Source organism: Megalops cyprinoides, chromosome 4 (genome assembly GCF_013368585.1).
Source record: "Megalops cyprinoides isolate fMegCyp1 chromosome 4, fMegCyp1.pri, whole genome shotgun sequence".
Lineage (NCBI taxonomy): Eukaryota > Metazoa > Chordata > Actinopteri > Elopiformes > Megalopidae > Megalops > Megalops cyprinoides.
Window position 1 is genome coordinate 18,534,682 of NC_050586.1, and position 131,091 is coordinate 18,665,772.

General features: G+C 38.0%; 1 protein-coding gene across 1 annotated transcript; it reads right to left on the bottom strand.

Moving 5' to 3' along the window:
* Nucleotides 1–14,507: 14,507 nt before the first annotated feature.
* On the bottom strand, nt 14,508–103,212 carry galnt9 (polypeptide N-acetylgalactosaminyltransferase 9). The gene is made up of 11 exons (XM_036527922.1): nt 102,907–103,212; nt 88,706–88,886; nt 64,924–65,090; nt 60,398–60,572; nt 46,388–46,585; nt 43,013–43,130; nt 24,603–24,788; nt 22,759–22,896; nt 20,186–20,281; nt 16,286–16,453; nt 14,508–15,449 (listed from the first exon to the last, which is right to left on the bottom strand). The coding sequence occupies exons 1-11, from the start codon at nt 103,145–103,147 to the stop codon at nt 15,303–15,305; spliced, it is 1,815 nt and encodes a 604-aa protein (XP_036383815.1). The 5' UTR covers nt 103,148–103,212; the 3' UTR covers nt 14,508–15,302.
* Between the last annotated feature and the right edge of the window lie 27,879 nt (nt 103,213–131,091).

Sequence of the window (131,091 nt, forward strand, 5' to 3'; positions counted from 1 at the left end):
ACACACTGAGTGAGCATGATTTTGATGAATGGAAATAAAATCAAGCATATAATTGTAATTGTCCAGGCAAACACAAAGATCCTAACAATTGTCCTTAAGTACAGCATACCTACATTGTACAAGCATGCACAGAGACAAAACTGATAAGAGCAATATTAACTCATATCAGAGCATTTATAAAGTGCCATACAAGGATCTATAAGTATTATCTTGTTTCATACAATAAACAAGCTACATCACATAGTACCAGATTTCATATGGGGATTAGAATAAATACTGGATGCTAAGCTTTAGACATAACCAAGTTCTGGGAACCAAGGTGAATTCAGAACAGGAACATTTCTATTTGGAAGGTGGTGATTCTTCAACTCTGACAGTTGCAAGAAGGTCATGCCACCACTGTGGGGGTGGGGGTGGGGCTGGGGGGTGTGGTGAGCTCAGGTTGAATGGCCATGGATGTTCAGAACTGAACTGACACTATAGCAGATTTTGTTCAGTGTTTAAAGTCATCAGGTATAAAATAATGTGTGAGGGCAATTATAATACATTCATATAATATAGTATAAATTATACAGTATAGTATAAATTCAGTTTAGAGGTTGACCAGAGGGTGTTCTTTGGAAAGCTCATGCCTGTATGGTCTGATAAAGGACTGAAGCTACTGAGGAGCTGTGCCCTTCACTGGCAGCTAGGCTAGCACCAGGACCTTCAATTTTGTGCAAGCAGCAACTAGAAGCCAGTCAAGGGAGATACATTTTGCAGTGTTGAAGACCAATTTACCAGCAGTGAGTTGAGATGCAACAGTCCAAGGGACCTGGAGCAGGAAAATTTTTTGGTGTTTGTTTTTGTCTATGTTTGCTGTGGACACACATCCACACACGCATGGCGGCTGAAGTTGAGGTTTTCAATATTTAAGGCCTGTAATGGCAAGTGACCCTCTCGCCTCCCCACTCCTACTGCCCTCCCCCTAAAGTGATAAAAGCAATCACATCAGCTGTCTATGGTAGTAACTGAGGGATTGAGTCTAGAGCTATCAGTGACTTGACTCACAATTACCGTTTTCAGTTCTGTACCCGATCACCACAGTTATGTGCACACATGGAGTTCCACCACATATAAAAATTATTCTGCCCATGGAACCAGTGATACAACTGAACACAATTTATTGTATTTATTATCATTTTTTTACCTGACAGTGCACAGTTTAATATGATTGCCCTGAATATTTTAACATTGAACAGCTTTCAGTAATGTTAAAAACATATTCATGAGCAGGAAACTGAAATTGTTTTAATATTTCTAATTCTGTGGTTATTTTATATTTTTATGAAAGCATTCAAAATAGGCTAATTGAGTTAATTACAATAATTATAATCATTTCATACTTTTCAGCAGAAATTAATTCAGTACTTCAAATCTGAAGATGTTATACCTGTATGTTTACACTTGCCTCATTTACACAGAAAAATGTATTTTAACATATCTATTGTAACATTCTAATAAAGTAATAATTAATTAATCAAATTGTAAAATATCAGTGACATCCAGATCATCCATTTCTGAGCAGTTACAGAAAGCATGTGCATCAAATACACAATATAATAAGTTAATTATAGTACATCTTTTATGTTTATTTGTGACAGTGTCACAAGCATACTCAGATGAAATGACTTTCAGGTGCTGTACAGGAACCTCTTAATATAAACAATTGTACATATATGATTTGCATATGATTGAATTAAAATTAAATAACCGTGGTCCCGTGCAAAAGAAAACAGTGAAAATTACAACAGATTATAAGAAAGGGAAATATAAAAAATATGCACATAGTTATTTCCTAAATGTGTTTGTTTAGGGGACAAGGAAAGACAGTAAAGGACTGTGCACTGATATTGCTGAATGTGTGGGGGTGAGGGGGTGGAAAAAGACCTAGTAGCATTGCAGCTGCAATGCAATTGGAGGAATACAAGAGGAAGGTCAAGAAATGCAGAATAACAGTGATCTAGGTGACTAATGGATGAAGTTTGACAAATGTGGTGAAATCTGGAAGAAACCTTTGAACTGACATAACCTAAAGAGACAGTATAAAGACAAAACAGAAATGGATCCAAAGCAGAGCCTTGGGGTATGCCTTAGAAAGAAGATAATGAGGAGAGAACTTCTCTAGGAGACCTGAAAGTGTGATCAGCAAAGCTGAAGCGGAGCCAAGCATGACGTACTACAAAGCTTAGCAAGAACAGAAAGAAGAATTTATATCAAAAGCACAAGAGAGATCAAGAGAAAGACAAGGGAAATCGAAGAGTGTCAGATAGAAAACCAGTTCCTTATTAGAGAGAGAAACACAATTCAAACTGCAACAAAAAAAAGAAATATGTGCAGAGAATTGGTGATGGACAGCTTGTCGGAGGGTTTTGGATTGAGAGGGAGGTATACAAATAAGGCAGTGGTTTCGCATGGTTTGGGGCATCAACATAAGTGTTTTTATAAGATGTGCCAGGCAATGTAAGGTAAGAGCAGAGGGAAAACAACCCGAAATAAAGGAAACCGAAAAATGTGCAAAGCATGACTCTGTTGGGAAAAAAAAGCTTGGAAAGAGATGACTGGTGAACATTGCAAAGGGTTAAATATAAAAACAATGAATTTTTGCCAATTTATTACTGGATGTCCGAGAGTAATGGGGGAAAATCACTTTCTCTTTGTCCTAAAAGGAGATAGCAATTTAATTGGAAGGCACTGTGATGGTACAACTGTGCTCATGACCTTGAGAAAATGTGGCTCCAGCGACACTGTGTCATTTCCATCTAATGAACTGCTTTCTCAGTGTGACGTCCTTAAGTATCTTCTCCTTAGTTATTCCTTCAAGCAAGCTCTCTGAACCTTCAAAGACAATTTGATGCTGATCTACACTTTGTTTGCCCTCTGATAATGCATCTGCATTAATTCACATCAACAGTGACAAGATAAAAACCTCCTCATTGCATTAAGTTAAAAAAGCTTATTTGCAACAGTATCACATCTTAAAATTTTTCTCTGCTATAAATCAGAGATGGTAGTGAACAAATCAAATGTCCATTTATCAAAATTATTCATAACAGGCTAATTAGACATAAGCAAATAATAACTATAGCAATATATTTTCATTGGGCATGTGTTCTATTGCTTGGAGGGACATTCAGTTCTGGGGAGCAGAACTCACTATGGAGGAATGTCCTAGAAACCTGTAACCCATATAAAAATGAATTGTGCTTTGTTTCCGAGTATTTTGCCCTGTTAGAGGTGTGGGTTGTTGACCCCCTTCCCACTTCTCAAGAAACAAAATATGAAGATTTTGAAAAAACACATCAGGTGTGCGTGTCTGAAAATAAAATAAAATCAAAATTAAGAATAAAAAAGTGACAATGGACAAGTGATTTGCACTTACACTGAACCTGGGCCTAAATCAGATTATGTTAATCAGAGTATATTAACAAGATAGATGCGATTTGAAAGACTCTGATGGTGACTGTGTAGCTGGTGGCTTGTTGTGTCTGTAAATTACAATAAACTCTAAAACTAAATCTGGCTAATGTACCATGACTAAGTCATGTTGATTGATTGATTGACATACAAGAAAGCAAGATTCATTTTAAAGATGATTGGAGCAAGTTCTTTGCAATAAAAAGCCTTCTATCATGCACAAAGAAAATGTTTTGCTATATGCCATATTCTCAGAAATCATTAATTTCATCATTCATTGGACCCTATAACAATGGGAAATTAGTCAGTGAATTTTGTAGGACATTGTGGGTACAACTGGGGGTTATCTATTTTTTTTTCCCTACGACACCACTCAATTCAAATACTTAAATTGTACCTTCATGAAATAGTCTGCTTTAGACCATATTCTCCACATATTGCATCTTCCTTTGTATAACACACAGACTATATTTTGAACTTTTTTCAACACTGCAAATCTCTCACTCTTACCAGGCAGAGACAACGTTTAACACTGCTTCACCCTCCACATTTTGTTTTCTTGTTTTGACAGCAGGTAGCGGAGATGGCTGTTTGAGAAAGCGAGTCAGACTCCAAAGCCCGCAGGGCTATCCTTCTGCTCAGACCTCTGGCCCGGATCCATCACACTGGGCAGTGCAAAGGTTCCAGTGTCTGGGATAAATGTCACGCAGCTGTTGGTACGTCATCCATCTCTAACGAAAGCTCCCCTACATTTGTGGGGCAGTCAGGAGCTCAGATGTCCTCTTCTGTAAACTTATAAAAGGATGGGGTCATTAAATGTCTCCATAATGGTGACGACAAAGGTGATAAACAAGATGATACTAGGATTGCCAAGCAGCCAGCATCCCCTACAATATTTCAGTGCTTGCTTTCCTTTGGTAGTCTGCCCTTACTGTCAGCCACAGTTTTTTCCAATTACATTTTAATTCACACTCATGCTAATTTTTACACATTTATTTACTTACAATATCCACAGCATTACAATTTTTGTTGAGACTGACATGTGTAGTTTCCTTTGGAATCAGAAGGTCTTTGCTGGATACATGTGTGTCCCTGCTGTGTGTAACTAGCCAGGTAACATTAACAATCAGTGACAGAGAAAAAAGCTTTCAATCATGTTATGCAATTACGGTGCTCAGTGGTTCAGCGCCACTATTTGCATATATCAATGTGGCATGGCTTCCAGTCACTCATATGTATTCTACAGGGCTGCGCAAAAGGCAACTTTCTGTTTTTCAATTTAAATATGCATTATGTCAAGTTGTTACGGTTCAAATGCCATTTACATCTAACAAATCCTTCCTGGATCTTATTTCTGAAGGTGCTGCTATCACTCTTTCTTGGTTTTTTAATCTTTTAAAACACAGATTGACTACACAATTTCAGGTTTATTAGTCCAGTGGTTGAAAAGGTTTGTCATTAGTGCTTGTTGTTTTCTCTGGGAAAATAATGGATACTGCAGGGAAGGACGTTAAAGCACCATCCTATTCAGTAATGGGAACATTAGTGTTATTGGACGTTCATTTTGTAAGCCTGTCAGAGCAGCACTGTAGGAGCCGAAAATGTTATTTGTATTTTTTTCATTACCCAGATAATGTTGTGGATTCAGTCATCCACAATTACAGTGGTCATTTTTCACAATGCTTCAAAGAAGAAAGAACAGACCAGAAAGACCTTGGCAGAATATATTTGCATAAAACACCCCTTCTGTCTGCTCCGCCAGTTGTAGTCCAGGTTCTGATATGCTATGCTGCATTCTGCCTCCTGCTCTCTTCCACCCTGCATTTATTCTGATCATTAACAGAGAACAATCAGACGGTCCTACCACATATCACTGTTCCGTTGCTCCTGGTGTACCTGTCACTGCATTCCACACTGATTTTATCTGCTGAAGTGTGAACATTCGGGGCCATGTAATGACCCGCAACTGTGAATAATGGTTCACGGTGCTTTGCAGCTTCTGTGCTGCCTAATGAATGTCTTTGTTTACCACATTCTGAGCACATGGGGTCAGATATTTGTGAGTTCAGCTGGTTTTATTAACTTGTTCCCTGCGCTGATTTTGAAAATAATTACCCGACAAAGAGTGCAGGATGCTTAATGGATGGCGGCAATGTGTGACTCTCCATAAGCTAATCACTCTTGCTAATACATGCAGAGAAGGCCACGCAATGTGAGTCTTGCTTTTATGCATAAACACATGCTGTGCATGGATAAATACATTAACTGCATCCATTGATCATCTTGTCAGTCTGGGGGATTTGAAGACCTCTATAGCATATCACCAATTGCCGTTGCTTAATGATGCCACCATATAGCAGAGTGCAATATCTTCTTTGAATCTTTGACTTTTGCTTTGAATGCCATTGCGTTATGCCATCAGGACCCAATTAGAAACAAAGAAAAGGTTAACTAGAACAGATTATAGAAAAATGGTTTCACAGAACAAGGAATCTAGCATTCAGTAAATGCAAGCTCATGTGGACTCCTCAATGCTAACCCATTGTTGCATAGGAATAGCATGTTCATTGCAGGTGAGCATGAATGACTCTGATGTGATAGGAATTTTCACAACTAAACACGCTGTATAACGTAAACGGTAAGGGTGCGCCGATACTGATGTTCTCAGTTGATAATCATAACTGATGTTTACCACATTGGTTAATTCTAGTCTCAATAGCAATACTTCAGGAAATTTGCTTCAAATGGAATTGTGGGAAAAATGTAAAATCCCAGATAATTGTGCCTTATGCTGCTCCAAGCAGCACAGTCATTTAAGTGGAGTGAGTAAATGTCACCACAAGAAACATGTGCCGCATAAAATATTTGATTATATTTCCTTCAGTCAAGCAAAACGTGTACTTTGAGCTCTCTGCTTATTTCTTAACTAGTTCATTCCAGAAAATCAAGTGACAGTCTACAAGCCTACAAATATCAAACATGAATTACCTTAACACAATTTATACATGTGTTTGTATATTATGTATTACTTTTGTATAGAACAACATTTATAACATATCAAAGAAAGCTATTTTGTGACAGTCTCTTGGTAATTTAGCATTTTACATTTACAGTATATTTATTCATTTGGCAGACGCTTTTATCCAAAGCAATAAAAAAGATTGCATGTGGCATTCTGTTGCAAGAACTTAGATCTTCCATATTTCTGAGATAGATCGCAAATAAAAAGGGTTCCAGCTTCATGTGATTATGTGTAGCGATTTGAAATTAGCTTAAATTCATAGGGGTTAAACATTTTATACTTGATATGTGTCTCTCACCCACCCTCTGTATAAATGTCAGTTAGAATACCATGATCTGAGTTCTCTGTATCTTGCTATTTCCAAATAGTCATGCAATGCATGTTGTACACTAAGTATTTAGGCAAAGTGAAAGGATACTTAGGGGAAATCAATAAAATGTTCATTACCCTTTGGAAGTCACTTCAAGCTGCAGAAGAGAACATTGTATTTTCTTTTAAAAACATGCAATCTTAACATGGTTATTTACAATGTATTTTTAAAGGTTTATGAGTCTGGAACAATCTGTAAAATTGGGCTTGGAAATAAAGCATTTGCTTCTCCACTGAAGAATGAAGTGACATTGTGTAAGATGATCCTGCTTTGTCTGTAAACTAGACTAAAAAAAAAGATCCACTTCACCTTTACATAATATAGCCTCTGAACTCCTGGAATCCAGTAATATACATTTATATATTGAGTTCGAACAAATGAGGCATGTTGACATGTACAGTTGTGTAGGATTATAAATGATAAATTTGTAACAAATCATGTGATGTAATCGCACTACAACTAAAAAAATCCTAAACCTTTTTTATCCCAATTTAAAAGACATTTAATTTTTTAAGGCTGTTTAGAACCTACAAGCCAAAATATTCCTTTACCAATATAACTATGTTGGTATATATACATACATGTTTTATACCTATTTTGTTATCATGTCATTTGTCATTTTTTCTATGATCTTGGTGTTAGAAAAAAATAACAACCCAATTCTACCCCAACCCCCCAGTGACAGTGTGTCACAATTTGTAGCAGCTCGAAGAAGCAAGGCATCATAGCACCAGAGGGTGCTACATGCCAATAAAACCAATCATAGGTGGCATTTATTGATATTTACTCACCCATACAGAAACCGCACAACAAACCTATTTGAAACAGTTGACATACCTTCTGTGTTTCCAATTTTCAAAATTCCCCCAGTGCTATTGTGCTCTTCCTCTTTGTGTCTAAAATGGGAGAGAGCAGTGGGAGCTCCGGGTCCAAACCTCTCTTATTCTTCGCAGTTTATTTTGAGGAAAATCAATATGTTCAGTTATTCATTTCCGCTACAATGAAATAACCTTGAGATTTTTAGCTGATAGTACTGAGAACTAACATGTCATTTTGCATACAAACCAGGGTAGCATCATGTATTTTCTCCCTGTGCTTCTTCAGTAATACTACATTGGGTTCAGTTTGACACTGTGAGATATCCTATTTAGAAATGCACTGAAACAGGATCACAAATGCTGTGTGGGTAGTTTAATTTATAGAGGCAGATACAGTGCAGTATTGTCTTGGTTCACCATTGTAAGAGTGTGTTCAAAATCACTTTGTAAAGCCTATTTCAGGGGGTGTTATCACATCTAAATCTAAATTCAACAGCTATTCACAACTTTCATATATTATGCTATAAGCTAACAAGTAACATGTATTTTTTTCACAAATACTTCCATACCCATCATATTCTATACCAAAACCTTCCAGATTTATCACAACTGTCATGATTTGCAGCTGTTGAATGTAGTATATGTGGTTTATCTGCAGTGGCAGTATAGCACAGAGGTAAGCAGCAGGACTCTCCTTACTGACTGATGGCTTATACCCACAACATATCAAGATTGTGTATACTCAGATAGTCTAACTGGAAATTGATAGATAATATACACTTAAACACACACAAAATAATGAAATCACAGATTGACTGTTAGAAAAAGTGTCTGTTAGTGCAATGGTCACACTAAACACACATTAAGGTATTGTAGTTGTTGCTTACCAATGCTGAAAGTATTTTTTTAATATGACCTTTCAAAATGATGTTAGTTTTTACTTGCAAAGGGGTTTAGCCAATATACTAAATAATCATGTTGCAAATAAGGAGATCCAGACTAAAATGTACATTGAGTTGCTTATTAGTAGCACTAATTTTCTATTATTTTCTGTTATTTTGTGGCTTTCAAAGTCTTTCAAATGAACTGAAAACAAAAAAATGTTTTTAACACCATATATTACGGATACACAATCAGTATAAGGTATATATCTTGAATGAGAACACCCGGCAATTATACAAAGAATAAAAAGGACTTTTCCACATCTCCTTCCATAACTGTTAAATTTTGCCAAAGTTCTCGTGGAACGTATATCGTTACCAAGCAGTTTCCCACCAATCAGTACCCACTGAGCAAAGCTTTCTCACATACAGTAGACTCTTCTCTGTCTGTAGCTGCACCCCTCCTGCATCATTTTTCTGCCTGCTCTTACTTGTTGTCAGAGTGCGCACCACCCCCCATCTGAACCCTCTGCTGCACTGCGTCAAGGGTACCCTCCTGGAGTTGTCCAAGGTGCCTGCGTGCTGGACCGTTGCCAGGGCTCCTTCTTCACGTGTAATCAAAGCAAACACTCCATTAGCCAGTGCGACTTGACCCGTCTGACAAAAGGGAAATCGATGCAACGCGTTCGGCACCGAAAACGAGCGGCTGGCCTCCAGCACAGCAAGGACTGACCAGTTTTAATTACTATGCTGCGTCTCACACCTGTCTGCCAAATACGGGGATGGGGAAGGAGATGTCAGAGTAGGAAATATAAATATAAACACTGATTTGTTTACATATTCTGATGCTCTGTATTTTTGCCAGTAAGTTCTTTTTTTCCATATTCATTTCAATGAATGGCAATGATGCACATTTATTGTGCATACCTGTTTCCATTTCGCTGTGATTAAAATAGCGCAAATAATTTTTTTGTATTGCAATGGTTAAACTTTATTAATTAATTACTGTTCTAGTTGGGCTTGAAAATGATTGAACTCTTGCAAGAGGACACGGGAGGACACATCGGTGTGATCAATAAATCAAATAATGGCCCACAAACCGATGAAGCAGACAGAGTCTCTATCTGAGAAACAAATTGCCTATATTGTATGTTACAAGCCTTATTAACTGGTCCATTGACTGGCATGGTGCATAACATGTTCAAGGGAAAAAAGGAGAAATCACGCATGGCCCTTGTCAAGATGTGGTTTCCTTTTTCAGGGAAGACAGTGAAAGAGAACAGCATAAGAGAATAGCAAGTATATACTTGGTGTCATTCAAGAGTTGTAGTTATTACTCACTTGAATTCTACTGCTGCTCTTTTTACAATCACTGGAGTGATTGCAAATAGTGTAATACACACTTGCACACATATATACACACACACACACACACACAACCCAATAGTCGGTCCTTCCTCTGTATACATTTACAACACTATAGTACCTTCAGCTTGTTGGGAGGTACAGATACACTGGACCTAATTGTGTCTTGAAGCTACTCTCTATCTCTGGAGATCTCATTATAGCCTCCACAAGCTGTTCAGAGACACAAGCTTTTTTCACGTTCTCATCAGATCAGGCTTTCATTAATGTACCACCAAACTGTTACTTCAGGAGTTTAATTTGGTTGTGTGCACAGGATTTGACAATTTAAAAAGGTAAATATACAAATGTGGAGAATTTATTTCAATACACCACCTTATTTTACTTTTTTAATTACCCATAATACAATTTCTTTATTTACCATTTTCCTGATTGACTTCTGAAGTGTTGAGCTTTCACTATTATCAAGAATGACAATGAAATAGGCTTTTGCCTTTACACAGGACACCCTGTCATGTTCCCCTCATCATTTATCTTTTTAGTGACTTAATATATCAGACCACATACCTCCAAAATGGTGCCACTGACAGGAAGGTAATTCAGCTCAGAAAAAATGGCTTCTGTAATTACTACCTGTCAAATGGCCAAAAAGTGCTCCTCTAATATCCGTTTGAAAACCAATATTATGTTATGTGCCAGTGGAATTTTAAAATAGATGTGGGGCATAGGAGGTGAGTGGTCTCTACAGCTAAGGGAAAAAAGATCTGCTTGAAAAGAAAGATTCCATTTGCTGCCAGGTTTTGTGAAATCTACCAAATGGAGGTCCTTTAAAATTCAGTCCTATATTTTCCTGGATTTTCAAATGCAGGATGGTCAAATGCATCTTTTCATCAGAAAAAAAGAATAATGTTGTATATCTCAAGGGCAAAGTGTCATAAAAAAGGTATCAATCAAAATTAAAATAATGATCAACAGCTGAGATGCTTTGGATCTACTGTAACATCTAAAGGTCTCCTTTATTGTTGTATGTAAACAGAGGAGGCTGGACTTCAGTTTTTGTTGCTCGAATGCAGTATCTGCTGTCTTTTTTCATAGATATGTTTTATAATCAGTCAGCCATCAGCAATGCCCTGGTTATAAGTTGAATTTGAAGGGATCGCCAGACCTCATGACAACTGTTGGATTGTACGCCCCACTCCTCTGTGAAAAGCAGTCCAGTAATTGCTGTCAACATGTCAGTGGTGAGAATGCTACCTGATTGTTTCCAGGAAAGTTTGGCTACCTATGTACCTGCATGAATAAATGAACAGTGTCCAAACAAACTTGCTGAAAAACCTTGCGAAATATCACATTTGCATTGAATTTTTTGAATGTTTTAATAATTTATTTCCTCAATGTAATCTCCAATTAGTGATGCTATACTTAACTTGCCATTGCACCTTCCACACTCACGCAGGATCTGCTAAACAAGTGACTTGCTTGCACTCCTCTGATACTCTTGCAGTTGACTAAACTAATTTTTTTTAACATGACAAGTCGCACAGTGCAGTACAGGAGAACTACTGCCAATCTGTGGAGCAGTGAACCACTCACTGATGACAACCAGTAGGCTACTGGCACTACAAGGCCAAATTATTCCCACCCTACCCAAGCAGGGCAAAGGTTGCTATGCCCCAGTGTTGCACACTCCCAGAATTAATTGCAACGCCCGCATTTTAGCTAGAGGTAGCTGGGCTATAGGGCTGTGCTCGATGCAGACAACTCTGTCAGCTGAGCCACTCAGCAGGCCTTCACTGTTTTTATGTGCACTCCACTCATTTTTCAGGATGCCAGTGCCTGTTTATGAGAGTAAACCTTTTCCCAGGCTTATAAACAGGGATAGTGGTAAGAAATCCATTTGGTCACTTTAACAGTAGGTAACTGTAGAGGCCACAGCTCACATGAGAAGCGTGTTATTGTCCTACTCCCTCCCCTTGTCATTAGTGCTCTCTCTCTGCTTCCATCCCTCTCAGACCCCCCATGCTCTTCAAAGGTGCATAGATCCATGGGATCACGAGTCAAATAATAAATTGGAGCATTTGAAAAAATGAGCATTATGTTTTTTTTTTTTTTTCCCTGGAGGACATGCCAGAGCATACTACACTGTTGTGAATCAGCAGGATGAGGCAGCCAACCATACTGTTGCAAGTCAACGAACCACTATCCATAAGTGTACATAAATTGGGGAAGAAGATAGAAGAGTTGTCCCCAATTAAACAGAATGTAGGAGGCCCGCTCAACTCCTCATGTTTCCCCATTTGTCTGATCAATCCTTAATGCCCTTTCCATTGACCATGGGAAATCCTTGTCAAAGGTCAAGCTGTGAGGATTAATGCTCACACTCTGGCTGACCTTTCCCCACACCAGAAAATCAACTGGAAGACATTACAATGAGTGGTTTGTGGAAAAAGAAGGAACAAGTGCCTGTTTAACTGACGTACATTTCTCTTCCTGTGCTGTGCAGTTTTGTTGTTGTGCAACAGCGCTAGCATGAAGAGTATTTCATGGTAGATGCCTGTAATCCCCACTCTCTGAATCACAGAAGCAGAACATGATTATGCATGGGCTAAAATAAAAAAAAGCAAAAACAAAAAAAAAACTCGATGCTGGCAAACTAATGTATATATTTCTCCTGTAATAGTATCGCTGCACCATGTGAAAGATTTATGAAATTGCACTAGTGGGTGTATGTTAAATTTCTTGCCTGGTTTAAACAAGATATTAAAGCATGGGAGCAAATGCATTTTGAGATGAGAGCACAGAAATGATGCATTGCTTTTATGAAATGATTAGAGGCAAACAGCTGTGCCGTGACGGAGGGCCTTGCAATCTCTTGTGGTAAACCAGCTGGAAACAAAATTAAAGATTGCCTCAGGATTGTACAGGTGGATGTAATGGCCAAGCTTACTGAAGGAGTTATTCCTTCCTCGTGCTGCATATTTTCACTGAGGTTCAGGAAACACAGAAAAAGATGCCATTCGAGAATGTCAATTTGAAGCAGTAAGACCATTTAATCAACTTGGTTCAATAATTCACCTTTTTTCATAATGGCAGTTATTCATGTTTCATGGAAATATACCAAGAGAGTCCTACATGTTGACTCTCTCCCTTCTTAGGACATAACATCACGTGGGACAGGTCTTTGCATTGGAAGAAAGAAAAGGAAAAATACTGGAGTCATGAGGGTGAAAATAGTAAATAAATAAATAAATAAATAAATAAAGGTTTTCTTGCTCCTCTGAGCTGTGAACTTTTGGCTTGACACCAGTAAATACAGAGGAAAGGAGCTACTGCTGAGCTTTATAAATTGGAAAGCCTTCAGTACTTTTTCCGAAGACCAGTTATCCTGTGGGCGGGTTTTAACGATTAGAGAGTGAGAAGCCTGCGAATCGTGTAGGAGTGCTGTTATTGGAAGTACAACAAAGACAGGTAATTGTGATCCACTCTCAATGTCGAGCAACCCATGGCATCCCACTTTGCAGGCACCAAAATAGAGTGCCAGAACTTTAAAGTAACATGGGAGACAGTGGATGCGCCATACCTGTTCTGAGCTTACTCACTTCAATCAAAGGTGAGGAAAAAGTAGGAAACCAAAAACATAACCCCATGTAGCTGGAGAAGTGAAAGCAAGGGCTGTTTGCTTAATTTTGTATGGTCGCTCATGATTTTTATTTACCATGCATTTTTTTGTAATAATGTACACAAAAACAACTAAAAGGAGAAATAATATAATGGTCCCTTACTATTCACAATCAGAGGTGGAAAACCTCGGCTTCAGAAAGTAAAAGTCCTACCATGTATTTGTTCTAGCCATTCACTAAACAAGGTGATTTCACTAATTAGCTCCTCTACCTGGCTGAAGAGTTGTGCTAATTAAATTCAGGTGGTGTAGTGCATGGGTGGAACAAATACGTGGCAGGACTTTTACTTTCTGAAGCCGGGGTTTTCCACCGCTGCTCACAATATTGCTTAATACACCAGTCTGTTTGGTGAAAGGTCATATTGAAAAAGCAAATTTCATGAAAAAAATGAATAAATCTTTCCTATGGAAACACTAAATCATTTCTAAAAATAATAAAAATGTATATGCTGGCCCCAAAATAAAGCATATGTATTACAGTTAGGGTATGTTTTATGTCATTTAATAAAATAGAGAACATACTGGGTTTCCAGAAGGGAAGAAATTGTTTCAATGCCAACATTAGATTGACTAGTAGAGTTGGCTTAGCTATTAGTCAATGAGTCAGACATTTTAAAAATGGCTACCGTTGCTGAACTGAAATCATATCTCTTGACTTCTAACTAAAATGAAAGACTTGATGGACTTGCAACCATCACAGAGCTACAATATTTTCTTTCATATCTTTGAACGATATCACATTTTTAAGATATTTAATTTTCATTAACTAGGAATATCAGCTGTATTGCTTCAGTCATATTTGCACACATTCTTAAGAAACAATACCTAATGTTGTCATAAAAATGTTTTTATTATTATTATGATCATTGTTATTTGAAGTTTGCTGCCCATTTTCGATTTACAATATATTACTATTATATGACATCTTTACATATATTTATATATTAATTGTTTTGTTTGCTTCTGCATTAAAATTATCATACATGCTTATGGGATCCACATTCCCAGGTCAGACATGGCATAAAGATGGAAAAAGGCACACAATAAATCCTTTACGTTGTGCATCAGTCATTAAGTTAAATGAAACAAACAGAAAGCTTTCCATTTTCTTGTGAAAAGAGGATTCCTATCAGAATTTCATTAGTGCTCAGAATAAACATACAATCGCTTACCTGGATAGTTAACTACCCAAAGCAATGTATAGCCTTAGAAAATTATAACTGGTATCACAATTAGAATGGTATTTCACCTTTTGTTTAGTTCAAAGGTGTCTATGTTTTTCTCTGACTATCTTAGTATTTGCAAAGGTTCCATTGCACTGGATCATGAAAACTGTTTTCGCCATTTTGCCATAACTGTGTAAACTTCTAAGATGTATTCCTCTCATAATGGCGTGCTTAGACATGAGAACTTTAGAAATGTGCTGTAGGACATTTCAAAAACTGAAGCTTGTCTGCTCCGGGGGCAGAGCCCAGATCCAATAGGCTATGTATTTCCTGATGTATTTCTTCTTCACAATTCAAAGCATTTTGCCAGGGGGTTAGTGAACATGATCCCCTTGAAGACTGAACACATTCATCTTTTGAGGTCATCAGTCCAGGGGGTGCCTCAGTCTTCTACCCAATGAAGGGACATTGTTTGTCTATGGCGCAGTTCCAAGAAAAAGCCAGACGGGCTCTGTGAACCCCATCACCAGCAGCAGCGGCTTTCCTTAATGTCTCGGATGCTTTATCCAATTCCGTATCATCCACTTCTGGCCAGAACATCTCTGTACCACAAGCCTGAGGCCAAAGTTTGCATCTTTGGACATCTCCACTTCCAAGCACCGCCCAGTATCTCTGCTGATGATCGGGCCATTCTGTATGAGACATTCAAAAACAATAAGATACACAGCTTACATAATTATTTATTTTTCACAATCACATTTCTGTTGTTTGTAGTTCAGTTGTTTAACTGAGGCATTTCAATGATACAAAAGTATGTTGTCTTCAATTTGTGCAACACATTTAAAGAAGTGTCTTTTACATTATTCTGCAATAGTTCTGTCTTTCCATTAACCCAGCAGCCCCAATTTAAGATAAGCCTGTAAGAACAGGAGAAAATAGTACTTGCCTTAATTTGAACTCAATGCATTAAGCATTAAAGCATAGCATAAAAGTGTAAAATGTATGAATTATGCCTCCTTCTATGAATTCCCTTTACCTTTTCAACCACTGATTCCTGGGTAATCTACAGAAGAGATGAAAGAGTCCTTTCTCCCACTGTTGAGATTATAAAAAACACACCCACTTGCACATTTACTCTCCCCCACACTCCTATTTTTCAGTGACAGGGTGGATTATGTATTCCTAAAGACAAGATCTTCAAACAGCATACAATTTAAAATATTTTACAGGCCCAGCGGAATGTTTCACTATCCTGGTTTCCACTGTTTGTGTGTACTGGTTTATTAAGTTGTTTTATTTATTTCAGTATCCATCAAACAATGGAGATAATTCCAAAGTTGTCATCAATGTCTGCAAAGAAAGGTATTGTCACATATTGTCTAATATGCGACACTTAAAGTGATTAATGTAGCACACAATTTTACTACAGTATGTGAAAAGTGTTAAATATTCAAACTGTGATAATCCAAGCTCACCCATTAATCATTACACTTTCATGCATGATCATAGTAACAGATCTTCATCTTACCTGAGTGAAATCCCAAAGCCTCTGAGATGTGCGGGAAATAGCGTCACATTTTTTCAGGCTTGGAGTCCTTCCTCTCCCATCATCAATGAGGCATTTTGTGTCAGGCAAAAATGTGGTTGATCCTAGGGGTCCTAGTTGCAGGAGGCCTTCTGTTGAGTAACGGGCAAGCTGAAATGCAGTGAGAAATTTCAAATTCATTTTTAAAGTCATTAAAGTATTTCTCATAAAAGTATGTATGGATTTGTATTTTACTAGACCAAAAAGATACTGAAACACAACACTGGTATTCTTTGTCTGTAGAAAGCAACCACACAGAAGACAAAACAAATTCAGTTCAGGCCTCAAAGAACAATGGTCAAATCAATAGCACTTTCCTGTTAAGGTCTTGCTTTATGACAAAATGCTGCTGTTGACTCAACAAAAGGTACGGCATTCCACTGTGTCCCCATTCCAAATGACTGCAAAGTCTGATCTGAAGATTTACACAGCAGCAGTTGTCTAGAACATAAACTACAAGACGACTGTAAAAAGAAAGGGACATTCATAAAGCTATGATAGCTTGATAGCAACTATGCCATCAAATATTACTGTAAATTTATGTAGACTCCCATGTCAATACAGCTCTATTGGAACAATAGCACAATGCAATTTCTTTGATTGTTTGAAAAAACTGAAAAACTTTATCGGTTTATTTATTTATTTATTTATTACCCACCAGCGCACATATGGAAAAGTTTTTTTTTAATTCAGCGTAACTAGCCACTTCAATAAAAATATTTCCTTGCATAGTAGCAAACAACTATAACTGGCACTACACTAAGACAGACTTTTTTCATATTCCTAAAATCTGGTTGAAGGTGAAATAACTGTTTATGCTTATGCAAATAATCTTACTGATTCAAAGTACGCATTAAAATGTCATTAAAAATGTCAACTATCAAGGTAAAACCTTTCCATGGAGCTCTCTGATGTGCAGTGGAATGCATTTGCATTTACCAAGTGTTTGAGGGATTCAAGCAAAAGTGGTCAGCAACATAATATTAAGTCAAGGCCTCTGCCTGTACATTTTCCCCATGCACAGTGGGTAACAAATGCTGTGTTCTGTAAGTTCAAGCAGAGTGTATAGTTCCCTGGAAAACATTTGGCAAACCTGATCCCCTAACACTTGATTTCAACAGTGAAAGATCTGTCTTTCTGTATAGCATTATGCAAAGGTAAAGGTGATCAGAAGAGCAGGTGGTTCAATAATTCATAATTAGGATATTCCCCATGAAACTAGATACCAGAGAGAGGGGGGTCAGGAAACAATCAATGGTGGCACATATTGTACAGTTGTGCTCTCCCTTTGTGCAATACAGCCACTCTCATAACCCTTTGTTAATGCTGTTTTCAGCCCCAGTGAATTCCTATTAAATTTGAGACAAAAGCACAGGTCATATTGGAAAGGTTATACAATGTACCAAATGGCTTGTGACCCAATGCTTAGTGGTTGATGACTGTTTGACATGCCAAGCTCAGCTTTGGGGGGGTAATTTTATGTATTTTCCTATGAATCAAGACAAGAAGAAAAAATACATTGTGGGATCTTATCCCAGATAATGCGAAAAAAAATATAATGAAATATATAGTGTCGTAAAATATGTGAAATGTAAACTATAGTGACGTAATTTTCTTTCAATTATGTTTCATGCTGTTGTTGTTTTCAGTTCCGCCCACCAGCTCCAGACCCAACACTTACCCAATTTACTCCATGTCAAGTTGTAGTTCCTAAGCTGATTTGTCAGTAGTGTAAAGGGAGAACTTGGCACAAAGAAAGCTATATAATCCCTGGCTAAGATACATTCAGAGTACTGTGGATGCTTTCTATTTCCTAATGCAGTTCAAATCTCACTATAGCAAATAACAAACTGCTGGAAGGACTGATGCAAAAGCCAATTAGCTTGTTTTCCATGGGATGGCATCAGATGCTTCACTGCGTTCTTGGTGCTATAAATTTTTAATTGCTGCATTTTGTTTCAGGTCGAACATATGTTTAGTAACAACCTATTGCTCCCTCTTCAACTGGTGAGTACATGTGATATCTCTCAAAAGGAGGCCCATTAACATTGCAAAGGCTTTAGTAATCTCAGTGTACTGAGACTGCAGTGTGTCCACTGCAATCTTTTCAAACATTTAAAGAAACAACAGGGATGTTTCTCATAATCAGTCATGAGGTCATAGCTGCCAATTTTTAAATGAAATTCAAAATTGCCAAAACATCTCATTTTTACTTTAACATGAGGTTTGACATGAAATCCCCCGAACAGCGGAAATGACAGGCCTCTAGGAATGTTTGGAGTGAGGCTGTGGCAGCAGGATCAGGAAGGAATCTAGTGAGCGTAATCCTCCACTTGGACCCTCTCTCTAACAGGCCCTCTGGACGGGGCCTTCTACCACTGAGCGACAGCCCCGTGCTGGGATTACAGCCAGCTTACCCCCAGGATGCCGGAACGGGTGGGGCACACATCCAACCCCAGACAGGGTCCCCCGGTTGGCATGCGTGAAAACTCAAAGCTCTTGCCTCTACGTTGCTCAGACATAAGCGGCTTTGTAGTATAAATGACGCACACCGAACATGGCACTCCCAGACACGCCCATGCACCCCGTACATATTTTAGATTCCTTTGCAAATGAGTGCTGGTGGTTTGAAAATACAAAGTCCTTAACCAAGGGTCACTGCTGTGCTGAAAATAGCATTCACTGCTATGACAAAGGTCAACCATTCTCTTAGTTATGTGGTTCCTCCAGAAGCTGGTGCTAATTTGAAGCAGTAGTGAGGCCTAGTAGTGAGGTCTAGTGGTCAGGCCAGGGTTTGTAACCAGAGGTTGGTCATTCAATTCCCAGATGGACTAACAGTTGTACCATTGGGTGAAGTAATTAACCCAAATTTCCCTAATAAACATCCATCTGCAGAAATGGATAAGGCAAAGAAATTTAAGATGTGTTTAAGTTTAAGAAATTTGTTTAAGAAATTTAAGTTGCTCTGTATAAGACTGTCTTCTAAGCAAAAATGTAATGTAATTGTTGGAGACAATAAATATTTTACATAGTTGGTATAGGCAAAAGAGGAAATATACTGCAGTACATTTTAAAATGGTGATGCCTTCAAAAGCAATGTGGTGACATGTCGCACAGTGCCTGTCTTCATCATAATTTAATCTCACAATGGCACAAATTTAATTCATTTCCATTTGTTTGTGTCCCTGAGGGGAGGGACTGAGGATTTGGTGTGGCATTATATTACTGGAGTGTATTGGGCTCTCATAGAAATAGCTTGCAAAGGGTTTTGTGTTAGCCTTTGAGCATGTTCTCTAATTAATTTATTGTCAGAGTGCATTTTGCACTAAATGTCTTATGCACTACCCCCAGGAAAAAAATAAGACTTGAATAAGTCTGTATCTTTAAAATTGTTTCTTTTCTCCTCATGTTTGTTTTGCAGAAGACAAAAAATGCATATAAACCAATTCAGACATTCAGGGGATGTTAAATGCCTGAGGCTAACCCTGTACATATTGCTTTTTGGTCAGTGCCTACACAGTACTCTGATGGAATTGTAATGGTATAAATAGAATTGAGACAACCAATCTAGGCAACAGAAATTTCACCTGATGCTGGACTTACAATTAGAATTAGAATACAGGAAAAGGTACATCTTTTTGATTCATTTTTATTATTTTTAGTAGGTATTTTTGTCATTGCAACATCCCTCTAAATAACATGACAACTACCCAAAACAACTGGGACAAGATGATTGGAAAAAATTTTCAAGTAGTGTGTTGACTCAGGGTAAACTGCATGAAGCTAAACAGAAATAGAAGCCAGTGAGAGGGAAAGCAAGGAATATAAAGAAAATGTCCTGACCTGAGACGACATGCCATGGCATGGGTAGAGGATAGCTTTATCATCATCTTCAGATCCTTGGTCTAAGCAGTAGCCACTGGCCTTGCTATTTCGCACCTAGGAGGACACACAAACACACAGAGGGAATAGGATTTGCAGGGTGCTACTAGATTTGCCTCATACCACCTGGCCTACCCCTCTGAAACAAATCTACTGGAAAGAACATACTGTAAAACAAGGAACATTTATGATGAAAACATTTTTTGAGAAAAACGTATGGCTTTCAGTGTTCACAGACACTGTCACTCCATGAATGAGAGTCTGGCAAAAGGCCAGTGTTAACTGTTAATAAGACAAAAAACGTTTTAGCTTTTTCAGTCCTCATTTGACATTTGGACTGTTTTTGTTTACACTCTGTTTACACTGTTAAATTCTATACTGTTCCTATCAAATTGGCATTGCATACAGTATATCCTAAATATGCCAAACATCATAACTTGACCATGGATATTGAATAGTTAGCAAGGTGTATGCCGTTCTAATTTTATGGTTTCCACCAAACACATTTGACTGTCTTACTATGTGGCCATACACAAACCAATTTGTGCAAGTTTAAACTGGTATTTTAATTTTTGTATTTTTTCAATTTAACACTGCAACTGCAACTACAATAAGAGCTTTAATTACACAATAACACTGGGGGTGTGCATGGGTGTTTGTATAAGAATAAGAATAAGAAATACTTTATTAATCCCGAAGGAAATTAATAAAGTATTTCTTATTCTTATTCTTATACAAACACCCATGTGTGTGTGTGTGTGTGTATATTTGATTTATATGAATGGGTTTGTTTCACCCACATGTTGGATCTTCAATGGTACCTTGTGATGATGGTTGTTTGTGCTCTCATAGATTCACTGATTCAAATGTACAATTGCTGCACAGATGAGTGCCCCCAGATAGGTTACTTAACTTCAACCGCACTAATATGATAACACGAGACATCTCTCCAATAGCATGTCCATGACACAAAACAATCATAATGTGGAAACTGCTTTAGCAACATCTAGTTGTGTGATGAATACTTAGCCCTCCAACACAACAGGAGGGAAAATTACATGTGGACAGAAGTTATGCACTTCATATTTGAGAAGCTGATGTTTGCAATTTATTGTTGAAATTGATGAGAAACATTCAGTTGTTGCAATAATTCCAACTGCTGTTAAACTACACTATCCATTTTCTGGGTCCTTTCATGTTCTAGTTTGCTGTACGGGGCATGCATGTCAGGCAAAAACAATCAAGCAGACATCTAAAGCTAATAAGTGTTTAATTAAAACTCATTATGGGGAAATTGGCTCTTTAATCTTGTAGCTGAACTATGTTGCTATGGAAACAAGATACCTTTACCTTGCAATGGTGTGTAACTCCTATTAATTATTTTATTTTCCCTGGAAAATGTAACCTTTTGAAGTAAATAAAGGAGGAAAAAACAGCATTTCCATGGTATAATCCACCACAGGTTCCATTCTGTAAGGAAAATCTGTTTATGTGATCACAAAATAAACATCTTGTTTCACGTCTGCTGTAACAAAAAAAGAAAAATCGCTGTGACAGAATATATTAGAACATGATTTCTACATTATTCCATCAGGTTCCTTGCTGAGAATACAAATTTCTGGAATCTGAAACATACTAATGCATTAAACCATAAACCATGATTAAACAGTTAACAGCACAGTGAACACAGCAGCACAATCCATCATATAATTAATCTATTGCCACTGTTCAATTTAAGCCATCGCAAAAATAAAGAGCCAAGCAAAAGAATTTCTCTGATGTTATTATGTTTCCTAACAGCAATAACAATGACAGATTTAGTCTACTCATTGATTTTAGTCTCTTTCATAATCCAGTTCTCCTATTTTGTATTATCTCCCAGATTTCTTTTATCTATCATATTTAAAGTAAATAAGAAAAAAAAAAAAACAGCAAACGGTCATCAAAGATGAAGATTTTCTTTTTGTGCAAAGACTATTGAGCCTTCAGTGACAGCACTGACATGCAATTCTCACTACAGCAATCATTTATCTGTACGTTTATCTGACATGTAATACCCTTCACAGTGCTTACACTATTGAGGTCATTGCTTTAAACAGTTATATCCAAGTTATTCCACTACAGCTAATCTCAGAAAAAATGTTTTGAACTATATTTTGATGTGTATGCATAATATACTCAGCTTTGAAGACATTAAACAACACTTTCTATACTGTGGAAATGGCATTTTACAAGACATTATCAATTAACATAGAACTGGCTGGTGAATTTAAAAACTGCATTTTGATTATGTTTATGCATGTAAACAGCTTCAGCAACAATAGCTATAACAATAGGGAATGGTTAACTACATTCTTTAAATGAATATCATCTGGGATTTAACATGCTCTTTTTTGGCACATTTGGTGATGCAACCTCCTGTATTTGTGATCTTGTTTTTTGGCTTAATTTTGCCACCATACTGCACTAAAATCATGTAGCACTGTGAAAGCCAGGGGGCGATGGGATATATTTGACTGTTGACAGCTCCTTACCTCCCCGTAGGTGATGGTGTTGTTATAGATGCGCATCTCTGGGTAAACATGCTCGAGGTACCATCGGAAACTGCGGCAGTGGAGCTTCTTCCGAAGGGCGATTCTCTCTGAGACGTCCCCGAAGTCGACCCCAGGGTTCTGTTGAAATTTGACAACCACAGAGGTGCGTTCAGGTTGCGGGGGTGGGACTTGCCTCTTCAAATGTCTGCGGTTTGACAAACGGAAGGCCTTGAACACTTAGATCTTTTGCGCTGATGGTGCGAACAGAAAAAAAATGTGGGCAGGCTGTCTGTGTTTGTGCCAGCAGGGGATTGCCATGGCGATCATCTGGGAGTCTCATTGTTCTTCCATTAGACTTGACGCTATGCTGTACAAATTTTAATCAGCTGCTTAATTATGAGTGCTCACGGCTCCGCTTGTATTAGGTGGAAAGCTTCCAAGATTGATGTGGGGAATGCCTAATAACTGAAACGCTCTCATAGTTTAACCTCCAAAGACTGGAGCTGCTTTATTAAGTGTTTCTCTGTTTCAGAGCGCCATGCTTATATTTTTGTCGCTCTGGTTATCATATTCGACAAATCCTAAGTAATTGATACCTAATGCACCGCCAAGTCAGAAAAGGCATAAACTCCTGATCTGATTGTGTCTATATATTCAAGTCCCCTGGGTGATTTCTTGTGTTTTATTGGTTAGGTCATGTGTTTTGATAAAGACGATTGTCTCCAGCAAAGAAACATGGCAGCTTATGGGCTTATGGGATATGACTTCTTTTCGCAGAAGTTTCACAAGATTGTTTTCAGTTTAGGAACATTGTTTATGACCTGGGTCTGAGCTGAAAAATGGAAGCATTGTGCAAACCACGTAATAGGCAAGAGGTGGTCAGCTCAATGGTTTATAGTGCCACATAGCAATCGGTTTGCACACCCCGCAAGCTGCACTGCCATAAGGCTGCTGTTATTATCCTCTATATTTCCAGTCAGGGCACGCTGCAAACGGGAGATAGATAAGCGCTTTCGCTTTTGAGTTGCAATCATATAACAAGTGCCCCATGAAAATAAACAAACAGCGTGCAACTGCAGCAGGCAGGAGCCGGGGGATAATGGAACACAATGGTACCAGGCAAGGAATTACAACGGTAAAAGATGCTAATGTTTCAAAAGGCCCTGTTTCGACCAAGTGTCAGGCGCATTCATCCTCTGCCCTGTTTTTACTGTGAATCGCAAGCTGCTCTCTCATGGTTTTCTATTTTTTTTATCTCTTGCCTTTACACTTATTTACTTTCCAACACTCAATGGTTTTAGGTCACTTGTACAGTGTTTGTGATTGGCACAGTGCTAACACTATACCTTACAGCTCACCAGTATGTTTGCATAGACAGTCAAGTCACGACTGTTGGAAAAAACAATTAATAAGTTGAGTCACCTTTGTGAATGTTTTCTGCCTCTCCAGTCCTCCACTACACTTCATTTAGCAGTGTGGTGCTAGACAATGCAATTAATTTTCTGTGTTACCCCTTTTTAAAATTAAAATGACAAGTAATACCTGTTTATTATTTTCCCAGCATAACAGTTTTTTCAGAGGTACTTTAAAGCAATTACACTTAATTTGATTTATATGACGGTTGTATTTGATTAAATGAAAGCTCCCATTCATTCTATGCAACCTTCCCGCTCTCAAAGCAAAATGCCCGCATTCAAACAGCATGCGGTCGGTTTGAAGGTCAAGTGGAAGGATAGTTGGATTGTCTTTCACAGGAGAGAGACCAGGCTGTGGCGCATGTTAATGACAAAGGCAGAATGTGTGTGGGTAGGGGGGTGATGGTGGTGGTGGCGAGGTTCACTCACGTTCATGGGGATGTTCCAGGCCATGTAGACGTGGGACTTGTACTCATCCATCCAGACCTCGGCGGCCCTCAGGGCGTTCCTCTTGGCGTAGTAGTCGATGTCATTATTGTATGGCTTTTTCGTGCGCTCGATGTGTGCCACTCTAGCGCAGGGCAAAACCTCCATGCTCCCCCCGCACTGCCACACCTGCACAACAAAAAGCCCACGTTACACCCCTGAGCTCATTTACATGTGACACCTGTGCCAGTTGTTCACCTCTCCTTCACCCTGAGCCACTTCTGCTATGTGAGCGCGGAAAAGGGCAATCGGCTTTGTTTTGGAACCAGGCCTACGGGAGTGCATTCTGGGAGGGCATCCCCCTGGGATAACCCCGTGGCGCTGGCACTGACTGCCACCGCGGTCTGCATGTTGGCGATGCGCCGTGTTACAGAGGACAGAACCCTGGTCCATTTCCTAGCAGTCTTTCTTTATTCCTCTCCTTTCTTTTATTCCTTATTCTTTACTTTCAAGCTGCTCGCCAGCCCCTTTTAACAATTTCCGGGCATAACAAAAAGACATGATGAAATCCTGTCATGTTTGCTTTATTGCTTTCCAGTCTGTAATGGGATGAGCGCTGCGGAGCGCGGACGGCCCACTTTGTGCCCATCCTCCCTCACGTTGTCAATAGCAGCCGACAGACAACCTGAGTTTATCCACAGGATGAACACTGCAGGAGGTGGAACAAAGGAACAAAAGCCAAAGGTTCATGAAGCCCTAAACCCAGTGTTTTGTCGCACAACCTGAGCATCTGTCTTGTTCGAATTCAAGATTTGTAGCGTACTTGATCGCTTTTGATTTTTCAGGTAGCACAATACAGTCACAATGCCACTTCATTTTAGCATTACTTTGCTCCCTATCTGTGTAAATATCCGGATGCTCTAGGGGATATGCGAGTAAATGCAACTTTATATTGCCATGTTCCACATTTTTACCACGTTACCTTTTTATTCTGAGCCAGAAAGTGGAATTTTTCATTCTATCCAAGGCTGGTTAACACTGTGCTTTTTTTGTCCTTGTATCCTTGTAATTACAGTAAATAACGTTTCAAATGTGGATTTGATGCTACAGCACGTCATTAATGAATTCTATGTAGTTTCCCCAACCATACTATGCCGCCTTAATTATCCATGGTCCAATGTGGTTATAATTGGTTCAAACTTTTATGCTACTTCTCCTGTTGCTGGCATGCATCTACCTGTTTTCTACACTGTTTTCCTTCATGTCTGGAAATAGCTCTCATTAAAAAGACGCATGTCAGATGAAAAGTTATACTGTTATGTTATTGAGGATTCAGCAATTGACAGTGCAAGACTCATGATGAGAAAGTGAAGATGTGAATGTAATCCTCACATTTAAAAACATTTCTCTCTTTATTAATTTATACAGCATGTAAAATGTATTTATCTCTCATGGTCAGGGCATTAAGGGGCGGCTATTATCACTATTTGACATTGAGTCAAGGGCAGACACTGATCAGCATCTGCAGGCAAAGCTCCTGTTGTTAATTTTTCTTCTTGTCAGGATGAAGGTTGTGGCAGTGTTTCTTTGCTAGCTTCCCTAGTACCTTGGGCAAGGTTACTCAGCACTACTCGCCAGTGTTAAAACTGCTATTGTCCATTATCTAACATTGTCTGTTTATGGTGTCCTTGTACCCTATGTCTTTGTACTAAACAAAATGTAAGTGAACATGTTCATTTGGAACTTACCCATAGACTCAGCATAATTTAAGTATTTACCTGCAAGGTTGGTGAGGGACTACTGTACATATGTAGGTATATTTTATATAAATTCACCTTGTTACACAGTACTTACAGAACCCTTACAATTTAAAGCTACAATGAAGTCACAAAGGTCATGATTTGGGTGAAATGTTAATGCTTAAATGCTTGACCACATTGGAGTTTTACCACTCTAAATGCTCTACAGCCATATTTGGAAGCCTTTCACTTTTTTGAATTCCATACTACTCATAACTGTGTTGAAAGAAAAATCTCAACCCTCCCCAGCAGCCTGATGAATCTATCTACAGTCTTTTTTATAGCCAACCAATTGTTTTCATATTAGCACTGCAGCTTCTACTGTTCCATCTTCTTTCCTATAGCAAAATAATCTGTGTATCTTTTATGGAAGTGCATTGAGGTCTGTTGAAACAAAAAAAAATGTTGTTGTTTAAATAGTTCAAAGTTTACTGACTGAAAGCAGATTCTGTAAAAGAGTGTTTATACAATATTTTGGGGTGAGGCCATCTGACAAGCTTTGAGAAGAAAACTCAATTTGTTCATTTGGGGCCAAGCAATTGAAACGTCTGTTTCAGTTAATCTTCCAGTTTCTCCAGCCTGATAGGTGATGGTGGCTGCTAAAAAACTCCTCAGATTTAACTGAAAATAAACTCAATGTAACATTCCTTTCAACCTGTGCAGCCAACCAGGTTCTCCTTCAAATGCTTCCATAAATTGATTGTGAGAACACATAGACAAGAGGAAAATGAATGTCATCTAATTGTATCAGAAGTGTGCGTTCACAAATAATTTAGTATTTATTTATCTTTTTAAGTGTGCAGTGGTCACACATACAAACTGTGCCATTTGCCTGTGAACCCTTCTGTAGAAATGCACATCCTTCCAACCTTGATTTCAAGATTTATCATTTTGAAAATGCTAACAATGGTAGAAATGCCAAGTGATATTTACATGACATATTGAGTATGGTAAGGACTTTTACTATTCTCATATCATGTTAAAAGTTGATTTCAATATATAACTTAATAATAATATACTAATATTTTTCATCTTTATATAAAATGCAAAACAAGATTTTTAAGTTAAGGTTTATGATAAGGGCGATCCTTTTATTATATTATATTTGGAATCAGAGAAAAATCAGATTAGAAAATGGTCACTGCAATTCTCTTTGTGTACCTATTGTTTATACTTAAATACAAAACTGGTCAGTAAAACAAAGCATATCCTGTTGAGGCTCTGCGATAGAAAGGCTTCCAGCATCCTTTTCTTTCAAACTGACAGCCAAATAATTGACATGATGAATGTGTCTGTGCATTTCACTAAAATGAATGAGAGATATGAGTCACTGAGTAGCAGGCATTATGCTAATGTGTGTTTTGTTGTTACCAGAACAGTAAGTCAAATCAAATATTGAAATAAACCCAATATATCCCTGCAGGTAAGTGTGTGCAAATTTCAGCGAGGCTGGCCGTGAGTCACTGGGCTACTACAGTAGCGGCATAGTGATGCGTACTTCGCACGCGCGTGTGTGTGTGTGTGTGTGTGTGTGTGTGTGTGTGTGTGTGTGTGTAATTGAATTACAGTAAATGCACTCAAATTTTTCCTGTGTGTCGATCCCTCTTTATCACTCCTCCCCTTTATCCCCCCCCCCCCCCCCCCCCCAAGTCTTCTGTGGTTTAATTTAGAATCTGACTCATTCTGCATTTCTTGACCTCCATGGAAATCTTCTGCACTTAAACGCCAATGATCCATGGGATGATCTAGGCAAAAGAAATCAATCTGCTCAGAGGCTGCTGCTCTTTATTTCTGAAGCTGTTCGGCTTCCCTGCAACACACATTCTCTGCTTACAGAACATTTATTGATACAACTGGTCTATGGGAATTTTTCTGATGGTGATCACATTCTGTCATCTTTGGAATCTTTCTTTGTTCTCTCACCATTAATGCTTTTATTTTGGTGACTGCCCATATGATATAACTCTACCTGTTGTGACAAAGAGTGATAATATTTTCAATTACTTCTAAAAGGAGAAGCTTATATATTGGCTTTTAGAAATCTGCAGTTGGGATACATTCATATAATTTTAGTTCACTACAAACAGTGTAATGTTTTTCTGAACTTCAGTTTTGTAGCTGATACAAAATTGAGGTTCCATGAAATATAGTACTAAACACATTCAACAGACAATGTAATACAATTGTTGTATATTATGTTTTTATGGAGCAGCTTACTTAAAAATGACAAAACAAAAGCTTTTTCTTTTTTGTTCCAGGGTCCTGCAACATTATTCTATGTGTGATGCACCAGTACTATTACATATTCATTTCTCTGAATGCTGCTATCTATTAATCATTATATATTCATGGAGAAATAGGTACTTTTTACCCGTTTGTAATGGGAAAATGGGGGGATAATTCATTGATTTGACATCGGTAGCCTAACCAATTCCTTGTTGTCTACAACAAATTGTTCATCCATAAGCAGATTACAACAGTTAAATCTGTTAGCAAAGACTGAGATGTAGCAAAGTTCTTATCATTTTTAAAGTATACAGTGCCAACCACAGTGCACCATTGTAAATGACACTATTGAGGCAATGTTGGTTCAGGAACTATCAATTAGTATCCATTAGCAGCAACTGCAATTGAACATTTCAGCCTTTAATGGAACAAAAAGATGTCCAGAGGCTGAAATAGCTGGAATTTTCCCAGCATCCAGCATCGACTTCCCGAGGTGTGTGATTATCGTGCCCGGGATGTAGAATCCTATTTCAACGACCACATGTAAATTAAAGATCGATATCTTTCAATGGCCGTTTGCAGAGACTCAATGGAAAGACCATTTAATCATTGTTAAGTTCAGGGAGTCTGTGTGATGGATGACATTCTTTTGCCGTTTGCCAGACTGAACGGCCTCTGAAATAAAAATATAACACGCTCTCAATTGCAGCCCATCAACGGCAATACATTTTTCTGCAAGCAGGCAGACGCGAGAGTGCATTGTGTTGCTTCAGATATGGACAGAGAAGTGCACCCAGAGGGTTAATAAAGCACTCAGTTCTAAATACAGAGCCTGCAATTAGCGCTGCAATTCTGCTCCTCTCTCACAATAAAGTACCACTCATCCCATCCCCCCAGTCACCTGAAATTGCCTTGTCCCTGTTCCATCTTTTTGTGTTGCTGCTGTTTGTTGTTGTTGTTATTGCTGCTTTTTTGTCCCCCCCCCCCCCCCCCCCAATTTCTGTTTTACTCTCCCTCTTTCTTTCTACCCCCCCCATTCTTTCTGACTCCCCTTACCTCCCACATTGTGCACATCACAGGCACACCTGGACACCATTTCTATGGTTTTTCAGGTGAGTGCTTTGTTAGTAAACCTTCACAGCAGCACAACACAAGGTTCTTGTGTCCTCAGAATGCCAGGGCTTTGATGTACAATAAGATGCATCAGTCCTTGAGCTATGAGAAAAGAGTATTTAACAGATCAAATGCCTTATTAATTTTCTCTTTCACTGAAATGTCCTGAAGGATTACCTTAGGATGTCCTGTCAAACTACAGCATGACAATAGTCATGTTATAATATATATAGATTCATAGACAGATGTGTGTATATATATGTATATGTACATATTAATATGCACATATTGTACAATACACACACATACAAAAAAGTCCAGTATTGTTCTCACAAAGGTGACAGTTTTGAGTGAAAAGGCACATCTTTCAGACAGCTTCCCTCCTGTGAATTAAACACAGACATCTCCATTCGGCTTGGACATGCGCTCCTCAAATATCCTCCTATTTCTCCATCATGGCCTTCATGTCACATTGGGGGGACTAATGTCAGAACAGATGAAGTGTAGAATCTGCAGCAACAACAACAGCCTGTTTCCCAGTGGGGCACTGTTGGCTGACTGCAGAATCAGGCACAGAGCCTGACAGGATCTGTTCTCATACTGGGCCAAGCCTGCATGGGAATGTCACATAAGCACAATGTGGCAGCCCTCTGGTTCATGGACGCTTTACACAATCTTTAGTGCCCATAAAACCTATTTCCTTTGAGTGTTCATTCTGTATTACCATATATTGCATCACTGACGAAATCACTGATGATTTTTCATGACTGCCTCAAAAGGAAAAATGTAATTAAAATAAAATTAATACTGTACTTTTTTACAATTCTTCCTCTAAGCAATGACTAATACCTTCAGAAATATGGAGAATATGACCGATTCATTTATCAGTTGAGGGTAATTATTATGAGGCTCTTTAAAAAACAGAATCCATCATAACTGGGAAAAAAATCTGTTTTTTATTTTCAAAAACATCAAATCCCTTTATTTACACTGCACATTTTAATTGCTGATAAAGAAAGCTATTGGCTATGTTTTGCAAAGAGTCTTTAGGATACCAGTCACCCCTATTGAAGAACTGAAACACACATGTAAATGTTACATAGATTTATATAAAATGAGGCAATACTAATTTCCTCTAAAGTTCTCCAAACCATTGCATAGTCATGGTGTTACATATGTTTCTTGGAGAAAATCCCTTGAAATGTATTTGAAAAACTTTCAATGTCAATTCAATTTGACACCACAAAAATGTCATGGCATCACACAAATGTCATGAATTGGTTACTGACTACGAAATAGGGCCCTTTCCATGCATACATACCTGTCACACTTGAACATTTATGTTTGGCTCTCTGCTGGAGGTCAATGATAGAAAAGGGGAACAGCTTTACCTCTGGTTGGAATAATACTTACTGTATAATGGTGGTCAGGTCTATACTATATTTTTTTTGAACAAAGTGGTGGCTGACTGCTGCTAATTGCTGAGGCTTTGGTGGTGTGGCTACTGACCAGAAGCTATTTTTGGATGCCAGCCATTGCAGTTCACTACACATACACTAACATCCAGAGGGTTTCCGCCCGCGTGTCTTCTTTTCATTTGGATTAGGGGTTAAGTTTTCAGTGTTTCTTCTTAGGACTCTGGAGATGTTCCCAGAAGAATCTGCAGCACATCTGGTGGAGCCATGGACGCAGAGGTGGCCCAGTCAAGAGAGACTAAAGCAGCGTTTCTCAAACCTCTCCTGGCGGCCCACTGTCCTGCGTATCTATCCTTGCTGCTTGATTAAATCAGGTGTGCTCAGATAATCAAAAGTGCCGCTGATGAGTTCACTCAGGTAGGTAGAGCAAGGATAAACAGAAGATATGCAGGACAGTGTGCCGCCAGCAGTAGGATTGAGAAACACTGGACTAAAGTATGCTCTGTTGTCCTGTGTGAGCCTCTAGAAAAAATTGCTTTCAGGGGCAGAGGGTGTGCAGACACTTAATTCTTTCTGTTATACCTCTATCTACACAGCAGTTGGAAAAAATGTGATATCTGTACTTTGTGTATAATGGAAAAATGAACTCTTTCCCATGGCTGAGTCCTCCCATACTGATACCCTTTTTGGGGCCAGTTGCTGGCAGTCGTTAATTTTACCATTAATTAAAGTCACACTAATGCAGACAGGGTAGAAGTCACCCTGTCCTCTGGTTGATCACTGGTTGGTTAATGTGTGATGTTTAAAAAAAAATAATAATCTTTTGAGGGTGGGCTTATAACAACCACTAAAACAGGTGGAGATTATATGTTGGGGAGTTGAATGCTTTGGGTGTGGCGTGGTGTTGCTTTAATTTATTTTAACTGTGACTGTGATGGTTATAAATATTGTAAACTGATATGAGTCACACTAATGTTGTAGACAGCTGCAATTAAATTGGAGGTGATGGTGTCGGGGGGGGGGGGTAGCTTGTTGGGTATAAGTTAGCTTACTGGGTGGCATGTCAGCATAGGCATATGTCTGTATTTGTATCCAAGATGTTGCAAGATTGAATCCCAGATGGGGCACTGCTGTTGCACAGTTCGTAAGCTGAAGTGTTACAGCAAATTTCCAGCTGTATGAATGGGTACCGTCAAACTGCACGCAATAATGGATAAGCAGATCGGTGAGTGCATTTCATAATGCAGTGTTAATTAAAACGGCCTCATCCGCATAGTCAAACTGAAAGCAGTCGCACCCCCTCTCGCTGAGTCCATCACACGACAAGATGCTGTAAGGAAAATTTCAAGCATTTTAAATGACCAGATATATTTTTGACCTTTTCGGTAATGCTGCAGGAACAAACGCCAGCGATTCAGAGGACAGCCAGGTGGCGTGCAGCAGATGACTGGCTCCAATTTCAAGTCACGTTCTTGGATATCTTATCATGCCATCTTCTTCTGAGGTCTCAGCCAGAGAATTAGCGAAACAAATCGGACAAAACTACTTGTTTTCCCTGGACACAAAATGCATGATGATGAGATGATGATCACATTGCTGCCAACCAGAAAAAAAAAAAAACATATTTGCAACATGCAGAGATATAAATGCCATTCATCTGTTCTGTCACCTTGCATTAAAATTCTATTCAGCTGATGGACAGATTCCACATCTAAATTCCTGAATCCTGATAAACCGATTAAAAAGGATTTTTTTTCTTTGAATGGTCCTTGTTTTATGATAATATACACCACTGTTTTATGAAAGCAATGTAATTTGATTGCGGTTGTGGCATACTACCCCTCACCCGCTCCCCATCCAGCAAATAATTTGGGAGTGGAATAAATCAATAAATATTCAGTGAATTATACATTAATGTATTCATGTTGATTTGTAAATTTATATTATTGTAAAAATCAGTTGTACAATTCAAAATATTTATCTCTGGTAGCTGAATAAGATAATTCAATGTTTTATTATTATTATTATTATTATTATTATTATTATTATTATTTGTTCATTTTGCATAATTATTATTTCATTTATTTAATATCTGTTCTTTTTCTATGCATTTTTCCCTTTATGCAGTCCTTTTGGAATTGCCAATTGCATGTTAGGCTTGTCTCACTGTGACAACCTCTGCACTTGCAGGACGTGTAGGATCGCTGAAGAGAGACAGAATGCGGTCCTACTGACATAAAGCCAGTGGCCATTTTTCACACAAGTTACAAGGGGCCCCACCATACAGTGGGTGCCAGTTGGAGGATAGATGCTACTCAGCTGACATCATCCAAGAAATCCAACAAGTGATGAATTGCAGTGTGCCCAAGAGAGATAAGGTTAGGAAATCCTAGTCAACCTACCAACCCCTATCCCCAGGGAAACAATGGCAATTTGTTCTGCCGCTCTCTGCACCTGGTCAGTGACACCTGCTGACATGGCTCAAGAGAAGTGCTTTTCCAACTGATCCACTTGAAAACCCCAAAATTAAATCACGTTAAATGCTTTGTGAGAAATAAAATATTCCAGTCGTGTGAGCTATGTCATTTTGTATGCCTGTATACTGTCAGCAATTCTTGCCAATTTCAAAAGCTCCTTCAAGCCAAAACAGACACTTGTCCTAGGTCCATGGTCTAGGACAAACAGATATTTCAAAGCCTTCAATTCAAAGGTTTTCTCCTAAGGATCATTTGATTCCCCTTTATTTAAAGACACTTCTGAAAACATAATTCAATTTGCCAAAGGACTGTTTGGTTTCATTTGACCTTCCAAGTTATTTACAAAAAGAAAGCATACAATAATGAAGGCATTTACAAGAATGAAGTGTGATGCTTCTAGTCTTTATTGATCAAACATGCCAGTTTTTATTCTCTTCTCTTTGATAAGATAAGGTAATTGGGAAAATCACAAATATACAAAGCCAACACTTGGAAGTGTATATTCTGTGTACACCCTTTAAATCTAAGTTGTGAGATATAAATTAGCACAATGACAATAAAACATTTGACACATGCAAAACTATTGCCCTTTTTAAATGTGTTAGTAAGAACGACTGCACTTTTCATAGAAATGTCTGTATATTGATTTACAAGGGGACTATCTGGCCACAGCGACTTATACTTCAGACAGTGTGCTTATTGCACTTTAACTGGAAGAAAAGCTACGACTGAAAAGGTGAGTTAATTAAAGCTTCCACCAGAGTGCAAGTTGCAATGCTTGGCAGCTAATAAAGATACCACACACTGTCTGCTTTCATGTACACTGTTATCAGTTATTATTTTGTTGGTAAAATGCAGCATGAAGGCTATCTCCTTCAACACTGTATGTATCACTGTATGTACTGCAAGAACAACCTTAAAGAAGCCCATGAATTCATGTTTTCATATAGTACACAGGTAAAATCATAATACATTGCACTGCAATGAATCCATATAGGGACGATCGAGACAAACAGTTGTAATGATGCATGCCATTACATACCACAAAAAACTTCAAATCAGCCCAAAGTCATCTGCTACTTATGCACTAAATCCTAATCTTTGAATAATTAGCTTTATTTCCCCTGTTTTGTAGACCAATTTCGGAATTTCCAGTTGGATATGTTCATCTGACCTTGACAACCACTATACCTATGCAGGAGTGCTGGGGTGTACGGAATGCTATAGTGAGCCAAATGCCAATTGCAGAATTGGTGTGGCTTCACTGACGTCATCCACTCAACCTGCAGGTGCCCTATGCGTCACAGTGTTCCTCAGAGTGGTGGGACGAGCAACCCCTGCTGACATACCCAACTCCATTCCCCATGGAATGAAGGAAATTTGTTCTGCCACATAGAGCTCAGAACACACTAAAAGCAAACACATTAACCACTAAGCTACTCAGTAGTCCCCAAATTTGAATAATTAATTCAAACAAGTGATACCTTTTTGCTTTGTTTTTTACACAATATCCAGTAGTATCTCTCAAGAATCTTGTGCATGTTGTGTAAGAACAACGAAAATACACACATACATAAATGTATTGCTTAAAGTTAAGGCCAAAGCACACAGCGGTTAGCTTTATTGAGTATTAAGGCACTTTAAAATAATTTCAGGATGTTCCCATTGGATAACCTATATGAGGAATAATTTTACACAGTGCAGATCATGCTAATGTATATTTATAGTATCTTTGCAACTTTTCACTCATAATGAAACAAGACTACTTGCTATCCTATTTTAAGTTAATTTCAACGGTGTATTTTTTTCCCTCCGTGGTCCATTTAAAGCAACAAAAGGATAATGGTGGATTAAGGAGACTGAGATGAATGATCCTTCTTAAATAGAGCAAAGAAAGAAACAGACTCCCTGAAGCAAAAACAAACAAACAAACAAAAAACAATAGATTCAGCATATGTGTGCAAACAAATGTGTGTGAACAGCCTATCACTTACAATAGCCTATAACTGTTCAGACCAATCTGGTTCCTGTCCTCTTGAGACAACTGGTATCGATCTTCCTGGTGAAATAACTGAACACACATGCAAGGAGGTGAACCGCATGAGTAATAGAATATGTGTACCTAGCGGACCCTTGGACAAATCACACACTGGAAGTTGTCATGTAAGAAAATTATATTAGGATAATTCAATTTCATACAATAGATGTGTGAGTACAATAAACATACTGATATACTCAAAGTGAAGGATTTTGAAAGTCATCTATGTAAATCCCCCTCAGTTTCACCTTCTTTTGTGCATTATCTCCTGAACCTGGCAGATACAGATGCTTTTCCCCCATTAATTCCCACCTCCACCTCCTCATGTACTTGAGTGTCTGAATGGGTGAACACAAGCCTTCCAATATGCATAACTGTCAAAATGTTTCCAGCTGGCTGCTGGAAATAGCAAATGCAAAGAAACTGAAAACAAACTATTCTTTTCTAATTCACCTACAGTACATGGGTTGATTGGGTCAAAGGAAATTATCTTCACATCCTGTTGCCTGCAAGACATTTGAAATTCAGACTTCATTCTCAAAATCCAGGAATCACATATTGTATGCTTATGCAATGTTAAGCTGCATAGGCATGTCATCACATAATATGAAACGACATGGAAATAATGTCAAATGCACTTGAGAAATTGTACCCTCTAAATATTTAGGGCATTGTTTTTTTTCCCCCTTCAGCACAGTTTTACATTCCTCTGCTCAACAGGACGCTTAAGCGCTTTTCCTTCCGATATTCCACAAGCAACGTCTTGTTGCACGTTTGCTTACATTCACAGGAGGGTCTCCTGCCAGCCCCAATAAAGTGTGGGTCATTTGGCACAAAATGGAAGCACGACTGAGTGAAAGACACTGAATAAAACAGGGGAACTCCTATAAATTCTGAGCGCTTGTCAAAACTCTCCTCGCGGCTGCTGTGTGAAATGGCCAGCCTGCTGTTGTGGGACAAAATTACAGGAACTGGCACAGGGGCACAGCACAAGGCTGAATGGGATTAGAAGATATCCAAACTATGTCAGGCCCTCTGGCATCATTGGCCACATCAGAACAGCCTGTGTGTTAACAGATATTTGCAGTAAGATTATATTATATAATGCACCGGATCTTCTATTCATCCCCGTCATTTAGAATCTTCCACACCTACAGGATGCAGAGCTGGAGTGGAGCCCTTCCTCAGATGTAGTGATTTTAATTACAGGCTCAGCTTAATGGCATGCCTGTCTGCCCACTCTCTCCCGCATCACAGTGAAGATGTTCTCCTTTTCCAGCGGAATTGCTTTTGTAATAGTGCACACGTCCCTGATCTTTTCTGTGCTGCAGCTCAGCTATGTCTGCTGGATTTATTACAGCAATCATTTCTTTCATCTAACATCTCAAACAATAGCAGCAGCACCACCACCAACACTATCTTCTATAAGAGTCACTGCATTAATGACTAAAACAATAACACTGTAATAATACTTTTGTAATTACAATACTGGCAAATATTGTTTTTCTAAAGCATATTCAAATGCTGTTAATTGCAGATATGGATGTGGATGCAGACCTGTACACGTAGTACTGTGGTTATAGAATGAACTCAATGATCACTTTCAATCTCTGATACTCTGAATTCTGGAAAAAAGAGTGTTCTATATATATATATATATATATATATATATATATATATATATATATATATATATATGTATTTTTTTTTTTTTTTTTACAGTAAGTATTTTTCTGAGTGGCCTGGAATAATGACGGTGACTTCACATCAGCAATGAGTACATTCGGATCAATATAATTCCGTTCCCCATAAGCCACATAAAAGCTCCTCTGGCACTGAAATGTGTGAGCGTATTCAAATTGCACTGCTGTGTTACTTATCAAAAGTGTTCAAAAATCTTCAGGCTGGTTCAGGGGCATTTGCAAGGTGATAGGTAAATATAATGTAATTTCTGTAATTAATACATTACAGAATGTTAATTATAATGTAACATTGTGTAATGTATTCTGTAATTTCATTGTGCTGAACAATGACAATAAAGCTCTCTTATCTTATATAGAAGGAATTCCTGCACTTAATATTTAGGGTTTTCTGAGCTTAGTATGCAGAAATTTCATACTTTTTAAGCACAATTGAGAGGAATGCCACTAAATGTGCTCTCTAAATGTGCTAGCTGTTGTTATATGTTTGTCATATTATCTCTTAATGGTTGCTAATGTAGCATGAAGTTATCTCTCATATCCCCATTAAATAAAGGTTAAAGACCTACAAATTGAAGCAAGCTGCAAAATTACATTTTTAGGAAACTAATAAAAAAGAATTTTGCTAACCTGTGTCTTGCCATTAGGAACCAAATAAAGACTAAAGAATATATCAATTGTATATATTTTCCTGAATACAATAATATATGCAATTTAATGACTGCCCATACTGACATAGCAAATAATAATAACAATGATTTGATTTTAAAAATAACAAGAACTTTGATTATTTACTTATGTATGGAGAAGCTGTTCAGAGTCAGAGTCAGAGAGATTCGTTAATCTGTTAAACTGAAACCTAGATATAAAATCAGCATTACATTTCCTGGCTTGTAAAACACATATTTCACCTTGCAATATCTAATTCTGTAAACGTTCATGCTTATTATTCTTGGGAGATTGTCTTTCTTGTCTGTTCACACTCTGTCCACCCCCTTCTGGGCAGTTAGAGGTGAATAATACTGTAATGAGCCATGGAGTAAATAACTCTCAGTCCATTAAGCAAAGAAATTGATCCTTGCTTTCTAAATAATTCATGTATTGAGAAAGACGAATGCGTGATCAATTCTGAATGGCCTCCCCCTCATTGTTACCTTTGCATTGAACCTACAGATATAGAGGGCATGCTTCATATTACCTTCTTAGAAGAGGATTGTGTATGTTTCTTTGAAATAAATCATTAAAGAAGTGACTATGGGGAAGATTCAATAAAAAGCTACAGCAGAAGAATAATAAAGAACTTAAAGCTATGTTATTTTTCCCCATGGTAACCTTTTTTTCATATCCTACCATGACATCTTGACTCTTGTGCCCTCCTGACATGGTGTACAGTACAACACAGTCTGACAGATTCCCACAGGCAACTGCATCCTATCGGTCCATGTTTCAGCAAGGGCCACATTTGTTGTAGCAGGGCTCTGTTAAGAACATCTGTCATTAAGGGCATTGCTGGACAAAGATGTGATTCAGCCAAGGTTGGGATTTGCTGTGGACTGCAGATGGTAGGCTTAATATGCACTCATATTAGCAAGATGGCCTTCATTTTGAAGGTGACACACAATGCTGGAATGGCATGGACACAATTTTTCAGATTTGTCTGAGTTAATCTCAGTCATATCCTCTTTCTGCTAGGCTAACTTCATCATGTGTTCTCTCATTACTACGTATTATTTAGTAAATCAAATTGGTAACCCCAGAAACAATATCGCAGTCACAATTTGGCTTTGAGGGTATAAAAGTAAATACAACAGTGTGTGTGTGTGGGGGGGGGGGGGATGAATTTACTGATCGTGTAATGACATTCAGAAGGTGATGGCTCTTTCAAACACATCTATACAAGCCTAATGTATTACAATCATTTGCTAGCTATCAATGGCTGAGTGTTGGTTTGCAAAAACATGTGTGACGGGCCCAAGAGAAACAGATGTAATCAGCATTTAAATGTGAGAACTTCATCACTAAAATCAGGAGTGAAGTTGCTGTTATTGCCATTTGTAGATTATAGGAAAAGTATCAATGAAAATGAGGATTGGCAGAATTCAACATAAAATGAATAATACTACCACAATGAACTTAAAATGAATTCAAAATTTAGGGAAGCTTATTGTCATAAATAGTTTTCATATCATACACATGCATATGAGCATACACACACACATACACACACATTTCTACTTCTGTGCTTTTTAAACAAAAATGTAATTTCACATTGACTCTGTTTATTTCAATGTTCTAATAAGCGTAGTCAAAGCTAATAAGTATAGTCATTCTTGCCTAAGGCTGAAGTCTTCCTCAGCCTCCTAAATATACTTTGGCCATTATCCAATCTAAATGCAATAGACTTTGTCCTTAACTTGGAGTAACAAATCTAAACAAGTGTTACAAAACACTGTGAGTTCAGTGGTCCCTAAAATCAATGGGAAATGTCTTGTAAGAGCCAAACAATCCTAATAGCTACTTAAACTTGCCTCTAAAAGTTAACAGCACTCCGCTGTAGTTAGATTGAATGGATACCTTTGTTAAAAAAGGATACAGTTATGGAAATTTCTCCTATGGCTTTGTTTTTCACATTTTACGTTAATTAGATTTAAACATCCTGCCAAATTAGAAAATACTTAAGCTTCAGTGGAGGGAGTCTGTCTTCTTTTTGGTAGGAAAGATTCAATAAAGGTTAATTGACCCTCATCCCACATTCATGGCTGGTGTTGACGTCTTTGAAATTTTAACTATACTAATGATCCTAAAACTGTGAAGCTTTTGAATATTTGCCTGGGAAAAAAATGTACCTGTGAATGTGGGAGCATGAAAATGATGTTGATGGCTATCATTGGTCTGTTCAGTGTACTGGGTTTTTTATGGTACACATGGAGAGGAAAAATGGTTTATTTCAAAATGAGGAGTCAGTGTGACATAGTTGTTAAGGAACTGGACTTACTGTGGGATGTTTCTGTCATACCTTTGAATATATTGCTCACTTTAAATAGCTATAATTAGATATTGTGCTGAATAAATGGATAATATACACACAACACAGTCATGAAAATTGCAATGGGTAAGGGTGTCTGGTGAAAAAAATTACAACTTAAATGCTTAAACAACAGCTATTTTTCCAAACAGTATGAGCAAGCATAAAGAGTGTGTACTGGAAGCAATGCTTCGTCCTTCCTTGAATCTCAGTGCAAATGTAATCAGGTTTTAAATTCATGAGCACAGGCGGCAGAAAGCAGAGAATATATAGGAAATATAAGTAACACAGTTTCAAACATCTGTTCAACCACATATCCCTGGTATTTATGGGTGAGAAGCTCATCCTATAAGAAAGACCAACTCCAAATTATGTCCATACGTTATTCCCTTTATTGTTAGGATATAATGAGCGGCTCAGTCGGCAAAGGTACATGTTCAACAAGGGTAAGCTGAGCCCTATAGTCTATGTTTAAAATTTATGTCATTGCTGTGAAAGCCAGAGAGTCCACACTGGTGGAACAAATGGGCTTTGTTCTTCTGGGTACAGGGGTGGGAAAGTTACTGAAATGGGACTGAAATGAGTGCCCACGAGTTACTCAAACTGTGTGAAGAGGACGCATGTATCCTTCAACGGCATTTGCTCCCTCCTGCGCTGTGAGTCGTAGTGTGGAAAATAGTCATGGTAGGAAGGCAGGTATATCAGAGGATTGCATATCCCATACCTGATGTGGGTTCACTGCATGGCCTTGCAGTAGCAATGAGCTTAAATAAATAATTGGCAACTAAAAAAAGTTTGGTGAAAAAGGGAAAAATGCAAAAATATAAATGACAACAAAAGACATGAGGTTGACTTTCTGTGTAGAAACATTCACTAATATTGCTGCTAACTTCAGCTTGATAACTCTGACAGTTAAAAATCAAGATTGCAATTTAACTCCGGTAAACAACTGCTCGACTGGTTTCAGTTATTCGGTTTCTTACTTTCATTTAGGTTTATTTAAGGACATAACCCCATGAACCGTACTGAGAAACACCATTATTAAAGAAAAAAAAGTAATAATTTATTCACAGTAATGCATACAGTTTAAATAGTTGCCAAATTGAATGACTGAATAATCAGGTTAAATAGGCAATCACCAGCAAACACGTGTGAAATTGAGTACTATAATAGAAAATACATCCTTCTATTGATATAGTTAAATATTTAAGCCTTTTGCAATGCATTTAAAGTCATTTACTGTATTGCTTACAAAGAAGATCGTATTGAATGAAATCTTTCTGGCCTTGGCATACAAGTGACAGGCTGTTTTCTTCAATGTATTACCTCGTTTAGAGTTGGGGCTCATTCCAGAATGGAATTGATTTCTATGAATGAGTTGTAGTTTCAAGAATGGAAATCGAATGGAATTGGAGCTGGTCAACAATATCTGTCAACAGCTGAAGGGAATTTTTTTGTATTGATCTTGTAGCATAATTATACAAAATCATTATAATAAAAGGAAGTATGCAGTGTTTGTGTAGAAATTAGCTTTTATAAGTGAGAATGCACACAATTCCACTTTCCAAAAATTCATTAAAGTCATTAGCATACTGTAGGAGTCCAAAACTTGCTATGGGAAGTTTTTGTTGTCACATGAAGCAACTATTGAGCCTATCAGCACAGTATTTGCTATGTATAATCCTTGCAGCAAGTTTTGTACCAGTCAAAATTACAATTAAAAAAAAAGACAACAATTTCATTGGTTGGGTCAATCCTTTTCAAAGCTGTTTTATATGTCTGAAGTTGGTAAGTCTAATATTGTCATATTTTGACAAATCTGAATTTCTCAAATTGCAATGAAGTCATCTCAATGATTTTTAAACTGATGTATTGTCACCTAGAAAATACAAGAAAACAATCTTCACATAATAACTCTATTTCACATTCAGCACACTCGCTGAGCATTTGGAGAAAAAGACAACCTTCCACTAGCCTGAAACTTTTTTCTTAATTTAAAAAGCAAATTCTGCTTCAAAACGCTAGTTTGCATGAAGCGTTAAATTCAGCTGTATATAGTGGCTCCTGCAGCCAAGATTTACATTTGCAGCGTATTGCAGACTCTAAAGCTTTTGAGTCAAGTGAACATTGTAATTTAGCATTAAGGATTTTCCTCCTCTCCAAGGAACACATTTCTGATTTGGAAGAGTCTAACATCCTTCTGTTGACTCTGGGGTATCTTAAGCTTAACCCTTAGGCAGCAAAACATGAAGAAACTTAATTATGAACCATACTAAAACCTGAGTATGTGTAACTTCCTTAAACCATACCTGCTGGGGATTTTGCAGTTGTGGCTACCTCATATTTGATTTATAATTACTCTTGTGAACTGTAATTTCTCTTTTTTTAACTGAAATTCTAATGGTACAATCTCTCTCTCTCTCTCTCTCTCTCTCTCTCTCTCTCTCTCTCTCTCAAGCTGTCACTTGAAATTAATATTTTTTTTTAAATGTGCATACCCTGCTTACGTGTGTGAAGTGTAACATCCCTTTGAATATGTGGTCCTTTGTATTGACTGGTTGCTGGTGCTGATTGCAGCACAGATGTTGAACCGCAGCAGTCCATCAATTCATCCACTTACCCTCATGCCGAGCTCAATGTTTTCCCCTCCATAGACCTCCATGCCTGGATCAAGAAGACCAATCTCTCCAAAGTACTCTCTATCCACCACGAAGGAGCAGCCAATCATTGCTGGTGTCCTAGATGAGGAAATCAAAACCCATTAAAACACAATGATAATAATCACTTTTTCTTCTGGTTTTTTTTTGAGCCTATAAACCTATAAAACCCTAAAGTGTTAATGAAAGTTTAATACTTACACTCATAATTCTATTTTTGGAAAAAAAAGACCTATTCCTATTTTCACCCAGACCCAGACCTGCTGGGCTATAGAAAAGTTCAGATCATCCAGTATGAAACCAAACTGAGTACAAGGAACCTTGAGCACTCATTCTATGCTTTTATCCTTTTTTTTCAGAGAGGCCATCGGCATTGCATTGCATTCTTGAGGTTTATTGAAATGAGACTGAAAGAGGAAACATTATAATGATGTGGGAAGGCAGCAGGGCCAGGATGTACAGGTGACTGCCCGTCCATACATATGATCATACTGCAAGTGGAGTAGTCAACAAAAAGAACCACAGTAGATCCAGTAGTGCTCAGCATTAAAAACCTCACTGAATAGCAATACTGTTCTTTTATGTCCCTGTTTATTCTTCATCCAGTGTGCATCCATTCACAGCCAATTCAAATAACTTTTTGCTGCCACGTCTGTGCAGCTGTAAACAGTGCCATAGCAACTATTGACATCAAAATGTTTTTTGAAGTGAAATATGTTTCACATTGTTCCCATTGAATCAGCCTTAAGAAAATAGCTGAAAATGAGGAGAAAGTGAAGTTGCTACTACAAGCTGACTTCCCACTCTACCTACTTATTCATTTAGAGCAAAATTGCCTACTGCTTTTTGACATACTTTCCTTGTCAAAATGATTTATGATGCTCCTGCAGAGGCTCTTGTGCAGCTTCCCTATTTAGTCCATGGTAAATATTTTACCAATATGGGGCATTTCGTGTCATAATATCAGTGGCTCTATGGTGTGAAGGTGTCTTAAGATGGCTGGCCTGCCAAGTTGAATCATGCTCTGCTGCTCAACCCAAAAAAGACATGCACACACATGCACATGTTTGCACTCACTTGCTCTCTAAATTGCTTTTACTTCATAAATACTTCCCTGTCGGAGACCTCACAGCACAGTCAAGAGCCCTGAATTTGGCAATAATGCTCTGTGTCTGAATCTGTATGCCCTGACAATTGATCTGAATCTACTGTGGGGTGTACATTTAATTGTGTACTTTCTGGCCTTGATTTGGCTGTTTTCCCATTGCAGATTGGTATAAAGAAGCCTGCCTGGCGTGGTTTGGCTTTTTATAAAATGCAAAAGAATAAAGGAAGAACAAAAGGATAAAAGAAGAATCCAAATATCTAAGACCAATTTCAATTGTTTCCAGCCCCAAATAGCCCATGGTGATTTGTCATTGATGGGCATAGAACTGGAAGAAGCAGCCCTGGAAATGATTTCCAATATGAATCCATGCTGCCAAAAGATGCAGCTGTCCCTTGAAGCATTTCCTCAGGAGTCCATTTGAAGCCCACGCTTCATCAGCAAACTGTCAATAACATTTTTCCAAACAGAACGGCAGCACAAGTAGCAGTTCTCATGCTTCAAATGCAGAAATCCTAATCAATTGTGGATGAAGGCCACACATCATTTCCAGATCTATTTGCAGCCCCACACGTAGTTGCTCAAATTTATATACTTTTTTTTTCATTTTTCAATAGTTTTCAAGAATGGGACCCAGTTCCTGTCAAAAGCATATGACTACATACTGAGCAATTGTGCTAGGTTTTATTGTTTTGAGATTTTTTAAAGGAAAGAAAAAAATCAATAAAAATTAAGTAATTGTTTTTTTCAGGGAGAATGTATTATTCTTTTTGAATTGATAAATTATTTTGGGGATCAGCAACCATTGTTTTTCTGTTCTATATATTACACTTTTTAGTCAACATATGTCTCATATCACACATATTTGTTGACAGGCCACACATTGACGAATCACAAGAAAAGACATCCATATGTTCATAATGCATAATGCTTGTATTCACATTTTATTTAATGAACTACATTAAATTTTGGTATTCCTGAAAATTCCTGAAAATAAGATGCATCTAATTTCCATTTGCATCATTGAAATGAGCAAATGAATTTAAATGGCCCTTTGCCTGACAGTGTGCTTGGGAGCAATCAGGGCTAAGCTATTATATGAGCATGTGATGTGCTGCTATCTTATAGTACACCGAATGTGTGTGTGTGCGTGTGTGTGTGTGTGTTCCTACCAGTGCATGAATGCATGGTAGGAAAGGTGGGCTGAAGGTGGAAAATGGCTGACTGCCAAATTAGAAATTATACTACACGAGGTTAGATGAGATGGGCTTGCCCGTGCTGTCAATTGATCAGGAGGGCTCTGCTTGGTCAGGTGACCAAATAAAAGAAAGACTGCAACTTCATAGGAGAGAGGGACAAAACAAGGGTACAGAGTTATTGCTCATGAACTGCATCTGAGATTATGAATTGGACAAGCTTTAGATATTTAAATGGCATAAATCTTCGGAAAGGTCATTGGTGCTGAGCTTAGCACTTATGACAAGCCTTGGTTTATGCAGGCTGAGCTTTAACTCTTGTTTCTGTCACTTACCAACTGTGATTTTGTGAAAATGTAGCTGTAGAAATAATTTGTACTTCACCTGAATCCTGCCTCCTTGCCTGCCTAGTACCTGAAATTCTGCCTCTGTTAGTGAGAGACAATGCCTATGTGTACGTGTGTACGTATACTTGTGTACACTGGCATTTGTGTACAAATACTGCATGTACACAAAGCCTTCACCTCCACCAAGCTTTTCAACAGGAGCTGGAACGTTAAGAATGTCTGTGGTGAAATGAATAGAAACGAGTAAAATCAATGAGAAACACATTATTGTGATAAAGTGAGGCAAGCCATGAGTATAGCTGCAAATTGGCATAATTCTTGTTTTCCCTAGATTGTTGCCCGCTGGAATGGAATGTAGGTGCAGCTGAATCTGCAATTACAAGGACAATGAAATTCCCTCCTCTTTCCCCGGGGAAAAAGCAAGGCAAGTGCACACAGAACAGACACGACTCAAATCCTGACGAAAACAGGCACCAACATGCACTGCACTTAGACGGGCCACGTATCAGTTTTAAACTCTACAGCTAAGTACTGTTACAAGCTTTAGAAAGCATCTTAAATAAGTGCTCAGTGTGTATTCTGGATGGGTCCCTTACTAGAACCATTCAAATATTAATATGCATTTTTTCTTGCTCCATTCATTTTTCATCAAAGGTACCATAAATATTGAAGAGAGGCCACTGAACTCACCTGATGGGGGCAGTCTCATCACCCTTGTCCAGCCACTCCTGGGGTGGGATGATGTACATGCACCATAGGCCCCAGTTGTAGCCGTGGGCAGCGTTGGCGTATTGCTGCACCTCAAACGTGTTGTACTTGATGTTATCAATTGCCGGGAGGATAATCCGAGTGTGGTCTTCTTTTACTCTGGTCAGAATTGGTTCTGCCCTGTGAACAGACAGGTCAGAATAAGCCTTGCTAAAAAGGAGCATCATAAGAGAGTGTGGATTAAGAAGGTTTTTCGGGCCACCCATTGAATAATCATACTCATCACAAGCTGGATAAGGGGTTGCAGATGAAAAAAATCAATACTCAACTTGCTGGCAGTAGAAAGCATTAATATCATTTCATTTAAGCGGTGACATTCAGGCTGTAATAACTAAAATCAGAGTAATTACACAGATTACACAAATATTACACAGGCATTATAGCACACTAATATCCAGACAGACTGCAATCTACAAATGCATTATTACGGACAAATAATAAAATAGGATAGGGATAACCTTGAGTACTGTATAAGAGGTCTGCATGAGAAAAAATACATTGTATTAGATACTTGTACAAATACTTATACATTTTTTGTCCCATCATTCTTTGATTCATGCATTGAAGGTGTAATAATGTTCTTACCTATTTTTGTCTTTCAGAACAAGGACAGTCTTTTGCAATTTCCTGGAAATGCTTAAGCAGTATCAATCCTTTTAATTAAGCTCTGAATATGGTGGATTCATAATTGGGTACATAGTACAAAGCTTGCAGAACATTCATCATACTTGAAATGGAATTTAAATGTGTTTTGATGAATGAATCAACACATTTTCTTGAACTGTTTTCATTGTTTTTTGTGACTGGTTTATCACGCAAATTACAGTTCTGTTAGTACTGAAGTCCCTTTCCACTGCAATCATTTAATAGTTTCATCTTGGAGGTATCATTGACAAGAATGGTCCCCAACATATACACACACCCCTCAACACATAGTTGTATTAATTTCCTCATCATTATATAAAACAGGTGGAAATGGACAACTAGGATTGGTATTGGGATGGCAGATATCCATTTAGACAGCATTTAGACATAGGTCTGGTTGGATTGGTATTGGGATGGCAGATATCCATTTAGACAGCATTTAGACATAGGTCTTTCTCAAGGTTTCTAACAGGAATAACCTACAGTGGCATGAAAATGTTTGGGCACCCCTGGTCAAAATTTCTGTTACTGAATAGCTAAGCAAGCAAAAGATGGCCTGATATCCAAAAGGTATAAAGTTAAAGATGACACATTTCTTCTTTCAAAAGTTTGGGCACTGTGCATGGTCAGTACTTAGTAACACCCCCTTTGGCAAGTATCACAGCTTGTAAATGCTTTTTGTAGCCAGCTAAGAGTCTTTCAATTCTTGTTTGGGGGATTTTCACCCATTCTTCCTTGCAAAAGGCTTCTAGTTCTGTGAGATGCTTGGGCTATCTTGCATGCACTGCTCTTTTGAGGTCTATCCACAGATTTTCAATGATGTTTAGGGACTGTGAGAGCCATGGCAAAACCTTGAGCTTGCGCCTCTTGAGGTAGTCCATTGTGGATTTTGAGGTGTGTTTAGGATCATTATCCTGTTGTAGAAGCCATCCTCTTTTCATCTTAAGCTTTTTTACAGACGGTGTGATGTTTGCTTCCAGAATTTGCTGGTATTTAATTGAATCCATTCTTCCTTCTACCAGTGAAATGTTCCCCATGCCACTGGCTGCAACACAAGCCCAAAGAATGATCAATCCACCCCCCCGCTTAACAGTTAGAGAGGTGTCCTTTTCATGAAATTCTGCTCCCTTTTTTGCCAAACATACCTGTGCTCATTGCGACCAAAATGTTCTATTTTAACTTCATCAGTCCACAGGACTTGTTTCCAAAATGCATCAGGCTTGTTTAGATGTTCCTTTGCAAACTTCTGACGCTGAATTTTGTGGTGAGGACGCAGGAAAGGTTTTCTTCTGATGACTCTTCCATGAAGGTCATATTTGTGCAAGTGTCACTGTACAGTAGAACAGTGCACCACCACTCCAGAGTCTGCTAAATCTTCCTGAAGGTCTTTTGCAGTCAAATGGGGGTTTTGATTTGCCTTTCTAGCAATCCTACGAGCAGTTCTCTTGGAAAGTTTTCTTGGTCTTCCAGACCTCAACTTGACCTCCACCGTTCCTGTTAACTGCCATTTCTTAATTACATTACGAACTGAGGAAACGGCTACCTGAAAATGCTTCATCATGCTATCATCTTGTAGCCTTCTCCTGCTTTGTGGGCATCAATTATTTTAATTTTCAGATTTTCAGGCAGCTGCTTAGATGACCCCATGGCTGCTGATTGTTGGGACAAGGTTTGAGGAGTCAGAGTATTTATAAAGCTTTGAAATTTGCATCACCTGGCCTTTCCTAGCGGTGATTGTGAACAAACCATAGCCCTAACAAGCTAATTAAGGTCTGAGACCTTGGTAAAAGTTATCTGAGAGCTCAAATCTCTTGGGGTGCCCCAACTTTTGCATGGTGCTCCTTTCCTTTTTTCCACTCTAAAATTTTACAAAACAAAAATAATACACTAATCTTGCTTAAAATGTTGAAAACAATGTTTCATCTTTAACTTTATGCCTTTTGGAAATCAGTTCATCTTCTACTCACTTAACTATCCACAGTAACAGAAATTTTTCCCAGGAGTGCCCAAACTTTTGTATGCCACTGTACATGACCCAGAGGTCTCATTCCATAAATATATTTCCATTTGTACCTTGTCCTTGTCTTATTTACTTACCCACACAGAACAGGCGCAACCTCATAAAACTAGAAAATTACCATTTAGCACTTAACTCTCTATCATCATTGTTCTTCATCATAATTTTCCCACCCGTAACGTTATTGCTAATCCTCCAGTACTTCTAACAGCACTTTTCACCATTTGTGTCTGCTGCCTTAATAGCCTCAACTTTGTCATATTCACCCAATAGCAACATCTGTATATTGAAACCAATTGTGAGACATAAAGGAGTAACTACCACCTTGGGAACAATGGTAGTCACTTGAAACTGTTTCCACTGCACATATATGGTGCTGTGTCAGCAAAGAGGACACATCAAATGGTCACCATCCTGTATGAAAGTTAACTAGTTATCTAACTTGTAATGCTTGCTAACATTTTCTATTATTACGAAATACAGCATTGTTTTGTATCATACTTCACAATACAAAGACAACAAATACAAAAACAGCTATACTGAAATATAGAAGTTGTACATACAGCCAGCAATCCAACAACAATTAACAATAATGGAGGAACTGTTCCACAGATGCCATTCAACACCTTTCTTTGTCACAAGAAATCATTTTCATCAGTATTAGTTCAGAGCAGGCACTGCACAGTTTTTCTAATCTTTTATATCATATAAATGCTTTTATCTAACAACCTATGTCTACTGTCAGACCATCCAGATGATATAAAGCCCAGTGGTACCGTGTCTGTTTTGAAGTAATGCACATGAATCAGAAGCAAGATCCCATTTTCTTCAGATAGTGAAATGAAAAATCACAGGGCTGCTATTTGAAAGAATGTAGGTAACACTGGGTTGCAAAAGTTTGAAATAGCACTTGCTTATTCTACTGCATGTGAGACAACGTGGCCCACATTTTTGTAGTAAATTGGCTTTGATATCAATGATTTCATTGGCAGACAAATTTTGTAAAATGTGTGTTTATTGAGCCTTCATATATTGTGAATATGTGGTGTTTATGGGAATACCTTGCTGCCATTATGATTCCTTATATTAGGCTACAATCCTTATAAATCACAACTCTCTTCAATTTTGAGTTTGAACTGACAGTCAATAAATGTAAGAACACTTTTAAATTAAACTAAAATATGACTAAAAAATATAAGGATGACCTCATGCTAAAAACATAAAGGATGTAACAAGAGCTCATTCCAGTGGCATCTCTACACTATACTTATTCTGCGACAGACTAGATCTTATTTGGAAAAACACCAGAGTCAGTGCTAAACTGAAAATCACCTGTTTTAATAAAACATGATTTTTGACATACTTGAGAGATGGTTGATAAAAATGTTGATGGAGGATGTTCATTGTTGGGGAAAACTTTAAATCAAAAGAAACTCATGCAAAAAGGATTCATGATCACATTGGTCCTGTTCTTGCAGACACTCACTGACAGCAATGCCACCTGATTGTCACAGAGACATCAAACAATTTTAGAATTAACCGCCAGACTGCATCCCCTACAAATCATTAAATGTTATGGCATTTCCATTTTTTGATCAAACTGAAGATGGTGAGCTTAGCTGTGTTGATGAGATCACACACCATTGTCTCGAAAGCCCAAAGCACGAATATCAGAAACTGCTTTCTGAACTACAGGGGGTTGAACAACATTTTCTGAAATACAAGAGTGGTGGGAGCTGGTGAATAAAATTTTAATCAGAGGGAAAATGCTTTTCTAGTTAGGATGAAAAATCTGATCGCATTTTTTCTATACAAGATAGGGGTGTCTGTTGTTAGCACAAATGTTACTTACCTCCAAAAGGCTGTCAGGTCTCCACAGATATACTATAGTACTCAACAAATTTTCTGCAATTCTCACTCTATTGGGCAGTGACCTGTTTTTGACAGCCAGACCTGCCTGCATGAATACCTTGTGGCAAATTGTATGAGAGTTACAGTGTCACTATCAAGATTCCTGTGACTAACTAAACCAGCTTCAGATAAGATTGGGTGATTCTACACATCAAGGTTTTGGTTTATGGTATGGCCCAAATTATGTGCTGCCCATGCAGTCAAAGAGGTAAGCAAATAGGAGGAATTCATTCTGATTTAGCTAACATCTACAAATATGGCCCTCCAGGATGTAGCTGAACAAACGTTTCATCTACAACCATCTGCAATGACAACTCCCTTGACAAGAAGCAGCAAACAGGAATAATAACAGCTTCAGCATGCTGTCAAACATTTTATCACTTTGGCTTTTGGGGCCCTTGGTGGTTCCCACAATTCAGTGCACTAGAATGTTGCATTTCAGATCTAAACAGGGCAGGCGCAAGGGGGAAAACTGTAGAGAAGATGTCCTTGCGGGCTTTTAGGGAAAAAAATATCCACTGTTAAGCTTGGCAGTCACGCAGATCGCTCAGAAAGCTGCAGGCTACAATCACAACTGTTTGTCCAGGGCTGCACAGGAACAAGGTATTAGTTTATGAATCACAGCAATCTATCTTATCATCTCACTCTGAGGTTTTGGAGATTAATTTAAAGTAAAACTCAAAATCAGACATATGTCCCTGGCCATATGTTTCAAGTTTTTTTTTTTACTGCTATTTAGCCACTGTTCATCAGTGCCTGTTAAAGTCACTGCAGGAGTTTATTTGATCACTGAGCACATGGGTGTTGTCACAGAGTATTCATTGCCTTTTGTCAATATGTTGCCCATCCTTCCTCAACAACAGGGATTAAACTTCATATATCAGGAAACACAAAAACACACCCATCATCAAGGTGAAGAGGAAAAATGTTCAGATAGCACTATATGGGTTTTTCCAGTTCAAATCATCAACAGAATGTGCCCTTAGTGACTGCAGCGTCCAACATTAACAACCATCAGCCGACAAATGCAGGTGGATTTCTTCTTTGGCAGATTACAGTTGCAGGGCCACTAGCCACTCTGGCAGGTTTATTTTGCATGAATAAATAAATACATATTATCATGGCCACCTCCATGAAGCTGTCACCTCAGCCATTCCAAAAATTAATAAACCATGACAGAATCATTTGTGCTGCATTTGTGATGGTTTGTGTTGTAAAAATTGTTGTTGTGACAGTTTGGTTTTTTAGATATGAAAAATTATAATCTATGAGCCATGATGTCATCCACAACCACATTCAAATCATTCCAAAGTGGTCTCATTTGTTTGTGTCACATTTGTGCTTGGTTGTGCCATAAAAATTTTGGTTTGGGCAGTTATAGTTTTTTAGATATTAAAGTATAACTTCAGAAATGACATCATCCAGAACCCCATCCAGGTCCAAATAGGTTCATTCATTTGTACTACATTTGTACCCGTTTGGGCAGTAAAAATTGTTTGATCAATTGTAATCCAGCACCCCAACCATGTCCACATTGGTACAAAGTGGCCTCATTCATTTGTGTTATCGGGCAAGGTAATGAGCTAGCAAACACTACTGTGGTTTGCCTGTTATCTTTAGTTGTAACGCTATCTTTCTGGCTATCGAGGCTGCTAGACTCTTTCAACTAATAATATAAGATGTTGCCAAGGTGAACATACAGATATGTGCCTCAAAGAATCTAGTTAAAATGTACCTTGGTTCGCTCTGTAACATTTTGCCTCTGCTTAATTAATTTTCAAGAGCTTTTGTAGTTGATTAATTAGCGAATTTTAGATTGCCAGCTTGTCAGGACAATTGCTGGTTTACTAAACTAACTGCCACATCAAGAAAGATTAATGTGAATCATGAGTGTGTACAAATGAACTAGCCACCAATTTTTTTCATCTGGGTGGTGGGCCAAAAATTTAATTTTGGACGCTGTAACCGTCATGATTAAATAGTGGACAGAGGAGGACCATAATTAAAAAGGACTTTCCTTTTCAGTTAGCAAGATTGGTACAGACTGGGCCTGTGCATCACCTTTCTTGGTTATTATAATGGCAATAATGTCATAAGAGATTTAGAAGGCTTGACAAGGCATTCTGTGAAAGTTAAAAATGAAATTTTGTAGTTAGAAATGAATCACTTCAGAGTAAAATGGGTGACACTGACAATTTCAAAGCCTCTCCTCCAGAAAATGATGAAGGGTGACAGAACAGTTAATTTTTTAACCATAAGACAAAATGAATAAATGAGGACCATTTTTGTACATCCACATGACCTAGCACACATACACAAAGTGTAACACAAACACTAAACTTGAATGAAATCCTTTCAGAGAAGCTGTAGGGGATGTACTTGGACTTGAACATGGATACACTTATGTCCTGAATTGATACACTTATGTTCTATTGTGCTGAAAGTCACTCTGGATAATAAGTTTCTACTAAATGAATGTAATGTAATGTAAGGTAATGAAAACATTAAACATTATTATATGTTGTTATCAGATGAGGCTGTTTTTATGTATATACATGCATAACACATATGCATAAAGAGTGTGTGACTTCCCTCCTACGTAGAATTGTGTAAATGGACGTGCAGCATGAAAAATCACTGAAATCAGGATTGTTGGCTGTTTTGGTCTGTTAGCCCTTTGTGCAAGGCAAAAAGAAGACTCCATTTCAATACCATTTTCAACAGGAGTGAAGTATGTTAATCATTACACAGATTTCAATTGTTACTTATATTCCGAAGTTCATCAATACAGCTGGGCTAAAGTAAAGGACAAGGATCTATCACCTCAAAGAGAGCAGTATCCACGTGCAGACGGTGGATGAGCTAACCTTCAAACAACCACCTCTTGGATAATCCGCCATTCATCTTCATCTGTCCTTGAGAGAGGAGTGCTCTGGAGCTGGCTAACAGCATGCGCAGTTCCAGTTCCCTCTGGGAATCGAATGCAGATTAGGAAAGGAAAGAATAAAGAAGCGAAAGGATGCAGCATCACTTTTGACTGATGAAGCTTGTCATTTTACTTCTGCCTCTATCATCTCTTGCACACGGGCCACCCTCCTTCACCTTGCTTTTCTTTGCATCTCCACATCTTATTTCTTCCCATAATAAGCATTCAAATGACTTCATTTCAGCTAAGGATTTTCAAAAGAACAATAGAATGTGTAGCAATGGTGCTTGAAATAACCATTTTCTTCCTTTTTTTCACGTTTCATTGTGCGTGGAGTTATTTTGCCCGCTGGGCTCAAGAAAACATTGTTTACTTGCCTGAGGGCTTTGTTTCCCAGCCTGGCACACTCAAGAGTGATAACTCAAGTTCTAAACTTGTTGGGAGATAACAAAAAGCTCCAGATTCTGTTTCTGACCCACAATGCACAGGCTTGCCTGGGGTCCTGGTATCTCACATCACATGGCAGGATAAAAATCCCCTTGATTGCTATCGCCTCTCCCCCCCAACCCAGCTCTGCCTGTCATCTTTGGAAACTAGTTCTCTATTGGCTTCAGCTCTGTGCTCTGGAACCACATGCTTCAGGCTTTCAACATCACATGCCCATTTTTCTCAACCGATGAGATTCTTATGCAGCATGTCTGAGGATTGTTGAAGTTCCTTGCGCAAAGACTTATCGAGTAATGGCATCCAGCTTCATTCACGTCTACGTCAAAGTGTCATTTGCCCTCCGTTCCCAAAATGGCATCAATTTGATGCAATTTGCTTACAGGCTTTTGCTTGGGGTGACTTTCTGATGAAAATGGCAAAAATGACAATGAAAATGGTAAGAACTCATTCCATATATTGTGTGCTGTATGAGCGCATAATATGTGAAGCCACCTGAAAAACAACTAAAAAGCTGTAAAACTCTCTCTAAGACAAGGTCTGGCTCTGTACCTTTCAGGCACTATGCATTTATTAGGAGAAAAAAAAATCTTTAAATATTTATTAAGTAAATAGTCAATTACTCTGACTTAGTAAACAAAATGGTGAATTTTACAGCATGGGAGGAAGCATTAGTGTAATCATAATTAATCTGCAATCCAACGAGAATTGACATTAAGTGTAGAGCAAATAATTGTGTGTAGAGAGCCTTCATTGAAAACAGTCCAACATTAATACAAGGAAAGGTTACGTGAGAATGCATGTGGGCGTAATGTAAGTGCAAGCTGTTCTAACAATGGCCACAGCATGGATTTGCATCAGTGGATATAAAGGTAGAATTAATGGGAGGTTGAGACAAATCGTCTTAGGAGGCACTGCTGCTCCATATACCTTATTCACCGCATTGATCCGTCCCTTTATTAAGACAGGTAGGCAACTGAGGACAAATTCCGCTATATACTCTGCAATGACCTGGTCAGGAAAGCCATAGAAAGGCCCAATTACACATTCAATCAGCTAAAAGGGATAAAAAGACCCAGGTGAAATCATACAGATGTACTACTTTTGAAATTAATCTGGATAAAAGCAGGCAGCAAGCACAGTACAGCCTGATGTTTCCATATTTATGGATGTATATGGAACATATGCTGGTTGGAGCGCTCACTTGGAGTGAAAACAGAGCACTTCTGTCCCTTTCTAAGTGCGCTAAACACAGCACTGAGACAAATTGGCACATTGCGGTTTTATGCTGAAATTGTTTAGAAGTCCGATCCCCCACTGTGAGGACACAGCTTCTCTTCTCGGGCATCATTGGTTTAATACACAAGCGTGATGTGTGGCATCAAAAAAAACATCAATGAAAAATATATCTTTCATAAAGGATGAAAAAAATCTAAATAAATATATGCATAAATTCAATTCAGTTTCATGTTTTCGCAGTAGGTGAGGGGCATGTTCAGAAGAAAATAAAAAAATACACCAAAGACAGGCACTTATGAATGTATATAGAATGTAAGCTCTTTTGAGCACTCACTTGGGGTGACTACAGAACACTTCTGTCTCTTTTAAAGTTGGGCAAACACCGCGCTGAGACCAGTCGCACTGAACAATCTCAGAGGCTGCCAGAAGCGAATGGCACATTGTGGTTTTATGCTGAAATTGTTTAGAAGTCCAATCCCCCACTGCGAGGACAAACCTTGCCTTCTCGAGCCTCATTGGTTTTTACAGTATGCTTCCTTAGCTGTCACAACCCTAGACATTTTTTTTTCATGTCAGCTATGTGGCTCCGTTTGTCCCTCATAAGTGAAGTGTGTGGCACCAAAAAATGCCAGTTCCATTTCTCATCAACATCAGGAAAAAAAACACATAAATGATTAAATAGATACAATCTGATTTCATGTTTTCACTGCAGGTGATGGTATGTTTGGATAAAAATGAAAGACACCAGGCTAAAACACTTTCCTAAAACAGCAGTGCTGTTTTCCCATTCCCTTGGCTAATAGTACACTTGAGGTCACAGCATGTTTGAGCCTTCTAACATCATCAAAGACTCCTGGTCCTGAGATGTGCATTTCTTTACAGCCAACAGCTGAAACAGCCTCTTATCTCTCTTGGCACTCAACAGCCACACCGCATCCACTAATCATTAAACATTAATACCACAAGATTGCAACATTGCAGGATTCAAGACCAAATAAATATCAATTTATCTGCAGTCCATTCCTGAACTGTGGTTAATGTGCTTACCACATTCATTAGAAAGCTGTTACATATTCTCCCATTATTTCTATTTATATAATGGAGGATAATCAAATGGAGGATAATAAGGATCATCACAACAAGAGGAATGTCAATGTCGGCTATAGAGTGGATGGGCGGTTACTTTGTTATTATGTCACGAGTGGCTACAATACATTCTAGAACAGGGTTACATGAAAAACCTTTTACATGTCTCTGTTACATTTCAGTAGCCAACACCAAGGCTGCAGTAAAGTGAGGAAAAACTATGTAAAAGTGTTCAGAGCACCAGTCGCAGCCTAGAAAACTACCCAGATGGTACATCTCTGGGGAAATTATCATGGACATTTACCATGGTAAACATTCATAACTGGAAACACAGGCGTGCTGCAACATCTGCTGCCCTCCTGTTTTATATACCCAAGAACTTCATAAATTCTTAGCATTAATTCAGTCTGCAAAATACCTATAGCAGCATGATCATTGTATGGCAAGTAATGAAGATGACCACTCAACTACACATCTGTAAGGAAAGTAGGTGCAGATACTGTAATACAAGCTTAAAATATGCACCAGAGTCACTTTTTAACAATAAACCCATCTAAATAAAAAAGAGACATGAGATCATTTTGAAATGTTCCTAGTTGAATAGGATGCCATTAGGATGTGATGAAAATCACACTTGCACACTCTGTACTAATTATTTATACAAGTAAAATTATTTGCAGTGCGATATAATAACACTTGATAGTAGATTGACAAATTTTCTAGCCTAATGCATTGTAAATATTGTACAACTACTGAACAATTAATATGGAATTATAATGTGCTCATTTTGACTTTAATATGTAACAATGTTTTATTACTCTACCTGTAATTTCAAATAATTTATAGTTAAATATAAACTATAAATTATAAGCCCAAATGCATTGGGCTTATTGATATTATGACAATAAAAAGATGCTTTTGCTGGCTAGTGTGTTTTTTTCAGTGGTACTAATACTGCATCTGTTGTGTGAACTAATTTGTATATAAAAAATTGTATCTATAGTTGTCCAGGCTGATAGGAAACAGTGACAAATCCACAATCAGGTTTATTGTAAAACTTCAGCCAGAAAGGGCTGAATTGCACACAAGTGGTGATATGACATCTATGTTCTGAAAACCCAGTCTTTATCTCAGGCAAGTCATATGCTCCTTTTGCAGTGCCTAAACCTTCACTATGGCTCAGGGAAAGTAGGCAGAATGGAAGCACAGGAGCACCAGAATGAATTAAAATCCTGACCCGATTCTAAACATTGAGAATAGGCTTGAGCTCCATGTTGCAGCCATTGTAGTTCTAACGAGGTCATTGAGAGTGATCATTCTTGACAAATGCAGTAGATGCTGCACTACACCCCAGCTCACTTATCACCAGATGTAGGGCATTAGGATGAGACATTAATATGAAGATCATCATCTCTCAATTGAATGTTTATCTGGTTAATTTCACCCGAATAATGGTGTAAGACCTTTCAGCCACACATGCAAAGACACTGTAGTCTTAATTGATTATTTATCCACTCCGTCTATTCATTTGCCTGATGACTCCACATTTTGATAAGTATCACATTTCAAAATTCTGATTGGTTTAAACAGTCGCAAAAACAACCTCAGAAATGATTCTGGAAAATCTGGTGAACATACAGTAAATGCAAGTTTAAATGATTGCCATAAGGGTGCAGTTTCACATGAGCAGAAACACAAACCCATTGTCCATTCACCTGAGTTTATATTTACACGGGAGCATTTAGAGGCAGAGGTCCTTTCCTAAGATGGCAAAGACATTATTAATGGGGATGCCATCATCACTTTATGAAATGACCAAATCTTACACCAGTGCTATTTGCAATACATTGCTTTTTAATTGTGTTTTCACACAATGCAGAATAAGCACTAACAGGCCATTGTTTCATTTCTACTTCATTTGCTGTGGTAGTCATCCTTTCCACTAGCCTGTCATGACACATAGGAATACAGCACGCTAAGAAAATGCTACGCAGTTGTACATTGCTGTCTACAAACAAAAGAAGTTCGACACATGGCGCGTGGCGGCAGGTGAACCGGTTCATCGGAAATTCAAACGGAGCCCAGCATGCAAAACAGGAGGAGCGAGCAGGAGAAACAATGAATCTAGATTGTGTGGGGGGTGAAAGGGTCATGGGGGGAGGCAGGCGCATACATTTTTGAAGAGGACCAGATGGGAAAACAGATGAGAGAACCACCGGGGGTATCAATTATCATCACCAAGCAACAAATCGCAAGTCATCCTCTATTCTCGATGAAACAAACGTTTCTTTTTCTCCACTCCGCCGTGCGAATTCGTACTGTAGCTATAGGGTCTGATAAAGGCTTCGAGGGCAAAGTCACACAGGAAGCAACAGCAGATTCTGACTGATCAAATGAGTGGGGTCTAAACCAATTACCGCATCTTTCATCAACACCACAAGGTAAACAAACAAGGCTACTGAACCCCAGATGCTAACCACAGGGGTTGTAGAGTAAAGGTTATTATGTTGTGAGCTACGTAAGGACATGCAATGAGTCACTTCATTCATAGAATAAAAAAATGAAAGGGGAGGAATATGCAAATTTTCCATTAGCAAGAAACACAATCACCGACCATGTTGCAGTGACTGGGATGAACACTGAAGGATGCTGCTCCACGCCTAAGAAGATTTTTGAATTACCAAAGGTTATTTACTACTATCCTGAATGTTAATTACGATGCAACAGATCAGGAATGGCAACTTCTGAATAACATTTGAGAGATAAAGGCCAGTGTATAATTCAAACCCCCCCCCCCCGCCAGAACTTCCCATCTTCCACAGCAACAAAACACACTCTATCTTCAAAACTGTCCAGGCTGACAGGCTCAAATTAGGTGCCAATTACGTCCAGTTGTGTTGCTTGTTTTGTGATAAGCAGAGATGTCAACTAGAAATTGGGTTGAGACCCTCTGAAGTTATTTCATTAAGCCTCTTAGGCAGGGCCCCAGGGGGCAAGAGAGGGGAAAAATGCAGCCTTCTTACCACCTCTCCTTCCCACTTTATTTTTCACATTTTACTCCCCCGGAACACTGTTTTTTTCCGTGACCTATTTCAGGAGTACACAGAGGCCGTCACTTTATCCCAAATCAAAGCATGCACTCCAGAGCCTATTAATCACAGATAAAAAGTCATGTACTGGAACAAAAGGGAAAAGTCATTAATTGTTAATCCATAGTTAAAAATGGAGGTCATATTCCATAACTGTGCTGCCTTAATTAGAATTAAGCATTTCTGGGGTAGAGCCTGACATTAAATCAAAAGGTGGATATACCTGCAAATTGCCTGATACCAACCTGGTATTTATAGCATTTTACCCATAGATAGTGAACCGTTCCTGGCTCTTCCACAGACCCATCATTGGCCTGGGTCAGCAATTTGTCATTAGCAGCTCAAAGCTGTTATATTGCTACTTACAAGGAAACAGACAGTTGTTTGTATCCTCTTGAGCACCTTTATACAAGCATGCTTTACCTGACTTTAACGCCCATCTCAAGAATACTCATGCAGCGTTGCATCAGATATTTTAACCCACCATCTGTGGGAAGCAGTGTTTTTTTGTCAACTGCCTGCATTCAGATTCATCGTCATAGCAATGTACCCTTCAACGAACAGCGATGTCTTACCAGGCAGCATTGAACTCCACGTGGGCATCGAAGAACCCCACCACCGGTGCAGTGGCGGCCTTCCACCCGTGTATCCTGGCCCTGATCAGGCCCTCCCTCTTGTTGTTGCGCACGATCTTCACCAAGCCCGGGTACCTCTTGTTAACATACTGGTCCAGGTTGAACTTCAGCTCCACTACAAGAACATGAGACACAGACTGTAAATGTACTGTAAGTCTAATGACAATTTAGCTTATCTACACTTACAATCCATAAATGTTACAATAATATGCTAAGATGCAGCATAACTGGCTGCACAATTTTCCCCATAAAAAGGTATATCGTTGTAGCGTCAATGCTACTGTCACCGTTGTTCTAAAGATGAGCCAAATCGATCCATTACAGCTTGGGTGAAATGAATGCTTGCATTGTTTTACACTAATGTCATCAGACTAGGACACACTGGTGGCAGAGATTGATTGCTGTCTGAGATGCCTTAGTACCTACCCCTCTCTCCCCAAGGTCACAGACAGTGGGTTTTTCTTTCAGTTTTTTCTGTGCGGGTTAAAAGATAAAAGCACTTGCTGCAGCTCCCTAACCATTTTGACACTTTACTCAGACTTTCACTGTTCCCATAAATCACCACTGAACTAATACTCAGCATAATTTATGTTTCTGTCAGAAGAGATGCCATCAGATTTAAGGGTTTTTGTCAGAGCTTTTTACTGTCAACTGGAGGAGCACCACCATCAAATGTCCGAGTCACAGGACACTTGTGTGTATGTTTATATGTTCTGTATCTATTGACAATATGGTTGGCTTCATTGCAAACACCCAAACATACTGGTAGAGGGATGTTATTGGTAAATGTTGAATGCAAACAATGTTATTGATCCCAAGACTCATAATATTTTCTGAATGTTGTCAAACCCTTACACTGACGTTTTCAAAATAATACATTGCAACATTTTTAGGATACGTTTGCGGCAAAAATAAATCAACACAATTAATTGATTCACATGTTTTTATAACTTTACACTGCCTTCAACCAATATTTCTCAAATGTTATTAGGCTACCCAGGATGAGATCGTGCTCATAACATGGTGCACAAGAGAATGAATGAGGGTAGGTGTGTGTGTGTGTGTGTGTGTGTGTGTGTGTGTGTGTTTGTGTGTGTCTGTGTATGTGTGTGTGTGTACGTGCATGTGTATGTATGTTGGCCATATGCACATGTAAGTACTCAAGATCACATGCACACTGATCATGAAAGCTGAAGAATCCAGCAGAAGCTGAAGAAATTTGTTTGAGTGACAAGGTAGCTGATCCTCTTTTTCTCCACAAAACAAACCAAAAGCTGTAAGGTGCGTGTAGTATTATGGGTAACAAATCAGTACAGTATCAAATCACCTACAATGGAACACAGCAAAAAACAGTAATCCTGAACATAAGCCAGAAATGTAATAAAAAAAACATTAAAATGATGCATGGCAATGTATAATAATAGAATATTGTATGTGATATATGAATAATGGAAGATCAGTCATGTGACTTATTTTATCATATTACATTCTTATCAACAGTATATATCCTATATATAGCTTTATATTCAAACATCAGAACAGATACAGAGGCCTCCATGTTTTTTCTTTTCTTTCATTGAGTCTCCACAAGTCTATATCATCCAAAAGACCAAATGCAACTACCCAGATGCAAATCTTTCTGATGAATGAGGGCTTAGTTGTGAATGAAGGGAAAATTTTAAACACTGCGTGAGAACAATGTGGAAAAAGAAAAGGGTGTTTAATGGCAATGTTTTAGCGGGCCGATTGCCAAAACACCTCAGTCTGAATTCAATTTCCCCATCAAACAAATACTGGTCTGTTTAATACACTGAAAGTTCATTGGATGTAATTAAGTAATGTATGACATGAGCACTGCACTGTATCGCCAGTTTAGAAACAAATTCAGCACAAACACTACCCTACTTGGAGCACTGTCCTGAGCTCCCTCAAAGATAAATGGCACCTCGTTTTCAGAAAAAAATAGCCAAAGTTGCTCAATAAATTGTTGCAGCTCAGGAGTGCACAGAAGCCTAAACATGCTTATTGAATTGGAAGAGGGGTGGGGGTTATGTCATTATTCACTTATTTTCCTTCTAGTCATTTCACAGTGCAAATGCTCCACAAGTGCAGACAGGAGAAGTGAGTGAAGAAAGGTCAAGTAGCCAGCCCTGCATGTTAATCGTTTAGCATGAGAAGGGTAGTCTCTCGATCAGCGCAAATCAACCCTCGCTAATCATGACCAGTAAACAAAGGAGGTGGGCTCACCACTTTTGGCATCTTTTTACCCCCACATTTGGTGACATGAATGGCTGCCCATTTAACAGGCTCTCTTGGGACCCAGAATGTGCCAATGTTGACTCTTGCGAGGTCCCTTTTCAAGATGTTATTCATGCACTTCCTCTCTTATTTAGCTTGTCCGGGGAGACTGGGCCAGGGTCAACGCCAAGTGATGGAGGGCCAAGTGTCAGTGGGAATCTGGTTCATTGTAACACTTCAGAAACAAGAAGGCTTCTGGGACTACACTGGCTGCCACAGGCCATGCAGGTGTGGAGGCAACAAAAACTTCAGCTAGCATCACCGTGGAGACTGTACACAAAGGTTCAGTAAAGGACAAGGCTCATCTTTTTTCTTCTATTTTTAAACCCTTTACTGCATCCAAGTGTACTCCCCAAGGCTCCCCCATCTCTCTCTCCCTCTTCACTCACACACACACATAATTTCAGCCACTGAGCACAGAAACAAAAGACGCGCTCACGTTCAGGGAAGATGATAATTATCTCAAGGTTAGAAAATAAAACATAATAAAAAAAACTCTAAAACTCTAAATCTATTTCCAAGGGAATCATTTTGTTTTGTCTGGCTCTGTTCTGCAGATGAGTATACAAACCATCTGCTATATTGCTTTAGATATGTCTCATTTTGTAAGGGAAATATTATATTGTTTTTTCTCTATGACCTCGCTTTCATTCACAAATCAACAGGAACGTCAGCCACCTACAATAAGTGGGTGTCAAACAAGAGTGTTGCTTCTTTGTTCTTCAGTGGATCTGAGAACATAAAAAGGTAAACAGATAGCTTAGGGATTTAATTAAAAGGCTCTTGGATATTTTTTGTGGTTCATGACATTCCTACCCAAGATAATGAACCTTCTTCCAGCTGAACCCTCCTTCTTTCTATCACAGCACAGGTAGATTGGATTCAGTACAGGGCATTCTATTTCTAGTCATGCTACTCAGCAATGTCTTGCTACTCAGCAATGTCCTTTATGATCTCCTGCTTCAGATGTTGAGCTTTTTAGTTTCTGATTTAGGCTTCAACGGCTTCAATGTTCAGAGCCTCTTTGAAGAACCCACTCAGAATATAGGATGTAACAGCACTAAATGTAATTTTTTGATTCATGACCTCCTTTTGACCTTTTCTTTTAGTCTAAGCTTAAATTTCTGCCAGTGTTGAAATTTTTGCAAATTAATACATGCTGAATGACACTGTGAAAGTCTGCCTCCATTAGACATGCATTTTTTTTTACCCTGGGTCACTTTTAAAGCAGTGAAATATGTTTTTATTATTATTATTATTTTTTTTATGGATTTCTGTTTTGCTTTTTAGAAAATTGTGTCAGTTTAATTACTTGAACTTTTGTTTAATTTTCCATATGATGAAAAAAAAACTAGCAAAGAGCTAAGTCTACAATCAATAAAGCATTTTTAACATCATTAGCAGTGAAGGTTCTCCAGGGAGTACAAAAAGACAAGGCTTAAACAATATTATTAAAAAATGACAGAAATAAAGCAATACTAATTTTAAGCAATCCTCCTACCAAACTAGATGTCTAAATGGTGCCACCTGATATTGAACAAGGAAGCACATCAGCTACTGAAATGTACAGTTTCCATGACAACACACAGTAATAAATGAGCCATGGTGGTCATCCCCCATCTCTAATCAAGGCTTTCTGGTCTTGTTGTGCCTAAAGACGTTTACATACCGACCAGCAGCAGGCAAAGTAAAATCATTTGGCAGCTTTGTATCACCAGCTGTGATCTACAGGATTCATTGAGATTTGGGTCATGACATAATGATACTTAGTAGTTAGCAAGATAGCTTGCTGAGCTAGCAGTGATCAGAATTACTTGCAGCGTGTGTTTATTAAAGCTGGTAGCCAGAGTATTTATATTGTGGGTTTGTCCGTGGTTAATTGGAGGTGGAATAATCTGTGTCTGAATAATAATCATCATTATTTAAGATGTAAATCATGCTTTTAATTGTCGTGGGCTACAAACTCCCTTGGTCCTGTATGTAAATATACATGGAAAAACAAAAATATTTTGCGGAGAAAGTGCTCAAGTTGGCAAAACAGGGAGGGGATGACACTGCTTTTTCTAAACAGTACAAATTCAAAAAGGGTAATAATGTAATGTTTAGAACATAGTATGACAGCAGCTGGCATTAATAGTGTTACAGTAAGGAAAGCTCACAGATCTTACCACTGTCGCTGTTGTCATCAACCAAGATGATCTCCTTGAGAAGGTGTGCTGGCGTGTGATTGACCACACTGTGCACAGACCGCAAAATAACAGACAAGGCCTCGTTCACAAAGATGAAGACCACTGAAATCTGTGGAAGGTCATCAGGATAGGCCATCTGCTTGCACCTGCAGAGATACAAATCAGTACAATTCAACGCCCTGCAGCCAGCTCCCAATTTCAAAAACCATTAATGTAGCATGACATATAAAATGAATTATCTAAGACCTATATAATAAATCGTATTATTAAATTACATTGGAGATGACACAGTAAACTCAATATAAACCCCAAAATCTGGATCGGGGAGTGCTATTTTGGGATGGTGTTTATTTTTCTCCTTCCCTTAAATGCTAAAGTCAACAGATGTGCAAATGCAAAATGTATTTGAGTGGTGAGTGCCCAGAGGGCAGATATGTTGTTATATTCATGTGCCGTAAAAGCATAGGAGGGTCCCGGGCTACTTTGCTGTTGCTGTTCATCTGGGGGGAAAATTAGATCGCAATCCATTTTTCATTTCAATGCATACTTTGATTTGCAACTATGAGGTGAAGACTGAATATTGCTGCAAATCTGTAGAGAGGCAGAATCCAGGTTCTGTTAGTCAGGGGTGAGAGGCAGATGAGGCATGAAGATCAGGGAGGAGCAGTACCAGACAGGGCTTTAGACAGCAAAACAACTGGGCTGGGGAAATCTGTTCAAAAATGGAAAGACTCTGCTGTGCTGATTAGGTCTCTCAGAGGAATGCCATGGAAACCAGGGCTAGAGAGAGGTGATTGGAATCCCATTTCATGTTGCTGTTTTCAATGACCCATTTAATGAGATGAATTGCATACAACTACAGGCCCCAATCACAGGACATGCAATGCAGGCGACCAAGAATGAGGGGCGGCTTTCTTTAAAAACCCATAATTCATTACAGCCCCTCGATGACTTCCCTCGCTGATTGGGTTTTCATAGCAACGTGGCTTTGCAAGCCAGCTTCCAGCACATCCATCTTGAGTTGCCAAGTAAGCCTTCACATTACACCAGCTGCCAGATTCCTATAGCAACCATGTACTTGATCAAGATTTACTTGTTCAGGTCTCCTCCTCCCCCCTCAAAACATGGTCATAGAGCTCTCTCTTAAACCTTTTGGGGGCAGTCAGAGTGATTATATGTTTTAAGATTTTATGTACAAAAAGTAAACATCTCAAAACAATAGACTCATATAATCAAATAATAATAGTGCACAGACGGCCATTAAAAGGAACAGTCAAATTTCGCTGCAAGCAATGATTAAAGAGGCACAGGCATAACCCCATTTTAAGTATAAACACATTTGGCAACATCTATAAATATTACAACATAGTAAAAATGTAAAACCTAATGCTGACTGAATTTGAAAAATGTAAAATCTAATGCTGACTGAACCTGATCTTGTCGATTTACTAATGTTGTGAGATTGACACTGAAATAGATCTTATTTCCCTAATAATGTATAAGTGGTTGTGAAACAGGAAAAGTTTTAAAAGTTTTTACCAGTGCTGCAGATGAACTATGTGGAATATTGCCACTGTGTTTTTTTTACTTGACAGAATGTGTTTTCCCATACCTAAATATTTGAATTGATTTATTGGTTTTATGTTGTCTGTTAATGGGAACTTTGCACAACACAACTGTTTTGCCAAAAATAGAGCATAACCACAAAGTCAAGTAACAGAAAATGATTTTTGTGAAAAGGAGCTAGATTTAATATAAGTTTTACATCTATAATGCAACATATCAATCATATGTACCTCAAATTGAAGGCGACATGACTGCCACCCAGGTGGTGCTGCTTAAGGTAGCTGGAGCAGCATGATTTAAAGGATTTAAAGGTTATCAGTTCAAGTCTTAGGTGGGGCATTATTGTTGTGTCTTTGAACAAGATATGTTAATGCTTCACTGAATTCCCAGCTGTATAAATGGATACTCAATGCATAAACTCACTTGATAAGAACATCTGATGAACAAATAATGTAGAGGTAAGACTGATAAGGAGGAGATGAGGAAATAGAGATATTTATCAGATAGCAATATTTTCTTTTGCCAGGAACAGATTCATAATTTCTTAGCTAACCCTCTCCCATGTATCACCCTTAACACTTTAATGCTTCTTTACAATTGGGAGTAATGGCTATAGCATCTAGCTTTTTAATTAACATGGCCCTGAAATTCATGAATGAGGAAAAATTACCTTCTCATCAGGTAGTTGGCTACGATGTGTCTCCCATGCAATAAATTAAAACGTGCTGTTGTCTGATAAAGTTCGAAATCAACTGACCTTAACTGAAGCCATAACTAGCTATACGTTTGTTCGAGGGTATTTTTTCACAATAGGTGCTGCATAAATTCAGTTATCTTTTATATCCTCTAGGTGGGATGACAGTGGACAGATGATAGGATTAACACCCATTCATGCACAATATCCACAATAACAACGAGTGACTCAGCACATCATGTGCTCCACACTGACACATGTGAATAAAGTGAGGTAGTTAAATTGTTTTATTAACAAAGCATTTTATGAATTTTACCATACATTTTTAATTGCTGTATTTGATTTGCTGTAGTGATCAAACATTATGAGGTAAAACATGATACATCTAGCCAAGAATATCTGCCTGGGATTCTCTTTTTTTTCAAGACTGTCTGGATTATTGACACTAAGGCAAATGGAATCTAATAGCAGGACAAAAGGCTAATAATGCAAAAATTAGGTGTGTGAAGACATAGATTGTACATACAACTAATGTACATGAAAGAATAAAGTATGTACTGTATATGCATTTTTTATGTGTATGATTGTAGAAAGTATGAATTTGGCATCTGCAATCAAACTCACTGCAAAGCTTTATGAAGTGAAGTCAGATTTGTTTCTCCAGGATACTATTTATATAGCCCTCTTCAGTTTTTACTGCAATTGCCTTGGGAGCTCTAGCTGTTGAAAAACACTGAAAGATGAAGAATAATCTTAATAAAACAAGCACCCCCTAATAGGTAGCACATTATCAGTACTTTATCACATGTGCAATACTATGACAACTTTGAAGCTGAACTTAAAGAATGTTCCAATATTGGGCTCCAAACAGCATTGGGGAACTATTCATATTTACAGGAAAATTCATGCAGCTTTTGAATAGGCATATTAAAATGCATGAGAATGACAGACAATAAAAGTCACAGAATGGGCAATAAGGAATATATCTTTTTCCATCATGCACATGCTATTAAAATTCTTAAAACTGACCCATTAGTTAAGGACAGGGACTAATTTTATTCTTATGGTCTGTAATTGAAATTGAGACTGGACATGTCATAAGGCAACAATGAAATACATTTTGCAGATCACATTATTCACACCTCTCAAATGCCAGATTCTTTGACACATGGACCACACACTTCTGCTTGATTTCCGCTTATTGCTGGCTCTCATTTCTAAATGACGACAGACGGAGATTCATTTTTTCCATCATGGGATTGGACCAACAGATGTTACAGTGATGAGACCTACTAATGCACCATCATTGATGCAAGTCAGGGCTCTCTCTTTTATTCACTCACTTATTCTCTATGTCATGAATTTTAGTCATTGCACTCCATTTAATGGTTCTGACCTTGCAGTTTTTGAATCTAAACACTCACCATAACTTGAATTTGACCAAAGACTTTTCATGTGTCTGTGTCTAATTTACTGCCATGTTTTCCAAAATGTATTTTCACTGTACAATACACTGCAACAGATTTCAAGTTTTTAATTATTCTATTATTGCACAACATATCTGGTTGTTCTAAAGGCTCAAAGCTGACCTTATAATAGCCACAATGTCCAATTTTAAAATTAATCATGATAAACTGCATTTGATTCAAAAACTAAAGCTGCAAGAAAGTTGCAAATTGCATCACCTAGTTGATTGTGGGCCTGATGTGATTGAGAAGATAGGAATGTCAATTTAAAGGCTTCTATTTTAATCTTATGGTTGGAATTATTGGAAGTTAATAAATTAATAACAAAAATATTCTTCAGAAATTTATGAAAGTACTGGTAACCTAAATAGGTATTCAGAAATGCAAAACTATAACTGAGTATACCTCTTGAATCATATTTATTGCTTTGAATAAATGAAGTCATTAAATTTCCCTTTGAATCCATGAATGCTATTATATGTACTCCATGACTATCTCCAGCTCTCTGTCACACACATTATATATATGTATACACACACACGCACACACACACACACACACACACACACAGTGGATCGAGAAAGTGTATACACCCTTTCAAAATGTCTCGTCTTCGGTGTCTTAAAGGCTGAAATCAAAACAAATGAAGTCAAACTTTTTCAGCTTTATTTATACATTGTAACCAACAATGTCTAAGTTAATATCAAAAGCCTCAGTTTTTCAAAAAAAAAGTATTAAAAATGAAAAACTTTAAATGTCTTGGTTGCACAAGTTAGCACACCTTTAAATTAGTGCTTGGCAGAAGAACTTTTTGCTTTGATAGTTGCGGCGAGTCTGTTTGGTCTATACCAACTTCTCAATCAACTTCAGATTTTGCAATTTTGTTCCATTCTTCTTTGCAGTAGAGTTTGAGTTCACTTAAATTGGGAGGAGACCGCTTATGAATAACTCTCTTCAGGTCAGACCAAAGATTTTCAATGTTGTTGAGGTCAGGGGTCTGACTGGGCCATTCCAGGACATTGATCTTCCTTTCCACTGTGGATTTAGGTGGAATGCTTCCCTATTTTTAGCTATATTGCAGTGGGTAGCAGGTTTTTCCTCTAAAATCTTTTGGTATTTTGCACTATTAATTTTCACCTCTATCCTCACCAGAGCTCCTGTCCCTACAGAAGAGAAACAGCCCCATAGCATGATGCTGCCACTACCATGCTTAACAGTAGGGACTGTGTTCTTTGGTTGATGGGCTGTGTTGGCTTTGAGCCAAACATCGTTTAGAATTAAGGCCAAAAAGCTCTACTTTAGTCTCATCAGACCACAAGACCTTTTTCCACAAAGAGGAGGAGATTCAGAGTGTCTTTTTGCATTACTCAAATGAGACTGTATGTTTTTCTTTGGAAGTGGCACTTGTCTTGCCAGCCTACCCCATAGTTCAGAATTGTGGAGAACACATGAAGCTGTTGTTATGTGCATATGGTGACCAGTCCTTGCCATGAAGACCTACAGCTCATTTAATGATCCTCTTTGCCTATTGGTGACATCCCTGATGAGTTTCCTCCTTGTACGGTCATCCATCTTGGAGGGACAGCCTGTTCTAGGCAACGTCCTGGTAGTGCCATGTTTAATCCATTTCTTGATTATGGTTTTTACTGTTTGGGTAGCTCCTTTATGCCACAGTTGTTTCTTTAACCTCCAAAAGGTAAAGCATCCACTTAGAAACAAGGAAACCCACTGGCTGACTTTATCCTGAACTGATCTGATTCTCTTCAGTTGGTCACATGTGAAGTCTGTTAGCTTTGGGCATGATTTGGATGGTGAATGGTTAGACCCGAACACGATTACAACTCCCATTAAAAAGTGTGTGCAAACATATACAACCGAGGTTCTTTAGTTTTTCTATTTCAAATTAGTATTCAAAAATAAGTTAGCTTTTCTTATTTATTTTGATGTTGTGGGTTACCATGTCTAAATGAAAGCAATATATGTCTGTGTGTGTGTGTGTGTGTGTTTCATAATGATGTGTCGTAATGGCAAAGCCCTTTCTTTGTAGAAGCCTCCAAAACCATAGCAATAAAAACCTACTGTTTTTATTTGTTCCTCAACCAGAGATAAATGTTGTAAATCAGTTACAAACATGCAACCATTTTTAACATGTTCATTTCCAATGTTCCCCATCATCTATTACACTTGGGATAATATTTACAGATGTCATACCTCACAATCAGCAAGGCTGTATTTACAAGGTCTCTCACATAAGCATGTGTGGTTTGGAACCTCTACTTCATAGTTTAATAATTTTATGATAGTGGTGGTAATGTGATGCAGTGTATTAGCGTGAAGTAATGGAGGAAACAGTGATGGACTGCTTTCTGTGGGAGTTAAGGTATTAAAGAAAGAAAGTACACTGAGGGGGGAGGATGGGTGCATTCAAAATGATCTCATTCAGTGATATACCATTACAGATCCTAATAAAATGCTTCATTTACAAGACTTGCCCACTTATGAGAATCCAATCACATTCAGCAAAAGTGATTCTTATAAAGGGAGTGCACTAAAGCATTTATGAGGACATAAATTGCTTGTCAGGAGGTGATCCTGTTTTGCACAGAAGGTAAAGCTGTGATATAACCTGGACACTTGAACAATCTGTTGTAATGATTGGTTTTGCAAAGGATTGATGTGGACCTGGAGGAAGAATTATTGTCAAGAACACATTATCAGCAATGGACTGATATGGAGACATGTACTGTAAATAAGTGCTTTGAAAAAATGTTAATCCTATTATTTTCAGCATAATCTACAAAATTCTGGAGTGGGTAAAACTGTGATTAATTCTGACTTTTTCTACAAAATAAGTATCATCTCTGGAAGTTGACAGGAACATGCCAATTAAACATAAAAATTCAACACATAAAGTTCCTTGCAAAAGTATTCAGACCCTAGACCGATTCTCACATTTTATTGAATTAAAAACGATACTTTGAAATTTTTTCTGTATGATGTTTCATTTGAAACCACTTAATTATTATTTTAAGGTGACACTGGAAAAAAAAATTAAAACTGAAATATGATGTTTGCATAACTAACCAAACCACACATATTAATATTTGGCTTGTGGATAAAATCTCTTGAAGTATTTTGCTGTATTTTGCTCCATCTATTCTACCTTCAGTTTTTATAAGATGTCCAGTTCCTGCTGATGAAAAGAATCCCCACAGCATGATGCTGCCACTACCATACTTCATTGTAGGAATGATGTTTCTTGAGGCATGGGCAGTGTTAGGTTTGTACCACACATAGCCCTTTGACTTTTGGACAAAAAGCTCTATCTTGGTCTCATCTGACCACAAAACATTTTCTCACATCTTAGCTGTGTCACTCTCATGCTTTCTGGCAAACTCCAGACATGCTTTGAGATGGTTCTTTTTGAGCAATGGCTTCTTTTTTGCCACTCTCCCATATATAGGCCAGTTTTATACAGAGCTCTTGATATTGTTTATGGGTGCACTTTTACTCCACTCTCAGCCACTGAACTCTAGCTCCTTCATAGTGATCGCTGGCCTCTCTGTGGCTTCTGTCACGAGCCTCCTTCTTGCTTGGATGCTGAGTTTTGAGGGATGGCCTTTTCTAGGCAGCACCTGGGTGGTGTGGTGCAGCTCCCACTTCCTTATTGACCCAACAGTGCTCACCAAGCACTTGATATTATTTTGTACCCTTTTCATAATTTATGCATTTGTATTAGTTTGTCTCTAACCTCCACAGAATGCTCTTTAGTCTTCATTTTCACACTGTTCCTTCAGATTCACAGCCTGACCAATGATCCTTGAACAGAGTTGGGTTTTTATCCAGAAAATGTCAGAGTTACTGCAATGGTTCACAGGTAGAGGCTAATAGTAAGGCAACTGTGGGGCATTTTTTTTCATTTGTGTAAACTTTGAGCTTCCAGAGAACAAGGGTTGAATACTGATGCAAATATTTCAGTTTTTTTTTCTTAAAATATTTTCAAAGATAAAACCAATGTCTCCTTAAAATAATTAATTTTGAGCTTCAATGTTTTTAAATAAAACATCACGTGAAATGAAATTTCAATGTATCATTTGTAATTTGCGAAATGTGAGAATTGGTCACAGCAATAAAGATTGCTGTAATTTAACAAAGGAACAATAGGCCTTCCCTTTAGCCTTAGCTAGCCTTTATTTATCAAGATGAATTATTTATCAAGATGTGGGAAAAAAGCATTACAGAGCATTACATAAAAGAAAAGCATTACAGGCTTCAGATTTCTTCAGAAATGAATGTCTCTGCAATATTGATGTGAAACTATCAATGGAGGAAAGGTATTAACTCTGAGGAAGTGACTCTGAGGAAAATACCTAAAATTGTTCAGTCACCTCATTACAGTTCTACCAGAGTTGTTCTGAGAGATCTATTTAAAAGATGGAATAAAATTAGAGAGCAGCAATTCCTGTAAATACAGGAAGAGACTGCAATGCTCCTGTTTGATAGGTGAATAAAACTCATTTAACATATATGGCTACAGAACCATAATAAATTTAATTTTCCATATCAGTAGCTACAGCCCTCTGCATTATAATTGACAAATTTATGTCATCTTACATTGTGAGCTCGCTAGTGTTAGGGTGATGCCTGGCCTACCTTTGTATCCATACAAGGTAAATTTATCAGATGTTTTGTCTGGAATTGGAATTGTTGTTGGTATATTTATTTATCACATTAAGTATTAGTTGAGATCAATGTGTCTATATATATATATATATATATATATATATATAGATATACATATATATAGTGATCTGAAACTCTAATTCCATTTTGGATTTTCACCCTGACCAATACTTGCAGACTTCAGAACCATCAGACTTCCAAATTGATGACCTCATGATCACACAACAAGCATCAGAAGCATTTCAGCAGCCAGTTTATAGTCACTGTTTCTACCTGGGACCATCTGCTTGCCTATCTACCTTTATGGCTTGAGTCAGGCTTTTGAACTTGATCGGCTTAAGATATGACTATGTCTACATAGCTGAGGGCATACATGTCTCGCTGTAAAAGGGAAGTATTCAGAGAAACTGTTTGCAGCCTAGGAGTGACAGTGGGTTGTCCTACAGGAATATGATTGCACCAGATGGCACTCAGTGTGTCACTGCATCCTCACAACTAACTGAGGCTTGCAGTAATTGTGTAATCAGCATTTCATATACCGTATACACTTCCTGCACAGGGTATGTGCGTGGAAGCCAGCGTGGATGCAGTGTGCATAGCCCTTCATAAAAGAGTGCTTCTTGCGTTAAATTCTGAACCAGTGAATCCACAATGCTCCCCCACCACTTCTGTACACATTATCATATGATACAGTTAATTATACCAAAATGCAAAAGTAATACAAGGTTAATCTGTCAAAGCCAGAGGCATATTACAGTTATATAAATATTTGTTATTAGACCTCCACCAAAGCTGCTGAAAAAAGGGATGGTTCTGCATCAAGATAAAAACACGGTCTCGGTTCATTTCACTTTGGGAAGTGGAAATACAGTATCAAGACTCCCTTTCATTGGCAGATTTGTCAGAGTGGCACTGCTCTTTAATGGGAAGGTTTGAGGGGCATTTCTCTAAAGCCCAAAATGTAAAGCAAAGAAATTAATTCTCTGTGACTGTAAATGTGCTCACCTGAGGAATAATGGCCATTATGCTTTAATTTATGTGAATAAATCATTTTCACTAAGAATATTTCCTACACATTAGCGAATGTTATTCATAAATAGGCATCAACTTCACAATTTATATTTGTACAAGAAAAAATAATCAAGCATTTAAGCTTAATTCTTCAGATCAAAATGTCTTTTTACGTATTTTTCCAATGCAAAAAACTTTTGACTAATACTCTCTCTCTCTCTCTCTCTCTCTCTCTCACTATATATAGTGTTGACTTAAGAAATTGTTATGCCAAAGGATGTGCATTTATTAACATTTATTCAGCTACAGTGGAATGGTCTTACACATCAAGAATCAAGTTATAAGTAAACTGAACTGACAAGTATGAGCCATTGGCTGTGTATTTGCTGCCTGAAACAACTGACTATTATGAGAGGTCAAAAGGAGTCTACCAATGTAATACTTACAGGGTCAAAACTACCACTGAGAAAAGAACCTAACACAAGTGCATAGCCATTGTTCATGAGTGACACAATATACTGCAAATTATTATTTTTTGACAATGACAGTTCACACAAAAGATGGAATTTGAAGTAGATGGTGTCAGTTTTACCCTACCTATTTTCTCATCTTCAACAATATCATTCTTTATAATTATTATGATGGATGCATGACACGTTTTCTTTAGAAAGACTTCTGTTGTCAATGGTGTCATGAAATATGTGATGCTTCAAATAGAAGGGTGTTCTCATGCCACACATGGCCACTCCTAACCTTAAAAAAGAAACACTTTCTCTTAGTTCTGAAACAATAGCACCATAAATGGCAAAATGCTCAAAGTACTGAATCTAGCAAAACCTCACCTTGAGCAGTAGATACTGAATAAGCCATAAAATGTGCATAGGGATACACCCAATGGTCTCCATAGATTGCATCATTTATTTCAAACAGCAAAATGAACACAGAGACAAAACATGGTCCAGCAAAATAAAAAAATAAAAACTGCTGGACCCTTGAATCTCGGATTCTCATCTCTGACAATCTGCCGAGGCAACTATTTCAGAAAGTAATGTCACCAGAATAATGTCACCTTGCTACTGTTTTGGTGCTGTTGTTCTCTAACAAGGGTGTTCTATTTATTGCATAATATTTCTTGACCAAAAAGGAAATTCATCTCAATGAATTTTAAAAGCTGATGCAGTCCCTCCTCCTAAATTGGGTTCGCAGCTGGTGTAACCACAATTCACAACAAGGTTCCTTATGTAGGCTTACACCGACAGGATTTTTTCCCCTGTCTTTTTTCTTTTTTCCTTTAGAATATGCTTCAAAATGTTTTTCTTATAAGCATTGGAATTTTTCTTTTTGTTTTTCAAGTTCCTTATCATGACAGTTACGAACTAAACTAACCACAGCAAAAAATACAGAAAATTAGGTGGTTGTACTGCCATATGCTAGCTAGAAAACCATTCTGCTTATTACCAACTGGAGCTGAATATCAAAGTGAAATTTAATGTATGAGTCAGCTAATTACTACAAAATTCCAATAATATTACACTTATTAATATTAATATTTCCTATTATTCCTCCCAAAAAAGATACACACATACTAACTACATAGAAGATGGTAATATGTTTGAATGACAAGTAGCTTGCAAAAATGAATGTTTAAGTCGGAGTTTCATAGGCAAAACATTTGGCATTCTAGTCTTAATATGCAATCACCCTGTGAAAGAAACTCAATTTCCAGCCCATCTAAGCCAGAATAAATGTGCATTCTGTGCAAAGGGCCTGAACGTTGGCTGAAGTGGAGTTTATGGCCAGCCCCCTTGCTTGGGTTGAAATTGTAAAATGATATTGTAGTTCCTCTGCCCCAGTTACTGAATCCAATTTAGGACATCGCTCAACCTAAAATTTATACCTGTCGGGAGGAATGGGAAGGCTTGTAGGCCATAACGGGATGAGCGATCGACTCGACTGGTTGTAATGGAAGTAAGCTCACCCCAAGTTATCATAATTTGACCAGGAACAAGCTTTGACAGCAACAGACTGCCAGATTAAGACTTATTCCCATCACACTCATCCACTTGCCCATGCTGCTGGTGGGCACAATGGCAGTTCATCTTCTTCCTCAGCCATGTTATTTGCTGTGAAATTTTACATTAACCTAAGATAACCTGCGGGGTGCCTCAAATGTGAAAGCAGTGCTTCACAACCATCCAATTTCAACACCTCTTCTTCAAACACAGTTTGCCATGTCATTTTGGTGGCTCTTGAAGAGATAATCTTTTGGCAGACGCAAGACCATCATTGGAACACAACGCATTTTTTTCCAAATAACTGTCACTGATGTGGCCCCAAAAACCCATCTCCTGGTATCAAAGGTTTAAAATGAGGCAGACCAACTGGCAACCCTTTAGACAATAGAAGCGACTCCTGTATAGCCTGCTACATGGATTTACAGTACCCTGTGCTTTGCAAGGAGAGTGCAGCTGTCTTATGTAAAACAAGATGCCAAACTTTTTTGACCAGCTCCCCAGTGGTACTCTGCACCTCCAAGATGCCCTGTTGAGAATTATCAAATAAAAACAAAGTCCAGCCCACTGGACAGCACGTGATTCAATTCAATCTGTTAACACTGTTTTACTTCGGATTTATGTAAAATCAGTGCACAAATGAGGAAAAAATGTAAATGTTTTCGTATAAATTTATGCTCAGAGTCTGTCTTAAAATAGTTATGAGAAAGTCAGAATTATCTACTTTGTGTCAAAATGTGACTCTCTGCTTGAGCTGTATTGTCCTTTGTTCTGGGGAATGAAGGACAATGAAACTGCAACAACCGTGTGTATAAACACACCTTACCTAATAACAATAAGATAAAATGGATTTTGATTACATATAGTGGGCTCAATTCCTAAATGAACAAGATAAATATTGATTTTTTTACCAAGGAAATTCTTCATAGAATAAAAATGTAAAGGCAGACACACCTGATTGTCAATTGAACTGCATGCATGGAGCACAATACCATAATTTACATGCAGAGAGGCAGCACTGTGCTGTGTGAGGCTGCAGAGTGAATTTAGATTGCTTAAGAACAAATGGCTTTGTTCTCCATGGTGGCCTTCAGAATTTAGCTCATTGCCATTTCGAATCATGCCATGTGTTCATAGTGGATGTAATTAAAATTAATACTTGGTTAGATAGGCTTCCCAACCCAAGCAAAGAGGAGAAATCAATATTATATCAGATGGGTACGGATGGGATATGAAGACCATCTATTTAGCCCCCGAGTCATCAAAGACCTCTGTTCAATAATTCCTGCGCAATTAGGAGCCAATTAGGCTCTTGCACAGTGAGTTGGTAGCACTATCCTTGGTAGCACTGCCAGCTCAAATGCAGTGAATGAGGGGAAAAGTATTGTGTGTGGACTTACCCTACATTGTCAAGCTCAAATCAACCAAAGGGTTAATGTTCACTGCAAGAAAGTAATTGGCAGCCTATTTTATTGGCACAACACACTTCCACTCCCACAGTACTTTGATTAGAAGTGACTTTACAATTCCTTGCATTACTGTACCACAATGAAGGTTAATTAAGATGACTCTAGTTGTGTGTAGGAGAGTGTACAATGTGATATGTTGTATTTTACATGCTACTGCCATGTGAAATGTCACAAATAATTTAATACTTGAAACCAAATTGCATGATCGCATACTTGTATTTCCCACCTTGGTTTTACCTAGGTTATTCTACAGGTAAAATGCAAACTGAAGTTGTAATAAAAACAAATATTTTATATATATATATATATATATATATATATATATATATATATATATATATATATATACATGGGTAAACAAGATATCATAATGCATAACTCAAATTTAGTGATTCACTATGTTCATTTTTGGTTTCTTAATTGTATTTTTAAAAAGATCATAAAGCATTGTTTATTTCCAGACAATTGTAGCATTTATAAAATATTTATTACCACACTCCACAGTTCCTATAACTGAAAATTAATTAATGAATGTAACTGTTTGAGAAGATTTCAGGAGAATATGACTTGGATGTCTGGCTTTGAAACTATTTTCAGTTTCAATTTTGCAATTTTTAAAAGATACAGAAATGTCTTTCCCCATTTTCAGTGTTGCTGTTACATCTGACATATATTAATCTGTGAAGACTGTCACTCCAAGTAAATGAGCTTCACCACATGAGTTTTAGTGCACATACAGAAAGTTGCTGTGAATTTCATAATCCACTGTTTAAAATATTAATTGTATTCAAACCTCTTCCTCTTTTTAGAGTTCCTATCATATCATCCTCTTTTTAGGTTTCCCCACTATTAATTTGTGCCCACTCAAAAAGTAACTTGGTGCTTACAGTAATTGACAATGCTTTATATTATTTTCTGTTTAACATGGTAATAAATAAAGTATCTTATTATTTCATTTACATCTACATTCACTATTAGACTATCTGCATGACATTTGTGGTGAGAATTGGTTTTTTTTTAAGAGTCAATCCTAAAATCGTTGACACATTGAATCTGCTCGTCACAGTCAATCCATACACTTCTCTTTTAAAAGTTTGGCAGGACACTCCAGAAGAACGATCAGAAAGGCGAATGGTATTTCAACCTCTCACTTGTGGTTGACAAAGACCTGACACAAAATCTGTACAGCTTGAAAACATATCCACCATTGACAAAATAGGATATGTCTTAATAAAACAATATAAAGAACTGACATACATCAAAGCAGCTCTTCAAAGTAGCTAGGTTGTCCAGAATTCCTAGACACAGTGTCTTATCCAGGTGTTTTTTTTATTATTTAAAAAGAACATTTTTTTGTATTTCAATGTATTCCCTTTTTATTAGAAATTAAACAAACCCACAAACAAACAAACAAAAACCATCAAACGTTCTACAATTTTAGTCAGACATGCCATACAGAACAAATTACTCACCCAATACTTTTCCCCAAAGCCACAAAGTATAAGTATAAGTATAAGTATAAAGTATAAAGTTTAAGCATCAGCTCTCCTACCCATAAAACAAGGATGATTAATTCAAGAAACACACAGATACTGAAATTCAAAAACTTAAAACCAAATGGATAAATCACCAGTTCCCAATGTTTATATGTCACACCCGCTCCCAGTCAGCCAGCTCAGCCACACCCAGTTCAACCCACTCAGCCAGACCAGTCACACCCAGTTCAGCCTGGCTCAACCACTCAAGCACACCTGTAACCCATTCATCAATCAAGCCCTGGCTACTTAAGGACTAAGTTCAGTTGCCTCATTGTGAGGGATTGTTCCTGCAATACTACTGAGCCTGCTCTCTGTTGGTCTCTTGTGAGTGTCCTGTGTTTTGACCCCTTTGCCTGTTCTTTGGACCTTGCTAGTGTTTTTGGATTTGGATTTTCGTATTGCTGCTTCCCGGTGCAGACCTGTTTTGTCCCAGACCACGACTTTGGGTTCTGTTATTAAAGACCATTCACCGCACTTGGATCCCAGTCTGTTTCATTACATTACACAATTAAAAGAGGCATGGCATCATTACTTAATAATAAAGTACACATTCTGAAGGTTATATCCAAGGCTGACCAAAATGTACCTTATATCATTATCAATAGAAAAATGCTGAGGAAAATTTCACACTTGCTAATTTTATTACCACCGGTGTGTGCTCCCAGAATTATCATTTTTCCAAACATTAACACTGTACCTTTTTCAAAACATCAGGATAGTCCTAACCATTAACTCTCTAATGTAACTACTTATAAACCATATTAATCCTCAGAGACTACAGTAGTGCTAGATGACAGGTTACAATATTCCAAAAAAAAAAAAACAAGAATAATCCTTCTTTGCACATCATAAATCCTATTCATGGGTTGATTATTTCCTTACAAACTACTCTATTCTCTACAAAATCTTAAAGAGAGTACTCAGACTATCTCAGTTTCAGACCATGCAGCTGTAAATTTCAATCAACATTGCCTTGCTTACGCCTACCTCCTAAGAAGTGCTTCAGTGCATCTCTGCTTAATAGACAACAATTTAGTTAGTGCTTCCAAAAACAAGAGAGATCCCTTCTGTAAATGGCACCACAGAAATATTCTGTACCCTGCTCTCAGGGGATACTCAGGTGGTCATGTGGATAAGAGGGGGGAATCAAGAATTGCAATGAAGAGGCCAGAGTGGTTCAGTCACCAAGGCATTCACTTTGAGCGTCAACAAGAGTTTTTTGTCTCACAATTCTCTGGCACCCTGCAATTCATCAGGTACGTGCAAGTTGCATGGATGACATCAGTGGAGTTGCGCCTATCCTTCAATGAGCACTCGCTTCACTGTGGTGCACTGGGACTTGTTGTGTGGAAAATATCCATGGGTTGAATGTGAGTGTATGGGAGGATTGCATTATTTTCTCCTCAACACCCCTGCACACAGTGCACAGGCTGTCGCAGTGAGACAAACCTGATGAGCAATTGATGTTTCCAAAAAATGGGGTGCATACACAAGAAAAAGCATTAAAATAAAAATTGCTATTACATGATTTTCAAAAAAGCCCATGTTGAACTACTTAAATCTAGGTGTGATTTAAATAAAATTAAAATAACCAGAAATTAAATTTACCACCATGCAACTGACACAGAATTGCTTTGAATTCAGCAATAAGACTGGATACTTAATAGTAAATCAGCTTGCAAAAAATAAAAGAAGAACTGAGATCAAAAACTCAGTGGGTACAAATGGCAAGGCCCGGAATCAGATACTGAAAATAATTCAGCATACACTGAACACTTTCATAGCAATCCACTATCACTTTTTTAAATCAGCTCTTAAAATCATCTGCAAAGCATTAGCAACCAGATTAGAATCAACAATCAATTCATTAATCCATTCATATCAAACCCGCTTTATTAAAGGGAGATTTTCATCAGACATTTTGTGCCAACTTTACAGTGTCATTAATCTTTGAAAAATAATGACATTCCAATACTTGTCACAACCCTTGATGCAGAAAATGCTTTGGACTGAGCGAACAAGTCTTTCCTTTTCTCAGCCTTGAAACATTTTGGAACTGACAAATCATTTATCACACAGATTGCAATCTTGTTCAGTCCCCCTTCTGCCTTAGCCAACATTAATGGTCATATATCACTAACATTCAAATTAAAAAAAAAAAAAAAACACCCAGAGATGTCACATGTCTCACACTGTCTTTGCCCCTTGTCAAATTAATTCAACAAAACCCAGACATCTCAAAAATTCCAACAGAAACATAAAACTAAAAAAATTGCTCTGTATTCTGATGATATACTATTCTCTTAGGACACCCCTCAGTCTTACCCCCAGCGGGGTATGACCTCATCAACCAGTTTTGCCTCATCTGCTCAGAATATGCTGTCTGACTAAATGAGACGTTATTCACAGAAAAAGGGACTCCATTGTATATCTATAAATCTTCCATTCAGATGGAAACCAGTCCAAAACCAGTACACCAATGAATAACAATTTCACCACACTTCAGCAATGTATATTACCTTATTGTTAACCAACTTATCAAGACAACAGCCAGCGACAGAAGTATTGTATAGAATGCCATTATTCATATCAAGATAAACAGTTGATAGGGATGCACCGATTGTGAAATTCTGGGCTGATACCGATGTTTAAAATAACAATTTGGCCGATAGCTGATGCCGATACTGACATTTTTAGCTAGCTAGCTCTTAGTAATATGACAGCTGAGCAAAATGCCAAATTAGCTAGCAAGCTATCTAGATTTCTATGTTGGTTTTATTGTAGCTAGCTAGCTATATGTTTGTTTGAGGTGACATTTGTATTTGTCAGTGGAACGTGATAGTAATTACCTAGTTACATTTATTGTTTTGTTTGTACTGTGGCTAGCTAGCTAGATTTGTCTTTGTAAGGTGGTATTTGTACTCATCAGCTGAATGAGCAAGTAGCTAGCTAGCTAGCTAATTTGGCTTTCATGCACTTTGCTAGCTATCAAACCAATACAGCTTCATCATGTCTCTTATGTACAAACATTTGTGCTGCAAGCCAAGGTTTTGACTTCTGATCTTAAGTACTGTTTGCTAGCTAGCTAGCAACTTAACATTAGTTAGCTAACTAGCTAGCGTTAAGTGCGCCAGATCATTCATTCATTAGTGGATATAACTTTAAATCCAGCAACTGTATCTCTTTTGAATTCTTTTAGGGATCTTTGCTGACCCATCTGGCCATTTTTGTTTTATTTCTTCAAAAGGTAGATACAGACACACTTCAAACTTTTGGTCCACATAGATGCTGACTGAAGAGTTACCCTGCTCCCACCCTGAGCGTGACGTAAGAGCAAAATGGCCACCATGTGAATAAGGCTAATTATAGTACCACCTATTGGATCTTCTCTGAATCTGCAGCTGGGTAGGCTACTGTTGTCCGAGTCAGACCCCAACACAATATTTAGCCAGCGCAATATTAATGTGACACAACAGATAAACATCGGCCACTGCCATCGGTGAATGTCATCTTATTTTCCAATAGGCCGATGGCAGTCAACAAGGCAAATATTGGCCAATACTGATGTACGGTAAATTGGTGCATCCCTAGTTGTTGTATACCTTTTCCATGACAACAGTATCTCCCACCAGCCAGTGGTTCTCAATCATTGATTTGTTAATAATATTTCATTGGAAAAAAAAAGATTTAAATTACTGCTTTAACAACCCAGTGACCTTGGCAAGCTCACTGCACCAAAAGCTATTTTTTGCTTTACAACTGTTCTGTAACTGTACTTTTTTATGTACAACTACTCTGCATGATCAAATGGATGAAATTAAATCAAGTCCATGGCTAAACATGGAACAGTAAGATTGCAAGGCCATGTCAAACAAAGACTAAGCGTTTTCTAGTTCTAGCCTTAAAACGCAGTTGCTTCAGCATGAATAATCATGGAAAGTCAATGAAATCAAAAATAGAAATGAAAAATAAAGCTCTGCTACCTTACTCAAGCCATATCCTGACTTTCTCATCAACAATAAACTTACAGTGTTCCCACAATGGAAGTAGAGGCATCACTGACTCACTTTAGCTTTTTAAAAGTAACTGAATTCTAAATTTTGTAGATTTACCCAAAAGCATGACCTACCCAACAACACTCCATCCATGCTGGTAGAGATATGGGTCAACTGCATTAAATGCAGCACAGACACCTCTCCAAAAATAAAACTGCAATGACACTTTCTTAGTGTTCTGCGATTCCAAAATTCAACTCATCTAATACAAAGAAATTCATAGTACTTGCTACACAAAACACAAAATATTCACAAAAGAAATTCTCAGACTCACATATGTCCACACACTGCCTGGCAATTACCTTCATGCCCTCTGGCTCTTACTGTCTTTTGAATATAATTCTAGGGAAAATTTATTGAAATAAAGTCATAAAGGTACATCATGGCCTTACCAAGTGACAATAATTGCAGTACCGCATTCCCTTGAGTGTATTATTGTCAGGGTTTCGGCTGCTACTTCCCACAATGACCAACAGGTGTCCTCATAACATTTTGTCCAGGGTACAGGCTGTTGTTTCCAACCATTCCTATGCTATTGGCAACAACATGTAAAGATTGACTATGCCAACTAGCTATCCAGTCAGCTAACTATCCTGTTGACTAACTTAGGTCATATTGCTGGGTAAAGAGGACACACCTCCTGCTTCATCCAGAGCACCTAGCCAGAGTATTTCTCACTTTTGTACAAGTTGACTTGTGCACATATGTGAACATTTTGATATACACATACATTTCCTGACCACTTTCTGTTCTTGAGGGACAGTTTCCAGTAGCTCTGAAAGGAGCTCTCTGTCTTGTGGCCACTGGTTGACATGATTTCCCTGCTACCCTGAGAACACTTATAGGATTACGTAAATTATAAATGCCACTGCTTTTTCACATTTGCAGTGTGTCTTAACTGAAATTGAAAACAATAACATAAATAGCTAGCTATTTTATATTAGAAGACCCAAACGTGACTTTTAAATCTTTGGTTTTTTGAAACTGAAGAGATGCAAAATTATGCTGCACCCACTTCCTCGAGAATCCTTCGGCCACACAAGGTGATTTATTGTTCTACACACCCTGATACAGCAAAAGCAACTTTACAATTAACCTGAGAGTTAATTTCCATGAATTCAGAAATGTTGTTCATTTAGCTCTTGCCAAAGGAAAAGTATATAGCTGCTTAACTATCCTTGAGCAAGGAAGGTCCAGTATTTTTTGTGAATGCTAACTGCAGTTAGTGAAGTAACTTTGATATCAGTGCTCTGTTTCAGCTGCTGCTAGCTAACGTTACCTACATCAGACACCAATACTGTGTATCTCAGTGAACAACAGTTTGTTATTGATTGTGGATTAATACTGTTTATAAAGTGATAAATATGTCCATATCACATGGCTGGAACATTCCAGCTGTGATGTTATCATGAAGCCCTGACCAATCAGATTGCAAGGTCAGATAGCTAGGTCAATGACTATGGCACCTTTGTAAACCCTCTCTTTCAGGATTGGAGGGTCTGTCCTCTATGCACACACCCAACAATCTTAACTCATAACAATCACCTTGACTTCACAATAAAAGGTTAAACTACTGAGCAGGAAAAATAGAAATTCATTATCCATACCCATCTGCTGAACCTACTGTATTGACAGAACACAGAATACTGTGGGGGAAAAAAAACTCACTGAGAAATAATGATGACACCTTCCACAAAAACTTGTCCTCATTTCTCAGTTTCTTCCATGAGAGTTGATACCCATACATCCATCAAAATCCACCAGACTTCAATACGAAGTTTCTGCCTGCCTACATCTGTAACATTGTCTTCAGCAATCTAATATGCATGGATGCATGGATTATGCATATGTATGCATCCATATGTACATTCCATTCATGAAAATAAGTCTAATTAGTATTATTGATAAACTCAGTGAAATTCCCTTCTTTATCTATCTACTGTGTCTCATTTTGCATTATTTTCCTTTCCTTGTTTTTCCTGCACATATGCCCATCTGGGACTTATCCAACCTGTATTCTGTAGTTTTTGTCATTTAACATTTTCTACCACCTATCACCTGTATATTGTTTACATTGCTGTCTATTTTATCACAAGAGAAAATGTGGACAGGTCTAATTGAAAAGTAATGTTTCATGGCAAATGGAACATTGTTAGATTAAGCCTTACATAGGCTATTTAGCTAATTCCATAGTCTGTAGTCATAGTCATGTCTGTAATGTAATATTTTGTTACAGTTGCTTGTAATGGCAAAGTGAGAGGTGTCAAACTTTTTATCTTCTGGTTATGTATTTTCTTACAGATTGAAACTAGACCATTTCACTTAGAGAAGAAACATAAAAACTCAACAAACAGAGAAGAAAGGGTCATGACAGCATCCAAAGCATTGATGGTGGAAATATTAAGATGCACTGCTCCTACTGTAAGACAACCATACATACCGTAATTGTTTGTCATCAGGGTCTCTTTTAAATGCAAACAATTTTTCAAAATCTGTTATAAGAGAAGGAATGAGACTGAACATTTGCTTATTTGCATATTTGACTATGAGGTCACTAATCACTTAGATCAGTATTGCTATTTAATTCCCCAAACAAGAACAAAAAAATCCACTTTTATACTTCTAATCATTATTCATTAAAAGGAGAGTGTAAGAACCCTGCACATAAATATTACTAATTTTCTTGCTTTAAAGTGTGACTGAATGGAGATATTTTTGCAGTGAGTCATTACTTACAAAGAATTAGAGTTTCATACAGTGCCTAGGGGGGAAAGTAGCTATCATTTATTCAAATATTTGATGTTGGGAGTCATAGAATATTCGAATATCAAATTAATCAAAATGCACATTCCTATCTCAGTGCTGCCTTATCCAAACCAGTCATTACAGTAACATTCAAGCTTATGGTAATGTCAAGCCATAATGGCAGCAATACACAGACTGGTACATAGATTCACTCTTACTGCGCAACACACTGTAGCAAAAAAATCTAAGAATATGCACAAGGGGTACAAGAATAGAGGTAATACCAAACAGATTCCAAGAAAAATCCCATCAAAGGCATCTTACTCGAGCCCAGCCTCTGACCAAATGCAATTTGAAATATTCCCCATGGGCTACTAAAATAAAAAAAAAAAGATTTTTTTAAAGAAACCTATGGCCCCTCTTAGGCTACAGCAACATAATATCTTCAAAGGGAAATCAGTCATATTCGTATACAGAAACATCAGGGACCTTTCTCTTATCACACTAGAAAAGAAGAAATAAGGTCATTCGCTTCAAGTGTGTTCTACTGATTTGGTGCTTCAAAGCAAGTCACTGATATTTTAACATATTATGAACATAGTTGTGTTCCCTTTTTAAAAATGTGACTGTATGAATGCTGCACATATTGTGCAGGTGAGTGAATATAAATGTTCTAAGAAGAACAGATGTGACTTATTGGTTGGTTGCCCAGTTTTTGGAAATAATCACTCTGCTGCATTGTATATGGAGCTATTGAAACAGCTTATACTAATAAATGTGTGTGTGTGTGTGTGCGCGCGCGTGTATGCGTGCATATGTGTGTGTGTGTGTCAGACCATTGTTATCATAACAGGCCAGATGAATCCATTGGATCCACTGTTGTTCATTCATATTACCGTAAATATTGTAAAAACAATACTGTCATATTTTGCAACAGGCCAGCCAATGTGAGACATCTTCCAGTTGTCCATATTGTGTGGTGATATGAATTTCTGCTATCACACAGTCATACTCCCAGTAATGCTCCTCAAAAACCATAGGAAAGGTGACATGATTTTTGGAGTCTCAGTGGGAGCAAAAAAGAAATGGTGTAGATGGTGGTAAGACCTGCATGCAGGCTTTTTTCTCATGCACAGAAAGCAATGAGAGAAAGTGCATTACTATATTCTGCTAGGTGGCTTGCTCTGTACCAGCTGACAAGTGTATATATTGTCAATCACACCTGCCCCATTCTATCATACTAAAAAGAATAGTGTATGTACCTGAGGATGACTGCACTGTCAAAATGCATTGCTCATATCTGAAGTGCCCATAGGCTATACCTGTGAAGGATGTTAATGAACAAGCTCACTTTAATTATTTACAAGACAAAGGTAACTCATCTCTATGTCTGTGATAGTACATTTCAAATTTAACCAAATATTATCAATATGTGTATACAAATCTGTGTTGTTTGGTAAATTAGACAATATTTGGTGCACTTTACTTTTGTGCCTCTGAATGGCTTTGATATTGGTCTGTTGGCCTATTTACAAAAATGTGTCCTAATAATCATGAGCCTTGTTTTATGTGGGCATAAGCAATATTTTCAAATATCTCTGGAAACCTATTCTTGCTTATGATGACACGAAACATGCTGTTTATCTGGAATACTAGTAGAGCGTGTTATTGCCAAGATACAACTGTCCAAATTATATCGGGTATAAATCATTTGAATAATTTGAGTACCAGACACGGGCCTGCAACATCACTAACATAAAATTAACCACCGAAAAACAGCTAAACTGTTACACGAAATTCTTAGTCAACCAGCACACCAGCTTCCTCTAAAATTTCAGAGCTTCTGTCACATAGACAGTAATTCCTCCAAATCCCCTTTCCATAAGCACTTTCGTTCTGCTTCATTATTAATTAGTCTTTCTCATTTAACTTTCCCTTTTTCAGTAAATGTGCAGACAAGTACAGATTTGGAAAGAGAACAAAGCTTTTGGGATGAAGCGAATCTATTGTATTCTCACAAAGGCAAAAGAACGTCTCATCTCTTGCTGTCAGATTTTCCTTTTCGGTCTCTCTTTTTGTTCCCCAAGCTGATATAAATGCCAGTGGTATGGCCTTATTATTCCTTTTCAATCTCCCCATATCAGAGTTGCTGCACCACATTATAAACCTAAAAATCTGACCATTAATATCTAGGCTGTACTTCTATTGTCTCTTTCATACAATTGACTTTATTTTCATTCTTAATGATCATGCCTTGGTGCTTAAGGAAATATTCTTCCCACCTGTCTTCTCATGTTTTGATTGGTTGTACCTTTTCTGATTTACCTTGGATACCACTGCGTGTAGTGGTGCGCTAAAAGTGTCTTATCTCTATGGCAGCATGGATGCATCCTGGGTGGGGCCCTGCTGTTTTATTATTAAGCATGACACACAGCTGAATTTCTTACAGTACAATGGGTACTATGTGTAAGTTGCACTTAGTAAGGGTCTGAGCTAACAAACAGCAGTAATTGAATACCTACTTTTTTGGTCTGTAGTCTGGGATAGTTCTATCCAGCGAGATGCGATCGCTCAGTTGAGCATTGTAGCCGTATTCTTCGTACTTGCCCTCCATCTCATGACTGTCATCCCTCAGGGTTGCGGCTGCCCCTCCCTGACCAAGGCCTCCGGGACCCTCTACCAGACCCATGGGCTTGGCGAGACCTTGAGTAAATAACAACAGAGAGAAAACATTACTAAGCCACACAGCAGACATGTAGGATTAATCAGCTGGAAAGAGCATCTGTTTGGACGCCATTTCTAAACACAGGCATACAGCTCTGGAGCATTGTTTTCATTTGATATCTGTTCATTTGAAGCATCCTTTTTTACACAACATCCGCTCTTTTTGTGCTACAAGTGGACACAGGTGCTGCGCATTTAGACCTGGGCTAAAGCTACCATCTGGGGTTCGCTTGTTTGCCTGTCACACTTGGGCAGTCAATGTGAAGAGGCGAACCTGCTGACATTTGAGCAAATGTACCAAATACATCGGCGCAAATCATTTGGATTGCTCTCACATGGACTAGCAGTGGCCACCTCTACTCTGCACAGATCTAAAACTGTTTGCATTCTTGATATTGTGAAAGCCAAGATGTTTCCTCTCTCTTCCGCAGCTCTTGCACTAATTAGCATTTGATTAAAGCATATTGCATCTCCCGCTCTGAAACACACAGGATGTTCTCATCAGAGCAGCAGAAGTTTCAGTGTATTATTATTCACTGCACTGACTGGACTCTGCTAGGAGGGAAAAAAAGATCCATGGGAACACACAGTGGTTTACCTATGACATGAGTTGCATACAATATTATGTATAACAACACGAATTTTAATTCATTGCGCCGATAGAGACGATTGCACCATGGAGCACTTCAGCCATTGCAACTGACATCTAATTCCATGACATATTCTTTGAGGCTGCCAAAAGCTCCTGTCCTTCAATTGTGCTGATGCTCAGATTGAGACATGATTGGAGTCAAAAAAATGAAAAGAGATGCCAATTATGGGTTCTCTTTGTCTCTCTGACCTTTAAATGAGAGAAAGGGATTCCACATACGGGGGTTGCCATTTAAAATGAAAAATAAAGACGACATTATCAAGCTCAATTTATTTATGACCTCACCTTGATTGAGCCAGCATTGATAAAAGCTGTGAATTCTAAATCTATGCTATCACCCTTGCAATCAAACAGTCAAAAACAATATTGCTGTTATGACACAATGAGCAGCCGTCGCAATGAAAAACACATGTTCAACACATGCGTGAGACAGTGCGACACATGGCTTGAGATGCCATATGCATAGAACAGCTTGACCGCTGACACCTTTAAGGTGAAAAAGAGGGATCGTGTGTTGTGATACCAGGCGTATTCTTCTCAGACTCTTATTCAGTGTTGCTCCTCCTCTGCTTTGTTGTGATTTTCTACCAGATGGACAGAGACCAAGGGTAAACAATGAATAGGAATCAGCGGCAAGTCCTGGGGATTCAGCAGATCCAGCCATGCTGAAAAGGCACCATTTGGCAAAGATTAAAACCTCGAGCCTCTTTATTGAGGTTGACATATGAGCGTTATGACCACAATCTGTCACGTCCCAGGAACGGGGATTACAGCGGGCGTTTCTGCGGCATCTGAAATGCAGAATGGCTCTTCTTTATCACGTGCTTAATGCTGGGGTTCTGCCTATCAGGGCGGATGACCTAAGGACCCGTGGCCCTCTTTTGATTGCCCCTGTCACCGCAGCCAGGGTTGCCAGTCCATTATCCCCTGATTTGCTTTCCAGTGCCCTTGTTATGTTGCTCCCCCATTCGCCACTTCAGCCAGGTCAAGAAAATTCCATTACAGTAGAAGAGGCGTCATTCACAGTCAGCTCTGGTATGCTGCCCAGAGCAGAGTGGAGGGGAATATTAATCTGGGCCTCACCCATTTGGGCATCATTTATGATCGGACCTGAGCCTGTGCTGTTGCCTTTACCTTTATTACCACAACCACAATAAAACTCTCCCTTGGATTTAGGACAAAGTTGGCTAGGCAGTATGCTGTATTCTGAATATGCCTCTTTTTTGTGGTTCTTAACAAACCTCCCATAAAAAAGAATTCTCTGTGATTATGCCCTAAAGAGTAATATGCGGTAGTTACAATGCCCCTCTCTGTGCTGACTCATATGTTCTAATGCTTTGTTTTCTGTGCTAATTTGCTTTTTGGGGGCCAAAAAAAAAAAAAAACAACAGTAGCTTGAAGCAGTTATAAAATTCTATGCAATAATATACTCCAATAATGAAAACAGCCCTGTGTGGGGAAAAAGGCCATCACGTTTTGTGTTAACATATATATTAAAGTGGATAAATTACCATGAAGATAAACTGACTTAATTGAAATGCAGCTGAAACATTAATAATTCAACTGTTCTTTGCACAACCAGTGATCAGGGGAAGCAGATAATGTATATAAATGCAGAGCTGCTTCAAATATCATATTAATCCATCCTCTAGTCACTTAACAAGATTCAAATTCTGACTGGTTATCGATAATGAATGACCCCCACTTGCAAAGATCCTAATATGTGATAATTAGGAACAAGAGACCGCTGGCAATGGGACAAAGAACGTCAGTGTTTGTTCTATCTATCTATATTTATGACACCGAAAAACAATCTGCTAAGTGTGCATTTGGGAAGAAGATCGGGGCAGATCAAATTAACTGGACCCACGTCATGGGAACTCAGACCTCCTTCAACATACACAGCAGTGCCAGGGAGGGAGTGGCTCCTTTGAGTGTCAGTGTACTCCAGCACCACTTCATGTCAATGTCAATCAGGGCTGGGCCAACCATTATGTTGAATGGACATGTGATTAACAGAAGCTGTTCTTTATAATGTTCAGACCTGCATATTAAGGCAAAGGCTCATTATTTTAATATATATATTGGAAGTTAACTGGACATGTTTTTTCGGATGCAATCAGTGCTTGGACAGTCTGACATCACTCCTTCACCACATCCCAAGAGCTGGAGTGTAGCAGAGTGGCGTGGAACTGGGCATGTAACCCAACGGTTGCAAGCTTGATTCCCAGTTGGGGCATTGCCATTGAACCCTTGAGCAATATACTAAATCTGAATTGCTTCAGTAAGTATTCAACTATATAACTGGATAATAAGTAAAATGTCAGCTGTGAATGTCTGCCAAGTACATAAATAATCATATAATGTGTTCCACTGTGGCCAGACTCTAAGGAAAATCGGACATTTTTAAAAGTTATTTCTTTATAGTTTTCCCACAAATGTAGTCTGTCTTGACTTATTTGTTAACCCTTGAAATCCTCTAAGAATATTGACAGGCTCATGAAACAATTCCACTGTGACATCAAATGTCTAACAAAATCGATCAGGTTTTTATAATTGCCTCTGTGGTTTCAGTTTGTGGAAATGAAAGCATTGACTTCAGTCTGTCCAACGATCTGAACTAGTTATTGCCACAATGAGACTGATAACATGGCTTTCTTTCAGAGCTAGACAAAGAGCTTTGTTCACCAGCCCTAGAAATATGCACGAATGATGCAATTACACTGTAACTACAAGTTAAAGAACAACATTAGGTTATTGCCAGAAAAGAAAACGGGGTTATCCAACCCTAAAGATAATGGGGAATAAAAGTGCTTATGTGTATTTACCATATGCAAAACAGCTAACACATTTACATATTTCCCCTGTCTGGTTTATCCCAATATGTATTAATAATTATTTGTTGTATTTAAATTTTCCACGCAATTAAGGGGCAGATTATTATATTATTAATGCATTGCTAACTGGGCCTTCATCTCAAATGAATGAATGAATAAATAATTCAGATCTGCTATGTTAACAGACTTACAAATACCCAACAGCATCCCCCTAAAACACTTAATACATTTTTTTTTTCCTTGTACTTTTCAAATTTGGCAACCCAGCCTTTCATACGAACGCTGCAAGAGCTCACACTACTTCTGATCAGCTGGTCTTGCTGTAGGGATGAAAAGAGACAAGACTGGGCTTGATTGCTGATTCTCCTGTTCGTCCCTCTGATTGTGACTGGGTTATCGTCCATCAATGCATTACAAATTTCTGATTGCAATGTTTTTTCTCAAAGACGGCTGACTCGCAGCTTTTGTGTTATTCTACAGCCATAGACTAAGCAATGCATAATTTGCAAGGATGGCATAACATTTAATCAAATAACCCACACTTATTTGCATAGGCTACATCTCTCCAAAAAAAACACTCTCCAATGATGCCTTCATCCAATAACATAGAAGATGAACATATGAGAACAAAGAAACAATAAATACAGAGGCTTATTTTGTTCTATTAAATCATACTTCTTGGTTTACTCAAATATCAGACATTTGCTTTAAGCAAGTATATACTGTATATCAACAGAAAAAAATAAAGTGTATGTGTAAATAAGAGCTTCTCTCTCAAACGCCATATGACACAAAAAGAAAGAAAATATAAGCAGTGTAACACAAACTGACAAAGCGGGGTAATTTTAGAAAGAGTATACTCAGGACCGGTATATGCACTTCTGCCGCTCTAGGCAACAAACAATTATGCTGCCCCTCTATTTGCAAAGTACCATACCAGCAACAACACACAAGGCCAATATGCCATACACATGAAGGTACAGTTATTTGTTCAGGTGTCTGCGCTCCAATGATGCTGCTAACATTTGCTGTTTGGCACAATGTCGCTAGCTGAGTTACCAATCTCCTGACTTGCTTGTGGACTTGACGGTGCTAGCACCTGCTGTTTCTTCTTGTGGAGAAATGCCAGTAGTTGGTTTGGCAATCTCCTGGTATGGCAATGGACTTGACAGTAGATTTGAAGGCGGGTTAGTGCCTGCTCTGGTGATGCTACTAAAGCTAGCACCTGCTGCCTCTCGCGGAGCACATGGTGGTGGAGTAATGGCGGTAGTTATGCTAGCGGTCTCTTGGTTCGGTGGTGGACTTGAAGGTGCGTCATCCTTGCTAACACTCCCAGGATCAATATATTTTAACAACGAATCCCTCTGTTTTTGGAATGCTTGCTCCTTCAATAGTATCCTCTATTTATGTTCGCAGCCAGATAATTTTGATCGTTTAGACATGCTGCTTTCCTTATCCTCAGCCATGGGTCGTGAGCTGGGGGCGGGGGGCGGATGCAGGTGCAGCGTGATTGACACAATCCTCAGCAATTCATATCTTTTTTGAATAGTTGGCCCTTGGTTGGTCCACATTTTGCCCTAGGTAATTGCCTCGTTCGCCTATATGGACGCGCTGGCATTGCGTATACTTAAAGCAATTAGGCTTTGTGCCATAAGCGTAACATGTATGGCATTTTTAAAACCCACATCTGATATTATCTCTATTTCCAGGAGGCCTGGCTGTATGGTTTGGTAATAGCAAGGGGACTGAAGTTCTGATACCCTGCTGCCTTGGTTTATCCTTTGCACTTAAAGTTAGTTTTGCCTGCATTGCTATTCTGTTTCCTCATGACTGTTTTCAGCTATGCTGTTTCAAACTGTTATTTTCACATTCGGGAAGGTGAGTAATCTAGAGGGATCTGGTGTGGGAAGATGCGTTGAGGGTAAGGCGGCTTCAGCATTGCTGAGAAATGAAGGCGCTCCGAGGGAAAGGTTGCTTGTTGCATTTGCCGCCATGATGAGAGGGAATACACAAACAGAGAGGTGGGCAGTGACCTTGGCTCCTTACCCCCACCACTCTTGTGAGAGGTAATCCTCCAAAGTGCCTGGAATTCTAAAACCACATATTACTCAGTACACCCCGCAAATCAATTCACTGCAGCCAGCAGGATGCATTAAAACCATAACAGTGATAAATTATGAAACAGCCCCCCAAAAAGTATCTGATTTTGACTTTTTTATGAGTCTCTGCTCCAGAATGAAAGATATACAGTGCTACTACGTGAATGATTTAAAGGCAGAATAAATATATGCATGTTTAAAGTGACGCTGGGAGTTCATAAATATTTATGAAATGGATGTGGTTGGTTGATCTGTTGTTTGAGAAAAGTGAAAAATAACTCCCTCTAGATGTTTTTAAAAGCTAAAATGTGGCCGATCCATAAAACGTTGTAGGCAGTAAAATTGCTTCATAAAGCATTGATTTACTGCTGAAGAAAGCAATAAGCAGAAAGAAGGGGTCAACAGGCTAACAATTTCGATTTTTGAAAATGCCAGTCCACGTGGTTGGCCACCTGTTCTGCCCACCCCTAAACTGCTCTGCACTGATGTCTACAAAACACTTGATTCCCAGTTCACACAGTGTACGTTCACACACTTTTCCACCCTATTGTACATGAAAGGAGTATTCAACCCACACTAAGTTTAGTGCCCGACCAGTACTGAAATAGAAACCTCTCTCATCTGTAAAGAAACTTACCAGAATCAAAATTAACACTTTCAAAGACACTGGAAGGAAGAATCAAATAATCAAAACTATCACATAGAAGTAAACACAGGTGGTTAAATATCCAGACTTATATAGCTGAACTTGTATAAATATTAGGCAAAAAGAGACAGCTTTAAATAAATATTTGTGGCATATGGAACCCCTGGGGACTGTTTTTAAATTGTATCATTTAATATGGATGGAACATGAGATAATAAATTTTGGTTATTCACAGAAGAAATTAGTCTAAATTTGTAGTATATGCAAGGCACCATACAGAGTCTACTTTGCAAACAAGAAAAGATTTGCATTTGCATCACTTTTCTAATTATATTAGTACATCTAGGGACTGTGTTCAGCAAAGTACAAACATTGCAAATGCACTGTAATCATAATTATGCAACAATTATTTAGCATTCGCTACTATGTACTTCATTCAATCTTCTAAATATAAGAAGTCGTCCTTTTGAAGATAAGTAACTTACCTATACCAGGCTGTGAATTACAGAGTTTCTATGTTGAGAGCACAAAGTGCTTTAGCCGTAATTTTTTTTTTACCTGCATTCACAGCACAATATGTATTCACTGTGTTTTTCAAGCAACAAGAGCAGCACTACAATGAGTAATTTTAAGGGAATTTCACCATAAATGTCACAAGTAACTCTTTGAAACTTTTTAACCTCTGTCTGACCCAATCCTCTTGTTTGCAGTGGTCTGGATTCCTTGCCGGCATCTTTTTATTATGATCCCCCTGTGCAGTGTTCTCAATGTGATCCAAGCATACAATGGGAATCAGAATCAAATAGTAAGGCTGACAGCAAGAGCTCTTTTCAGTTCTCAGTGTTGCTGTGATATTTTCTCTCTGCAGTACTACAGAATGATGGTGAGAACGCTGTGAGGGTGGGTTCTGCACTGTGTATTACGATGGCTGGATTTCCATGTTGACAATCAAACACTTCCTTGTCACTTTGAGATTACCAATGTGCCCTGCAATATTGGAATCACAATTTTTATTATGAAGGAAATGGCTACATCAATATATTGGATGATGATATATGACTTTTCATTGCTATTCATTATATAAGTTGCATGTACTGATTAATTCATTATATCATGACTATATAGTGCATTTCATGCACATACAGCAGCTAGTTCGGTGGAAACAGTAATATCAAAACCTGCAACCTATTTCCTGACCAAATGTCATGAAGGTAAACAAAAGGCCCCATGTTCTCTCAGGGTAACTTCAACTCTGTCATAACTGAGTGTAGATACAGAGAAAGAGCAATGGATGACATTTTGTGTCAGCATGATAGGTTCAACTGTACAGTTTGACAGTCACATGAGTTCAGTAGATCGAGCCAGACGAGTCTACCCAGCAGGGGTTTTGAAGTGTATGTTGTTGTCAGGGTCTCTTTCAATGGAAAGAGAAAGGAAACAGAAATGGATTCTCCTCTGTCAGTGCTGGGGAGGGCATTGTCTCATGACTGCCCTTTGGCTGAGGGAACCTGCCTTTCACAAGATGAACTGTTGCTATGTTCCCAAACAAAGATTTGGAAGATGTGTCAGACAATCCCTACAGAATTAATCAAATCTACACAAACCAGTCCCATCCACAGCTATAAAAATCCTTAGCACTTCCTTTCCATGCTACCTGGTCACAGCAATTGTCCCCATCCCCCCTTTTCTTTTCCCTGTTTATGATGTCCAAGTAGGGGTCAGTATCCTTGGTCTGTCGTCAGAACTTCCTTTGTTGGACCCCAGGGCAAATAAAAGTACTGCTATAACCACATCAAACACAATCTATACACTTAAATTGTATTGACATTCATATCTACTGAACCGTATATATATATATATATATATATATATATATATATATATATATATATATATATATATGTATTCACAGAGGCTACCTTGATCCATCAACGTCTGACCTAGATTTGATCTCCCTTATACATTTTATGTGGAGCAGAACAACACTATAACCAGTACCTGTTTATAATGAAGAACAACTGAAATGTGTAAATGGAGGCTGTATGGGGTCTGTAATGTAATGCTTGTATGTAATGGGACACTTGCTTTGTTTTAAGTCAGTAAACGTCATGTTTTCTTGAACTGATGTTGAAACTTACCATCAATTTAAAGCATGGCAAATATTTTGTGTAGTTATAGGTGTATAATTTGTGCAGTAATTTGAAATCACTGTGTTTTTACATAGCAGAAGTGTAAAATGAAAGTGTAAATGAAATATTGAAGTATGCTGCAATTCAGCTCCTCCTGACAATCCACATTCTTGCAAATAAACCTATAACTAATAATTCATTAAATAAATTGCTTCAGAAAATGAAGCAATTTATTTAATGAAGAAAATAACAAAATTAGTAAGACCTAAATTTCCAGGACTTGGAACCTGAACTTCACTTCCACAAGATGAAGGTTCACCAGCTGTAGTGCTATGGATATTTATGGACGTTCAGCTCAGAGTTTCAGTTTTAACTCTGATCAATTTCCCAGATCCTTAGATACGTTTCCTTTGTAAAGCTACCATGTAACTATAAGGTTAGATATAATTAAATGTTAGATACAGTTATTTTCTGTTTGGCTTCACTTTCATGAAAGGAGACCAAGGAAAAAATCAGATTGCACCACATTTCAGCAAGTAGCACAGAAGTGACTGCAGATTTTTCTGAATAGTCATTTCCAGTGGCAAACTGAGCCTATCAGAACTGGGCCTTCTGTACCTCCCAAAAAAGGAAAAAAAAAAAAAACACTAACGAAAAATATGGGGCATCTCTGCTCATTTTTGCGCTTTAGGCAAAAAATAATTTGCGATTAGAACACGAAATTGGAAAAAATTCTAGCTAATTTTATCTTTGAGGAAACAGCGATTTAACATGAAAAAATATATCAAGTGGGGCAATGAAAATTAAAAGAAGCTTAATAGTGTTAAAGAAAATGTAACAAACCATGTAACATAGACTAACACGTGCTATATAGCATAAAATAAGTTAGGTGTGAAAGGGTTAAGCTGACCTGTTGTGTTTTGGTGTTTTTGTGCAGCAGTTAAACGGCTAAGATTCTCGTAGCCTTTCCAATTCCACGCACCCTTGCTGGTCCCAAACAACAAGCACTCCCAGCATGACTCGTTTCTTAAGACCCTGAAGTGATAAGTCTGCTTTAGGTCCAAGGTGAATAGATGAATAACAGCGACAACAAAATCAAATTACAACACAAGAGACCATGCAGTCCTGTTAAATTAAAACACAGGGGACCGTGTAAATGGTAAAATGATATGGATGTTTACTGGTTCCATGCAAAGCTGAACAAAAACATAAGAAGATGTCTATATCATCTTAATCACAGCAGTGTTCACCAATTCAGTGGGCTTGCAGTTAAAGTGTCTGCTGAGGGATGTTGACCATTCAAGCCCCAGCTAGGTCGTACCATGAGTCTTACAAATGGAATCTGCTGTCATTCAGCTTCCCTGAATTCATTATGATGAAGATCTCAATGATTCTGCAATAGAAATAGGAAATTCTTCTTACTTCTAAAGGTGCAGTTATGTTAAAAAAATCCTCTCAGAATGTACTGCCCAGTAATGTGTAAAAAGTAACAACTCAAAGACACATATTTGTACAGAATATATAGCATCTCAAAATATGTTTCATTGTGAACTATAACCCAGTCACTTCTTCTTTCTTCTGTGTAATTTCATGCATTTTTTTTTTTTTTTGCATATATTACCTGCTATCCTTTCCTCAGGGTAACTCACAGTCAAGGAATTCTAAACTCTCCTTATCTTTTCTTCCATGCATTGAGCAACATCAGATTAGTCACTTCCATTATAAAAACAGAGGAGGCAAAGCAATAATGGTTTCCCTACCATTGATATCGACTAAATTGCCACAGTTGCCTCAGATGCAGGAACATTTTTTAAAAAGTGACAGATGAAAGGAATTAAATATCATCGAGCCAGGTTTGATTCTATTCGATGGAAACTGCACTGCAATTTCAACATTCATCAACGAGCAGATAGGCAGAAAAGGCAACGCATACATTACAATGATTTCCTGAGGGTGGACTAAATTAATTCACAACTCTTATAAGTGAAGTGATGCACAGATCATGCAGCATTTACATATCATTATTTTAAATGTGTTTTTCAAATGTTTTGTCACTCCCCATGTCCTATTCCAATCTGTCTTGCTTTTCAATCAAGATCAGTAATGCTTCTATTGAAAAAAAGTATTGGTTTCCCATACAATGTGTGGATTTCACAAATTTGACATTTATGTTCAAAATGAAGGCATGATGTTATTTTGACCATGCCTTTTAATATCATACTATCTTACAATAGTCATGTAACATCCACAATCCTTTTCATGACTCTTAAATCTATGACTTTCAATGCTTCCATTGTCCTAGCCATCATAAAAATGCCCTTCCTGCTGACTGCAGCTTGGAGTCTCATTACATGATGCTATACAGTACCTTTGTTTGCAGGTTCAGGGGGATTTCTGTGGCAACATCATTTTATCATCTTATAATGCTGCTTTCATCCCATATTGCTTTGTACACTGATGGCATGGTATAAAGCAGCAGTCCCACAAAAGTTAACTGTATTGTAAAATTATGAAAGAAGCTGTGACAAATGTGCTGACTATGTTAGCCTAGAATCAGACACTGTGAAGTAAGGTCCTTAGCACAGTTTTGTTTTGTGTTCTTGCACTGTTTGCTCTCTTACATTTGTTCCCAGTGGACATGATGAAATGACACACTCAAAGCATTAGGTCCTCAGCCTACATAGAGCAAACGTATTGGTGGTTGCTGTGTTTTCTTTGTCAAAATGGACAAATGCACAGCCGACTACATGAATATAGTTGTGGGAAATGCCATATCCCAGCCATTTTGACAGATGTCCTTAAAATCTAATTGTACAGTACCTTGCATTAGTCCTGTTGTGTGCCATTGTTGGGAAACCAATACGTAAGTGGAAAAAATGGACAATTATTTCAAATTGTGGCTGGACATGATAATAGCTGTTGGCACGTGAGGTGCTCAGATTACACCCATTTCAATGACAATGTTACGCATTAGGATCTGCACCATTTGCAAATGACGCAATGAATAAATGCATCTATATATACAAAGGGAGCAAATATGGACAGGGTGACAGCTGACTTCATTTTCCAAACTGTTACCCCTTGGGGCAAAGATGAGGCAGCTTTTCTGATGCATAAAAGGCCTCTCAATGAGAAGACGAATTATACTTTTTGTTAAGCGGTAGCGTGCTGGCTCTGCTCCAAACACAGGGATAATTCAAACTGACAGAGTGACCTCCTTCATATACAAATGATGCCAGTGCAACAGAATAATAATAGGATCAAATGAAAACATTCAAAGCCCATGCATTCGGGGGTCCTCCAGCAGACTGCCCTTGACCACTTTGAGATGAAAGAAGAAAATAAAAATAGAAAAGCGCGTGAACTTCAGCCTCTGTATGCTTTGAATTGCAGCGCTACACAGCTATCCCTCGTAATGGAAAGAAGCCACTTTTGACAACCATTTGTGAGATACATTACTGTGTATTGCAACTGCTTTGAGCATATATGTATTTCTAAAGTTATGGCTCATTTTGTCCTCAAAAGGCTTTCAGTAATTTATAGAAATGAGTAATGTCAATGGTAATAATGTGGAAAATAATCCTTCCTGAATTTCCAAAAGCTGCAATGAGGCTTGAAAAATAACATTACAGCGATGCCTGCCTTCTTTCTATGGATGCTACATGCTTAAGGTGTATGCTTTGCAAATTAACTGTCTCCACCAGTTCAGGATTTACATAAATGGGTTTTCTAGGTTTTGATCACAATGAGAAATTGATTATATAAACTTTTTTTTTTGTTTACTAACAATGAACACTGTCTGGTTATAATTGGTACATAAAGACCCACAGCCCAATGCATCTTTTCAGTGCATTTAGATACAACAATAATAACGGCAACAAAGGCATCTAAAAACATCCCTTACAACACAGAGATTTTTCTACTGTAATTGCACATGGTAATGAACTGGTTTCATTTTGCTTCTGCTTGTTTAAATGGCAACAGAAAAATGGAGGAATGTTGTACCTTTTTAAGGCACAACTCCTGAATAGATATCTTGCATCCTCTGAGACTGTAAGATGGAAAGGAAGTAAATTTATCTGAAAACTAAGCAGCATTGCCTTGTTTTCATTTAGTTTTTTGAAACTTTGCAGAATAATTTTCTATCATTTTAAAATCAAAACAGTGCAAACCTTTTGTGGGTAGAGACTGCACATTGTTGTATTGATACACAAAGCCATGTGCAACTATTAGGGTTGGCATTCATTTAAAAAGCACAAGCCTGCTGCTCAAAAAAACCAAGACAAATCAAATAATAGTGAACCTCCAGCATACATCGTTCCATGATTATATAGGTGTGTGATTTTTGTTCACAGATTTTAAATCCAGGGATCCATATGTTCACATTTTAAAGTGCATAGGTGCGTAGAGAAACAGGAAATCATACCTATATCCAATAGCTGGCACAGGGAAACCAACGGACATAATACAGAGCTTTTTTGCAACATTTTAAAGTACACCTCCAGTTAGGCACTTAGGCACATGTCTGGTGTTGAATGGGAGTAGACCAATTTTGCAGATGATCTACCTATTGTACATACATGTTTACATGAAACAAAAATATCAACAGGTAGCACTTCCAGGTCTCTGGCCAACAGACAAGCAAGTATAATATTGTTTCGTGAACTTAAAAACCAACAATGTTCAGTAAACCAAATAAACTAAAATGAATTATCCACAGTGCCTTTTCATGACCCAGCAAACTGAAAATATAGCAAAAGGATCTCACATTATCCTGAATTGCTGATGATCCATAACAACTAATGTTGTGGTTTTGTGGACCAACCTTCTTGACATATATCATAGAGACTAAGAGACACAAAATGCAATGAAGTCAGTTTTATATTTTATCATAAACAACTTAAAATAGAGCCTTTTTAAGTTAACAGAAGAAAGATTTCGTAACTGTTTTATGGTGCCACAGGCATTTGTAATCAGGTATGAAACAGTTAATTAAAGGGTCACACTTGTCACAATAGAGTAATTAAAGCAGAAATATAATTTCATATTTTGCCAGTCAATCAATGAAAGGAGTAGTAGACGGTGGGGTGTACTAAAGACAATCAAGAGTAAGCTAGTAAGTGCATTTTATGGTCCTCAGGGGGAAAAAAATAATAGTGGGCAAAAAAAACACATTGAGTGTGTTTTTGCTGAAAGGTCAGGTAGGCAGAATCAAAGCATTATGTGTAGGATACAGCTTTGGTAACCACATTAAACCACAACTGCATCATAAGAATCATTTGTATGCAAGTCAGAGTGATAAAATACTTTTCCATACCCCAGCCTTATGAATATCAATTTCCAAATGTGTGCAGGAGCCATAGATTTTAAAAGCACGTGGGCAGGGCAAATATATGGAAACTTGACTTCTGACTCTTATGATGTCTTATGTAAGCTGTCAATACAGTATTGTGATATGGACAATAGAAAATCCTTGATGTATTTTTATTAGCAACTCATGGCCCACACATACTGACATCTGAGAAGTTGACAAGTCCAACCAAAATTAAGGAATTCCATAAGAATAGGCATATTAATATAGAATAACAGGAGATACACTATGCCTCTCATGTGATAATAAGAATAAGTATAAATACCGTTTAATTGATTGTAGACTACGTCTTCAAGGTGTTCGAGCCTCTGAAGTATGGACTGCCTGTCCACCAAGTTGGTAACTTTGCCATTCCTACTTCGAATTCTTTGATCGGAGCTCCTTCCGATCTGTACGAGCTCCTCGGAACGATCCTGAATTCTGCAGTACACTGAGAACAATATAATCCCCACGAAAACCAAAATGTTAACAGTCAGCAAAGTTTTTATTTTACGTGCCACAGCCATGAAACCGAGAGGAGCGCTCAAGCCTACGGCATCAACCCATATGAAGGAATGCACACCAAACCATTTGGAATAATTTTAGTTCTGCCTCGGAATAAAACAGACACCTTTCAGTCAGTCAGCCCTGTGGTTCTGATACAACGTGAGCTATCCTTTCAGCACCACGGAGATGTGCGTCGCACAGTTCTGGGGGGCTGAAGGTTGGAGGAACGTTGTCATCCACGTATTGAGTTTCCCAGACTACTGCAAAACTGCATCTGCTAGAGAAGTTCAAGGTTGTGGGGGATGCTGAACGAAAGCGTGCCTTTCCTTTGATGACAGCACGAAGCCAAATGATCATCTACACAGCACGGTTTTGCTGTGTTCAAGATAAACCATAAAGCTTTCTCTGTCGTGTCCTAGGGAAATGAATAAAGCGCCGCGAATTCTCGCCAGCCTGTAATCGCCACGGATGTACGCGAATCAAAACAGTCTGTTGTCTCGCTGTACGTCCATAAAATGACTTTAATTTCACTCACGCGATATCAGTCCACAGGAAAATGATTCAGAATCTTCGGATTTGCGCAAAAAAAATCTCCACGAGAAGAGCTTTGACATTTCCTTTCTCAAAGACGTTGTGGTCACCCGATTCGTCCTGATATTTATTCAGCTGTGTAACGTTAGTTCATGCTCTGTCTCTCTGCATTTTTAGAAAAAAATACGATAACCGAATGAAAACGTGGAGACGACGTTGATGAAAGGTGGGGTGAAAGTTGAATAAGGCTTCTTCTTAGATGCTATCCAACGTTGCTGATGCTCGCTGCTTTCTATGTGGTGAGCTAGCAAACCTCTCTCTTTTTCAAGCTCTCTCTCGCTCTCTTCGTCCCACCCTCTCGCTCTCTCTTTCCTCTCCGTCTCTCTCTGGTAGAACGCAAGCAAAAGCTCTGCTACGCCGTGACGTTAGGAGGCACATTCATAAATATTCAAGAAGAACTGTTGGCGAAATATAATATAATAGGTGACATGCGTGCTCTTCTTTCAGCGAACCCCCCCAATGCCAAATGCACAAGATAAATTGTAAGCTATTAATGAAAGCAAAAATAAATATAGCTGACTCGCACTGAAGTAATTATTGATAATTACTGTAGCGGCGTAAATAGTCTTCCAAAACGTCACTTTTTGTGGATTACATTAAAACGTTTTCTTGCTTCTAGAAATTTGCGTTCTGTATTAAAACTGTTCCGAGACAACAAGCGTAGGGATATGTTGGGGTCAGCAACTAATTGTGTTGATTCATTGGTCAGGAATGTTATAAATTACTGTAATCCATGGGGACTCTGTGGGGCTTCTATCTGAATAACTTCCTGTTTTGCATCGCAAACATGTTATTTCGAAGGGATTTATGGAAATATGAGTACATCATCGTTTGGTTGCAAAATTACACACGCATCAAAACTAAATAATGGCAAAACCCTGATATAATTCTTACATTTGATAATATATTAGTATCTTTACTAATTTTGATTTATACAGCATTCACATCGAGACAAATAATATCTCATTCCTTATACATTAGACACAGACCAGGAGTAGTATCTTATTTTAAGATTAAACTTTGCCCTCGTAGCAATCTAAGTGTTTACCTGAGATTTTTGTGGTTTATCTGAAATTGAGTGTCAACACAAACACACATGATCCTATTAATCAATAAAAACACATAAGCAGAACTAAACCCATGCCTCTTTAGCCCATAGGCTGGTCTGTTCAGTCTGTTCATACATAATGGCTTGACCAAATCCTGCAGGTACACTTGGTACTGGAACAGTGTATATACTGTATATATATATATATATATATATATATATATATATATATATATATATATATATATATTTCAGCACACTTTCTTTCTTTTACAGTCTGCAGATCAATTATAGTTCCTTTAACAACCCAGACAGCAACATGTGAATTTCTGTCTACTACTTCTTCTGTCTACTGCCATTGCTTTGTTACGTGTTTTGTTTGTTTGCATTGCTCTTTATACTCATGCTATAAAAGAAAAAAAATATATGGATAACGGAAAATAAGCACCATTTAGTTGTTTTTTAAATAAATCAGCTTTGTGTTATTTCTTTCTCTGCACTGATAGAAGTGCCACTTCAATAGATAAGTAGAGATGCAAGATGTAAGCCATAACCGCTCACAACCACAACTCTTACCTTCCTTTCAAATGTGTTGTGGTTTTTTTCCCTCTTGAGAAAATGGGCTTTTCTAACTGTATTGATAAAACACTTCTTTCTAAGATGTATATATCATTAAAAAGGTGCTTTTAGCCATCTGATACAGCTATTTTTTGTTATACAGTGAGTGAGCAAGTAGCAGGCCTTAGTGGGATGCATGAGAATAACAGCATCCACTACAGACAGTTACGTTACCCTCTAGCGCCAGAACAAGAGTACAATTAATTTGGATTGGCTAAGGACCATGGTCTTTAGCTTAACTAGGTAATTGTATGTCTCATGGCGTGGACACAGCAACGACTGCAATTTTAATGCTGCTGAAGATCTAATAATATTGTGTACAGAATAATGAATGCACCTCAGGCAATTTTGTCTCCAAACAGGCAAAACAGGAAAATATTCTCCCTAATTATGTAACTGTATTAAAATACTGACTAAATTAATCGGGTCCTAATCAAAACTGCCAGCCAATACTACTTATTTAAATTTGGTGAACAATTTGTTTCACGGGAGGATCTGATGTTGAAAATGGTTGGGAGTTTTTTTTTTTTTGGTCTTGGTGGCTGCTGGTTAAATTAGCATTTAAGTTTCGTTTTTTTTTTTTTTTGTTTTGTTTTGTTTTTTTTTTTTTGTTATGTTTTTTGACATTCAATATGTATCTTTGCCTTAGAATAGGCTTAGCATACATACTTTTCATTTTAAAATATATATCTGTGTGCAAAACATGTGCCACTATCATTTCATAACTTTTGTTAAATACATCTTTTAGTTCCCCTGGGAATCGTTCAGAGTAAAAATTGCCATTAAAGTTGAAATCAAAAAGTTAGAATGTAATTATACATTCAACAGGCAGGTGTGAACAACAAAGGCATTCTTCCAAAGACCAAACCAAACAATGTTTTGATTATTATGCTGTGATACATTCATCACAGTTCAAAGCTGTTGACAAATGAACTAATTTTACCAGAGAGCTGTCAAAAATACAGAAATACTATGCAATTATCCACTGCGTTCCTCCAGCAAGGTAACTACACACATGTTAAGCCGGCTTGTGGATTTTAAAAACAATGAGCTTAAAAACAATACACTGTATCTACGTTAATCATCACAGAACTTTGACTGAGCAATATTACAATGTGTTGGATATAATGCTCCCAAATAAAGCTGAAGTTTAGCTAGACATATTATTTACTTTAAAAATGTGAAATTATATTACCTCTGTGTATGTTATGTCATATGTATTGATTTATTCAGATATCCAGATATTACTCATATATTTCATGAAATGGTGCCTGTCTTGAAGACAGTTGTGCTGCATAGGTGGCTGTAGAAAGTTTGTTTAAATTGCCACAATATCTTCTCACTCATCTACATAAAAACGTACACTGGTAAATTGGTAAGATTTGAAATGTGCAATCTGTCCACAGAGACCTTGGAGGCAGTTATGTGTTTGCACAAAAGTTCACCTGTCTACCCTCTTGGGGATGGGAATCTCAGACACTGCCTTGGACTGGCTTAGCTCCTCAGAGGTATCAGGATTGTTCTTACCAAATCAGATGAGAAGGCTCCATTTTAACTTCTCAATATCTTTCAACAGCAGTCCCCCAGGGATCAATACTTATTCCAGTTCTAATCTCCCTTTACATTAAATCACCTGGATTCGTTATTTCTGCACATATGTTTTCCTACCACTGCTGTGGTAAATTCAAGCCTCTCTCACACATCTCTGTGTGTATTACCACCTTGTGGAGATCTCTACCTGGATGTGAAATCATTGTCACTCAGTCTCTTCTAGACAAATCTGGACAGTTCTTCACTGTTGCTCTCCCAGGGCATGAAATATTATTGATGCCAAGTCTTCCTTCACAGAGAACCAGGTCCCATAGGTGCGACAACATCCTAAATATCTGTTAATTTCTCCTCACCTACACAGTCCAGCTTCTGGCTCAGAACCTTTCATTATCCTGTCTGGACTGCAGCAGGCTCCTGTTAGCAGGCCTCCCCTGCCTGCGCCATCAGACCACTCCAGCTCACTCAGGCCTCAGCCCCTCCTGCCTCCCACAGCATGCCCGCATTTCACCTCTGCTTCACTGGCTTCTGATCGCAGTTCACGTCGAATTCAAGACTCTTGTGTCAGCTTGCTGGAGAGTCAAGGGCACAAGCTCTTTTTCAACCTTCAATCCATCACCAGATCTCACATCCCCTGCATGGCCTCTCCCCTTGACAGCCATTGGTCACCCTGCCTTCTGTGGCTGCACACCGGTTCCTCACTTCTTTCTTTCACCAACTCTCTGTCAGTAGTTGATCTACCTGCGATTGCAGGATCACTCCCCATCTTCTAATGATGACTGAAAGCCCATCTGTTCAGAATTCATGTTGATTCCCAGTACCGAGACATATCTTAGACATTGTACATTGTACATGATGACTCCAAACACTGAAATTGAGAATGGTGTAATATTGCTCTTTTTGCAACCATTGTTAAGCTCTACAAGTAGGATAGCATGAATCAAAATACTTATGACCTTATGCGTCATTATTTGACACCATAACAAAACTGGTTTTTCATGGTTCTATATGATAATCCATAACCATGTTGTTTTTATAGATAATTATTGGGACCTATGTCTCATTCAAGTGTTGCTCTTTAAATGATAACTCCTAGACACCATGTATAAGATAACTACAGTTGTAAGCTTACATTTTAGCACTGTTTTACTGATTGTTCTGTCTGTGGTTAATGGGTATGTACTTCCTGTTCCTGTGAGTCACAATTAATGCATCTTGCTACAGTAGTCTTGGCTCATAACAGATGGCATCTGTTCTAGTGATGCCAATGAGAGTCTTCCACAAGTAAGAATAGCAGACAATCAGACAATCAACCCTCATTTGCACATTATTGCATTTATTGTTGTTGCAGCTACGGATGCTGTTTATATTGTTAATAGCTGTGTTTTGTGTTACTTTTATGAAATGAAATATTGTAGTCTTTCTCAAAGGATACTTTCTGTGGACCCAGGTTCTGGGTACTCAAGGTGCAACGCATTCATTTACACTTCACACTATGTTGATTGCCTGCCAAGAGAACTGCTTGATCGGTGATTTCAAATAAATTACAATTCAAGTAAATTACAGCAGAACAGAGAGTTATGCTTTGTACTTTTGCTTGATTAGAATAACCCAAAAGTAGGTCACATCTTTTTCATTCCACTTTCTACAAAGAGGTGAAGCAGTGATTTATGCCCTTTGATTTACTTAACTTTCTCACTCAGTCCAATGAGGGCTTATGGGCTACTCCCATAAAGAACTTTATTGGCCTTAGGAAGCATTTACTAAAGAGATGCCCAACTGCAAATTGTAAAAACACAAGAGCAAACAGTCTTGTAAATGTTCTTCACACCCAAGTAAGTTTCCTCGTGAACCGCTGAGGCTAGTGAGACAGAGTGTCAGTGTCAGTGGGTGGCAGTGTGGAGTAATTATTAGGGAACTGGACCTGAGGTAATATGGTTATGGATTTGAATCCAGGGTAGAGTGATGCAGTTGTAGCCTCTCTCAAAGCACTTAAATTGAATTGCTTTGGTAAATGTCCAGATGCACTGTCTAAATCAATAATATGTAAAATATAAACCATGTCAGTTGCTGACTTGCTATGGATTAAGGATAAAGGGAGTAAACAATGTCATGTTATTGAAGAGTTTATCTGGATATTGAGATAAGACATAACACGCTAGAAAAAAAATATTATTGATAGAAGAGATACAGCCATAATGTATAAAGATATGTATGAAAAAGTACAAACTTGCTTCTTTTCACTAATGAATTCCTTGTGGAGAATTACAAAATCTCTTTATCAGAGAAGGTAAGGTGGTAGATATTTAACAAAACAGAGGGGGGGACCAGTGCTAAATGCAGAATTTCTTAAATGGCTGATATCTGTAGGTAGCTCATTATAGCCTCTTCCCATCTCTTTCTGTCTTCATTTTCTCTGGAAGTGATTGCCTCATCGCCTGTTTTTAAGCCAAAGACTTCTCTATGCTTCTGTCCATCTTGATTGTATTAACCAATCTTTAAATTCAAAACAGCAAATTAAATTGCCTCCATGGACAGGAAAATCAATGTTGCCTATTCATACTGCAATGTCAGTTGAGATTAAAAAAAGATCGACATAATTGCAATATTCAAAAAGATTTATTTTGACATATAAGACATATTCTTTTTTTTTACCATTTTTTATCTTTTTTTCAGAACTGTTAGCATTTTTTTATAAATATATCTAAGAAAATGTATTGCTTTTTTACTCATGTATGACTTTGAGCTCTGAAATGCAAGCAAATTCCAAATCATCGGCTTTATCTGCTAAAGTTAATTAGGTTTCCTGCTGAATATGAATCACATTTCAAAAGATGCTGATATGGTTTGTCAAGTAGTCTGGTTAAACAGATGAGCTAGGAGGAAATTTTAACAGCATATCACTCAAATAGCTGGTGTGCTAGCACCTCCACTCCTCTATCACCAATGCCACTCACACACACACACACAGACACACACACACACACACACACACACACACACACACACACACACACACACACACACCCAAGCACACACACAGGCACACACATATACACATGGTCCCTCGCATTCCTGCATCCTCATCCAAAACATGTACAGTATGATTGATATTAAAAAACAAATATGATGCAGGCGCACCTCCATATGCTATGGTTATGTTTAGTTCAGATGACTTCAGAGAACGTTATGCTTTTAAAAGCCTTTCAGATTTTTTTTGTGCATCTAGTCCTCCTTGTATGTTTCCTTCAAATGAACAACATAAGCAATCTCTGCGCTCTGCATGAGTCAATGAATAATTCTGCCACGGTGCTTTTCTGCGATGCACTGGGTGCATTCAGTGCACGCCACTGTGAAGGCTAGCCTGAGACACTGCCTTTGATGCCTCTTAGCAGTATTAGTCTGGAAGGATGCCAGCTGCTGCTCAGTCACTCTTCGCAGTCTTTCCGCATGTCCACCTCTAGTCAGAGGGCTCGCAGGTCAGACGGGAGAAGTCAAGCTGCAGTGAGGCTCTACTCCTCTAGCTTCCTTGCTTGCCCCTGAGAAAAGACTGGACTGCATCCAGTAACATTTCAACAGGCACCTTGTGCTGTGTGAGTGCTGCATGGTTATTCAAATATTCTGGATTGTGATGATGAAGGTGGCATTGTCTTATGATACAGGAAACACATTGGGAAAAATGATCCTGTATGCTTTGTTTGTCTTTTTTATTTTAAACACAAATGGCCAAAAGAGGCCATAACATATCTTTTTAGTCATTACTTTTCCCTCTAGATACCTAAAGAAAATAATAATTATTATAACGTTATTTCTATAGCACCTTTCATAGATGGATGTAACACATTACAGAACTAAAAGTGAAAAAATAGTTAAAACAGTTTGCAGGAAAGGACAGATTAAAACAAGTAGATACAATACATAAATCATATATAAATGAAAAAATGTACCTTTAAGTCATCAGACACTGAGATAAGTGCACCAATCCACTGATTTTTTTAGAAAATAATAATATGAAAGATGGCTTTCATGGGGTTATATGTATGTTTCTTAGCATCTGACCCCAAACCTTCTTAGTTTTAATGCAATAAGCCTAATCAATTTGCTGCACACAGTACATTTAGACCCTCAAAACTAATAGTAGTTATATGCACCTTTACACAGCTAACACTGCACTCATCTCAGGCAGCATGTGGCAAAAGTCTTCTTGACAACTTTAACACCTGGGGGTCTCAGTAAGGAGCCAACCGTAAATGCTGTAGTGTACAATACATCCAATATACACGTATAATGTAATCTTACCCCCTTCATGGAAGGCCACATTTTTTGATTACTATTGCAGAAATGGTTGTGCAGCTTTAATTGTTGTGAATCTCCTGTTTAACAGTAATATTGCAATGTACTGTTAGCTTTCACCACTACGGAAAATCTGTATCTTTCTGCACTGAATGTTATTACCTGAAAGGACTGAATGCAAACAGTTGCACTTAAATGCATGTGGGAACATTACATCCAATTTTACATTCTGTTACTTAGCAGACACTCTTCTGAGAGTGACTTGCAAAGTAACTGTGCAAAGTGCATCTAATAGCCACAGAACAAAATGAACCACATCGGAACATGCCTCAATCCATTATACAGTGTTGTGATAACAAGTGCTATAGTATATAGGTAAGAGTTACAATAAATTTATAAGTGAAATAGAGCATAACTTGCACTACTACAAATACTATGCAGGTAAGTAAAAGATCTGAGTCATGACTGGATAGAGGAGCCAAGATGCAATGTAAAGAGATGGACCTCCAGTCTGTTGAATATCCACTGATCCTTCATTTCTGACTACACCTTGTAGTTTATGTGTAATAAGCTTGGTGAAGACTGTTTCCACATTTTGGAATTCTGAATGTCTGTGTGAATCAGAGTGTGCAGTGATTGGAAAATTTTAATATTTCTTAACATATTTCTTAATGTATTAATCATAACTGCTTCCTGGGGATGTGATGGAATATATTGCTGGTTGTTGTAAACAGATGATTGGCATTGGCCCAGTGGCATGATTTTATTGATTACACCTATTTATTGCCTTCAGAAAGGAAGCACTTTTCATTTTGCATGTCTGAATGCTCTGACAAACATCATACAACTGAAATATAAACTTTGTGCTTGGGTACAAGTGAAATTTCCAATGCACACAGAGTGTGGGCGTATTTGATTCAAGCTTACTTTGTGTCTTCTGTGCATAGCTGTGGCCTGTACATGCATGTTAAAGTGTGCAAACATCTGTATTTTCAATAATTATGCATATTGGTCATAATAATCATATTGACAATGACCCTCTGTTAGTTCCAAATCACTGTGTTTGATATATATAGCATTTTTAATCACACATTTAACACAGTATCCCATAGAGTACAAAATATGGGATGTCTATGTTTACACTGTAGATTTATCAGTTTTCTTCCTTGAGAGAATATTTTCTTCACAGTTTATGTGGAAAAAAGACATGACTGATAAGTGGCTTTCATGAAAAACTGCATTCAGACACTGATAGGAGCAAGGATGGCCTGGAGTTATGCCCCTTGTGAAGTTTGGCAGAAATTGTGCATCTATTGTGTTAGCAGTGTGACAGCAATTGGCCTGGTGGAAATTGCAACAGTGAGTTAGAATGAATGAAGATGTAAACCTCTTCCAGCGTGCCAGCACAAAACAACCTTGTGTGTTAATGTTCTTCCAGCCTTGGGCAGGAACAAAAGGAAAGGCACTTGTTAAAAGCTTTATGCTTATTGACCTTGTATGAGACCAATGTGAATATTGCAACTTTAATAACTGGTAGTTGCTGAGGCAGCCACTTCTATATAATAAGAATAGAACTCCTTGTTAGGCCAACAGAATCATTTTGTTTTCACACATCAAAAACGATTGCATCTGATGCTGAAGCGTTAATATATAATAAAAAGGAATATTTTCTCATCCTCCTCAACAGTACACAATATACTGTAAATATGGCTTTTCAGTATTTTCAGTCATTTTCAGGCATTTGCACAATAGTATTTGTTTATTTCATTAACAGCTAAACTCTTTGGGGCAATTGCAATGACTCTTTTGTCAGTGCTTTGTGTCATGTTTTTCCCATGAAATACCTCTTAACTTAATCCAGTTCATTTACCTCTTAATCACACTTGCAACAGTCTCCAAAGTTGATGTTGCTCTCTAGAGATTAAAAGTTAGTATTATCTTAAGAGCACACAATCTTTTTTTGAATATGTGGTTTAAGAGAAAATCCTGCACAAGGAGAGATGGTTCAGCTACAATTCCCATCATTCAATAGCACAACAAACCTAGTTTTGAAAATGCAATTATTATTTGGAGAAGAAAGTATAGGCTAGCCAAGCCCATCAATTGGGCATATGGTGGTATCTGAAATGAATGAGAATTTTGGTTTTTAATACTTTAGTATTTCACCATTAAAACACATGTGTTTTATTAATCCCATAGGCTATAGTATCAAATTTAAAGATATGTGACCTTCAATGTCACCCAAAAGCGATACCTCACAAGTTATCCTAAAATGAGCATAGCTATGATGCATTAATCTGGATAACCAGTGTTTACTCCTCCCACGGAGGAACTTAAGCTTATTTCTTTCAGGAAAATCAAATATCACATAGGCCAACTGTGTAGCTAACAGTGCTTGTATTTTTTGTTGTTTTAACTTAATGTTTTAACTGTTGCATTAGAAATCATAAAACAGTATTTAGATCTGCAATATCTACAAAGCAACTGAGGTATATTTCAATTGCAACATAGTATTTGCAACTGGCTGATGAAATGGCTGTAGCTAGTTAACATCCCTATTATTTGTGAGATTTTAGAAAAGTAATTTAGTACACATGGGCCTTATACCTTATTGAATTTTGTGACAATGTTCTATTTTTAATGAAATATGTCCCTTGAAATTTTCTAATTCCTTTCTGAAAAGGTTTATATATCTTTTTTCCAGACATAGTGGGTGTATATCTTAAAGTTGCATCTAACTTGGCAAGATATAGGTCAAATGAAGGGCAATCAAGGCAGGCCCGGTGCTATGTGGGTGCATAGGGGTGCATTGCACCCCCAGTTGTCTCCTTATATCCCGATGTTAACATGTAGTCAGTATTTATGACTTTTTGTGCACCCCCATGGATTGCAATTGCACCCCTCTGTATTTCCTCCTGGTGGCTGAATTAAGGTGAACTCGTTCCATACATCCTTTTAGATATTCCTTTTAGCTATTATTGAGCTGATGCTGTGCAAAACTTGCACTATTAGCAGCATGCAAAGATAAGGTCATTGCACTTATCCAATGATGTTGTGCAATGACTTTAACTTAGCATGCTGCTAAGGTCATTGCACGTATCCCATGATGTTGTGCAAGCATCAAAAAAACCAAACACACTAGTCAAAATTAATTTCTCAAAATAAAGCACAAAGCACATTGTGGTTGGACTGACTTGCCTACCCTTGAATATCACTAAAATACCATCCCCACACACAAGAGAGAGAAAGAAATGTGAACTCAGTTTTGTTGAAATGAGTCAATACTAATTTTCAAATAATACAATTAAGAGGAATTCTTAAGATTGTTAAGATTTTTTTAACTATACAACATCCATTGTTCTGCCATTTAAAAAGCGTGCAGATATTTCTTTCTGAGGTTTCCAGTTGTTTACAGGAATTAAGTCTTATTCTAAAAGAACACTACTGTCTCTATCAAAATGCATACTTAATTACATAGCATTAAGTGAACTGCATAGCACTAGACCCACAGATCATAGCACACACCTGATTATATCACATTTGCATAGCTACTGGAAAACTGACATCTTGAAACACACCAATTGTAGAGTTAGAAACATTAAACTTTGACTTTCTGACACACAAAGCACTGACCAAGATTATTCCCTCCTTTGTGCAAGCAATGGATTCATATACATTCACTCCCATTTTGACTTGAGCCGATCAGGCATATATTTCTATAGCTCCCCAGCTGAGACATTATAATGACACTATTTCAATGGTATCTGAAATCCTGCCAGGCCCAAGTCCATATTTCATCACGTTGGCCCCAGGCTAACAACTGAGTCCCAGTTGTGTCTGATTTAACTTGGCTTCATTTAATGCACTCAAGTCCTCTCTGTAGCAGTATTAACAGAAAGAGCATTGATTTACTTAATATCAGAAACAAACCAGAGCATTAAAACCTTGGCAGCTTAAAACCTGGGCTTGGTATTTAGATTAATAATAACTTCCTTTGTTTTATCCATCACTCACAACCATACCCTGGGGTACAGGGGAGCGATGACTCAGCCTAATTTATGTGCAGCTTTTCATTTCTTGCTAGCCTCATTAAAAGCCTTGTCAACATGCTCCCTGACCTGGGTGATGCAAACCCGTCTGTACCTATAATGCACAATTCTGCCTGTTGCAATCTTAACTGAAAAATGGTTGTTAGGTCAAGGACCTCAACATGTGCAGTGTGCAGATACCATCAACAATAAGTGATCCTACAAAGCTGACAGGAGGTCACAAAATACAGGTGAGAGCAGGGTCTTAGACTGACATGTCTCTTCAGAGGTCGTTTAAAGGTCATTGTGAATATCGAGAGTACCAGAGAGATGGTAGGACAGCATTTTGAGTTCCTCACTCTAAATTTGAAGGAGAATAGGACAGTGGGGGGCTGATGTAGGATCTGGCTGATTCTAGAAGGAATGGACCTTTCATTTTCATTAACATTTGTATTGATGTGCCCAATGTGACTGACAGAGGGAACTCTAAACCGCTCCATGCAATGATAATCTTGGTCATGCTGAAGCAGTGATGCATTCATTAAATGCAATGCACTGTTATATATCATATGAGCTAACAGGCAGTCAGAACATTATGGGCACCTATAATTAACTCAGTCTCAATAAAAAAGTTCAGTATGCTTTATAAGACATGTTACAATATTTACATAGACCAACATTATGTGTGTTCCTTCAAGAACACTAGCGAGAGTACCCCTCTATGACAATGTGGGTTATACCTGATTTTATCATGATGGTAGTCAAAGCCCATGTGTGAGCTTTGTGAAAAACTGTTTCTTGGTTACCAAATATATAACCATTAACTAAATTTGTTGCACCTTTATACTGAGAAAGGATTGGGGCCCATTATCATTTTCGTGTAAACGTTTTTGTTAATTCTTTGTTTAGCTGTGCTGAGTTTGACCTGAAGTTGGTCAGAGGTATTCATCTGGGTCGATGGCAGGTGTCGGGAGTGTTGTCATTAGAACTGATGCCTAACATCCTTGCTAGCCTTTGGACGAAACCATTCTCGTAGCAGAGTATTTCATAAAAATGACCTTGTAGCATTTTACCATACAGACTTGAATGTATAATATCTATAAATTCACTATAAAATCTACAAATGTATAACATCCATGAATGTATCTGAGTTGATTTATGAGGAAAGTTGTGTTTTGTTGGTTTACTTAGGGAATGTGCTTATGGAATCTCCAGACAGGTAGAGTTAACGGGCAAGGATATATATATACTATATGGGGCATGCACCATAGCATTTGTTTAGGGTATATAATCACATAAAGTGTATATGGGACAGACACAGTAAGTACAGGGCCTTTAATGCCTACAACCTGAAAACTAGCCATATGAGCTGACCTCATTCTCTGCTGAATGACTCTCATCTTTCCATGTAGAAACTTGCAGGAGCCTTGTTGCTTTTAATGTCATCTTGTCATCATCAATAAACATAACAAAGTAGCTGCAGTAGTGGCAAAGTTTGTCTGTATTTTTTCATAGCCTGAAGTTTCATTTATTTCTCATTTATGTCAAAAGACCTCCAGTTCATGTCTGTTTAATATCTCTGTTATTCAAGGACATATAAACATTTTATTTATTTATTTTTTTGCTATGTATCAGACACATAGGTCTTACAAGGTGTTTAATTAGATATCCGCAAACAACAGGATTTTAAAACTAATAATGATAGCTGCAGAGTATTCAAATGCACATCTGTCTTAACTCGGATGACACCATAGATGACAAGCAAAATCGATGGTTATTGAAAGCAGTTTTCTTTTAATCGACATCATAACTGAACAAATTTATTACTGCATCTATTTGATTGGAGTCACTTAAAATGCATATAGTTGCTTACGGTTTTATATTGATTTTATACCATTATTTATGTACATGGTTATTTATTGTTGCAATCTATAGTTGTTTTGCATTCATTTTATATCAGTATTTCTGTAAATAGTTATTTATTGTTTCCAGCATGTAAAAATTTAAAGAGAACACTTTTATCTGGCTTTAAAATTTCTGTGCATATTTTCTTCTCTTTCAACTGATACTTCTTCATGTTGTAAAGCAATAGAATGTTCCTCTGGCATGGGTTTTATTTGTATACAATGCAGACAATCTATCCTATCAGCCTGTGTTAAGATGCTTGAGCGGACACATTTACTTTTGGAGCCACATTGAAGTAAACACATTTTTTCAACAAGCAGGAATTATTTTACCATGTATAAAATGGCATATCAAATTCTTCATGTCATGGTCAGGACTTCTGATGGCATTTCCATTATACAAAATAGGTCTTAGAGAAGTGATATATGGTATTTTTGGATTGCTGTTACAGATCCTGAGTGATATTCTGAAAACTGAGGGGACTCCATAGTGCAGATTGCACAGAGTTCATAGGCAAGGACATTCTCCATGATCCTTTTGCCTTTTGTTCTATAGAGAATTTATTACTTTCTATTTTGCTCAGCTCTGTTATTCTGTATTGTACTAGTTTATACACATCCTGGTGTGTGGTCCAACAGAGGACATTTACATGTTACCTTAGAGTGTAATGATGCTCAGCAGAGCTCAACAGATGCTGTTATCCAGAGTGACTCATATAGTCCATATTTCATTAGTTTATACAGTTTTATAACCACTGAGGTAACTGAGTAAGGACTCGGCACCAGTAATTATTGTTAAGTTTACTTGCATTATTCACTTTTCACAACTGCAGTTGGCATCCTGTTGAAGGAAAATGAACTTGGCAATGCTCAAGTGTTTATTTCCTTTCAAACTCTGTACTCCTTGATATTTTTTCCTCTCTGAAGATTTGACTTTGTTTCTTTTGGACTGATCACCAGCCAGTTTTCTCAATTTTTTATCTAAATGCTCAGTAAATTAAGTCCTGTATTTCTTGTCCAATTTTTGGTGTGCTGTATTTTTCTAGCACCTTTCTTGGCCATAATTTTACCAAGATGTCACCTGCAGAGAACAATTTAAAACAAAGTATTCATGGTGGAAATGGGGAATAAATAATATTAGTTAGAAAAGCTCTATGCTACAAGAACATGAAATCTAAATATAAATATATTTGACAGCTACTTCAAGATGGCTGTCAAATCAGGTGACCTGCTCCATACATCCTTGGTGGGCTTATGTTCACAGGGACCAATGAAGCTTCAGGTCTTCACAGTCTTTTGTTTTGTAAGTTTGGCACATTGAAAATGCACCATACAATCAAATTTGGAAGCCAAACCATGTATTAATAGTGAAGAGATATCTTATAGGGCTCTACAAGATTTCAAAGTTTTGTGAGTTTTTGAGCAATTGTCTAGATTTTGTAGTCATTTGAAAAGCATGTTTGTTCAAAAGTGGGGGAAAACACTTTTTTCCACCATCTTTACAAATTGATTGGGATGTCGCTTCCATGTAATTGGACATAGCATTCTGAAATTAAAAACTATTAGCACTGCAATGGCAAAGACACCTTTTTAGCATGTTTCAGCCTGCTCTGAACCATCATCAACTGTTTGGGTTATGTAATCTAGTCATTTTTTCTCCAAAATAGGACAGAAAAACTGACAATCAAAGCACAATAGATTCTGAATTTCCTGACAAGATCACAGCCTTTCACTCAACCAGTTTCCTGGAACATTTATTTGGAACAAGCTGCACAAAAACAATAGCTGTTTGTAATTTAGTCACATACATATAGGCCAGTACGTTCTAAAAGACAGATCAAGGATGTTCTATAGTTAGCCAACCTGGCTGAGCCAATTATGGCTGTTACAAAAATGAATGTCAAATCTTGAAAGATGTATTTTATCAAAGTGTATTTGGGTATGAACAAGTCTAAAGGTTTATATCATCATATATTTCTGGAAAACACAGCCCTACAATTTCTTGAATATTCTGACAAATTCATGAAATGGAAGAGTTTGACAGTGAGAGATATTTAAACAAACTGAAAACAGATGGATGATCAACACCTCCAAAACTAAAATGAAATAATATACAATTCAAAATGATAAACTGTTAACACAAATCATAAGGCTTAGTTCATGTAATTGGAATATGAAACCATCCGGGGTTCAGCAGGATTTGAAGATACCCTGAAATGAAAAAGAAAGTTACACTTTCCACTTACACTTAAAAATTGATTTTGCTGTAAAATATTCCTGACAATGGCCATTCCATAATCATTCATGTGCTTAGAAGCTGCCTATTTTGAATATAAAGATGAAGACGAATATTTACAGAAGCAATTTAATCTAAATGCAGGGCTTTACTCCAAAAACTACAGCCGCTTCACACCAAGGACTCAAGCCCATAACTCTCTGGTTACGCATTAGCTATATGCTAGTATAGTAACCTAACTATAAATGCATATGACCACAGTGATTTTGCTTCCAAAATTCCATAAAGTTTTAATTGTTTAACTCCATCTCCAAATAATAAACAAGCATAAAGGTTTGTTTTCTGGGTCAATGCACTAAAACTGTGGGCTGACAGCTTTGTATCACACAAAAGTAGTCATGCTGTCTTTTTGTTGTCTGCTTATTTCGTTAATTTCTCACAGGAGCAATGACTGTGTCTTCTCAGGTCACACCCTCACATTTATAGAAACAGGCTGGAATATGAGTTGTGAAAGGTGCACCAAGTATGATCAAACTGCTTCACAGTCAATGCTTTATGACTGGATTTGCAACATTCTTCAGACTGATGAAGTCTCAGCTTCGTCACAAAAGTATTTTTGGACCAGTATGCAGAACACGGGAGTGATGGCAATCTACAGAACACATCAGCTGTGAGATAAAAATTAATGAGCAAGCTTATCAATACTAACTTTGCAAGGTGTTGATCTTAATGGACCGAAAACTCTGCCTCAAGACAGAGCATTTCTTGATTTATAACAAAGGCAATTATGTTTCACCAGTGTACCTGTTTTTGATGGGAGAACTGGTGTAGGTAATTAGAAAGAATAATGAAAGAGCCAGCTACAGGAATGACTCATTGCATCAAAGACCCTAATCAAAGACAAATGGACGAGCCATATTACCCGGTCATTATGCCTGATAAGTTGTCATCTTAAATCCCCATGAAAAATGTCTGTGGATACTTTGTCATGCAGTATCCATTATGCAACTGCTGCTCTGCTCCGTGATTTCTGGGTAGTTATACCATAACCCATAAACCCAAAAATTTTTTGGTGGTGTGCTATCAGTATGAATGAAATTTTGGCAATATGAGTGTGATCCTGGTCTGTGACTTAGTGTTACATTGATAAAAAGTTTACATCTGTTTACTGTACCTTTCTCGTAATGCTTTGTTTTGTTTTTATGGTTATAAAGCATTTTGTTTCTTAATCAATGTATTCATAAAGACTTTATATTGAATAATCAAGGTCTTAATGCTTTATAATATTTGACCTGAGCATTTCTACATAATCATTATGGCTTTTGATGGCTACTTTTGACACTACTTTTGTAGAAATTTTAAAATGAGAAAAGAATAGTCTGAATAAAGTGATCCAAAGCACAGGGGTAGAATCACTCCTATACTAACATTGTCTGACTTTTCTGCTTGTAAGAATCAAATAAATTTCCAGAAAGAATCATTTAAGGCTCACTCATTGTGTGTAGCACAATCCTCAATCAAATGCAATGGTGCATAATAAGTGATAGGTTGTTTGAAAGCAAATCTCATACATCATGTTAATCACCATAGCACCTGGCAGACCAAAATATTTTGTTATAGATGTTATGCTGTTTAGCTAAGTGCATTGATGCTTGTCAACATGGCAGCAAAAAAACAAAGAATCTTGAGGCTAACAATGGGCTTTTTAACCAAAGACACACAGCTCAGAAATCGGGCAATCCACAGTTAGACTGCCTAAGATTCTAAAAGACAGGGATAAAGCTTATCATGAAGAACAAAGGAGACAGAAAATGTATGTGAAACAGCAGCGTGCCTATGATTGAGACAGTGCTTACCACACTGGAGAGGTTTTATGATCAATCAGTGACTGCACTAAATAGCTGTAGCCTACAAGGCAACAAAAATGTATAAAATTATATTATGTATGACAAATTTGGGTAAGAATACAATGGTGACTACACCACAGCATTGCAGCCTACGTGGTGCCAGTGATTTGCAGTAACAATGTAGAATGTTCGTCATCACTTATATTTTTATTTTTAAATATAGAATTGTATAAAAATACTCTGCATTCAAATACATTTTGCTTCTTGTCTGAAGAATTTAAGTACATTTTTAAATAAATAAGAGAAACATATAAAGAAACCACCAAAAGTCCACCTCATTAATTTATAATTTTGACTGTTAGGAAGAATAATTGGCTTATATTTCTTATAAGAATTGGATTGTCCTGGATTGAAAAAAACCTGATGCAGAGCAAACTGTAATTCATTATGCAGGTCCACAATGGTGAAGGGTTGTGCTAATGGCAGTCGCTTTACTTGGAGTGAAAAAATACTGCTTACTGCGGCAGTGTAGCATAGTGGTTAAGGAGCAGGACTTGTAACCGAAAGGTTGCCGGTTTGATCCCCGCTGGGACACTGCTGCTGTACCCTTGGGCAAGGTATTTAACCCACAATTGCCTCAGTAAATATCCAGCTGTATAAATGGATAACATTGTAAAGAACTGTAACCTATGTAAGTCGCTTTGGATAAAAGCGTCTGATAAATGTAATGTCACAATATATTCTTGCAAAAGAATGCTGATTTCTTTAGCTAGATGACACTAGCGCTGTGTATGAAGCAGTGTCAAAGACAGATATGAGGTCACTTTAAAGGGTTTCTATGAGATATTATGCATTATGTCACTTGCAACACGGCAACACAGTCATACAACTAAATGACTCATTGAGTTTATGCTTTGAATGCATTAATTAAGCAACATTATGCTTTATTCACGCCAATGAAAGGGTTACCAAATTCTGTATTCAAAGTTAAAGACAAAGCACTTTGTGGCTAAATTTATTCCTGGGCTGCTGTACAATTTTTAGCATGTTATAGAATCTTTTTATTGTTTTTCAAATTCTCCTCTCAGGTTTTCATCCAGTCCATGCTGCATACCTTGTCTTTGGGTTGAGTTCTGAGACCAGGAGTGCCCTACACCTACCGGTGCCCTTCACAGGTTGGGCCAGTGAGACCAGGTGTTTATTTGTTGCAGTGGTTTTCGCTCTGGAGCAATCCTGATGAAAGGATAAAAGTGAGCAGTGTGCAGAAGGTCATCGATATATCTCTGCTGCGGCGGCTGTTGCAGGCCACACCTGTCCAAGGCTCGCAGGAGCTCGGCCAGGCTGTACTGCAGCACTTGTCTGTCCCCATCTGTGGCCTCCCTGAGACCAGCTGCCATTGTCTCTCCTGCCGAAAACTGGCCACAGGCAACCAGCACGTTGTAATAGGGATGGCTGGGAAAAGGACAACCCACACACACACACACGCACACACACGCACACACACACACATACAAACACAAACACAAACACAAACACACACACACAAATGCACACACATACACACACACATACACACACATACAGCAACGTTCATCCACACACCCAGCCCTGCTACTAAAAGGACAAAATCTGCACACAAAGGACAACCCACACACACACACACACACACACGCACACACACACACACACACACACACACACACACACACACACACACACACACACAAACACAAACACAAACACAAATACACACACACAAATGCACACACATACACACACACACACATACAGCAACGTTCATCCACACACCCAGCCCTGCTACCAAAAGGACAAAATCTGCACCACGGTGCCCATGTGCGGGATCAAAGCACGCAGATGGCCAGACTGAAATCCACTTTTGGAGCATAAAACAGGCAGCCTCTGTCAGGCCAAGTCACGTCGCATTTGATCCTATCAAAGCAGGCTTTTGGGAGCCACCAAGACACATTTTCAAAGCACCTTTCAATACGACAGGGTAACAATCCTTGTTGTCTGGCACAATTTCTGCCGCAGGAATAAGGGCAACAATGCTTCCGTCACTTTTTTTTTTTTTAAGTAAGGCCACAAAAGCCACCCACATCAAAGTGGTGAGCTTCACTTTCTCTCTCTCTCTTTCTCTCTCCCTCTCTCACCCTTTCCTCTAAAGTCTCCGTCTATGCGATTGTAATTAAAGATAGAGACCCGCGAGTCTCTCCCAGAGAAAATAATTATGTGGTGATATAGAGGGGGGAAGTGGCTGTGGGACCGCAATGGGCGTCTGGCTGCTGAAGTGCGGTGACTCACTGGGGCCTGCAGCCACTCAGCTGGGAGTGGAGGGAACATTAGGTTAGTGCTCCTCTCCGTCCTGTGAACCCCGCTTCCCCAAAGCTTGCTGCAGTACATCTGATTACTGCATGTAAATCTTTTTTTATCCTCACTCTCCCAAGGGCAACTGTGTCTGGAAACAGAAAACTTGTGCAGAATAACTAAAACACAAACATACTTTGAAGAAAATAAATAGAGGTCATAACTTTTGCCTCCCAGTCATAATGTGAATGTAGTATTTACCTACAGTGCTAGGCTAAGTAGTTTATGCCAACATGCTCATTACATTGCAAGTTAATGAAATTATTTTTCTCATTTAAAAATAATAAGACAGAAATTCTTAATTTTCACACATGTTTACCTTTTTTGAGAAAAAAAAACTTTTTTCAGTATTATTTTTCCCCAAGAACATCCACACTTGTATTTCAGTTTCAGCAAGGTTTTTCTTTTGTTGCTGTGGCTGATGTAAATGCTTGGCTGCAAGCTAATCAATAAAACACATTAAAATATGTAAAGTACACATATTATATATTGAATAAGCAGTATGTCATTCATTTAAAAGTGTCATCTGCAAATCCTTTAAGAAAAACAGCTCTGTAAGCTTTTCTTGCGCATTTGTTCTTTTGTTCTTTTATGAGAGCAAAGTGTGGTTCATTACTTTTCAGAAAAAGTTACTGAAGGCAATGCATTTGAATTTTGTATTGCATAGTATAGTTACTCAATTTTTCAAAATGGCATCTGCTTCACACCCAGGGATAGGAAAGTCAATTGAAACTTAATTCTATTGTGTGTGATTAATGGACACCCAGAGATGGACTGCTTTTATCATGATTTATTCCATTGTGTCATTTCGAAACAAACCAGAGCTAATTATTCTGAGTGTATTTTAAACGCTTAACAGCTTTGTCATCTGCAACAACAAGTCTTGATTGGAGACATTTTTCACAATAGCCCACACAGGCATTTGAATATAATTCATGTACAGACCACCATTACATCAGGTCTAAAGAGAGTCATTTACATTTTGGAATGGCGCAAATGAGAAGCAAATAGAAATACGTGACAATGTAACTGGAATTTAATAATTCAGTCCTGCTATTCAGACTGGGGCCCAACATGATTAATCATGCCAAAATAATATCAGCTTGAGCACTCCACAAGGAAAAGAGACACCATATTTCAGTGTAGTCATTGTCCTCCTTCTGTTCTGTTTTGAAGATTGCCAAAAAATCCACATTTTAAAATGATGGTTAATGAAAATTGGAAATATGACATGACCTAACTCAAAATTAGTTTATATTTTATTTTGTAATATGCCATACCAATAATATTATTAATACATTGTAATCATAATAATTATAATAACATCTGTTTGAATATTCATAGGATTTGTGAAAGAGGAGCCATCACCTAATTGGACCCTTAGCTATTGCTGACTTTAAAAATGGTTGGCATAAAAGTCAGTAGCATGCTGTTATTTGCATGTTAAGAATGTGTAGCAGTGAAAAATTAATTTAAATGTGTCTCTGGGATTCTCAGTCATGTATTCATTAACCATGTTGCCAATACCTGATCTTGCACCTCAGACTATATAATTGTAATTGTTGGGAGAGTGTGAGAAATGTATGTGTGGTGGTCAGTTGTTGGGTAAGGAGCTGCATCTGTCCAGTTACAAGTGGATCAAATACAGGTATGTGGTTGCGGGAGAGCTGAGTGGCTGAGTTTATTTTTGAGGGCAACGCACTGGCCAACATCATCACTTCACACATAATGCATTACCCTCCTTCACCATTGTGGACTAAGTTATAATGCATTATAGTCATAGATTGCATTACTGTATATAATTGCCCTAATGCATTATGCAGATTGTTATTATGTATAATGTGGGTTAACATAAACTATTATGTCTGTATAAAAATGCTTATGACAGACATTTAATCCATGATGAATTCTTTATGATGCATTATGAATGCATTAATTAAGCTACCTAAGCTACTACTAAGCTACACTTCAGTGTTTACATTACTGCGTTACATAATCCAAGACTGTAATTCATGCATTAAAAAATCATATTGTGCTCAGTGAGTAGTCATGACTTCATCCAGTTACAAATGTTTGTGCACTGTATTTCCTTGAAATATCTAAAATGTGAATCACTTAAGCAAACACATTTTCCATTGCCCTGCACAGAGAGAGCTTTACCACTGAAGTTATGACTAAGGCTGAATGCAGCTGTTATATGTGGGTAAGATTCTGTTGATATCAACAAATACATTTTATTTAGTACATCCCTCACAGCATATCAAAACAAGTTAGATTTTCAATCCATAGTGGCTGAAAGCCTGTTGTTCTGGTCCTGTCATCTCTTCATTTTTAAATTGTTATTCTTCAATATGTAACTTTTAACAGCATCCCATTTGTCAACTGCTTATTTGTCATTGTTAGTACATGTGGCCATAGGTCATTGGTCATGCCTGAAATGGTCACCCTATTATTTATATTTATAAACATTTTTATTGTGTCTCAGATGTGGCACACTTCTCATTCATGATTTTGTACATGTGGGTAAATGGCCTTTCATTTCTTTCCCTGGTCATGCCCAGTCAATGTAGTAAAAGCTACTGTTTGCTCTAGATCAAAGATACTTTAAGCACAAGACTATTGTGTACATTTTTCAGCATTCACTTATTCCACTAATATCTGCCACATTTTACCTGATGTACTGACCTTACCTCAGACACCAGCCACTCAAGTTTGAAGGCACTGTGATTTTTTGCAATCTCAGCCCCAAAGTGTTGGTATAGCAGAATGTTTAAATAAAGGACTGTATTGAATTTTCTGTTTTAAACACAATAAAAAAGAAAAAAGTCAAGAAGTAACAAGATAAACAAATTGTATGAACACACATATGACTGCCAATGACCACAATTACCAAAACCAAACATAGGCCACAGTCATCACAGCATTTTCAGGTATTACACCAAAATTAAACAGGGACGATTATCCTGTCTAAAACCTTGACAGGTAGAAACCCTTAAATGTACACCTCAAACGTACAATACTAAAACACCACAGATGTCAGAAGGCAATACTTAATTACTTTTGGTCAGTTCTTTTTCTGAGTGCAGATCATGCCCCTGATATATCGAATCATTCACCAATACTGCATCAAGGCACTTATATGAGCAGTAATCTGAGAATGATTCTGTGCAGTACACAATTGAGGAAATGCTACAAACGTGTACATATGTGCAAACGTACACAAATGTATATGTTGACATTTTGAAATATGAAGCATAGAGAAATCTTAATATGGGGTATTGATTGAGTCAAGGTTGCAGCTTTATCCTCACACCATTAAATATGTGCCTCAAAAAATTGATAACTGTACTATAAAGTGGTGCAGCCCTTGGTCTCCCTCTGCACAGGACTAATATTAAACTATTCCTCTATGCAAATAACCCAACTGCTGTTGCCAGAAGAACAAGAGCTGAGCCAGATCAACACTATCTTGGAGTAATGCTATAAGCAGTCTGTCCTGGCAGTGAATTTACAAAAGCCCAAAAGAATGTCTTTTTTGCAGAAAAGATGTACACCTTCTGGGAATCCATACAATTTTCTATCAGGCAGAAATGAAATGGTACTGAGCAAAATTCACATACTCAGGACAGAAAATAAGTTAAAGAGACTTGCCCTGGCAGTGGCTAAATTTGGCAGTGGTGAGGTGTAGTGATTCAGGGACTGGGCTTGGAACCAGAGGGTTTGTTTAGGCTGGTGGTGCACTCCTGCTGTACCCTTGAACAAGGTGCTTTGCTAATACATCCAGTAATTTAAATAGATAATACGCAAGTTATGTAAGTTGATGAGGAAATCTGCTAACCAAATAATAAACATGAAAAAACAAGCTAAATATTTTAAAGATATCAAATCAACATGTAGTCGCTAAGAGAGTATGATCAAAAATCAGCGACTTAAAAATTGTTACTGGGTGTGATGCCTTAGTTGTCATATAGACGTGTCTTTCCGAGCAGGGTTTACAGAAAATGCTGCATCCACAGCACGCACACACACACACACACACACACACACATACAAATACACATACAAATAATTACACCAATATCCTTTTGATGCTCACAAATACATGTTTAAACAGTTGCACCACAGGACGCATGAGGAGACACATGGAGCTAAGTTCAGTAAAGTACCCTAAGCCAGCTGGTTCTGAGGCTCACTGCACTATTAGGAAAAAAAATAGAAAGCTCTTGCTGTAGTATACAGTAGGCTCAGTAAGCACACTGTGGCAATTCAGAATGGCTCACACATGATATGGCTTCTCAGGGATGACAGTATATTTTTTACTGTTACCTCCAAGAGATAAAAAGGACAAATTTTCTATTAGAATGTGAGCTATGTAAGGAAATAGACAGATGTGATTACCACCAATCAATAAATTAAACTCCAAATTCTGAAGTGACAGAGGTCACTAACAAGAATGAGCATGTGAATGTCCATTACAGAAGCTGACATCACTCCCTCGAGCCAGAATAAGAATGAGACCATGGTTCAAAAACCATAATAGACCTATCCCTATTACACACAATCACAGCCTTTTATACACAGGGACCACTCACGCGCCACAGATGAATCTATATGCACATTTTATATGAAATGGAGAATACGACAATGAATGTACACCAGGGGTGTCAAACATACGGCCCGCGGGCCACATCCGGCCTGTACAAAGATTCAAAACGGTCCGCACATCAACCAGAGGATGTAATATAGGCCCTACTATTTGCGTCAACTCTTTAGCATTACCACAAAACGTAATTCGTCATCCATCCACTAGGTGGCAACAACCTATTTCAACTGAACAGCTAGTCATCTTTCATGACTAAAGAAAAATCGCGAGCTAGCTACTTGCTGGCAAGAAAATGTTGTCAAAGATAAGAAAAGTTGATGAAGAGTGTCGGGCCTTTCAGGAAAAATGGACAAACGCCCACCTCACCTAAGTGTATCTGTTTAGTTTGCTCACAGCAAGTAGCTGTTCCAAAGGAGTATAATATTAGATGGCATTACCAGACTACTCACGCTGAGAAGTATGATCGCTACACCGGCCAGTTGCGGGAGGAGAAAGTGAAGGAGTTGGTGGCTACATTACAGAAGCAGCAATCAGTATTCACAAGAGGCCATGAAACAAGTGAGGCTACTGTAAAGGCCAGCTATCTGATAGCCAATGACATCGCGCAGGCATCAAAGCCATATTCTGAGGAAGAGTTTGTAAAAAAACTGGTTAAAGCAGCTGAACTCGTGTGTCCAGACAAACGACAGGCTTTCGTCAACATTAGCCTCTCCAGAAACACTGCGGCAGCACGGATTGAGGACATCGCTGGACAGCTGACACAAAAGCTCATTCAAAAAGTTCACGGATTTGTTGCTTTTTCCGTCGCAATTGACGAAAGTACAGATATAACGGATGTGGCACAGCTGGCGATTTTTATTAGAGGTGTTGACTCTACTTGTAACATCACAGAGGAAGTCGTAGAACTGGTACCCATGACTGACACTACTACGGCCAGCGACATCTTCAGTAGTGTCGCTGCATCATTGGATAAATTGGGAGTGGACTGGGCCCGTGCCGTAAGTATGGCGTCAGAAGTCGCGAGCGCACGAAACATGCTGCGAGCGCAGAAAACATTCTCGCGCACAAAGCAGCCGCCACGCGCGAGAGAATTTCTGCTTGGCACTCGCATGTGTGACTTTTGCCATAAATCTGACGCCATACGTAAGTCTTGCGACTGATGGCGCACCATCAATGATCGGTGTGAAAGCTGGAGTTGTGGCCAGACTTCGAGAGGAAGTGCAGCAGTGTGGAGGGGGTGAGTTTTGGAATTTTCACTGTATACTCCACGGAGAGGCACTCTGTTGTAAAACACTGAAAATGGACAATGTCATGGCTGTTGTCATCAGAGCTGTCAACTTCATTCGAGCCAAAGGGCTCAATCACCGCCAATCTCTAATATTTCTACGTTAAAAGATATGAAACAAAAAAGTTGGAAATGTATTGAAATGGAATCAAATAAAATAAATGGGAAATTAGCCTAGTAGTTGTTTTACTGATTCCCAATGAAACGGTGTTCAAACTGTCTTGAAAAAACGAATCGTACTGCCATGCAGATTTCATGGTTGCCCTTTTTGAATGGATGGTCAACGATTATTTGGCCCTCGATGACCTAGAAATTTAGTGATGTGGCCCTCAGTGAAAATGAGTTTGACACCCCTGATGTACACTGTGCTTACATCAGTATCTCATAAATATAAGAAATTACAACTATATACCTGTGAAGAAGTACTTATTACTAAAGGGATTGGGAATTGTTTACAGCAAAAGCAGGAGATGTGGTAAGGAATATGGTTAGGGGTAGGTCCAGAGTTTATATGATAATGTGCAATTTGCTAAATAGCACAGGTGAGATCCACCTAAGTAACAGTGTAACAATATTTACACACATAGTTACAGAGGAGTTGATATATAATTACATAGGCAAATTGGTTGTGATAGATATTAAAACAAACTTCCAAAGGCAGATTAGTGAGGAAGGTGGAAGATAACATAATTTCCAGATGACAAGATACTGCTGTGCCAATACATATTTTTTATTGTCAGTAAAGTGACATGAATTTCAATTGGAAACAGCAGGTGTGATTGCAATACAACGAAAACTTCTGTCCTTGGGAGCCAAAAAATAGATGTTCCCCTGTCCAAAGGATGCTGAATTTAAAACACCTTTTCCTTGCATGGCTGAGCAGGAGAACTGTTCACTATAAGTATGCTGGAGTTGACTGCGAAAAACACATCTGGTTCTAGCTTCTTAACAGTTTATCTGATTCTTGGAACCTTCAAGATGTTTGCACATAAAATGTCTGTTGCCCACAGCAAGTGAACACTTTAAAAGCACGCTGCTAAATTATGTATAATCTGAAGTGCCTCCTTGTTTTCAGTTACTTTTATGCAAGATGTTCAGAGCTGTGTAACATGTCTATTTTGTAATGTTGGCTGTCGCTGAAAACACATGCATTTCCTCCTCTGGAGAACAGCACTGGTTCTCCACCATTTTCTTGGAAAATGTGTAACTGCAACTTGAAAGTCATTACAACATTACACTTCAGGGACAATCCCTTTAGGGATATGCAGCTTTTGTGTCATATGCCATATTGTTGGGGCTGGAGGGATTGTTATGATTTCTAAAATAATTTAAAAATATGGTTCTACAAGAGCCTGTGCATCTGTTTCTCTCTAGATGACAGGAATTAAAGTAATGAGCATTAGGTTGCCATGCTCACACTGTAACCAACACAGCTTCCATTTTGCTCACTCATATGATATTTCCTTGTGTTACTGGTGAATGAGTCAAAATAAGACTTGTAGAATCTAAGATGGCCTCAGATAGTGGCAATGGTTACAGTAAGCAATTACTCCCCCTCCATTGTGGTATCCCTCTGAA

Excerpts from the sequence above, each read along its gene's own strand:
- galnt9 (XM_036527922.1), bottom strand. The coding sequence starts at position 103,147 with ATGGCTGTGGCACGTAAAATAAAAACTTTGCTGACTGTTAACATTTTG. Across the intron at positions 46,586-60,397 it reads GTGGAGTTCAATGCTGCCTG|GGCAGAACCAATTCTGACCA; the intron begins GTAAGACATCGC and ends GTCTGTTCACAG. Across the intron at positions 16,454-20,185 it reads GCCATGGCATGTCGTCTCAG|CTTGCCCGTTACTCAACAGA; the intron begins GTCAGGACATTT and ends ACTGCATTTCAG.